General features: G+C 37.1%; 1 protein-coding gene across 1 annotated transcript; it reads right to left on the bottom strand.

The window, feature by feature from the left end:
- Positions 1 to 26,356: 26,356 nt before the first annotated feature.
- On the bottom strand, positions 26,357 to 120,281 carry LOC121401483. The gene is made up of 12 exons (XM_041586275.1): positions 119,767 to 120,281; positions 113,023 to 113,391; positions 107,494 to 107,655; positions 103,041 to 103,223; positions 100,948 to 101,048; positions 95,325 to 95,448; positions 76,329 to 76,589; positions 64,340 to 64,410; positions 61,536 to 61,646; positions 55,134 to 55,231; positions 36,373 to 36,442; positions 26,357 to 26,907 (listed from the first exon to the last, which is right to left on the bottom strand). Exons 1-12 carry the CDS (start codon positions 120,086 to 120,088, stop codon positions 26,680 to 26,682), a joined length of 2,100 nt encoding a protein of 699 aa, XP_041442209.1. The 5' UTR covers positions 120,089 to 120,281; the 3' UTR covers positions 26,357 to 26,679.
- Positions 120,282 to 144,179: the final 23,898 nt, after the last annotated feature.

Genomic DNA, 144,179 nt, shown 5'->3' with positions numbered 1-144,179 from the left:
ATCTTGATGTGCCAACTTCCTAATGTAATTTTAAGCTTCTACTTTAGAACAGTTAGGGTAGTGGCATACGGGAATTTCTTATGGGCAACAAATCTCCTGAAATTTAAATTGCTGTTTGTTATAAAACTCAAAAATTTGAAAAAAAACTCAAATGTTAGCTATTTATTAAGTGCACAAAACATGAAAAACTTGAATGTAAACATTTACTATCTTAAAGCTGATGAGTCCATGTACAAGTCAATGAAAGTTGTCCTAGGCAAGTGATTTTTTTCGTGTTTTTAAATATTTTTTGAGATTTCATATGCTCTTGAAAAATAGAATAGTTTTCAGGTTTTCCATAAATAAGCACACATCTGTGTTTATTCCAATTTTAAAAAAAAAAACTCTAAAATTCTCAAATTTGGATTTTGATAATTTGCCTCGAAGGCAGAAGACACATGTCGACCAAACCAATTCTCAGAAAAAGAAGGTAACCAATAGGAATTGCTATAGTCCCTCAAAAATGTTGGTTGCTGCTTTATCTTATTTCCATCAATGCGAGTTCACTGTTTCCAGTTCTGTTCTTTTGGGGCTGTCGTTTTTCTAGGAAAAATATATAAGCCAGGGAATAACCCTGGTTGGGTTCTAACACTTATTAAAGAACTTATATCACCTTTATATGTTTTTATTTCTTAGGGACCAGGGAACGTTCTGAATAGTACAATCATTTAGCAGAATGAAGGATTACTAATAATCACGTTACTCTCTATTTTCATAGTTGGTTCTTGAATATATATATTTATATATACAGTATATATATATATACAGTATATATATATATATATATATATATATATATATATATATATATATATATATATATATGTGTGTGTGTGTGTGTGTGTGTGTGTGTTTATATACTCCATAGTTACAAAAAACACACACACAAGCAAAGTAGTGTGAAAAGCAGTTTTGAGTGAAAGAGGAAGCAATTTCAATTGGATTATACCGTGACAGTGTAGATTAAACACAGCCATATGGGTTATATAGCATACTTGTCCTTTCAGGTAACAATTCATTGCTAATTGAGTGGTGATGAAAATTCTAAATGAAAAACTAAGGCCACCTGTACCTGAAATAAAGACAGCCAAGAAAGACAAGATGGCCAGGAGCATTAGTAACTCTGAGGCTGTAATCCTTTTGATCCCTGACATTTGCTTTCAGTGGAATAGGCATTTGTGTAAATTGTGTATTTTCTATGAACTAAACAATGAGGTATAAACTTTCAAAAGGCTTTTGCCTCTATTAATAGGAGGTTAGCTGTTGGCATCAAAAGGAAACAGCAGATTGATTTTATTTTTATTGTAAATGTAAAAGTACACTCCTCTTAAAGGCACACTGTCAAAGAAAAGTTAAAATGTTTGCAGTTTCTAAATACATACATATAACGTGTTGCCCTTTTCTGTTTACTTGAACAAGTTTATTTTCCTTTATTTATTTTATATTATGTAACGTCCCCAGATATGCTCTATTACAGAGCACATAATCAGCAGTCTGTAAAAGATCAGTGGTTTTTTTTCTGGAAAATCTATATTATTGTTCAGTATAGTAGTAAATACAGATGTTTCTGTACCACAGAGCTTACTGCTGAAAAAGATTGACCTAGATTACATGCATAGTAGATATTAGCACCACATGTTTTTATAGCGCATTAAGCATTTTGATATAAGGATTGTTTTTTTTTTGCAGAAATGCCTCTCTATGTAGAAAATGTCTAGCCTGTTCTTAAGGTTATACCTTAAATGCTGGAGATGTCACGAAGGTTTGCACAAGTGTATTATTTCCCATTTATTACTGTGACATATGTAAAAAATGTAGGAAAACAGTTAATACACTTAAAAAGTTCTAAATATAATTCAATAAAAACCTGTTGATTTTGTTGAGACCTCTAGAGACAACTGCACTAATTCATCATACCTTAATACAGGATGGGGAAGGGTTCAAATAGTATGATGCCCTTAGTTACACGAGGGCTCAGGGGATCCCCCAGCCTTTTTTAATTCCTCTTCAATCTAATGAACAAGGATTATAATTACATTTGTGATTTAAATCAATACTAATATCCTTGTATTTAGCAGTTGCCGTAAAATGAATCCCAATGGTTTTGGAATCTGCCAGTGTGACATCTTTAGGGGTAGAATTTGCCAGTCTGACTAATGTCACCATAATAAACCTTCCCAATGTTCAAAAGGAAGCTTCCTTTTTATTAATTACAAGGGATGCCCTTTTGTCCTCTGGGAGGTTCCCCATGCTGGTGGTTCAAGCTAACATAGCAGTCATGGTGCACACATGCGATCACTGACTTGCAAGCACAGGGAGGTATTGGGGTGAAGTAAAAAATACTAAAACCTCTAAAAATGCAACATTTTCGGACAAATAGTAGCAAATGGATAAAAAAATGTTGAATATAAAGAGCGCAGCGTCCTGTCACTTCTATGGGACTTTGACTACTTTTACTGAATTTTGTTTTAGAGTTTTTTTGCGGTTTGTACACTAAGGGGCAGAATTATCAAGGGTCGAATTTCGAGGGTTAAAAAACCCTCGAATTCAACCCTCAAATTTGAATTTGAATTTTTTTAGCGCAAAATGGTTCGATCGAACGATCGAATAAAAATCGCTTGATCGAATGATAAAATCATTCGAATCGAACGATTCAAATGATTTTAAGCGATCAATCAAATGATTTTTATTCATTCATAAAAAGTGCCCAAAATCTACAATGTCCTCATAGGCTAACATTCAATTCGGTAGCTTTTATTTGGCGAAGTATTCAGTCAAAGGATTTTTTAAAGAGACAGTACTTCGATTATCGAATGGTCGAGTGGTCGAACGACTTAATGAAAATCAAATATACACATTTTTAGAGAAAAAAGAAATAAGATTTGTGAAAAAAATCAGGTTTGGGTTTTTTTCAGTGCGTTTCTCCCGAAAACTCGATGAATTTGAGCGGTTCAAATTTTTCCACTGAAGAATCGATTAATTGAGTTTTTAGGTTGTTAACCCCACCACTGATTCAAGTTTTTTCTTAAATTAGAAACCAATCAAGTTCATTCGAGGTATAAAAAAACCTCACAAACCTCTAAAATTCAACCTTTGATAAATAACCCCCTTAGTGTTGTGGAAAACAATTTGTGCTTTAAGGCAGTATTTTTTATTATAGGAAGAATACTTTGGTCTCCTTACCCCATAAAAAATGGGAGTATCTAGGGAAGCTGAACCATTAAAATAAAAATGATTTGCTGCACTTTTTCTTTGGTTGCACAGCCAATCTCTATAATCATGCTGTAACGAACGGCACCCTAAATCCAGAACCCAAGCTAAGCTCCCTGGTTTCAGCTCTCACTTCTGCCTATAACCACCGCCTTTCACCTTGGGAAGAGCCCTCTGCTAATTGGAATCCGCCAGGTCTTATTTGAGAGAGGAGCAAAGCTAACGGTTCTGGACGAGCAAAGGGGCAAGATCGTCTCACCAAGGATACTGGATGGAAGACGCCAGTTAAAACAAAATGGAACAGGCAGGATGGGCCAGCACAAGCAGACTAGAATAGTCAGACAGGCCGGAATCGGAATTGGAGAGCGAAGAATAGTCAGTGGACAGGCGAATGGTCAGGATAGGAGAGATTAGAGTAGTCACAGGCAGGCAAGGGTCAGGATAGTAGAGATTAGAGTAGTAATCAGGAGTCATAGGAGAGCCGGCACTGAAGGAGATCGGACGCACGCATCGGGCGTCCATGCCGGAGCCGTGGCAGGCGTCTGGCACTAGCCACTAGACCACCAGGGAAGGCCACTGGACCACCAGGGTAAGAGATATTTGTTACACATGCTTAGTCTAACCAATCTCTGGCCTTTAGAAAGCAATAGATACTGGGGTTTAGTGCTCACCCACCAATGAGGAAGCAACCGAGGAAGTAACACTGTCTGCAACTAATCTTATTAAATAATTTGACTACCTGCAGAAGTTCTGATGGTGGTTCCAGATTTTGGACCTCTGTCAGGCAAATTGAATTGAATTTCTCCCTTTCTTTGTCTAGTGTGACACTCTAGACAAAAAAACTACTCTTTTTCCAGGTGGGGCAGAATGGTTGCAGACTTTTTAGCTTTTACAGAAATGTAAATGAATCCCTATAGAAACAACATACATTTGTAATAACTGATCCTAGTAAGGCTATTTTACAATACCATGACATCATCTGGAATTTCTGTAAAAATGTCTTTGTTGTCATCACACCAACCCAACCATTGAATAAGCAAAGGAGAGCAAGATATTGCATACATCACATACAATTTAAAATTGTAAGGGTTTGATTGCAATGATGATCACAGGTATATTTAATGATGCCATAGATAATTAGGCATGGCAGAAAGAATTTTATTGGCGTTCTATTTTCCAGCTATATAAAGTACTGACCTTTAAGTTTAGCACTTACTCTACACAATCTCATATAGATCATCCTCACACTATTGTCCTGTATTCCCCATTCTAGTCATCATTTTTCCTGCTTGCAGCTCAGTCATTTATTTAATCTCAGGTTTCTTTACTAGCTCAATGTGTGTGTGGGTTTTGGGTGGGCTGTGGAAATTGATTTATGAGTCAACCACTTTTCCTCTTTTCTAGCCATCTCTCGCTTGAGTGCCTTGCAGGCCTGGGCTCTTTCTTTCAGTCAAGGAGAATAAGGTTGTCTATGGAAGAGGTCAGCGTTTCAAATTGGTGGAGTTCAATTGCACAAATGACACAAAACTGACAAGAAAAGACAGGGGATTGGAGGTCATAGACTGCCTAGGTCCTGGTTATTTTTTTCCCTCTTCTTTGTGATGCAACTCAGTACCAAAATGAATTAAATAACAGGCTTAAGGGCCATTGAGGGAGGGCTGAATGCAAATCAAAGATAAGTAGAAGTTTGCTTTCCTAAAAGAGGAATATATTTTTTTTAACCTGCTGCAGTCCCCCTTTTCATATCTGCACAGGCAAGGGCTGCATGTTAAACATGATTTAGCAGGCATTATTCGGAGGCCTTTTCATCAGGATTCTACAGTGATTGCCTATCTTGGCCCTATGATTAATGAGCCGCTGTGCAATTTGGAGGCCATAATGACTCAACGATCCACACACAAACTATATAGTCACATTCCTCATTCAGATTTGCCAGGCTGTTACCAAGGGGCCCACTGCTGCAAGCTTGTTAACCAGATAGCTAAGTATTTCTGTAAATGCCATTCAGTCCTTATCTTGCCTCAAACTGCGCTGGGGCTGCAGTCTTATTTACAGATTTGAAGGCCTTGTTTTAGGGGGTCTCTTTTATTATCTTATTTAAACTGACCATAAAAAAAATCCACAGCCAAAGAAGGTCTCTCTCTCTCTCTCTCTCTCTCTCTCTCTCTCTCTCTCTCTCTCTCTCTCTCTCTCTCTCTCTCTCTCTCTCTCTCTCTCTCTCTGTGACTAGGATCTACTTTTGATTATGCCGAGAAAATGCTTTCTTTGTTTTTCAAATTTGAATCTGATTAATTGAGGGCCTCATGCTATTAATGCAATGTGACAGAGGAAAGTTAATCTTTAGCAAACCCTCGGTTCAAACACAATCTGAAAAGCTAAGGAGATTTGAGAAAGGCAATCCTTATCTTCAGTGTTCAAGTCTGAATGGGTTTCTATAATACGACAGGGCTACGATTATTTCTGTGTGTTCATGCTCGCTTAGCAATGTCAATAAAGTAAAGTAAAAAATGAGGCTTTTAAATCATCACAGAGAAAATATTTTATGTAATGCGCTAAGATCTCTTGCCTTGTGTATTTTGCAGTGGATTTAGCAAATAAATGCTGTAATTTTGTAGGCAGAGAATGCTTTGTGTTATTTTACATGCCTCTGCTGATTTTAGGTTACTTTACTACAATTAAGGCAATGTAGCAGTTTCTTGCCACATCATAATTAATTAAGTTTATATTATGCACTATTGGTTTTTACATATTGGAGCATCAGTGGAATTATAAAGTGAATTTGTTCTGTTTATCTACCATTCTTTCCTAATGGTGAAACCTACAAAACTTGTTACTAGTGGCAGATTGTGTTGTGCTTACTAAACATCACACAGGGCCATGCTGGTTGCCTTAGACTGGCATCACCATGGATTGGATACTGTGAGTGTTTGAAGATTTTTTTTATACAGAGTATCAACCTCCAGCAGTGATGCTTCACTACAACTTTTGTCCAGCAACCATCAAGACGGGTACCTAAAGCATAAAAAAAAGTCTTCCAGGGTCAGTCAGCAAGCTGATGCAAGTGAATGCTCCAATGTGAATGCTGCCTGTTGTCTGGTTCTCTGTTCTTGGTTTCATACAATAGTCACTGGAGGAATTAAGCAAATTATTTTTAGCTCTGAACACCAAAAAGCACTTTATACATCCTTTCAAAGTTTAAATACAGTGTAATACTGGTGAGCGAAAGCTGAACAGTAAAGGCTGGGGGAGATTAGTCTCCCTGCGACAAATTGTCTCTTCTTCGGGCAACTAATCTCCCCTAAATGCCTTCCCGTTGGCTAGAATGTAAATCGATGACGGAATGGCTTTCCGAAGTCGCCTGAAGTTTCCTCGTGAGGCAACTTTGGGAGCAACTGCCCAAAACAATCCCGCCGCCAATTTACATTCTAGCCAGTGGAAAGTCTTTTAGGGGAGATTAGTCGCCCGAAGAAGAGGCGATTTGTCGATGGGCGACTAATCTCCCCCAGTAGCCTTGTGTGTCACCACCCTAATGATGAGATGACTTAATGCTGGTAGGAATGCACTTGTATCTGAAGTCACATTTAAATTAACTGACATATTTCTTTTGAATTATCTTTCTATTTTGCCTTTTTTTAAAGTGAAACTTAAAATGCTACCTGGTTACTAAGGTTACTGACCCAAAAATGGTTTTGTTTTGTTTATTTTTCTATGGATCACTCATTACGACATTAAAGGAAATGCCTGTTAGACAGGAGTTGCAATGGGTACATAGCAGTGTAGATTGAACCAAGAAAGGGGAATAATAAAAAATAATAATAAAACTGAAGATTTACTCGGAATTTAGCATATTACTAAGAGGCTTATTACTAACATTCATTTTCTTCATGAATCATATAATTTCTCAAAAAAATTGTGGTTTTATATTTCTTTAAAACTCTAAAAATTCAAGATTTATTACACGTAAAAACCATGGAATACTCTAATAAAAAAATTACTCCAAGTAAAGCAGTCGAGGTCCCATAGAAGTCAATGGGAGCTGTGCTGATCCAATTGGACCTTTTTTAGCCATTCAGATTGTTAGAGTTTTTTGGATTACCTTTTGCTTCTAATAGTCCAAAAAAACTTGAATTCTTAGAGGTGTTAGAGATATTTGTATTTTGTTTGGATCGTTGAGAACTATTTTTTCCATGCATACTTTTTATATTTGAATCTGTTAATAACTTTTGTTGTATTTGTGATTTTAGAGAAATAAAATGTAATTGTTGTTTCAAAAAGCTCAAATACCACTAAAATTCAACCTTTAACAAATGGGCCTCCCCATGTCCAGTGCTGTAGCACTTAATGCTTTTTTTTAAAGGTTTCTACTTAAAGTTTTCAAAAGAAACAGCTGCAAGGAAGAAAGATGGGGAAGTGTGTGGAAGAAGGAAGGGGAAAAGGGAGAGTTTGGGGGGTAATGAGGCAGTCTAGAGACCATGAAATACTCAATTTAGCCATAGTCCTGTTGGTTTAACCAGGTCTTCAAAATGGCTTCATTTTTCATAAGTAAGGTGTAGTTTATTTTTACTTTATACATTTTATTCAAACATGGTAAAAAAAGAAACGCGACATAGACGCTCCTTGTTGCGGCATTTACATTTCTATGCTAGGAAAACGATTCTTCTGTCATGGAAGCTGCCCAAACCGCCCACCCTGAAAAGATGGAAATCCTTGATAAATGAGGCTTTACCACGCTATAAACTGACCTACTTTAGCCAAGGCTGCCCAGACAAATTTGACAAAGTCTGGGCCCATGGGCAGATACACTGGACTCAGCTACAGCACAAGACAGCAGATAAATGACTCCTAAGACAGGAACGGGTATACTGAATAACCTACACGGCCAACGCCCCCCATGTGGCATAAATAATGGTGTTAGGGATAAGTCAGTTGCGAGTGTTGGCCACTAAGGGAAACCTATAATTAACACTTTTAATGGAATGTTAATCCAACAATGAAATTCTAAGCAGCCTTTCCATATACATTAGTTTGGTGTGTTCAAGTTATCAGTAAATGTAACTTCAATTGAAAGCAGAATCTGTACCTTTCCGTACTCCTGCATTGATACCTTATGCGATGCAGCAGAAGTCGGGTTATCCTCAAGATAAGATCAGATATCAAGTAGGGAGTCAACTTAATTGAACCCCTTCTCACCCGGTCACCCAGTAATGATCTGGGTTGGCATCTCTGTAAGGTCTTTCAATCAGTTCCTGTATTATACAAGAGTACAATAATATAACGTTGGATAGAGAGAGACTGCTTTTCAATAGCAATGACATTTACAAATAGCTCGACAATTTTTTAAATATATAGTATAGATTTAAATTTCCTTTAATTAATTTGATATTTGGGTTTACATTCACTTTAAGGCAGTTGTTAATTCCAGGATTCCCTTGCATTTATTCATTCTGCACTATGCACCTTGCGAGACAGTAGTAAAGAGCACGAATAGACTTTTGCTAATAAGCGAGACAGTAGTAAAGAGCATGAATAGACTTTTGTTAATAGCCTTTAAGCACACATAATTATAAATTATTTTGTCCTTGCACTTATGTTTGAGTCCTAAAATGTATTAACATTCATTTCGTGGGGATGAAGTGCTAGCTGAGAAAAAAATCATTTTGCTAGATTATTACAGGTTTAAATGCTAATAGCAGATGCTTTATGGATGCCAAAGCATTCTTAGACAAACTCTGGGACCATGCATTTTTATATTCAGACCACAATCTAGTTTTACAAATAGAATGAATGCAGAAAGCCACAAATCCCCACAAAAATGGAACTTTATTACAGTCCCCACTTATCCATTGTTCCGTTGTGTAGTGCAGCCTAATGACTGCGTGATGCCCTCTTCTGCTGCCCTTTAAACCACAAACAAGCATCTGCCCCACAAAAGGGGCTTCTCCATTGGTATGCAGACAGAGTTCGACACCATCAATGGTCACCTTTTTTTTTTTTAATTCTCAATTCTCCCAACTAATTTGTTAAAAGTCTCTGAATCTGGGTAGTTTGGCTTTGTGCCTATGAGCATGCTTCATATTTCCTGCCTTTTCAAAAGAGATTCAAAAGTGATTTAAATGTTAAACACAGAAGAGTCATGTTTATTAAGCTTTTCTCAGTCTCATCTTGATTTTAGTTAAATAAATATAAAATATTGGAGAGATTGGGTATATTTTTTCTTTCCAGGGAATCTGTTCTAGTGAAACTGACAAGCACGTGTTTTGGAGACTGCTGAAAAGATGCTTGCATAAATAAAACGTTGCTAGGAAATACCTGGCAACCACCAACAATACTGCTTTAAAACCTGCCCATAGGGTAAACACTGACCATGACAATGGGGAGGGGTTGAGAGAGACTCTCCAGTTCAAAAAAAATATTTAGTCCTATACACTCACATATAGCCCTATGTGTTTCCGGATATTCTGATCACAATGCCAGAATTCAATGGGAGGAGGTACAAACCATGTGCATTTTTTATACCAGAAAGAAGGAGGTATTGCAAGCTTTCCTGCCAAAAAAAAAGATTCTTTTTTCTATAGTCTTAACAGCCAAAGCCACAGAAAGTGCTAAGTTTGTAAAAGAAGCTGAAAGAACTGAAAAAGAGGATAAAGAGTCAGTGAAACGCCCCTTGCATTTTTAATAGGAAGCCAAAAAAGAACCCTAAAAAGCAATTAGTGATGCTGCTTGTGAATTAGGAGAATTTTTTTAAAGGAGTGGCAGTTAATCCTGTAAAAAGAAAAGATGCATGTGAGAGACTAGAAATAGGGAAGTCTGCTAGCAAATCAAGTGTTTAGACTTTAAAAGGACACCAAACTTGGATGGCAATTGCCATTTATTTATTGCATTTAAACCCAGGTGTCAGGACAGCATTTCTTTGAATCTGTGGTAAATTGGGCAAGGGAATGATAACTATACCTAGAATTATCTTGTAAATATGCTGTGTCTAATAGAAATAAGTCTAAAGCAACTGGAATTTCTCAAACTCAGATGGTCCACTTGCTTTAGACTTATTTCTGCTAGAAACTGCAATGTCATTACTTGAATGCATGAAAGTCGACACAGTCATATTTTATATATGAAAGGAATGGAGCAAGGAACATTAATACTGAATACAGAATCTCTTGTTCATTTAAATATATATATATATATATATATATATATGAGCCATGAATATCCTATAAATTATATCCTTATAAATGGTGCTTAGTGATGTCACCAGTTATAACCGGAGCTTATTGATGTCATTTCTGACACTCACTGAGATTTGTGTATTATAAAAAATAAAGTACCCCTTGTTGCAAAATATGAGGATATTAGAAGTCACCTCGGAGTTCCATGACCTTTATAAAAACACTCGGCCTTCGGCCTCATGCTATTATATAGTCTTGGAACTCCTCAGTAATTTATTATTCACTATATAACAACTGCCATTTTTCATGGCTGAGGTGTTTGTACACTAGGGGGCCCATTCACTAACTTCGAGTGAAGGATTTGAAGTAAAAAAACTTCGAATTTCGAAGTTTTTTTTGGGCTACTTCGACCATCGAATGGGCTACTTCGACCTTCGACTACGACTTTGAATCGAAGGATTCGAACTTAAAATCGTTCGACTATTCGACCATTCGATAGTCGAAGTACTGTCTCTTTAAAAAAAACTTCGACCCCCTAGTTCACCATCTAAAAGCTACCGAACTCAATGTTAGCCTATGGGGAAGGTCCCCATAGGATTGCCTAACTTCGAATATTCCTTCGATCGTTGGATTTAAATCCTTCGAATCGTTCGATTCGAAGGATTTAATCGTTTGATCGAAGGAATAATCCTTCGATCGTTCGATCGTACTATCTGCGCTAAATCCTTCAACTTCGATATTCGAAGTCGAAGGATTTCAATTCCCAGTCGAATATCGAGGGTTAATTAACCCTCGATATTCGACCCTTAGTGAATCAGCCCCAATGTGTACACACATATGTACTAACTAAGGTGAATTTAAAAAAAAATTTTTTTTTTTTTTTTTTTAACAATTCTTTATTTATCCATCAATGTATGAAAGCAGTTACATATCTGGTAGCAGAAACATTACCATGTAATTACAATAAAGATGTTACACTTTCAAGCAGTAATGTGAATAAAGCAGTAGAAGACAAAGGTATGAAAGTTTTACGTATCCGACAGTAGAAGCGTCATCATGCAATTACAATAAGGACATTTCACTTTCAAGCATCAATGTGAATAAAGCAATACAAAAGGAAACAGAAAGAAAAAAAAGGAAAACAAGGAAAAAGAAAACCTGTAAACATAATAAAAGGATAGCAGTCTTGGTGTTTGTTGTCCATTTTCTATAAGCCTTTGATTTGTTTATTTTATTGTGTTATGTAGTTTCAATAAATCTTAATCATGAAATGGTAATAAATGCTCGCAATCTTATGTATTTATCGGTCTCCGTATGAGTATCACGGTGGATTCACCACTGGTTCCCACTCAATCCACATATCCCACACTTTATGAAATTTCTCCGGACAGCCTCGTCTCATGTAAGTAAGTTTATATAAAGGAATGGATCTCTCAACCAGACGTTCCCAATCGGTAAGTGTTGGGCCACATGGAGATTTCCACTTCATGGCTATTGCCTTCTTGGCATACACACACAATATGGATAGCAGAGTCCTATGTGCCCTTATAGGAACCTGTTCTTCTAACCTATGCAGTAGCAATACCTGGGGATCCCTCCAGAGCGGAATACCAATCCTATCCTGTATCTGACGTAGAATTGTCTCCCAATATTGTTGTATTCTGGGGCAGTCCCATACCATATGAAAGAAACCCGCTGGTGAATGGGAACACCTGGGACACCCCGGGTATACATTTGGGTGCAACCTATGTAACCTCTGAGGGGTAAGATAAACACGATGTAAGTAATTTAACTGCGTCATTCTATCTTTAGTGCTTATTATACCCTCAAACAGCCCCTCTAAAACCTCTTCCCACGTTTCAGTTGTTAAGTCGGGGATATCCTGCTGCCATTTAACTATCAATTTGGTTAGGGTCGAGCTGCACTTTTGTATCAGTTGTTTATAAAAGCAGGATAAAGGTTTGTTCAACTCCTCGCTATGTACCCCCTGTTCTATAATGTTTGGAGTGGTCTCAATAAATTGGCCCTTAAATTGAGTGGTCACAGCATGTCGGATCTGTAGAAACCTAAAAAACATGTTATTGGGTAAGGAGAATTTGTTAAAAAAAAAAATTTTAATTCTGAGATATTGTCAAATCTCGTACACAAGAGGGTAAATATGTCTATATCTTATCGAAAATAGCTTCCATTTAAACTGCCCAGTCACCAGTCTTAGAACATAAATTCTATGGACATGGAAATTACATTTCATGCCTGAATAATACTGTGTATACTTAGTAGTAATAAAGGCAATAATATGCCTATTTGGAGCATATATTTGGGGTAAATTAAACTTGGCTATGTTTTCAATGTAAATTGAAATTTGCACAATTGGCTTTTGATTGTACTAGCTTGCATTATTGGCTACATGGTTCCCCTGACATGTCATATAGCTGGACAGGGACTGCTTTAAAATCCAATCCTTTTGTTTGTAGGTCTAGGCCTGATAGGTCTGTAGAAACCATGCATATATCAGCAACCAGTGTACAAGTATATTTCTACAGTTTTTCCAACAAGCTGGTACTGAATAAGTATTTTCCACTGCAATTGTGCTCCATAGAGACTAATAAAAGTGGGTCTGGGGAGTAGGGATGTAGCGAACGTCGGAAAAAAAGTTCGCGAACATATTCGCGAACTTGCGCAAAAATGCGAGCGGTTCGCGAACGGTTCGCGAACCCCATAGACTTCAATGGGAAGGCGAACTTTAACATCTAGAAAAGACATTTCTGGCCAGAAAAATGATTTTAAAGTTGTTTAAAGGGTGCAACGACCTGGACAGTGGCATGCCAGAGGGGGATCAAGGGCAAAAATGTATCTGAAAAATCTGCCTGTGTGTGCTTGGAAGAGATAGTGTAGGGGGAGAGCTGTTAGTGATTTCAGGGACAGCTGATAGTAAGTTTGCTGGCTAGTAATCTGCTTGATACTGCTCTGTATTGGAGGGACAGAAGTCTGCAGGGATTTGAGGGACATTTTAGCTTAGGTAGCTTTGCTGGCTAGTAATCTACTGTTCTCTTTAAACAACTGCCATACGTTGACCTTGTAGGCATTGTTTGCCCAGTTTTTTTGGACGCAGCCACTGAAGCACAGTTGCCAGAAAAAATATGCCATATAAATGCTGAAAATAGTCATTTTTCGCCATACGTTGACCTTGTAGACATTGTTTGCCCAGTTTTTTTGGACGCAGCCACTGAAGCACAGTTGCCAGAAAAAATATGCCATATAAATGCTGAAAATAGTCATTTTTCGCCATACGTTGACCTTGTAGACATTGTTTGCCCAGTTTTTTTGGTTGCAGCCACTGAAGCACAGTTGCCAGAAAAAATATGCCACATAAATGCTGAAAATAGTCATTTTTTGCCATATACGTTGAGTCAACGTATGGCAAAAAATGACTATTTTCAGCATTTATATGGCATATTTTTTCTGGCCTCTGTGCTTCAGTGGCTGTGGCCAAAAAACTGGGCAAACAATGCCTACAAGGTCAACGTCATTGACCTTGTAGGCATTGTTTGCCCAGTTTTTTTGGCCACAGCCACTGAAGCACAGAGGCCAGAAAAAATATGCCATATAAATGCTGAAAATAGTCATTTTTTTGGTCGCAGCCACTGAAGCACAGTTGCCAGAAAAATTATGCCATATAAATGCTGAAAATATAAATTTTTTTGGTTGCAGCCACTGAAGCACAGAGGCCAGAAAAATTATGCCATATAAATGCAGAAAATATGCATTTTTTTGGTCGCAGCCACTGAAGCACAGTTGACAGAAAAATTATGCCATATAAATGCTGAAAATATAAATTTTTTTGGTTGCAGCCACTGAAGCACAGAGGCCAGAAAAATTATGCCATATAAATGCAGAAAATATGCATTTTTTTGGTCGCAGCCACTGAAGCACAGTTGCCAGAAAAATTATGCCATATAAATGCTGAAAATAGTAATTTTTTTGGTTGCAGCCACTGAAGCACAGAGGCCAGAAAAATTATGCCATATAAATGCAGAAAATATGCATTTGTTTGGTCGCAGCCACTGAAGCACAGTTGACAGAAAAATTATGCCATATAAATGCTGAAAATATAAATTTTTTTGGTTGCAGCCACTGAAGCACAGAGGCCAGAAAAATTATGTCATATAAATGCAGAAAATAGGCATTTTTTTGGTCGCAGCCACTGAAGCACAGAGGCCAGAAAAAATTAAACCAGTAGGGTTTGCACCCTAGTTTGTAACGGTGGCGGAGGGAGGAGGAGGACGCTAAAGGACAGCTGTGTGTGGAGTCATGAGGCTTGAAGAGAAGGACAGCTGCATAGAAGTCAGAACAAGTCTTCCGGCGTGCAGTAACCTTCCGAGATCCACCCCTCATTCATTTTAATAAAGGTCAGGTAATCGACACTTTTGTGACCTAGGCGAGTTCTCTTCTCAGTTACAATCCCTCCTGCTGCACTGAAGGTCCTTTCTGAGAGCACACTTGAGGCTGGGCAAGACAAGAGGTTCATGGCAAATTGTGACAGCTCTGGCCACAGATCAAGCCTGCGCACCCAGTAGTCCAGGGGTTCATCGCTCCTCAGAGTGTCGATATCTGCAGTTAATGCCAGGTAGTCCGCTACCTGCCGGTCGAGGCGTTCTTTGAGGGTGGATCCAGAAGGGTTGTGGCGCTGCCTTGGACAGAAAAACATTTGCATGTCTGACGTTACAGACTGGCCAAAGGGCTTTGTCCTTGCAGGTGTGCTCGTGGCAGGATTACTGGCACCTCTGCCCCTGGAATGTTGATGAGTTCCTGAAGTGACATCACCCTTAAAAGCATTGTACAACATGTTTTGCAGGCTGGTTTGTAAATGCCGCATCTTTTCGGACTTGTGGTATGTTGGTAACATTTCTGACACTTTATGCTTGTACCGAGGGTCTAGTAGCGTTGCGACCCAGTACAGGTCCTTCTCCTTAAGCCTCTTGATACGGGGGTCCTTCAACAGGCATGACAGCATGAAAGACCCCATTCTCACAAGGTTGGATGCAGAGCTATCCATCTCCGCTTCCTCATTATCAAGGACTGCATCATCCACGGTCTCCTCCCCCCAGCCACGTACAAGACCAGGGGTCCCCAAAAGGTCACCACTAGCCCCCTGGGAAGCCTGCTCCTGTTGGTCCTCCTCCTCCTCCTCCACAAAGCCACCTTCCTCCTCTGACTCCACTTCTGGCACCTCTCCCTGCGTTGCAGCAGGTGCCTGGGTTCGTTCTGGTGATTCCGACCAGAAATCGTGCGCTTCCAGCTCCTCGTCACGCTGGTCTACAGCCTCATCTGTCACTCGTCGCACGGCACGCTCCAGGAAGAAAGCGAAGGGTATTAGGTCGCTGATGGTGCCTTCGGTGCGACTGACCATATTTGTCACCTCTTCAAAAGGTCGCATGAGCCTGCAGGCATCGCGCATAAGCACCCAGTAACGGGGGAAAAAAATCCCCAGCTGTGCAGATCCAGTCCTACCACCCAGTTCAAAAAGGTACTCGTTGACGGCCCTTTGTTGTTGCAGCAGACGTTCCAACATAAGGAGCGTTGAATTCCAGCGAGTCTGGCTGTCAGAAATCAAACGCCTGACTGGCATGTTGTAGCGCTGCTGAATGTCAGCAAGGCGTGCCATGGCTGTGTAGGAACGTCTGAAATGGGCCGACACCTTTCTGGACTGGGTGAGAACGTCCTGGAATCCTGGGTACTTGGAGACAAAACGTTGGACTATTAAATTTAACACATGTGCCATGCAGGGCACATGTGTTAAATTGCCTAGTCTCAACGCTGCCAACAGATTGCTTCCATTGTCACACACCACTTTTCCGATCTGCAGTTGGTGTGGGGTCAGCCACCGATCGGCCTGTGACTGCAGAGATGACAGGAGTACAGATCCGGTATGGTTTTTGCTTTCCAGGCACGTCATCCCCAAGACAGCGTGACAACGGCGTACCTGGCACGTCGAATAGCCTAGGGGGAGCTGGGGGTGCACAGGTGTGGAGGAGGAGAAGGAGGACCCAGCAGCAGAGTAAGAAGAAGAAGAAGACGAGGTAGAGAGCGATGGAGGAGTAGAGGTGGTGGCAGAACCGCGTGCAATCCGTGGCGGTGACACCAACTCCACTGTTGTTGTTGAGCTACCCATTCCCTGCTTCCCAGCCATTACCAAGTTCACCCAGTGGGCAGTGTAGGTGACATACCTGCCCTGACCATGCTTGGAGGACCATGCGTCAGTAGTCATATGGACCTTTGGCCCAACACTAAGTGACAGAGATGCGGTAACTTGGCTCTGCACATGTTGGTACAGGTGTGGTATTCCCTTTTTAGAAAAAAAATTGCGGCTGGGTACCTTCCACTGCGGTGTCCCAATTGCTACAAATTTGCGGAAGGCCTCAGAGTCCACCAGCTGGTATGGTAAAAGCTGGCGGGCTAAGAGTGCAGACAAGCCAGCTGTCAGACGCCGGGCAAGGGGGTGACAGTCAGACATTGGCTTCTTACGCTCAAACATGGCCTTCACAGAAACTTGGCTGGTGGCAGATGACTGGGAATGGGAACAGGTGGTCAAGGTGGAAGGCGGAGTGGAGGGTGGTTCAGACGGGTCAAGGAGAGCAGAGGTAGAGCAGTAAGATGCTGGACCAGAAGGAGTGTGGCTTTTAGTTTGCCTGTTGCCTTTGAGGTGTTGCTCCCAAAGTGCTTTGTGCTTGCCGCTCATGTGCCTTCGCATAGAAGTTGTACCTATGTGGCTGTTGGGCTTACCAAGGCTCAGTTTCTGACTGCACTCATTGCAAATTACAATGCTTTTGTCAGAGGCACACACATTAAAAAAATCCCACACTGCTGACTTTTTGGAAGTGTGCGATCTGGCGGTAACAGTAGAAGTTGGCGGAGTTGGCGGAGTTGGCGGTATTGGCGGCAATGGCGGGTGCGTTGGCCGGCTGAACACAGGTGCCGATACATGTTGTTGCCCTACTGATCCCTGCGGGCTGTCCTCCCTGCTTCTTCTAAGTCTTATTCTCCTACTGCCTCTCTGACTCTCCGTCTCTCCATCTGAACTACCCTCCTCTTGCTCTCTTCTACTAGGCACCCACAAAACATCAATCTCCTCATCATCATTCTCCTCAGATGCATCAATTTCTTCTGACACATCACAGAAGGAAGCAGCAGCGGGGACCTCCTCCTCATCACTCATTATGTCCATCTCTATCGTGTTCTCTGCCAGAATTAAATCTGGTGTAAGGTCCTCATCTCCTTCATCTTCTTCTGGCAATAATGGTTGCGCATTACTCAGTTCAAGAAACTCATTGGAAAATAACTCCTCTGACCCCAGTGAAGAAGGGGCACCGGTGGTGGAGGAAGTGTTACGTGGGGTGGCCATAGCAGTGGAGGATGAGGAGGATGTTGTGGTAAAGTTAGAAACGGTAGAGGATGGGGTGTGCTGTGTAAGCCAGTCAACTACCTCTTCAGCATTTTGGGAGTTCAGGGTCATTGGCTTTTTAAAACTGGGCAATTTGCTAGGGCCACAGGATTGCATAGCAGCACGGCCCCTAGCACGGCCTCTGCGTGGCGGCCTGCCTTTGCCTGGCATTATTTTTAAAAAAACAACAACAACAACAAAAACTCAGTTGGTTTTTCTGGAAACGATAATACACACAGCTAGATGGCGGGTTGAAGAAAACACTGTGCAAATAATGCCTACAAAGTCAACGTATACACTACTACAGCGGTGGATACGGATTACGTAAAATATATGAATGCTGCTTGAAAAAAAGTAACTCAAGTGGTTTTTCTAGAGACGATAATATTATCAATATTTAGACAAAATGTGAACAAGGTCACACAGCTCGATGGCGGGTTGAAGAAAACAGTGTGCAAATAATGCCTACAAGGTCAACGTATACACTACTACAGCGGTGGATACGGATTACGTAAAATATATGAATGCTGCTTGAAAAAAAGTAACTCAAGTGGTTTTTCTAGAGACGATAATATTATCAATATTTAGACAAAATGTGAACAAGGTCACACAGCTCGATGGCGGGTTGAAGAAAACACTGTGCAAATAATGCCTACAAGGTCAACGTATACACTACTACAGCGGTGGATACGGATTACGTAAAATATATGAATGCTGCTTGAAAAAAAGTAACTCAAGTGGTTTTTCTAGAGACGATAATATTATCAATATTTAGACAAAATGTGAACAAGGTCACACAGCTCGATGGCGGGTTGAAGAAAACAGTGTGCAAATAATGCCTACAAGGCCAACGTATACACTACTACAGCGGTGGATACGGATTACGTAAAATATATTATGGCTGCTTGAAAAAAGTGACTCCGGTGTTTTTTCTGGAGACGGTAATATTATGGATATTTAGACAGAATGGGAACAAGGTCACACAGCTCGATGGCGGGTTGAAGAAAACAGTGTGCAAATAATGCCTACAAGGCCAACGTATACACTACTACAGCGGTGGATACGGATTACGTAAAATATATTATGGCTGCTTGAAAAAAGTGACTCCGGTGTTTTTTCTGGAGACGGTAATATTATGGATATTTAGACAGAATGTGAACAAGGTCACACAGCTCGATGGCGGGTTGAAGAAAACAGTGTGCAAATAATGCCTACAAGGCCAACGTATACACTACTACAGCGGTGGATACGGATTACGTAAAATATATGAATGCTGCTTGAAAAAAGTGACTCCGGTGTTTTTTCTGGAGACGGTAATATTATGGATATTTAGACAGAATGTGAACAAGGTCACACAGCTCGATGGCGGGTTGAAGAAAACAGTGTGCAAATAATGCCTACAAGGCCAACGTATACACTACTACAGCGGTGGATACGGATTACGTAAAATAATGAATGCTGCTTGAAAAAAGTCACTCCGGTGTTTTTTCTGGAGACGGTAATATTATGGATATTTAGACAGAATGGGAACAAGGTCACACAGCTCGATGGCGGGTTGAAGAAAACAGTGTGCAAATAATGCCTACAAGGCCAACGTATACACTACTACAGCGGTGGATACGGATTACGTAAAATATATGAATGCTGCTTGAAAAAAGTGACTCCGGTGTTTTTTCTGGAGACGGTAATATTATGGATATTTAGACAGAATGTGAACAAGGTCACACAGCTCGATGGCGGGTTGAAGAAAACAGTGTGCAAATAATGCCTACAAGGCCAACGTATACACTACTACAGCGGTGGATACGGATTACGTAAAATATATGAATGCTGCTTGAAAAAAGTGACTCCGGTGTTTTTTCTGGAGACGGTAATATTATGGATATTTAGACAGAATGGGAACAAGGTCACACAGCTCGATGGCGGGTTGAAGAAAACAGTGTGCAAATAATGCCTACAAGGCCAACGTATACACTACTACAGCGGTGGATACGGATTACGTAAAATATATGAATGCTGCTTGAAAAAAGTGACTCCGGTGTTTTTTCTGGAGACGGTAATATTATGGATATTTAGACAGAATGGGAACAAGGTCACACAGCTCGATGGCGGGTTGAAGAAAACAGTGTGCAAATAATGCCTACAAGGCCAACGTATACACTACTACAGCGGTGGATACGGATTACGTAAAATATATTATGGCTGCTTGAAAAAAGTGACTCCGGGGTTTTTTCTGGAGACGGTAATATTATGGATATTTAGACAGAATGTGAACAAGGTCACACAGCTCGATGGCGGGTTGAAGAAAACAGTGTGCAAATAATGCCTACAGGGCAAATAATGCCTAAAAGGTCAACTTATACACTACTACAGCGGTAGTAAAATAAAAAAAAGTAAAATAAAAAAAAAATGAATATTAAAAAAAAAAAATTAAAGTTGGTGCTGCTGAACTACTAGGAGCAGCAGATTAGCACACCAGTCCCACTCCCCAACACTGCTAGACTAATAGCACTGGGCTCTTATAGTAGTAGTAGTAGTAGTAGTAGTAGTAAAACAACAAAAAAATAAATAAAAGCAGTCCTTACAAGGACTACTGTTATTGCAGCAGTCAGCAGATGAGATCAGAAGCAGGACAGCTGCCCACTGCAGCTACATACAGAGCACTGCAGTAGAAGGTAGATTACTAGCCAGCAAAGCTACCTAAGCTTAAATGTCCCTCAAACCCCTGCAGACTTCTGTCCCTCCAATAACAGAGCAGTATCAAAACGATTACTAGCCAGCAAACTTTCAACTGTCCCTGAAATCACTAACAGGCAGCAGCTCTCTCCCTACACTATCTCTTCAGCACACACAGGCAGAGTGAAAAAACGCTGCAGGGCTTCGGTTTTTATAGGGAAGGGGAGTGGTCCAGGGGAGAGCTTCCTGATTGGCTGCCATGTACCTGCTGGTCTGGGGTGAGAGGGCAAAAAAAAGCGCCAACAATGGCGAACCCAAAATGGCGAACGTCGCGCGACGTTCGCGAACTTCCGGCGAGCGCGAACACCCGATGTTCGCGCGAACAAGTTCGCCGGCGAACAGTTCGCGACATCTCTACTGGGGAGCCATAAGCTTAGAAAATGTACAAATGTTTTTTTGTTAAATTAATTATTTTCAAAGTGAGTCTGTTGATGAGTCATTTATTACATATGTACATTCGGAAATCTGCATCATATAACTACAAAATGGGACTTGTTTTGGATCCATCATGTTGCATACAGAGGTTTTTTGACCACAATGTTGTACAACACTGAAGACATGATTTCAGCACCACAGACAGCACACTATGATTATTTCTGCAAGAAGAAAAACATTAACCTATTCCCTTTGCTAATCATTTTCTGTCTTTTAAATGAATTGTAATTGGTTTATTAATGGTTGAACTGCCTTTTCTCTTAATGTTGTTTTCTCCATGGGAGATACAGAAGATATTAGAGAGGTGAAAAGGGTCTAGTAGATTATTGACTAAAGGTTTCTACTAAATGTTGTTTGGCTACTTTTTCTAATATCTTTTAAAGCACATGGACATGGTAATGTTACAGTAGATAAATCAGTTTTGAATATTCATATATATATATACCAAATAGGACTTTGGTAGAAATTATAGAAACAGGACTTTGGTAGAAACATATACCTCCAGAAAGAATACTTAACCAACTGATAGTTCATATCATATTAAGTAGCCTATTTAAGAATCTTAATCCAAACTGGAATATATATCAGTGAATATTTCTCCTTTATATCTTTTACCTTGAGCCACCATTTTGTACAGAACATTGTGCATTAATTGGCTCATGTGACGTGTACTGTATGCGTGCCCTTAGTTTATGTGCACCGTGAATCGTACAATCCCTGGGGGCAGCCCTTAATTCTAAAAAAAATTATATTTTTCTAAAAATGGTTTATTTAGCTGAAGCTGAGTTTTACATGTGAGCTGATTTATGCAATACATTTTTATAGAGCTTTACATTGTTTGGGGGTTATAGTTTTTCCTTTAAGATAGAAAGTACACATAAGGTAATAATATGCATCCTGTACATTATCCTAATAGGTTCCCAGTTTCCAACCTGGGATCGCTCCACCTATCTACAATTCTACTGTTTAGAAACTTGGACAGCTTGCGGAGGGGTTTAGTATCTGTTAAAAAGACTTCCTGAATTCTTAATTGTATCAGAGAGAATGTCTGAGCAGTTGAAGCCTAAACCTAGAGCAGAACACTTGAAGCAGCCCTTCATTTTTCTATGAATTCCAGCCTTCTTATGGACTCAGTAGACTTGCTTATGTGGCATTATTGTTTTATCATCTAATTGACTATAATCAGCCCAGAACTAAAAATCACTTGGACAACACCGATTTAGAAGATCCAAAATATAAGCAGAGCAGAAGAGACAGCAGCTATTGGCCACATGGGGATTTCTGATTACCCCCAATGCATTGATCAAACCAATAAAACAGGAAGAACAGTGAAGTGTGGGTCTTGTAGTTATGGGTCAGCTGATGAATGTTTATACAGGCTGAATCAGGTCATTGTCAGCTTATTTGTCCATTTTTGTGGCGTGTGATTGTGTCATAGTTTGGTGATCTACTTGATGGGGGCTCATTGTTCATCCAGGATCATACAGTTGAGTTGGAAGGCCGTTGAACTGTATCACACACACACACACCTCCTGTGACTCTTATATATATATTATTTCTTTACACTCCCTTTCCACTGACACTGTCAGCCTTCCAGGAAAACGACTTCCTTACTTATTTGTTTTGAGGTATAGAAATGTGCAGCAGTGTATATAAATCATGCAAACGATCTGTTTATCTGTTATTTGCTGCAAAAGGGTGTCTCTGAATATTCCACTGTTGGATAAATCTAAATCATTACTTACCAACAACACTAATGTGGCAAATAACTTTCTAAAATGTGTGTAGAGTTCATTGTTATTATGTGATGTATTTCTCAGCTCACCCCAAGTTATTTATTGTCTCACATTTTTAGTTTGTGCTGGGTAATGTGCAATATCAGCTCCTGTAGAAAATACACATGATTTATACCAAACTACTCAAATAAATGAATGTCCCTACCCAGGATAACATCAGTATAAGCAATATGAAAAGTCATTTATCAAAGTCATTATTAGCTGGCTTTTATTAAACAGAAGACACCCCTGCAGAGAGATAGCTTTAGAGAACGGAAATAAGAGATACCTATTGCATGAATATAATAGTAACAGTATTATTTAACCCTGCAGCTGGCATACATATTATACAAAGTATGACAGGATTGGTCATCGAATGTCTTTTAGCATATAAAGAACCACTTGCAGATACGTACAGTATATACATTTTCATAAAGGTTAATCTCATCTTGCTTTTTGTGTGCCAGTAATCTGTACCACCCCTTAACAAAAAACGGACAGCGAATTTATCAGAGTTTAATACATTATTTTCTTGAAATTTCCCATACAACATATACTTTGATCCTGTGCAACTTGTAAAGACATATTGATGATAGCAATAAAGTACATGTAATACTCTGACATAATGATGTAGTGTGTGTTCCTGATTTTAGTGTCAGGTTCATTTGCTGACTGAGCTGCCCTTAGGGCACAGAGTTGTTCTGTTTGCCTTCTATATGGGAGCCCAGAATTGCTGATTTAATGATGTTGCCCTTTTTGTACTGGGTTAAGGCGAGAGGATTTGGATCTGAGGACAGCCCAGTGTGTTGACAGCATTATGTATAGAAAACCAACAGTTTGATCTGTATTATAATGCAAAGCAAGGAGGCTGAACAATGGTCATATTGCCTTCAGCAAGATGGGTTGCTATGTGTACAGAGATTTATACATTCATACATTAAACTATGTATTAATTTTTATATATGATGCACGAGGACCAAAGCTAAAAAAAAAGAAACTAACCTTTGCTTCTGTTGCTTCTATATTGAACAAGGACATATATATATATATATATATATATATATATATATATATATATATATATATAGTTATATATATATAGTTATATAAATAGGATTCATTTGCTAAGTGGATGCAATATGATTTTCTCTTTATTATGATGTAGATATTGATATTTTGAAATTATTTGTATTTGGTCTTCATTTTTTATGGTTTTTCAGTTATTTAGCTGTTTGTTTAGATGCTCTCCAGCAGCTGTCTGGTTGCTAGGGTCTAAATTACCCTAGCAGCCAGGCAGTGGTTTGAACGAGAGATGGGAATATGAATAGTAGAGGGCCTGCATAGAAAGATAAGTATTTAAATAGTAACAATAGCAATGGAACTGTGACCTCACAGATCACAGATCAATAGATTTTAGCTGTTAGGGTCAGTGACTCCCATTTGAAAGCTGGGAAGAGACAGAGGAGGAAGGCAAATAATTAAAAAAGAACTATAAAAAATAAATAAGGAAAAACAATTGCAAAGTTGCTGGGAATAGGCCATTCCGTAACATATTAAAAGCTATAGTTGAACTATTCCTTTAACTGCTCTTTCATGTATTGATCTGGCTAATGGGCTCATCAAATGATCCATATAATGAGTGTAATTTTCCATCACAATGTCCAGCTATATTACAATACAATCTATACTGTCAGAAATTGTACAAGTATGGGATCCGTTATCCAGAAATCCGTTATCCATAAAGCTCCAAATTACAGAATGAGAACCCATTCTATCAAATTTTAAGAACCATTTATTTTTTCTCTGTATTAATAAAACAGTATCTTGTACTTGATCCAAACTAAGATATAATTAATAGAGATGCGCCAAATCCACTATTTTAGTTGCACATCATTGTTCAACCAAACTAGGCCTTGTGATTGATTAGAAGCAAACTCCTAGCAACAATGTTCTAACTTCCAGTACAAAAAGTAAACAGACAACTGTCGGTGCTACACACACAGAACTGGCTATCTTGGACTGCATTTATTTAAAAGCCTTTTGTTTTTGAATAGGACGAATAGCAGACAAATTTGTGGCTGGGCAGAATCCATGTCTATTCTTTAGTGATAATTAAGAATGAAATCTATTTGGACATCAGCATCGTATTCTGAAAAAGACAGCTAACATTATAATTAGGAGTTTAAAAACTGACCCGAAAAATAAGGGTCTTTGTTCATTAATGAATCTGCATTTCCATGTGTCTCTTCGCTGAGAACTCTGAATAGGCTATGATATCTGATTAAGACAGCTCTCTCTCCCGGTTAACAGAAAAAGCATGCATGGAAAGACAATATGCCAATTCTCTATAAGTAAGAAGAGGCATTTGAAGCTTGTATCAAGAGTTATTTTCAGTCTTCGGCAATTGCAAGTAGCTAAATGTTATTTATCGCTGGAGTCTATTTTTTTAATCATTTGGATGAACATTTGTCAATGCAATAGTTGGCTAAATAATTACAAAATGTATGGGGATCTTTATTCTTCTCATTGTCAGCACATTCTGCCTGACCCTTTGTTGGGCCTTTTTTACAAACTCCAATTGGCATATTTAACAGTGGTTTAATTTTGAGTTTATGGGAATTTATCAGCGGTTGAATTTCGAGTTTACGGGAACTCCCATCAACTCCCATAAACGCGAGATGCGAAAAATAAAATGACCAATCGAAATTCATTAAAAAATACCATTTTTTTTAATATATATTTTGTATTGGGCTGAAGAAGTTCAATAAACCCACACTGAAAAAACCCTTTCCAACAATGAAGGTCCATCTAACCGGCTGCTTCAGAGATCAAAATAGCAATTGGAATCCTTTTGGCACAAGCAATCTTTAAGGAAACCCCGTGTGAGTTTACTAATCTTAAATTGCCCCCTCCATTTTTCATTATGTTTATAGATAGTTCCCCCTTTTTGTGTTATAATAATAGATATAGATATAAAAATGATCAAATACTAAATAGCCACCTGTTCAAGAGAGACAGAGATAACACAGTCTCCAGATAAACCACATCATAAGTATTGCAGGGAACAGTCCAGTAAATAGTTTGCTTTGCCAAGTTGAAAAAGCACACTTGATATATTTGGAAATCAGTCAGTATTTATCCCCTCAAATAGGTCTTTTCCAGTTAGCTCCTAAAAAACAATCTACAGTAAATGTTATTTTTTTAGTGCACATTTTTATCAAAGGATTGTTTGAATGAACAATCTGTAGCAATATTAGTGTTATCAATTTTATCTCAATAATTTTCAAGTACCAGCCATTGTTTATCTTGCTGGAAAGATTAATAATGGGTTGACTTACCAACAATGGTGTAAATAGAAATTACCACCAATGTGCAGATACGGGGTTCCACTATTTATTTATACAATAATGGTTTATCTTGCTTTGTTCCACTTATTGTGTGCTCACAACAGTCCATCTCTGCATTTTTGTGTTTATTCATAAATGATGGCTGCCATGTTGCTTGCCCTGGTAGAGATATATTTGTAGACAAATGAGCAGTAGCACACTATAATGCAAATCTGGAAATCAGTTTTATATATGAACAGTGATACAATCATAGATTTTCACAATTACACAATTGTGCAAATGCTAAGCAGTCATCATTTGTGCTGTCGTCTTGATTGTTGCTTAGAAATGCTTCAGCCATACCAAGCTATGTGATAAGGCCTTTGAATAACCCTAAATGCAAATGCGTTTTTAAGGGAGACTAATTAAAGATAATAATCAGACATAATAATCATTGGAGGGCATGAGCACTGATGGGAGCAAGGGCGCACTCAGTGGGAAACTTACATGACCTCTATAATCTACAATTCCTGATACGTAGTATACACTACTCAGATAGTTCTGGAATCGTCCAGTGGATTAGATATTACAGACTTGTGTATTAAAACAAACAGGGGCAAGTAGGTTAGAAAATCTAGGATATCAAGCCTTTTTATGTGCTGCAGTTCCATTTGTATGGCTTCTTCATGCTGTTGGCTAATTCCGCCCGCCTTTAATTCCACAAGGAGTTGAGCCACACTGATTTTGTTTTCCAAGTCAATGTTGCACAGAAAAAGTTGCTGAAAAACAGAAGAATGACTTGAACTTTTTAAACAACAATAATACACAAATATATTGCACAAATAATTCACTGTGGTATATTGTGCATCAATAGCCTATTACAGTATGTACGGTTGTGGCTTCTGACACAAATTGCAAAGGGAACCCTGGAGTTACTACAACCTCTTGAATCAATGAGTGTGCTTGGGGACTACTCCTCAGAGCAGGCTGGGCAGGTTTTGTGGTGGTTCCTGTAAGTAGTCACAAGTGCAAGGAGTGTGCATGGGTGCATTCAATGGTGTCAATGCATACTTTTCACTTTTGTGTTGATGAGTTGCTTCAAAATGTGCATGAACTATTAGGTGCATGGCAAGCAAGTTGGTAGGGGTGCAACTTAGCATGCCCCCACAATTATGCTGCAGTTCTGGGAAAATGCTGCCATTCACAAAAAAATTGCCTAAAGGTGGCCATACACGGAGAGATCCGCTAGTTTGGCGATGTCGCCAAACAAGCGGATCTCTGTCTGATATGTCCACCTTGAGGTGGGCAATATCAGGCTGATCCGATCGTGGGCCCAACGATCGGATCCTATCGAATGGGAATGGGCGGTCGGATCGCGGGACCACATCAACGAATATATGCAGCCGCGATCTGACAGGATTTTTAGTCCCATCCGATCGAGATCTGGCCAACTTTCAACCAGATCTTGAGCGGGGAAGCCCGTCGGGGGGCCCCATACACGGACCAATAAGCTGCCGACTTGGTCTGTCGGCAGCTTTTATCGGCCCCTGTATGGCCACCTTAAGTAATGTACACATTGCACTATGCTGTGCTTTTGTTTTTTGTATGTAAAAGGTCTTCTTTGGCTGGGTAGCCCTATTGGCAGGATATATTTACAATCAATCAGTCTGCCTATTCCTAAATGCAGGTGTAAATCTGGTTGGCTTGTGTCCTGTGCAATTCATTTATTAACTACTACATGGAGAAAGCAATGTCAAATAACAATGTGGCTGCTTGAGAGCAACAAAACAGCAGAAAACATCACAAAACAACAATTAAACAACAACTGAAACATGCTGACAGTGTATATCATGGACCTAATCTAATAACTGTTACTGCCACTCTTATCTAGGGGCCGCTCTCATATATGCCCCATCTATGTTGCCTTAGATCCAGCCTTGGACAATAATATTGTGTTGGTATTGATTTTAAAAAAACTGCTCTAAAAGTGCACAGCCTGAAGCTAAAAATTGCATTTGAACTAAAATATGGAAAAGATAAGAAGTATTCAATGAAAATTTCCTGCCTTTTGCCAGCTTTATAGAAGGACTAAAGCAGTAGAAACTGTTATTCTTCTTTTTTTTTCTTGCCCAACAATCAGTGTAAATAGTTAATACACATGATATACACACTCAGCTAAAGCACAATGCCGCCTTAAATGGGCTGATTTGCTGTGTGTGTTTGCAGGCAAGTGCAAGCGCTCATGTGACAATTGTAATAAAGCTGGGGACTAATTGTACATGTTCAGTTGGTAATCCAAGAATGCTACCCATTTAAAGAAGCCTTTAATTTTGCCGTGTGGTTAAAACTAATAGTCCTCAGCTTTCATTCTTCAACTTTGAGTCCTCATTTTCTCTTTGTGTCTGCACCTGTTTGCGTCCCTTTCACATACAATGTAAAAAAATGATGGGTAATCTTCTGGCATTAACCTTGGTGTGTGATAATATGTTGGTAGGACTGAAGAATAATTACCAAGCCCTGGTCAACTAAGAACTGAACATTCTTAGTTCCGCTTTAGACTTTGGCTGTGTCGCATTGTCCTGTGTAAAGCACCCAGCAGCCAATTGTTTGCATTTAAAATGTGCACTGCTATTTGCAGTATGGGTGTCCGAGCTCTGTAGATGTATACGTAAATATATCATTCTTCCCTTCCAATCTTCTATACATTTGTGTTCCTAAAATAAATGAATGCTATCACATTTAACAATTAATCACAATTAAACTCATTGCAGCCTTCCTTCAGCAAAACTGTTATTTTAACACTGTAAAAACCAGTAAGAAACAGGGAGATTGAAAAGGAGATTACTGGTTTAACTCAGCATTTACTGGGTTAAATCAGCCATTCTGTTGAAGGTAGGCTGCTATAATCCTGCCTATCTTTGGGGTGGTCAAATACTTCCAGATGTTGCAGTAATGCTATATCACTGCTTGGTGAGTAGTGTTACTAGTTGCACAATCTTGTTGTTAGGGTTGCATGCCCTAGCAACCAGTCAGTGGTGTGTTTGGCTAGGATAAATAGGAGAGTTCCTGAAATATATGCAATCAAAAAATGAAGACCAGCAATAAGAAAAAAATGCTGCTGCTTTTTGTTGATGTGGTAACTGACCCTGGACACAAGACAACCTTTTAAATTAAAGGATGCCTAAAAAAATAATAAGAAAATAACTCCAAAACAATGAAGAATAAAAATGAAGAAGAGCTGGAAAGCACCATAGAATATTAGGAGAGAAACACTATGAATTGAATTTGCAGCGAAATTCCGAATTGCAACATCGATGAATAATTTTTTTGAAGCCACAGGAAAATGTTGCATGGAAATGCTATTGAACCCAGTGTATGTTGCACAAAAATCTCTGCCTCAAAAATGAATAATTGACTTCAATGTAAAGTGGAAAAAGTCATAGCAAATAATAGCCATCCTACCTCCATATAATAAAAATATGTAGTACACAAATGCCAGAATAATAACCTGTAAAATATATTCTTATAATACACAAGAGTCATGAATATTCTGTAAATTATATCCTTATAAATGGTGACTAGAATCGGTACAGATTCGCTCATCACTACTAATTACATTAAAGTTATCTGTTGTATTAAAACATTTCACTGTTTTATTGATGATCATAGAGACAACAAACCCTACATTAGGGACGCACATAACAGTCCCTGTTATAAATACAGGCATGGGATTGTTGGGAACGGTGATTTCTCAATAAGGAATTTCCTGTAATTTAGATTTCCATACCACAAGCCTACTAAAAACATTTAAAAATTAAATAAACCCAGAAGAAGTCACTTCAGAAGTGCTGAACTTGCAGCCCCGTGCCTTTATGTAGTCATTGAATTTCTTGCTGGCTTACTCCTTTATTTTACAATAGAGTATGTACACTATTCTGTAAGTACATTAAATGGCATTTCTCAGTACTGTAAGATGAGTTATATGAATCTGACCCTGTTCTGCCCTTGCAGGATGATGGAACAGATGTTAATTCCAGCATTGGTAGCCTATACAGATTATTTAGGTTTACTGTCATTTAGTAATTATAGTCTACAATGCTTGTACTGATCACAGTAATAAAAGATAATCAAAATCATCCAATAATTACAATTACAAATAATTACAATTCAGAAACAGTTCATTTTTGATAAGCCTTGTTCTAGTAAGTCCCTTATTTGTATAAATACAGTATTTCCCACGTAATCCCAGTTTAATAAAGATGTGCTAAATGTGCAAACAATAAATTACACACAGGGTATATATACGTCTGTGCACTCAACCCCCTTTAAAGAGGAAAATGACTTCTGACTTGGCTGTCTGGTTGGGGAACACATTTTAGAAGTGGACACTTTTACAGGAACCTTCCTTTCCTTGCCATCTTGAGTGTCCCTGAATTGATGCACTGACATTCTTTCCAGTCACCCCCATAGACCTTAAATTGGGGTCCTTGGTTACATGTGCTACTATATTGATGAAGGGGTTTTTACTGTTTTGAAGTGGATAATATTTTGCATGCATCTCTGGCTTAGGTGACACTCGGGATGTGACTAACTTTCTGGCAAAACCAGCCTCATTTATAAAGCTGGCTCTACATGGCCATTTTAAGATGCTGATTCAGCCCCTTCAGACTAAAGGTGGCCATAGAAACTTAGTTTTGTACAATATTCTCTGTGTGTGCTTGGCAGGAAACAAGCCTGACCAATAACGGCAGAAGACTTGGATATCAGTTGGCTTGTCGATCGAGCAGGCCGGAAAGTTTTGATCGGGCAACTTTGAAGGTGCCAAGATATCGGTCATTGTTACTGCCAAATCGTAAGATACAGGTAGAATTCTATTGTTTCTACCTGTATATCTGACAATTTAGCTGTAACACGTCTGTATTTAAAACAAACAATCAGGCAGGAGTGGGGAAGGCTAGAAGAGGGGTGTTGCGAACCTTTGCGGCTGGCACAGGTGGCCATGGAGTTGACTGATGGGGGATTTGGGGCCCGGGGATGGTGTGTGCAGGCCCCTGATGTGGCAGCCCTGGTGGGCCTGGACCCCCCCAGTCTGCAACTGCTTCCAAAAGTGAAGCAAAACCTCCCTTAGGGGTGGTGGCACACGCTCCGATTCGAGGAGATTAGTTGCCCAGCAACAAATCTCCTCTTCTTCAGGCAACTAATCTCCCGAAATGCCTTCCCGTTGGCTAGTAAATCACCAGCGGGATGGCACTCGGATCGCTTCTGCTTTCCAAAGTCGCCCAAAGTTGCCCAAAGTTTCCTTGTGAGGCAACTTTGGGCAACTTTGGAAAACTAATAGATCCGAGTGCCATCCCGCTGGCGATTTACATTATAGCAAGCAGGAAGGCATTTCTGGGGGATTAGTCGCCCAAAGAAAAGGATATTTGTTACTGGCGACTAATCTCCCCGAATCGGAGCGTGTGCCACTACACTAAATATTTTCAATTATATAAACCAAACCTCTGATGCTATACAACTTCATACAATAATATTAAAGCTTGTGTAAATATAAATGGAAATTACAAAACAGAAGCATGTGATTGCAGTATCACTTTCATTCTTAATGCAGGCATTTTTAAGCTCTGGATAAATCAAGTCCCTTATGATCAACTAAGATTCCAATGAAAAATCTAAAAAATTAAAACAAAGTAACTGCACAGAAAGTAATACAATTCTTGAAAGAGCAATAAAATTAACAGCAAAAAGTTACTTCCTTATTGTGATTCCTTTGCAGTAGCAGGCCACCTAATTAATCCCCAAGTTCAAGGAAATGGGATTCTATGGCCAGTAATTACCAGCATTCAGGGGCATAAAAGTGGAAATAATGGCTGCAAATGTAAGGACATTCATGCAGCATAGCTGGATAAGTTAAAGCCCGTGCTCCCTATTGAGTTATCACTCCACCTATTATAGCCTTATTAAAATGGAAATGATCATATAGCAGCCCCAGTCAGTCAGCCACACCTGTCACTATTTGTTTCTCAGGTTCATTTCAGAGCTTGAAGTTTTCTTCTATTTCTGCTAAATAGCCTTGTAGAAAACTGATAAAGTGAGTGGATTAAAGGCTCACTGTTATTGCTCATCACTTAACAATTTTATGACATGGAAAATAGAAGGGGAAATATAAGAAAAAATATAAGAATATGTTCTCTAAAGCAAACTTCCCCAGCAAAAATGCTTTTAATATCATAAACCATATATATGCTTTGTTTGCAAAGAACAATAGCGTAAAGCCTTAATGGAAGATAAACTTAAATTCACATTACACAATAAGTAGGTCTGTGGATTCTACCATACCCCCTGTTAAAAGCACGGATACCCAACAGCCTGAATTTAGAAAGTGTCCAGCAAACATCCACCCAAGCAAGATGGACATTCATCTTTACCTATTAAGTAAGGCTTAAAATTGGACTAGGGGTCAGAAGAAATACTTGGAGAGTTCCTCTTGCCCCTTGCCCAACTTGCACTGATGCCTACAGCTAAAAGTCCCCTGGCACTAGGGATTAGGGTTGCCACCTTTTCTGGAAAAAATACCTTCCTATATATTTATCTTTTTTCCCTATTACTAACATTGGGATCAACCATCATTTTTACCGGCCAGGCTGGTAAAATACCGCCCAAGTGGCAACCCTACTAGGGATGCACCAAATCCCAGATTCTGTTTGGGATTTGGCCTAATTTCAGCTATTTTTTATCAGGATTCAGCAGAATCTAAAAACCTGACTAAACCGAATTTTAATCCTATATAACTGCCCGTTTAGGTGCTTTGCAAGCGCATTGGGTTTTTCAGCCAGTGCACCAAAGAAGGGTTTGGATTCCGTTCGGTATTCGGCCGAATCCGTATCCCTGGATTTGGCTGAACCCTGTGCAGGGCTCAGTTAGGGTTGCCACCTTTTCTGGAAAAAAATACCGGCCTTCCTATATATTTATCTTTTTTCCCTATTAATAACATTTGGATCAACCATCATTTTTACCAGCCTGGCTGGTAAAACACCAGCCAGGTGGCAACCCTAGGTTTATTGCATCCCTACCTGACATCCCTCTATACTGGCTATGTAACTTCAGAGAACCAGAGTGGGGTGGGTGGCTGCCATCTTTGGCCACAATCTCTGACCAAGAGCTTATGCAGTGGAAGCAGATATGATCCAAGTTTCCTAATGGGTTACTCTGCAGTTCATAGCCAGTTGACTTTAAAGGGATACTGTCATGGGAAAAAACATTTTTTCAAAATGAATCAGTTAATAGTGCTGCTCCAGCAGAATTCTGCACTGAAATCCATTTCTCAAAAGAGCAAACAGATTTTTTTATATTCAATTTTGAAATCTGACATGGGGCTAGACATATTGTCAATTTCCCAGCTGCCCCAAGTCATGTGACTTGTGCTCTGATAAACTTCAATCACTGTTTACTGCTGTACTGCAAGTTGGAATGATATCACCCCCCTCCATTTTCCCCCAGCAGCCAAACAAAAGAACAATGGGAAGGTAACCAGATAACAGCTCCCTAACACAAGATAACAGCTGCCTGGTAGATCTAAGGACAACACTCAATAGTAAAAGCCCATGTCTCACTGAGACACATTCAGTTACATTGAGAAGGAAAAACAGCAGCCTGCCAGAAAGCATTTCTCTCCTAAAGTGCAGGCACAAGTCACATGACCAGGGGCAGCTGGGAAATTGACAAAATGTCTAGCCCCATGTCAGATTTCAAAATTGAATATAAAAAAATCTGTTTGCTCTTTTGAGAAATGGATTTCAGTGCAGAATTCTGCTGGAGTAGCACTATTAACTGATGTGTTTTGAAAAAAACATGTTTTCCAGTGACAGGATACCTCTGCAGAGTAAATATTAGTTAAAAATGCAAAGGAGGGTTAGTTCTCCTTTAAAATACAACAAACTAACAGGATTCTTTACTTTCTTAAATGTTGTATAATGCCCCATGATATTTTTTCTAAATCATCTTTGCTTTAAAGAACTCTTTGTTCCATGCTGTGAACATGTATATTGGAAAGCTCAGTTGAAAACAATTAGTCCGAGACTGAATGGGTGGGTGTTTGTGTATCAGATTAAGTGGCCGCAGACCTAAACAAACACACTGAATAAAAAAGCAAGACTTTTGTGTCTAAATTGTTTTCATGTAATGGTTAGAAGAAATGGATGGTATGTCAAGTCAAATGTCTAAATGGTATCTAAATGCTTCTGATGATACAGGAGAACAGGTTGGGTGCAGTGCTTTCATTGTGCGATGGTTACAAACAAACTTCTACAAAGAAAAGGCTTTAAACTATACCACCATATAACATGACATAACATGGGAGACACAAGAAGACGTGTCTGGAAAGCATCATGTTAGATATAATAGACAAAATAAAGAGTTTTGCCGCAGCCTCCAATTACATTTAAACAATTGCATTTGCCATGATAAAAACTCCCCAAGGAAATCAGTTGAAATGCAGCCTTTGTTTCCTTTCCCCTGACTGGGATCCCTTCCCCCATCAAAGTACACTTCCAAAAACCCACATACATACACACGCACATACACAAAAGCTGTTTAAACTCTGTCAAGCGTCCTTTTCTGTGTGACATAGTCCTGAGACAAAAACCTATGCTGGTGGACAGCATGCATAATATGGTCCAGGCTTTCTGCTTTTCCCTGCATTATAGCACGGTGTAGCCTCCTAGCAAGGCAAAAAGTTTTCAAATACAAAGAAACCAGATAAGAAACCAATTCTTCTATTGCTCAGTTGGGGTGCAGCGTTTCACTATTTCTAAAATAGTGCGCTTTTATTGCTGGTTTTGTTTTAACAAAAACATTTTTTTCATTTTGTTCTAGAGAAATTTGCATTGTACTAAGATATAAAATAAAATTTCCATGGCAGAGTTATTTGATATATTATAAGCCAGTATTCTATGAAATGCTAAATGCAAAATAAATTTATAATCTGAAGTTGTGCATATCTATAAAACCAAATGAGAGTGAGTTCTTCTGGTAAAGGTTTCACAGACAAGAGAAGGAGATTCTACTCTCTTTAGAGCTACTATAGCTTACAATTAGGACAATTGGTTTGGCAGCCTGGGGGTCAGATCTTCAAATGACTGTGGCCATATACGGGCAGATTTAATTTCCCTTCGCTCCCTTAAAGGTGGCCATAGATGCAAAGATCCTATCGTACGAATCCTCGATTCATACGATTTTCGGATTGTGTGTGGAGAGTCCTGACTTTTTTCGTCCGGCGGAGATCGGTCGTTTGTCCATCGGACAGGTTTGATTTTGTCCCGACAGTCCCGCCGGAGCCCATTGCACTCTCATCGGAATCTGATCGTTCGGCCATAGGGCCGAACGTTCAGATCACCCCCGATATAGCCATGCCCGTTAGTGGCATATCAGGGAAAGATCGGCTCATTTGGCGATGTAGCTAAACAAGCAGATCTTTTTGTCTATGGCCACCTTTAGACTGGATTAAAGCCCAGTATCAGCAAATGCCCAATTGTGACCACTACTTGGGAAAAGTGTAACAAATACTCTTTGTAATTGTAACCCCCAGGGGCCTATCTTGGATTTAAACCAATTCATACAATTTAACTATTCTTAATCACATACACTTTTAAATAGCTATGTACATGCATAAGTAAAAAAAATATTTTTAATAGAATCCTTAACTGCATTTATCAAATTGTAATCTAAATTAAATGTTGAAGGAGAAATACAAGTAGGGTAGAAATACTGTACATTATGTTTTGGGCTACTATACCAGCCCAAGGCAGCCACAGTCTTTTAGTAGTGAAGATCTGTGTCCCAAAATATACCCCTGTAGCTACTCCATCTTCTTTTCTGCTGATTCACTGCACATGGTCTGTGCTGCTGTCACTTACTGAGCTTAGGGGCCAACTCAAAATATATAGTACACATAGAATATAAATGTCACAATATAAGGCTGATTAGTAATTTGTTCAGATTCAAATTTCACAGAAGGAACCAATGCATTCTGCATTAGAACTGAATAATAAACAGTACCCTGCACTCGATCCCAGCTAAGATGTAATTAATCCTTATTGGAAGCAATATATTTTCTATTTTCTATATTTTCTAATTCATATTTGAATTTTTTAACCAATTTCAAGTATGGAGCTCCCTTATCTGGGAAATACCAGGTCCCAAGCATTCTGGATGATGTCCCATACATATACAAGGAAATTTATTTTTACCTTGGCTTTGTACATTTTCAGTTCCAATGTCTTAAAGTCCATACGGTCAATTAATGATCTCATAAAGGAGCTGGAAAAAAACAAGAAAACAAAACAAAAGCAAGAAATGGATTAAGAGGTTCTGTGAGGTTTTATGGAAAAAAAAAAGATGGAGTTTAATTATTATTTTCTTCTTATTTAATTCAGTTGTTCTCTAAGACCTATGTGTGTCTATTTGTATGCCATCATTCTCCTTCCTGATGTTGCTATCTGTAGTTTAGATCTACTTACATTGTACAGAGTGAGTGCATTGACTAACTTCTAAACAGGCAACTACAAGAGCCCCACAACCCATAATGTGGCTTAGAGAGATTTTCCAGTAACCCTTCTGACACTGATGACTGTGAACTAGGTGAATGGAAGCTTAGAAGGGCTGCTATATGACATCATTGATTGTGATATGTATGTGCAGTCTGTAGCTTCCATTTAAAGGCTGGACAACCCAAGGTGTACAGATATTGTTGTGGAATATGTGGTTTTATATTAAATCTGTTAGTGTTAGTTGACCAAATGATAAGGTCTGATATTATCATTTCATGAATATCAAATGTTTCTGAGATCAGACAGGTAAGAAAATTGTTTTCCTTTTCCTGGTCTGTATGACAACATCGGTATGGCAATCTTTTCCAGAAGATGATATCTTAACTGAAAATTCGACTGCTGCCATTGAATTCATGAAGCATTTGATAACCAGTCCTTAATCAATGATACATTGAACTATATGCCCAATGACTGATCTCATGACAATTCATTGCATATACAGCAATATTTGTATGTGTGTGGCCAGCTTTAGTCGATAATATAAGGTATTATTAGAAAAAGGCATCTTGGGGCTGTCCAGTTTGGTTATTTGTAACAAAATTCTAACTTTCCAACTAAAACTGTATTTGCTCTATAGTGATAAAAGTTAGTCTGCATTTATAAAGAGGTGACTAGAACTGGCTATACATAGGCATATTTTGAATGTCAACATTTTCTTTCTTTATTGAGTCAGAAGCCTATTGGTGAAGGCATTCCATATTGATATCTTATTTGGACCTTACTCAGGTGTCACTTGAGAAGGCTACAAAATTCTGTTGGATGAGGCATTCAAAATGATTTAGGGCCCCATATGGTCTGGGGGCCAAATAATTGGATAGACTTGATTTGCCTGAAGCTGATCTTTCTGTGTATGTACAATTTAGCAATTGTGTAAGTAAAGTGTTGTACATATAAACAAGACACAAAGGAAATTTAACAGTCCATGGACATTGATTCTATTTATATAAAAAGCAATAAAAGACTCAGGCCATTTATTTATAAAGTGAAATGAGCCAGGTGCATAATAAAGCAAGGAATAGCATCAAACCACTGTCTCTGAGGGATGCTGATGATCTACTTCCTTTAGTTTTTTTTTTGTATTTTTATCACTGATAGTAACCCTGATGTCTGTCTGATTTTAATAATAGGAAACATTGCACTTTTTATTATGAGCATGAAATCATTAGAAATGCCTGGCTATGTAGGGGATGTCTGGTGTCTTTCTAGTAATTAATGTGGACCATCTAAGCCTGATCTGCAGTGTTCCAGTTTTCATCATGAGCAGGCACGGTTTAATCGAAAAAGCTGTTCATTACCAAAAGAACAGTTATTAATTTAGTATACCATGTGAAATCCGACTTGCGTTATTGAATTTAGAAGCATTATTACTGCATGCTTAAAAGCTAACAGAAGAGATGTCTCAAATGGTATTGCTCAAAGGCTTATACTACACATTTCTTTAACAGGCATAAAAATGCTTAAAATGGTTTCAACACTTTTTTTTTAAATAGAAGACATTTTGGAAAATACTAATTTATAATAGTTAATTTTTTCATTGAAGGGACTAAATCCTCCTTCTCTTGAACCATCCAATTTGGCCTTTTAGGTCTTCAGAGCAGCCTTGCCAGCATTAGATAGTACCTTGTCCTTGATAATAATTAAGCCATCATAAATCCTACCACCCTGGGTGTGTTTGTTTTAAATTTTTAAATGTTTTTAAATCATTGCAAACGCCTGTAGTTATCAATATGCAGTATCAGACAAAATCCACTGAACACTACTGAACACAGACTAAATGACATGTTCCCATTTAGACTGTAAGCCCTATGGGGTAGAGTCCTCTAGCCTTTTGTTTCCTTGACACTGAGCACTTAATCTGCATTGTAATTATATTTTATATTTTTGTGAATTGTATTTTAATAATGCACTTATTGTTACTTTTTATTCCAATGACCCCTTGTTTGTTACTACTAATTTATTTTTTTGTTGTACAGTGCTTTGTCCTCAAGGAGCGCTTTACAAATAAAAATATACATACATACATACATGTTTGTTAAGGGCCATGGAGTTTGCCTGCCCAAACTTGTTGGGCCAAACTCTCCCTTCAAAAAGAATGGCTTTCATATCCTTTCAGATTTCATGAAAGGACATTCAGATCCTTTTGAGATCCTCAGTGGGGATAAAGGGTTGGTGGGCTGATCCCCCTCCTCTCTTATTATAGGATTAACATCTTAATGTAAATAAAAGCAAACATAAATAGTATGAATTTTCAGAAAATAATCAACTGCAGATACAAGCACTTTCATGTGATTCTCATAGGGAACAATTGAGGAACAGGCATTTTGGCCTAATGTGTTTGGGCTGCTTAAAAGCACAAACCACTCAAAATTGGGGCATCTGCTTCAAATCAAACATCAATATACAGTATGTGCTCAACTGCTCTAGAGAAACAAGCAATGTGTGTATTCAGATCATTTCCAGTTACTGAAACACAAATTTTCATACCTCAACACGCGCCAGACATCGCAAGCACCAAAATATGCAGTGACCTGTGTCCAAGATCAAAATAGAGCCTGCCATTACTTCATGCCACCTGCACCTGGCATCACTGTGGTGGAAACCTTTCATGGTAAGAAACCGCTTTGGTCAAGGTACATTTATAATGTTTTAATATTCCAATATGAGTTCACCTGAGCAGGGTTGCCTTTTTTATCAGTGGCAATACATAAGTTAAATGTGATTTTGCAGGGGCCCATTATTCATGAAATATGTCTGACCAAAGGTCCTTCTGCTCTTGTTTGAACATGATCTAGCAACTTCTGTACTTTAACAATAACATAATCTAAGGTGTCGTCAAACCTAAAAGAAGAGTGCTGAAGTATTCTTGCTCTTGCCACCATGTTGTCCTACCTCATTCTTCCTCCCTACAACTGCTGCTCTGTTAGGACTGCCCCTCCAAAGACAACACCTCGGGTATTACATTTTTTAATGTATAATGGTCCAACTGGAGACCCATGGGCTAGATGTGGCACTCTGGAGAATTTTTATGGCCTCCTGTCTGCTTAAGGGCTCCTAAGACTTCACTGTATAAAATCATAATTTGAGTTTAATTCTGAAAGCACTGTTCTAGGTTCATTGCCTTCTGCAATGCCCAAGAAAATCCAGTTTTCTAACAAACAGAAAGAAAATATATACGGATTCTGCAATACTCAGAGGCGTAAATAGAGAGGAAGCAGACCCTGTGGTCTCTGGGGGTCCCAGGAGTGTAGAGGTCCCAGTGAGCAATTTTAATATATTATCTTGATAGAATAGGTCAACTTACCAATGTTTTGGTGTCCCAAATTGCACTTGCTGTGGCGGCCAGTAATATCAAGCTACACATAAACTGCACACATCTACATGAACATTTAGATGGTTACATATCAAAGGTCGAGTGTTAGAGTTTTTTTATACCTCGATTGAACTCACAACTCAAATGGTATCTTATTTATGAATGGGAAAAACCTGATTTTGTGAGTTTGAGTCCCAAAACCTTAAAACACGAATTAATCAAGTTTTCAGTGAAAAAAACCTCAAATTGCTTGAATCATTCGAGTTTTTGGGCAAAACCCTCCAAAAATAACCTCGAACATCATGCAGGCTGTTAACATCTTCAAATGGTTCAAGGGACCTCTGCCATTGACTCCTACATGACCTCGTTTTAGATGGTGAATTTTTGTATTCAAGCTATTTCTAAGGTTGGGGTATAATAAATCTCAAAAAATTTGAGTTTTGATCAAAATTTGAAAAGTGAGTTTTGACCAAAAAATACAACTCGAAAACTGGAATTTTTGTGGAAAACATAACTCGAGCCTTAATAAATCTGCCCCTTACTGTACTACAAATCTTTTGGTTACATTTTGGCAGCTACAACCATTCATGTGCAACTTTCATGTGTTTTGAAAGAGCTCAGACACCTATAAATACCTTGTTTACATCATATTCATATAAAAAGCCTGTTTGCATGTTGTACAGCAACCAGATAATCTGGATCATGGTCAGCTAGTGCAATAGTGAATTCTGCATTGGCTTGTTAAGTGTGCCTTGTAGCATAGAACCATAAATGAAAAAGAGGTGAGAGGTTGAGTTTGTTGGTAGCTCTCTGAGGGAGTCTCTGTGGAAGTAGATTAATGTGAAAGGGGAAATTACTCCTACTGTGAAATGCAAATCTTTTGTTCAATATACAGTATGTTGTAATAGTCAAAATGTAATAAAAGTCAAAATAAATAGAAAAAAATGTGCATAAATAAGTATAAACATCCACAATGTAATATTCTTTGTTTGTATTGCATGGTTTTTTTTATTGTGCATTTTTAAGACCTGTCTTTTTGTGGTGCAAAAATATCACTCATTTATCAACAACTGTATAGTAATCCATGGCAACTAATCAATTTTTTGCTCTCATTGTTCTACCTGCAGCTGGCTGAATTACTGCCTAGGATGCAAATTTGTTTAGTGTTAGTAAATGAGCCCCATTAAAGGGGTTGTTCAACTTTAAACTAACTTTTATTATGATGTAGAGAGTCAATTTGCATTTAGTTTTATTTTTTTTATTTGTGGTTTTTGAATTATTTAGGATTTTTGTTCAGCAGTTCTCCAGTTTGCAATTTCAGCAGTCTAGTTGCTATAGTCTGAATTACCATAGCAACCATGCATTGATTTGAATAATGAACTGGAATATGGATAGGAGCTGGCCTGAACAGAAGGATGCTAAATAAAAAGTAGAATAACGATAATTTTGTAGCCTGACAGAATTTGTTTTTTAGATGGGGTCAGTGACCCCCATTTGAAAGCTCAGAAGAAGAGGGCAAATAATTCAAAAACCAAAAAAAAGAAAAAATGAAGACCAATATAAAAGTTGCTTAGAATTAGGCATTCTATAAAATACTAAAACTTAACTTAAAGACGAACCACCCCTTTTTTTTGGAGTAAGATATTTTATTTGATACACTGTACTCAGGGTCTGAATTTTTCTACAGGCCCATGGGGCTGCTAAATGTCGAGGTCATGTAGAAGTCAATGGCAGATATTGCACAATTTTGTCGCAACATTTTCTCGCACTGACTTTTTCGAGCTTATTATAAATGAGTTAAATTTGTGGATGGCAGTTAGGTTGACTTTGTTTTAATAAAAAAATTAGATAAATTCGAGTTTTAGTAAATACTCCCCTAAATATGTGCAAAGGTAACATTTTTTTGCATAAAGCAATACTTTTTTTTTTAATTGAGCATATTTTTCTGTTAACAAATGTTATTTACCATATAGCTCTCAGACTTGGAAGCAGAACAACTTGTTTGCTACAGGTTGTTCACCTTTCAATTAACTTTTAGTATGACGTGGAGAGTGATATTCTGAGACAATTTGCAATTGGTCTTTATTTTTTTATTATGTGTGTTTTTTAATTATTTATATTTGTGTTCAACAGTTTTCTAGATTGTAAATTTAGCAGCTATCTAGTTTCTAGAGTCCAAATTACCCTAGCAACCAAGTAGTGGTGAGAGAATGAAATATGAATAGGAGAGGCCTGCAGAGAAAGATTAATAATAAAACAAAAGAGCAATAGTTATATTGGGCTTCAAGTGTCTAGTATCTGGATGACACAGCTCTACAGTATTTTGCACAATAAAAAGGGCAGAGATCCAGGGTATGAGAATACTACTTTCTTATTAGAAATTACTGGTTTGACCACTTATTATAAACACACAGTACAATTATACAAAAGACATTAATAATCTTGAAAGAGTTCAGAGAAGGGCAATTAAACAATGAAAGAACTGGAGAATCTGAATTAAGAAGAAAGACATGCCAAGTTGGCAGTGTCTATCCCAGAAGTAATAAAAGGTACAAAGTTTGATGCAATTCTAGTGACCTAGTGTATCACAACCAATCGGCCACTAGAATTTACTGGTCCCTTATTTAAAAGCATACATCTTTTTGGTTGCTACGGATTACTAAACCCAGCCTTTCTCTACATGTAATAAAAGGCGCTAAGATTGCACAAGAGGAGTAACCTATAACAACCAATCAGCATTAGCATTTCCTGGTCACCTGTTTAAAAATAAACATTGTATTGGTTGCTATGATTTACTGATCCTGGGGGCGAACTTAGAGCCTGTTCCTTATATTACATTCCCCTCCTGAAAAATTGTAATTGTTCATGATAAGTATAAAGATTTTGAGGAATGCACAGGACCATCCCTAGCAACCAGGGTTAAACATGCCGCAGTATTACTAAAAAGTTAGTTACATTTCTGTAATGCAAACAAGGATTATGTTCATCTGGTAATTTATCACCTTTGTTGGGTTGAGTTATTATTAACTTCCAGTTGTCATATAGTATTCAAAATCATATAGCCTATGGGAGATGGCCTTCCCATAATTCTGAGCTTCTTGGATAATGGGTTTCTGGATATATATATAGATATATATATATATATATATATATATAGATAGTGTGTATGTATATATATATATATATATATATATATATATATATATATATATATATAAATCTCACTGGTCACTAGACCAGTTATTAAGTGTATTTTAACCCAGAAGAAACATATTTCTATACATATCTATTAAAGGAGAAGGAAAGGTCTTTCAACTTGGGGGTGCCAAATGTTAGGCTCCCCCAAGAGATCACATGTACTTACAAGCCAGAAGACGGTCGCTCCATGGTGCTCGCTGGAAGAATCCCTGGACCAGTGCAATTTTCTCCTGATAGGAGCACCGGCCCGGGGTTTCAGATAAGTACAAACGATCACTTTGGGATGCCTAACATTTGGCACTCCCAAGGTAAAATACCTTTCCTTCTCCTTTAAAGGGCTTCTTCACCTTTAAATTAACTTTTAGAATGATGTAAAAATGATATTCTGAGACAATTTGCAACTGGTTTTATTATTTGTGGTTTTTGAGTTATTTTACTTTTTATTCAGCAGCTCTCCAGTTTGCAGTTTCAGAAATCTGGTTGCTAGGGTCCAAATGACCTTAGTAACCATGCACTGATTTGAATAAGAGACTGGAATATGAATAGGAGAGGACCTGAATGGTAACATGAGTAATAAAAATCAGTAATAAAAATACATTTGAAAGAGTCAGAAGAAAAAGACAAATGATTCAGAAACTAGAAAAAAAGAAAGCCCAATTAAAAAGTTGATTAGAATTAGCCATTCTATAACATAATAACAGTTATTTTAAAAGTGAACCAGCCCTTTATACAGCCAGTACGTATTTGCTGACCAAATAACAAGATAGATTATTGTACACTATTAAAAACTATGTCAGGAAGGGGGCCAGTTTTTTTGGCGGGTAAAGTTGCTGGCTAAAATGATGAGTTGATGATGAATCGCTGTGAAGCCTTTGTGATTGTTCAGGATGCATTCTGGGTCAAACAAAGAACAAGGACACAAGTTTGGCTCAGGAGAGCAACGGATAAAACTGTTCATCGAATGGCGGGCCCCTGCCGTCATGACCACTTGTTGACATTGAAAGGATTTCACAACAAGTGAGCAGAAACAGAAACGATTCTGTTCTCTGAGGCTATTAGCTCCAACGTGTGGCAGTGCAGCGGTCAGTGCTGATGCCTTTCCCTGCTAATGAGCTCTGAATGCCCTATTAAACTGGGACACTACAGGACCAGAGCCACTGGGACAATGCCATGCATGAATGACTTCCACAGTTCTCATTGGCTGCCCAAATGAAAGAAGCAACTGGTAACACTCAGATTTAAACAGAGTTGACATTCCAGTTAAATGATCCTTTATTTGGGTCTTGAACCGATAATATTCTACACTGACCCGTAATGTCAAGATAATAACCCAAGTCCCAGTTTGGTTTCATCTTCACATTCACATTTCAAATTTTATTTCTGCAGACTAATGAAGGATGAAAGGAAAATGACAAGATCAATAATGCATAAAATGCAAATGCGATGTGTAGTTACATCATGGAACGTCACAGTATAATGGGCTGCAGCTATGTTTAAAGGAACAGTTCAGTGTAAAAATAAAAACTGGGTAAGTAGATAGTATGTGCAAAATAAAAAATGTTTCTAATATAGTTAGTTAGCCAAAAATGTAATATAGTAGTATAAAGGCTTTAGTGACTCAATGTCTAACATAATAGCCAGAACACTACTTCCTGCTTTTCTGCTCTCTAACTCTGAGTTAGTCAGTGACTTTAAAGGAGAAGGAAAGTCTTTTTCCACTTGGGGGTGCCAAATTTTAGGCACCCCTAACATCAGTTACCTGCAAGTTAGAAAACAAAGCAAAGATCTGATTGGTTGCTGTGGGCAACAACACCTGCAACATTTTATTGCAATTTTTATACAGCGTGATCGATAGACCCCGAAGTGCTTTGTTTGTACAATCATTAAACCTCCCTAATGCCCAATGAACAAAAATATAATTCTTAGTAAGTAAGTATATTCTTTATCAATTTTCAGTGATTTTAAGCTTTAGACTAAATTCTACTAGATAATCTTTATCATGACCTGGTAATGCTATTTACATGCCTTTGCCAAAGCAGATACTAATTTGCATACTGGGGGTGCCTGCAATGACATGGAATTCTATGAAAAAAACCCTGCATTCTGGGTACAATGAATGGTCATTTATGTATGTCTTTGCACTTTGCATGTCGCACTTTTTTTTCGTAAATGAGCCATTACATCTTCCAGCATCTACCAGTTTTCAGAATTCTACCAGGGGTTCATTTAAAGGAGAAGGAAAGGTTAAAACTAAGTAAGCCTTATCAGAAAGGTCCATCTAAATATACCAGTAAACCCCCAAAGTAGTGCTGCTCTGAGTCTCCTGTCAAAAGAAACACAGCATTTCTTTCCTTCTATTGTGTACTCATGGGCTTCTGTATCAGACTTCCTGTTTTCAGCTTAAACCTCATTGCCCTGGGCAAGAGCATGCTCAGTTTGCTCCTCTTCCTCCCCCCCTCCCTTCTCTACTGTAATCTGAGCCCAGAGCAGGGAGAGACTCAGGCAGGAAGTGATGTCACACCATGTTAATACTGCAGCTCCTATACTAAACAAACAGTAAGTTTCTAGAGCTTTTTACTCAGATATGGTAAAACATTCTACAGAATAAATATAGCATTCTAGCTTGCACTATTGCAGCTATCTATTGGCAATAAAATGCCTCTGTAGCTTTCCTTCTCCTTTAAAGTATGTTGGGGATTTTAGATCAGCCATTTTTTGTTTGTAGCAATATTGCTATAGATTACATATTCCCATTAAAAACATTATAAAACATTTCTTACAGGTCCTTAAGATGACGTTGGAAAGCTACAGGGAGCAAATGAAAGAGATTATATTCACTTGATTTTTCTACATTATGACCTATCCTCATTTTAGCAGAGAGTATAAAGTAAATCTTACAAGTAGAAGAAAAGTAAAACCTTTGGCTTTTGCATAAAAAAGTTTTCTTTTTAGATCATAATTTAATGACCCGTTTTGCAGTCGAGGAAGAAAAAATCATCTTTTGCTACTTCCACTTTGTTAAAGACTCAGAGATTGACCCAATCTTTTAATTTGAGGGCCCCTAATAGAAGTCAGTGCAGATGTTATTGTGATCACATGATATACCTGGGCAATAGAACCTAAATGGGGCCTTGGGTGAAATAATAAAATCTTTCACACCAATGGATATACTAAGAGGCATTTTTAAATGCAGGACTTCTGAGTGAGATGTGAGTAAAGTAGAAACTAGTCCCTCTTTTGAGCTCACATGTTTACCCCCCCCCCCCATTCTGATTCCAGAGGAACAACTTTGTCTTCTCAAAGTGATACAACATATTTAATAAATGTTTTGCAATGATTTGCCCTCAGATGATATTCATATCAATTCTTGGTTAATATTCTACGAGGCAGATAAAGGAGGAGGTGCTGTTATACAGCCCTGAATTAATAAGAGTGGGAAAAAGTCCCTTTGCAAATTTTCAGTCCTCTCATAACAAACCTTTGAATCCTCCCAGCCAATTCCTGAACAAGCTTGCAGTTTTCTTCTACCAACAAGCTATATTCATACCGAACAATTCTGCTCTCGAATATTATATTTGCTGTGGAATATTACATTGCAATCATAAAGGCAGCATAGGTGTTTAGAACTAGTGAAACGTTGTTTAATGTCTCTGGTGTAGCGATACATTTTTTCTAAATTCTGGAATTGCCTATACAGGTATGAGACCTGTTATCTAGAATGCCTAGGACTTAGGGTTTTCAGGATAACGGATCGTACTGTAATTTTTATCTTCATTATTATGTCTACTAGAAAATCATATAAACATGATTGGCTGGTTTTTGCTTCCAATAAGGATTATTTATATCTTAGTTGGGATCAAGTACAACATACTGTTTTATTATTATATAGAAAAAGGAAATCATTTTGAAAAATGTGGATTTGGATAAAATGTAATCTTTGGGAGATATTCTTTCTGTAATTTGGAGCTTTCCGGATAATGGATCCTACACCTGTACTGTGTTTTGGTTTTCATGTTCTTTTTTAATGTAGTTGCACATAGATCAGTGTTTGCCTATCTCTTTCTACTCTCTGGATCCGACTCTTGAAACAATGTAGTCAGTTCTCCTCTAGAACTTTTAATCAGGTAGCTTCTGCTATATTGTTTCAAGGGTGAGACGCATAGAGCATGTAACCAGCCAGACAGATACTTCTTTTAATAATGACATGCACAAAACTTTAAAATAATTGTAAATTTAAATGAATATATTTTGGAATGTTCTTCAAATTGTATAATGCAGTTTGTGAGTGGAGGACTCCTGTAAGTATGAAAAGTTCAACAAATCATTATGACTGCAAATCTGAAAATATTATAAATAATCTGTTATGAGGGATTACACGGATGTACAATATCATCATGTCCTACCATCATAACAATAATGATATAATGGTAGTGGGGAAGAAGGGAAGAAGAAAAGCATAAACAAAGCCATAATATTTCTGGTTTGAATAAGCCCTTTCTAGGTTGGTGGTGTCATTTGCATGCAGTGTCAGACTGGGACACCAGGGGCCCACCCAACAACCTTTGACCAGGGACCCACCAATTAATCTTAGACCAGGGGCTCACTCTTAGTACTATTTTTCTTCCTCTCCTTACTCAACCTCTATCTTCCTAGATTCTTTTCTTTACATACTATACAAATGTTTAGCAGCATGAGGGCCCACTGAAACCTGGGCCCACCAGGACTTTTCCTGGTATCCGTGTGGGCCAGTCCGACACTGCTTGCGTGGTGTGTCTCCAGAAAGGTATAATTTCAATTATTGATGATATTTATGGAAATGATATTATGACTGATGCTTATTCAGATTAACAAACATTTGGACTTTGTCTGCAAGATATTCCTTTTCCCCGTAGCAGATGCTTGTAGCTATATGAGAGGAAAGGTGAAAGGAATTGTAGGGAATTTAGCACCGTACATGGAAAGTTATTGTCACGAATGGCTCCCTCAGTTCAGAACAAGTGCTAGGCTCCCAGTCAAGGCTCAATCTTCTGCCTTTAGCAACCGCCTTTGGAGCCCTCAGCTACTAAAATGCCGCCAGGTTTTAATTTGAGAGGAGCAAAGCAAGTGTTCTGGACAAGCAAAGGGGCACGATCATTACCAAGTATTTAGGACGGAAGGCAATACCAACTTCTCAAGGTCGGTTCAGGCAGAGTTCAAGAATAGTCAGGCAGGCAGAGGTCAGTATAGGCAGTGTTCAAGCAAAGTCAGATAGGCAGGGATCAAAACCGGAGGATATCAGACAGATAAGCTCAACCAGGAACTAAAAAAACGGGCCCCTTTAAATATTCAAACTTTTGCACCGAAAACGTCATATGTTCAGCGCATAAAGCCCAGAAGTGTGCGCCACTCGTGCCATAGGAACCTTAGCTCTTGGATGGACTGGTTTGTCTCGGCAGGTGTCCCCGCTGTCCCCACCAGGGTGAGTCTTCACAGTTATTTGCTCAAAACGGCAGCAATTTTTGTTATGCAGAAAAAGAAATGCAGTTAGCATTATTATTCATTATTATGTCATTATTATCTGCCCTTGTCTTCCACATTAATTGATGGATCAATTTGGTGATGTTTGCCTTTTCTAATTTGAATCAAATTCGATTTGAATTATCTGGGTTGATTAAATTCATCCAAGCTGAGAAAATTCGATTTTATTAATAAATTTCGATTGGTCAAACTTCAAGTTGATGGGAGTTTATGGGAGTTCTAAAAACTCACATGAATTTCAAATTTGAACCTTGATAAATGTGCATCCTAAAGGTATGGTTCACCTTTAAGTTAACTTTTAGTATGCTATAGATTCGCTAATTCTAAGAAACTTTTCAATTGGCCTTAATTTTTTTCTTTTTGATAGCTTTTGAATTATTTTCCTTCTTCTTCTGACTCGTCCAGCTTTCATATGTGGGTCACTGAACCCATCTAAAAAACAAATTCTCTGTAAGGCTGCACATTTACTGTTATTGCTCGTTTTTCTTGCTCATCTTTCTTTTCAGACCCTCTCCTATTCATAGTCCAGTCTCTTATTCATATCAATGCATGGTTGCTAGGGTAATTTGGACCTTAGCAACTGGATTCCTGAAACTGCAAACTGGAGAGCTGCTGAATAAAAAGCTAAATAAGTCAAAAAGCACAAATTATGAAAAATGAAATTTAATCTCAAATGGTCTCAGAATATCACTCTCTATTTCACACTAAGGGGTTTATTTATCAAAGGCCAAATTTATCTCAATATTTTCTGCTACAAATTTAGATCAAATCCGCTTGGTTTTTTACGCTTATTTATTGTTACATTTTCTCAAAAATATTTTATGGATTTTTCATCCGTTTTCTTCGGATTTTTCACTCGAAAACTCCAACTTTTGCCTGAAAACTTCGGGGTATTGCACGAAACCCAGCACACATCAAAAAATCATTGGGACTTCTCCCATTGACTTATATACAACCTCGACAGGTCCGAGATGCCGGATTTTGTGATTCAGACTTTTCCATCCTCGGGGTTTAATAAATTAAGAAAAATTCCTGATTTTTGAAAAGTCAAATTTTATACTAAAAAAAAATAACAAATTTTTTGTGTTTTTTTGCACTCAGAGTTTAGTAAATAACCCCCTAAAAGTTAAGGTAAACAACCTTTTTAAAGTCACATTCATTTCAGATAGGCTGTACTTAGAAGAAATTGTGGCTACATTTGACTGTCTCTTTAAAAAAAATCAGCGCTCATACATACATGCATTATAGTTTACTATAAATCCTTAATTATCTGAAGGCCATTGAACATTTTAATCATTAGCTTTTATGGCATAGAGAATGACGGTGCTACACAAAGCAAACTCTTATCATGCGGTATCTTTCATGTTTATTTCTCTGTCCACGAGCCTTGATTTCTGCACAGTCTTCTTACAGAGAGAGTCTAATTAATGTTTAAATCTTGCTAAATCATGCAAATAATAGCTGGCTTTTAAGTTTGCTTTCTTGGCCTGAGATCCAGCACACTCGCTTCTCCCTCGAGTAATGTTTAACACAATAAGGATGCAATAAACAAGGGAAAAATCAGAGCATTAATTATAATCAATGAGATGCTGTTTGTAACAGATTGAAAGAGATGTTATAAAAGTGAACGATGGACGGAGTAAAGATAGGCAATCAGGAATAATTGAAGTTTCATGCTGCTGAGTCTAGAGGAAGGTGTGCCGGCACATAGCAGAAGTGCTCCTAGATGAGAAAGTTCTTATCTTTATTAGAAAATCTCAGTGGCACACCTTCATATATTACAGAGGCTACACGTGGCAGGCACACACTGCTTTGCTATCTTATCACTGGAGAGCTAAACCTGACAATGCTAAAGCTTCAGAACAACCAAGTTTATAGAGTTGGGACATAGATTGTAGGCAGACTCTAACAGCAAGCAATAGGAACCTCTCAATCTACAACTATATTCAGTCAGCTGCAAAAATAAAAAAAATGAAAGCCAAAAAAAAAAAGTTGTTGCCATAAATTCATACTTAGTCTGGTGGAACCACATACCTTGAGCTAGGCACCTTTAGGTGGGTGCTGTAGGCTTCCTCTGATTGGTCAGAGACATTAGGGGGGTGGATTATATTAATTCAAATCAGCTTTTCTTATACAGTATGGGACCTGTTGTACAGAATGCTCGGGACCTGGGGCTTTCCGGATAAAGGATCTTTCCATAATTTGGATCTTTATACCTTAAGTCTGCTAGAAAATCATGTAAACATTAAATAAGCTCAATAGGCTGGTTTTGCTTCCAACAAGGATTAATTATATCTTAGTTTGGATCAAATAACTGCTTTATTATTACAGAGAAAAAGCAGATCATTTAAAAAAAATTAGATTATTTGAATACATTTTTTTTAAGATAATTTGAATAAAAAATAAATCTAAATAAAATAAATAAGGTCTATGGGAGACTGCCTTTCCACAAAATCAGAGCTTTCTGGATAATGGGCGTCCGGATAACAGATGCCATACCTGTATATCAAATCCAAAATTCTATTCAACTTTGAGTTTGTGCCTTATGCCTATGTGTTTTCATTGCCATAGTCCTTAATGGAGGACCACAGTATGCATACCTGATGATAGCCCATTCCCATACACTATTTATAGCAGGCGACAAAGTGCAAATTGGGCATGCTTACTCAGCACCTTTAATAAAAATCATAATTTTTTTTTGTATTAAGTAAATTTGACATTATATATTTATCAAACTGTGTAACAAAGCAGAATCAGAGTACACCAAAAATCACCACTTTACCTCCATGCTACACTGTGTAAAATGATATAGGTTTTTTTACAAGCACTGACATGAATCTAAAATTGTGTAATATTTTGGTGTAAAAGGCTGTAAAAACTGTTGTTAGGCTTTTTACCCTTCCCCATCTACCTTTGAACATAATCTTCTCCCTGCTCTAAGCAGCAAGCTTTGAGCAAATCATTACCAGGGTCTTCTCAGTGGACTGGTAATTAGTTTGATCAGCTTCTCTGATGTTCTGCAGGACAATAAGTTACAGGAAGTGCTAAAATTAAACCATCTTGGAAGTATTAAAATTAAATCGACTTCATATTCTTGTTAAGTGCCACAAATGACAAAAAGTCTTAGATACATCTGTGGGTTCTGGCAAATGCCAGAGGGGATGTTGTAAGATGCCATAGACAGTTACTATTTCTGGTGCTGGTGGGGGATGTTTGGGCCTCTTGAAATGCCAGGACCTATTTTGATTCTCAGTCCAGACCTAGATTACATCAGCTCTGAGGTTGTATAATAAAGGGTTGCACTTTTGTGGAGTAAATCAAACTCTGCAGAATTATTATCATTTAAATTTACCATGGATTCTGCTTGTTGATTTCAGAAATGGTGATATTCCTATTGTGTAAGAAGAATAACAGAAATTGATAAAGAGTACATTTATTTTGCTCCTTTTTATACAATTTTTGTGGTTTAAAGCATTTTACACAGTTTAATAAATAAGCCCATAGATGTTGTTTCAGTTGATGATTTTCCAGTTTATAAATGTCTACTGGGTGCAAGTACTAGTGCACTAAGGGTAGCAATATTATAAAGCCTCCATTGCAAAGTGCAGGGCACTGTGTTCATCAGCACTGTATTCATTGCCCCCTGTCCCTAAAAAAGTTGGTGATAAATAGGGCCTTTACTTAGCCTTTAAATTTATTAAAACAATACATTTTCATTCTTGTGAAAATAAAAGGATTTCAATTATACATAAATACAGAGGGTGCTGTAAATTAGCTAGCTAACTAACATGCTGAACTACAGTTTACTTACTAAAAGGATAATAAACGGCACACATCAATTACCATGTAGAAAAATAGCTCCATAATGCAAATGGTAATCATCGTGCTGGAATGGCATTTCATGTAGCTTACAACATTCATTTGCACTAAGGCAACATTTCTCCACTGTCTGCTGATTATACACCATATGGTGAGAGAAGAACAGATGGACAGAGTCTCACAGCAAACATAATGGGGACTTTTTGCTTTGTGTGCCTGACCCACTGGGCCAACGCTAACAAGTTCTCCTGAGCGGCTTGTAAGACTCTGATCCTTGCATTCAGCATCAGCGTGGGGCTTGTGAATGTTAAAAGTTAGTAAAAACCCTGCAGAATGACAATGTAGCAGACAGATTGCTGAGAAGCTCACTTTGCTAATTGTCTACATAAAGCTATAATTAGAATATTAGAGTCCTCTGGTTTCTGAAGGTTGCTGAAACCTATAAAATTGAATCACTAGTGTATGTGAGTGTATTTCTCTTGCAAGATGAATGTCACCTGTTTCTATGTCACTCCTTTATAATGCAATGAGATAATTTTAATGATGAAAGCTTGTACAGGTATGGGATCCGTTATCCGGAAACCCACTATCCAGAAAGATTCCATACCTGTATTAGGTAATAAAATTCAATCTTCATGAAATGCAAGGGGTAGAAAAATAAATGTATTAAGAAAAATAACTGTGTTACGATATCAACTATCCTCATTCATGAATTATGCTTTTTCCTCCTACTCCCATCTGTTATTTTTGGAAGGTATTCTCATTTAATCCAGGATTTGATTTTCAAACTTTAGGGGCAGATTTAATTAAATGCAAACTGAAGAATGCCAAAAGATTCCCAAAATTTCACATTTTCCCCCGTTATTAACACTTTCCTGGAAGTCAGAAATTAATTTTTACTAACAGAGACATTTATCAGAGCAGATCAGCATGTCAGCAAAATAATTTAGTTCTGTTGTCTGGGTGTGATAGTTAAGTGAGAAATAGGTTAGAAAGTGCCCGTAAAAGTCTGGAATTATGTAATAAAAGACACTAAGTTTGCCCAGGAGCAATAACCCATAGCAACCAATCAGCAGGAAGCATTTACTGGTCACCTGTTTAGAAGCAAACATCTTATTGGTTTCTATGGGTTACTGAGTGCCTTTTATAACATATGATGTATTGTTTTAAATTTTACTTAAGGGCAGTTTGCAAATCTGCAAGAAAAAGTTTTGATTTGTACTAATGCAGACAATAATTTGAGACTTGGAGCCAGGCCTAAACCAGTAATGTAACTAAGGAGGGTCAGCCCGTGTGCAGGCAATGCGGTCGCACCCCCTTCACCCTCCAGTAGTTACACCCTTGACTTAGACTGTCAATCTGTAGAGTCTGGTAGATGCCAGAAGGGCTGCTGTAAGATGCCAAAGGCAGTTGATATTTATTGGGCTGGTTGAGGGCTGTTTGGTCCTCTGTGAACTTGAAATGCCAGGGCCTATTTTGAATTTCAGTTCAGACCTTCTTGGAACTGCTGATTATTATTTTGCAAGTGGTAGCTAATAAAGAGGGTTGTTCAACTACCAAGCTATGTGAGTTTAATGCTCAGGACAACTGAAGGCAATAATTAGTTATCATATGATTTTTCTCATATTTTATTATGCAAATTATGTGTCCAGTTTTATTCCAAATACAACAAATCTTTATTGGAGGATTCCTTACTTATGAAAATGATGGATTTGGTGAAGTCTAATATCATAAAAAACATAGCATTAGCATGTCATGCTCAAGATATGCTACACACACAGTAGAACCCCCATTTTACTTTTTTCAGGAGGCCAGAAAAAAAAATTGTGTAAAATCAGGGCAATGTATTTTTCATAATATATACTATAACTGTACAACTACCAAGTCCCCAAAAATTTAAAACTCTGGGGCAAGTGATGACAAACTATTTAACAAGAATCTTAAATGGGGTGACAGAGAAGAGATTGCAGTTGTACCAGGCTGTAATGAGAGCCCAATACACTGCAGTCACTTTCCTATTTCTACATTACTTTTCACTCTTTTTTATTGTGATTCTGCTCCTTGACAAAGACCTACATGCAAGACTTAATGAAAATGCCCCCAGCATAATAAGATTGTTCTATGTCTCTGTGTATTTAAAGGTCAATACATCAGTGCATAGGAGTGACAGCAGATCACATGGTTGTTATCAATGTATAATTCTGAGAAACAGGATTATTGATTCTTACCTACAATATCCTTATGTGACTTATTTAAATATAGCTACTTCATTTTTCCTGCACCATGTGAAGATAATATTTAATAAGAACTCTTAATTCCTCTGTATTTCTGGGTAAACTCTTTTTGGCTGCCTAACGTAATTAATTCTGTGGATGAGTTTGATTAATCTTGCATTAAGAGAGACAGCTTTTCTTCCCAAAGAAGGGACACTCATCACTGGAGGGCCATCCAAGTCTGTTAATGACTCCTTCTAGTGATGAAGCCGTTTGCACCCTGTTTAATTCTTTTGTCATCAATGAGTTAAAATTCATGAGCGTCCGCGTCTTTGAATACTTACTCTAGTGCTGCTATTTTCTGCGCCAAGCTAGCCATCACAGCAAAGAGTCGTAGGTCTGTTAGGCCATCTGTTACATAATAGTCCACAATCTCTAAAATCTGGGGAGAAAAAAAAGAAGGGATGGACAGAGCAGCAATGAGGAAAGATACAAAAAGAGAGCAGATTGTTGCTGTGCTTGGAGGGAAGCATAATAAGCCCTGATTGCTGCAAACTCAAGCTACATTAGCATAGCATGCAAAACAATGAAATCATCCCAACAGCAAAATAATGAAAATAAACTGTGTATGGGTTGAGGTCATTAATTGATTTTGGTGGCCTATGTGTGAACTTAGTGGGGATTTGGAGGATAAGTAACTGTATCCGGTTTATTTTCATCATACTTTTTATTCAATTAAGGTGCTGGTTTATGGCTATTATATTGTGGATTAGTCCCTTTCCAGGGATTTACAAGAGGTGTTAATGGAGGAAAGGCAAGACTAAATATTGTGATTGCACTTATTTTTGTAAAAAAAAAACCCAAATAAAACAAACCTCCCCCCAAAATAAAAAAATGTTATGGGGGTAGTAAATATACTATTCTTGAAAACTAATTTGACTTCATTGCCTTAACTATTCTATAGTGGAAAAGCATCACTATATTTTTATGGTTTAAAAGATGCAGCGTCCGTTCATTGGTAATTTATTTCCTACTACTGTATATAGTATAGCAAAGATTTTTGACATTTTGGTTTCAAGTACAACCCTTCACTTTGTGGTTATACACAGTAGGTCAGTTCCCTTTCCTAACTACAGTCACTAACTTCCCATGTGACAGCCACTACTATTAGAAATTAGGGGAATGTTTGGAAATACAGAGGGCAAGTAATGCATCAATGCTCGAACACCTTAAAAGAAAAATTGGTATCTTTCAACTGGCAATTCTGCAAAATAAGACGGGCTAGAATGCTGCAACATAGTCAATTAACCGCCGACCCACTGTGAAGAACCTCCTTACCAAAGCATACACAACTTGGCAAATGTAAACAATTTCAAAAATGAATTGCAAAAGTGTTGAGAAGAGCATATTTATTTGAGCATATCTCTTTAAGATATGCTCAAGGTATAGATATGCTCACGGTATAAATCGGGATGTTGTGCTTTAAATTTTGTTTTAAAGTTGTTATAGGCATTGCAACATGTTTTTAAATTTTTTTAAAATATATTTTAACCAATTTTCAACAATAGGATAATAGAAGTAAAAAACACAGCTAGACAGTCAAAACAAATGTTACACCATAAAGACAAAGATAGATAATGATATTACTCTACACAAGAATTTACAGTACTCAGTAAAAGACTACAGTATGTCAGCCCTTTATTAGAAGAAAGAAAATAATAACATACAGTATATATACAGTTATATGTGTAGTAGTGCAGTAAAGGGCATGAAAAAGGCACAATACAGATAATTTTTTGGCATAACATATACCCCTGTATATACAGTATGGGAATAATGGAGATATACTTTTTGCTGTTCCTTTCCTCCGTGTATCTCTGTTTTAGATGCTGTCTTGCCTAACAATAGCCACTTTAATTACTTTCTCCCTTTAATTTTCTTTATTGTTTCCTAAACCCCAGGGACTAGCACCACTCAATGTGGATATTAGAAGTCACCACAGTCTAAAAACACTCAGCCCTTGGCCTTGTGCTTTTATATGGTAATGGAACTCCTCTGTAACTTATAATGTCCTTATATTTTACAAGAGGGGTTATTATATTCACTATATTCTGATTTGTTACTTATGGCTGCCACTTTTCATTACATACAATATATTATAACATGCACTTATTGCACTGATCTTTTATTTGAAAGCAAACATCTCTTATGCCTGTTATGGGTTCATATACCAAGACCCCTATATATGATTCTGCACTAGCTTTGTTATTACATGGTTATATAAGAAAGTTTCAGTAGAAGAAAAGCAACAAAGCAGCACCAACTGGCAAAATATCACAGGGGAGGTGCTTGTCATCAATAACGATCTATTCTCTCCTAACCTAGTATCAGTTGAAGGTAAAATAAATAGAACATAGGGCAAATTTATATTCTGGATATTTTTCATCCTTAAATCAACACATACGATAAGTTATATGCATTAGTAAATTGCATTGGAAGGGCTGACAAATGCCAAAGGGCAAGTTTATGCATGCAGCTAATAACAGTATATCCCAAATGTTTTCAGTCTTTCAGAGAAGGAAGAGTTTGCACCACTTAAACCCTTTATGTTTGATTAAACCACTGTCAAAATTGAGATGTAAGAGCATATTTTAATCTCCCACCTCCACGTTTTTCCTACTATTTCAGCTTTCATTACAAGCAATTGTCTTCTTGCATGAAAGTCTGCTAAGAACTTTCACATCAACTTTGCACGAGGCACTTTAAAATACTATTATAACCAGTATTATGTTAAGGATAATTATAGGTCCTTTCATATTCCTTGCTCTCAATACATTCATTCCTTGGAGGGAAAAAAACTGTGTTTGTGACCTACAATGCTTTATATCGCAAACACAAAAATCTTTTTTTTTTTCATCCAGTTGCCTTTGTGTTTTAAGTACTGAATATAAACCCACAGAAACCAGGTTCTTGTCTTCAGGATCTTTCCAAGTAGAAAGTCTTCCTATAACAGTGTAGATGGCTGTATGTGTATTCTTCTGGGTACCCCTATCCTTTCTCTGTTTTCCCTTTGAAAACTTTGTGTAGGTTTTTTGACATTTTTTTTTAATGTGCAAAACAAAACAGGGAGTTAGCGAATAAAAGGAATGTTTGATGGAGGCACACGTTCAAGCTAAGCAAAAGAAAACCCTTGGCTACCTTTGTGGTTTTACAATTCATTAGAAAAAGAAACCACCGACAGAGTAAACACACAATACCGCAAACAACAAAGGCCTATACTGATTCATGTTTATTATTATTTTACAGGAAGGGCATTCATTAAATAAGGTCAAAGACTACAGGGTAATACGCTCTTTTTAAAGTCTGATTGAGAGATGGCTTACAATAATGCTGACAGATGGACAAAATGGTACTGATAGAGTCAATAAAAAGGGGAACAACAATAGCAAACATTATTGAATTGCTGTGTCTTAATAGAAATATGAATAGTGGACTATGGAATAAAAGTTGGCTCTATGATATAGTGCTACTGCCTCCCAACTGGTTCATCTATTAGATTAGTATACTAGAATGAAGCCAGCTTGTGGTAATATGATATCTGTTTGATGTTGAATTACAATTCAGCCTTTGCCACTGCAGGATAATTAAGAATTAAGATACCACAAGGATTGCTTTACATGCCTATTATTGCGCACATTGGGTGCTTTTGGCTTTTTGCCACCATGTACCAAATGAAGAGTACAAATGGAGAGATGTGTTGACTGTGCTTGTTTGAATGCAGACACTCAACTATAATAACTAAAGGCTGTAATAAATGCTTAAGAGGCCTGCAAGGGGAAATTCACAATTATTATAGGTTCCCTGGACAGGAAACAACTTAAATGTACAAATCGCACCACTAGTCCTCTATTTGTATTCTTAAAGGGATTATTCACCTTTGATTTCACTTTTAGTATGATGTAGAGAACGATATTTTGCAATTGGTTTTCATTTTTTATTATTTGTAGTATTTGAGTTATTTAGCTTTTTATTCAGCAACTTTCCATTTTGCAATTCCAGCAATATGGTTGCTAGGGTCCAATTTACCCTAACAACCATGCACTGATTTAAATAAGAGACTGGAATAAGAATAGGAGAGAGCCTGAATAAAAAGATGAGTAATAGAAAGTAGCAACAACAATAAATATATAGCCTTACAGAGCATTTGTAAGGCATTGTGACCACCATGTGAAAGCTGGAAAGAGTCAGTAGAAAAAAAAACTATAAAAAAACAAATAATGAATAGTTGCTTAAAATTTACCTTTCTATAACATACTAAAAGCTAACTTGAAAGTGTACCACCCTTTAATGTATTGTAAAAAATTAATTGCATAGTGCATATAAGCATGACTATATAGAGGTAATACAAGTCACAAGTTTACTCTAAGTAGGTTAAACAATTAAAGCCATAAATCAAAAATATCTTCTTCTAAATACAGTAGTTTAGTGGGACCTCAAGATAACTGCCTATCATTTTTCTCCAGGGAGGAGGACTTATGTGTGCTGTGAATGGTACTTCTTGTGTGAATGGGAATGGTGATAATGATGCCTCTTAGAGTTCACTGCCAGGTTAAGGTCAGTACAATATCGACTGTGTGCAACCTGACACACAAGCAATCTCTAGTCAATGTGTGCCAATGCAAAGTAGAGCTGATGTGTTCCCCCAGGAATATGATTGATGGGAATGCTTATTGCCTAACTTATATAGAAGGGAACTATCTTAATCAATAAGAAAAGGGCAAGATGCAAATAGAAAATATTTCTCTCTCACAGCAATCCATCTTTCTATGTGCAAAGTCGGTTATTTTATAAGATATTTAGCGCTAATACATTGTCTATTCACACACCAATGTACTTAATCTAAATGTCAATCAAAAGCTAACTGACTCCTGAACATAGATAGACATTGCTAAAAGGTAGCTTGAATATTTGACAAATGTTACAGTTGAGACTTGTGATTGATAAAATTAAGAACGTAATTATTTGCATAAGCTCATATTTATTTTCGTGAGAGTTTTGTGATACATGCAACTTACATCTCAGTCTCCATTGGGAACTTACCTTACTCAAGGTATGTATACATGAATATATATATATATATATATATATATATATATAAAACAGTTCTGTTTGGTGCACTCGCAACACATATTCAGCTGCCTTTGTTATAAATATACCATCGAAAAAAAAGGCACTCTTGTATAGTGGTAGAAAAAAAGTTATTTATTTACTCAACATTTCTGCCCCTCACTCTGGCCTATATATATATATATATATATAAAACATAAAACAAAAAAATATCCCAAAACTCTATAATAAAGTTAAAAAGCTAGTTTTTATTTAAGATTAGGTTAAAAAAATAGGCATGCAGACCAACTGTTATTCTGCCTTACACGTTTCATACCCTCTGGTACTTAATCATAGGCATTAATGATACCCAGTTCGACACCAATATTTAAACCCAAAGAGATCCCTCCCTTTACATTTTGAAACCAATCACAAATTGCCACATAACACTCACATGTCAGAGCAGCGTTATACAAATGCATTGTTAAGGTTTTTCAGTATGCCTAGATTCAGCACAAATAATAAAAAAACAAAAATATATTTCAGAATTCTCAAAAAAGTATATAAATGTGCCCTGATTAAAACATTTAAAATGAAAAGTACCATAAAAGAAGTATACATCAGGGTAAATGTTCCACTAATATTTCTCAAAAAAGTTCAATCTTCTCAAACATTTTTTCTTTATATGTAGACCTAGTACTTGAAGTTTTTATGAGCATATAGTTAAATGTCTGTGCCTTATGTAAGTAAGTTAAGTAAAAGATGTCACGTAAAATTTGTAATTAAGACCAAGTGGTAAGCGAGTATGTAAATAAAAAAAACAAAATACCTCCATTTTTGCTAAATGGCCCACCAAATCACCTTCTCTAACTCCTATCCTCATTCTTCTAAATCCCTTGTACAGAGAAAAAAGATATATCACTTGCATTAGACTGTGCAAAATGTCTAGTTATATTACTCTTCTCAACAGCTTTTGGACTTATCAAATGTGATGCGGATCCAACTGAATCTACTACTGGCATGATATACTATATAAAGGCATACACAATGGAACAAAAAGGCAATGCATTGATGAAAGGAAATATTTCAAAAATGCCTTTTCTATACTCTTTTTTTGTTATAAAAAATATTTTCCAACCGTGCTGATTCACTGAACACATCCACACTTAACTACCTGAATCATGTTATGAAAATAAAAGCCTCTGACAGAAGTATTAAATAACCATGGTTTTATAACGAAATTAGATCCGAGGCCTGATGTCTACATCTTCAAGGCCAAAACAATACTGGGCTCCAAACAGTAAGGCAGACTTCTTTTTTCGCTTAGGGAGAGGGCAGTGGCTATTTTGAAGAACTGTGTGACAGTGAATGCAAAAGTTTCCATTTCTCTTTGTTCATCCAATGAACTCTTTGGAAAAATGGTCACAATCAAAACCCAGTTAGTTGTGTCTATTTCTTGTAATGCACAGAATAAACAGTATAATCACAAAATAAAATGTTATTGGAAATCTGAAGAAAACTGATAAAAGTATAAACTGTGCACAAACTTCCTCTGGGTTGAAGCAATTAATAATCTCAAAAACGTCACAGGGTACCTGGGTATGGCTTTATAAAAGATATTCTAATTTTGTTGTACTTACTCTGTACACGTATAGTTCTTCAGCATCGCTTAAGGCTCCTGGTGGAACAATTTCCTTTAAGGCCATTAGAACTTCCAGGCAGTCGAGATATCCATCTCCATCACTGTCCACCTCAGATTAAATGCATTTAAGAAATACTTTATATAGTTTAATGTTACAATGATCATGTAAATGAAAAAGAACTACTTATTTCATAAACACAGTGAGTATAAAGGGGAAAACTATTTATGCCATCAAAAAAGGCTGCAATATCAGCAACATGAAAGGGTTCGCCTTTAAGTTAACTTTTAGTATGTTATAGAATGACTAATTCTAAACAAAATTTTAATTGGTTGATATTATTTCTTTTCTGTAGTTTTTAAATTATTTGACTTTATTTCTTTCTGTTCAGCTTTCAAATGGTGGTCACTGACCGCATCTAAAATAAATGCTCTGTAAGGCTACAAATGTATTGTTATTGCTACTTTTTTATTACTCATCTTTCTATTCAGGTCCTATTTATATTCCAGTCTCTTATTCAAATCAATTCTTGGTTTCTAAGGTAATTTGGACTGCAATTGCCAACAGGAGAGCTGCTGAATAAAAATCTAAATAATAAAAAATTTAAATCAATTGCAAATTGTCTCAGACTATAAGGGTACACGAGTACACATACACGAGCGTCTTCAATGCGATTCTGGCGTATCCGATGCACTTTGCCAAAACGCTGGCATCAAGTCAAATGCGACGACAAATAAGGTAAGAAATACAAATGTCGAATCTTGTTGCAGTATCGACTGCCAGATGCAGACGCTGCGACACCATCCGACATTGTTATAGCTTACCTTATGTACCCGTGGCATCTAACCGGACGACTGCGTTTTGGCACACCGCGTCGGATCCGCCGGAATTGCGTAGTACCCTCCCTCTCTACACCATACATAAAAGTTAATTAAAAGCGGTTGTTCACCTTCCAACACTTTTTTCTGTTCAGTTGGCTTCAGATTGTTCATTAGAAATAAAACATTTTTTCAATTGCTTTCTATTTTTCTAATATTAAAGTGTAAAGTTTAATTTTCCACCTTCTTATGTCTTTCTGAAGCAGCTCTTGGAAGGGGGTCACCAACTCTGTAAACTGTTTATCTTTGTCCCTGTTGAGCAGAATCCCTGAGTTTCATCAAAAGCAGTTGTTAGAATTGATACAATAGTTAATACTCCATAGATGCTGCTGAGAAATGTATTAACCAATGTAGCAAATCGTAACAGTTCAGACTCTGTCACTTAGATGCCAGACTGAAACACCAGAGACAGGAACATTAAATTTTAAACTTACATTTTGAAAAAATTGTAAAAATAAAAGTATAAATAATCTGTATTCTGGGGAACAATCTAAAAACAACTGGACGGGAAAAAAATTGGAAGGTGAACAACCCCTTTAAATGCTTTGTTTCTAGAGTGGGAGGTTGTTGGTAAGCTGAGTTTCTAGGTGCTGCCTAGAAATCCAACGATCTCTACCTGTTTTATGGAACAGGTAACTTGATGGGACGCTGAAGATTCTAACTCTATGACCATGGGGAATCTAAATGGCAAGCATTTCCCATAAATAATATTTTACTCAAAATAACTTCAAAGTTGAAGAAGTCAAGATGAATAAATATTACCCATAGATGTTGGAAGGATTCATTCCAACCACCGATTTTCAGGGCTGTGGTTGATGTTTAGTAACATTGCTTTTAAGGTTATTATTCTTAGGTAATAAATCCAGGCTGAGATTTAGTAATCTGGGCCAGAGATCTATAGTTATTCGTATATAGGTTGGACAAACTGTTCGTAAATATGAATATGATTGTGACTGTGATATTGATGGCTACTATAATGACATTAGTTCAGGGATTATTTGTATACAGCTTTGAAGTTGGCAGGGCTATAGCCAATCTGCTGGGAAAATATTTACACATATATAGCAAACATATCTCTATATGCAGGCCCGGATTTGCGGCAAGGCCGCATAGGCCCGGGCCTAGGGCGGCAAAAAAATAGGGGCGGCATGCCGCCCAGCCGCACTATGGGGACGCGTGCGTCCCCATTCAATTACAGCAGCTGCGCCAGTGAAAAAACGCCGGCGCGCTGGGAAGGGGAGGTGAGGTGGGCGCTAGGACCGCGCGGCCGCCTGGTCGGACCGCGCGGCCTAGGGGCGCCGCACATTGAAATCCGGCGCTGTCTATATGAAATAAAGTTTACATGCCCACTTTGTCCAAAAGAACAAAATATACTGGATTATGGCATGCTGTATGAGTACACTTCGTATAGAAGCATAAATAAAGCAATCTAACACCTTGAAAATATATTTTATGAAAGCCCTCTCCACTAACAGGTCATTTTACAACCAGAAATAGGAAATTCATCGCCATTATTAAATTATAGAAGTTTATGAAAGAGCAGTTTTTCTCCCCCTCCCTTTTTGGCGGGGCTTTTGTGTATTACATTCAGACTAATCAAATTGCAGATTCCAAGCGTACTGTATTAGTCTTCCCCATTGCTTTTAATTTGTTTAATGGCCTCTTCTTTTGTGTGTGTGCTCTAAATGACTGTGCATCGCTGAGGCTCACGGCATGTAAATAAAGAATGGTTTGGGGAACAGGGCTTCGAAAGAATAAAGCGTGCCTCCTTTCTAAAGTTACATTTGATATTGGAGTAATTCATGGGCCGTGTACCACAAGCAGCGTTGCTTATTATTTCTGCTTAACCGTCTACAGACATAGGAGGAGTGATGGGGGAGGGGGGGGTAGAAAAACAAAAGAAAAGAACTCTGAATTTACACTTACCGCTTCAAAAGCCCTTTTATACTCAGCCAACTTCTCCTGGCTGAAGATGCAGTATTTTGCCAAAAAGTCGACTGAAAAATAGGACACAAAAGTATGCAGTAACCAAGAAAGGAAGCGTTTTTCTTTTTTCCCACTTGCATTTTCTTTTACATAAAGACACCCTTTTGCATTGCAAAGTTCATTATAAGGACAGCAATTCAGACTGTAGCAGGGAATTGGGTGAAATTTTGATTCAGGTTTGCAAAGAAGCCTTTTCACCTGGCTCAGGGCCCCAAGTTAAATTCAGCAGTGTAAAAGAAGATGCATTTTAGGGCAGTACGCAGAATCTGAAGGCACAATCCCTTTTCTAGAGATTTCTTTAGTTTTGCTTTTAACAAACTAGAGAAATGTGTCTAATATTTATTAAAATTTACCAAAACAGGCCGACTTCAGCTTCAACAGAAATGCCATTCCCCACATTTCAATCAGCAAGAAGAGCTCTACAAATATTCCCTATTAGAGAAATAAAGGTGCATAAAGCATTAACTGCATAGATGCATCTGCCTGTGTATGGCCAGCGCCTTAGTAAATAGACATTATATCAGTCAGACCTTCAGATGAGGAAAATAATTCAGAAAGTTTTGAAATGAGAATCTCCCTGGCAAACAATTTCTGAATAAACAACTGAAAAAAAGTTTTTAGCTTTGCAGACTATTCTCTGAAATATGTCAGAAAACGCAGAGATTTTATATCATATGGTCTAGGCAAAATTAACAGCTCTCACCTATTCTCCAGGCAATTGTTGAATGAATTATATTCATTCGCATCAAGTTTTGTTCTTTTTTATTCAATGATTATCATCATTCTTAGTAGTAGTAACAATAATAATGGCAGGTTTTTTAATGGTTTAGTATCAGAAAGTGCCATACATGGCCATATTTGTTTGATCAGTTTGCCAAGGTTCAGGCATACTGACTATCTGGACAAATATGTCAGCTTGGGGATTAGTTTCAACAGACAATACAGCTATTTGACAAGATCACAGTTGATAAACATTTCATCTACTGATGCACCTTATTGGCAGGAGCACAGTACACACCGTGAGATGACAATTTGCTCATCTCTAATATACAGTATGCCCATTTGGACAATTAGGCTGTGAGTTGATTCCTGAAAAGGTATGTGAGTATATTGTCACTCTAACACTTGAATATGTAGCCACATATTTCAGCTGACTACCCTTAACATAGGTATAATAGGAATAAGTTCTTTAGCAGAGATGCCATTAAATAGTATACATCTGTGGCCAACTTATCAAAAAATGGTAGAAGTTTTACATACATATTTTCAACACCCAAGTAAGCTCATTGAACTTAAGAAGAAACATCATATAGATAATTTCTTATTTTCTAAACCCACAATGAATTAGTATAGTGCCCTAAAGGGATGTCATTCAACTGTATAGTTATGTAATCACTTTAAAAACAAGCAGGTTAAACGTATACAATTATAATACATATACAGTTTCCATTTTGCACTGGTGCAAGGAGTATATGAACACATACAATTTTAACCTCAACTTAGTTCCATTTCACTTAATTTGCATAACTGCTTGTAAAATATTACAACAGTCAGGGCAATAGCTTACCGGTATATCTTCTTGTCTGCCTAGTTAGACTAGTATAATAAGGAAAATGCAAGGAACTAAATAAATATATAAATTACATATTTGGGTCTCTCTCAGTCTCTCAAATCTATGTTATTGGAGCCAATAAAGATTGTTGTAGGGCCTCTCTATAGCTTGAGGCATCTTGTAAGGACATAGGAGATGTCAGAATTTATATTTTTATGTTAAATCACTCTGAACCTTCATTTAAACAGTTGTGGTTTAATTATAACTTTAGATTTTTGTTACAAGATATATGAATACTTCATTCTCCATTGATATTAGTCTGTAGTAAATCCTTAACTAGCCACTCCCTAATGGTTATCTGTAGTCTATAGCTTCTGTAAGCTTATGATAATTCTTGGTGTGTCACAGTTTGACATCTTCCAAGTGAGACAGGTGATCCTTGTTTTTGTATCATATTGCATCTAACGTCTTCCTTAAGGGGTGATTCCACATAGGTTTAGAGTAAGATGTTAAGTTACATAAAATTCCATGACTCTGTAGGTTCTAAGAATAGAATTATGTAGGTCTAGGAGCATTAGCAGTCATTGAGGGAACCTTAATATTGGTGTTGGGAACAGTGGAGAGTGAGAAAGTGGATGAATATTTCCAGTTAGCCCCAGGTGGCAAGATACAAATGTACGTTTCTTTGATATTTTCCATATTAAATAGAAAATGCCTAGAACATAGGGGTATACTGTATTTATCAACGAATGAAGTTAGAGATCGCCACAGTCCAGAGTGAAATTTTTGCCACTCTCTATTTATTTTTATGGGATTTTGAAAGGCATATTTATCAAAGGATGAACTTTCGCTTTTACCCGTTGATAAACAATCTTTTAAAAATCCCATAGAAATGAATGGAGACTGGCGGAATTTCACTCTAGAGGACTGTGGCAATGTCTAAATTCACTTTTTGATAAATATACCCCATAGTCTTCTATCATTCTTTCCTGCAAAAGATTGATAGGGTGTGGCCTTCAGCAGCATGGCTATTCTGCTTCATATCATAAAATAGTCCCTACTAAAACTTCTTGTTTCTCAAGGCTGGGCTCCACCATTACCTTGTGATCACTGTTGTTTTTTTTTTTTTATTTGAAGAAGCATAGTTTACATTTATGGGCGTCAGCATACATATAAAAGGAAGGGAAGAAATGCTAAGGGTTTTCAATGTGTCAGATCTTCAAAGCATTGTGTTGCAATACTCAATACTTTCCATTTTTGATCTTTAGATCTATGAAGATGCCGACAGATCAACACAGAGCATGCTGTGTGACCGCAATTCTGGTAAAAGTCTGCTAGGCCATATCTTTGGTGATTAACATAACAAATAGGAGAACCTCCTCACCTTGTAAAAACTGTATGAAGGGTTTTTCCTCAGCCAACTCCTGTATCCATTTTAAAGTGAAAACATACACTACTTCCCAGTCATGCAGCCCCTCCATCTCCTTGTTCCATTGAGAAGTGATGGATTCTGAGATGGATTCTAAGTCTCTCTTGTTTCTAGTGAATCTGTGCACCATCACTATGAATAGCAGACACACTTCAAGTTCCAGAATCCAGCACTTCACATGAAACAAGGTTAGGGAGCATTTGAATCAGTCTGTAAGAGTCTGATGGAAAACTGGCCCCAGTGAGCACACAGTCAGCTTACCATTCTGTGAAATTATGTATATCTATGTAAACAAATATATTAAAATGTTGGCAGCTTTTATAAAATAACTCCATAACTCCAACTGAGCTCATATAAAAAAGGGGGTATTTTTCCTTTTAATAAATAAATCACTCTTGTTTCTGTTGATTGACATAGGAGCTGGATGAATAGAGATGCCCTTTACAGAAGGAGCTGAACCTGGTAGGCACAACATTTTATCCAAATCATTTTCATCCGAAAAAGAATGTGCCATACAAAATTGTTTTTTGTTATCCAGAACAGGTTAGATGTTGACCTGCCATCTCAAGATTGGAATATTAAATGTCCATGCTGATGAGCACTCTCAAGACAGAAAGACAGAGTAAGCAGCCTATTTTCCCTATGGGCTCAAAATAATGCCCTCTTCATTCAGCTTTGCATTCAACTTTGGGCCTTACATAGAATCCTGTTGACCAAAGATCCCACTGGGCTGTAAACGTGGACTGATGGGTCAGACTGGTGGCTATGAAATTTGGTTATTGACTCAAAAGATGAATTTTGGAAAATGCTTGGATTTCCAAAGTCGCAAAAGATTCTTCAAGATCAGGCTGATCTTAACCTGGATATCTGCCGTTAGAATAAATTGGCAGCTGTCTTTCTGCTTAAACAGGGAGGATTACTAAATGGCCACTTGACTTGAGACAGACCGACAGCAGACAGTACATTAAATCAAATTCTCTATGCTATATTACTGTGCTTGCCAGCTTATTGTATTTACAGCTCTTCTACCGCCAATAAAAGAATCTACTGGTTTTCTAGCTAACAAAACACTGCTAAGTGACTATGGGATATATTTACACTTTGTTGAGATTTATTATCCGCTGTAGTATTCCATGCTGATGCATGCTCATAATCCTTTAAAATTATTATACATTTGGCATCAAGCCCACAGAAATGCAGGTTAGAATTCTGCATTTGAGAGTATAATTCAAACCATAATTTAATTTGCAGGTGTCACTTTATATCTTGCCATCTTGCCAGCACTATAACATTGACACTACATGTTTCCTAAACTTAATCACAGCTTCTGATTTGTCACAAACTATTAGTGCCAAAATGTAAATGCTGAAAAGAAAGACTACATTTCAGTCTGCCAAGGAAATGAGGTGCTTTGAAGCAGGTGCCTCAGAAACCTGGTACGATAACTAAAGGTGTCAAGAAGTTTGCTGTGTAACATGAGTATGTGGCTTGCAGGTGCAGGGGATCATAGCAGACATGACAATAAATAAATAAACTACAAAGGATAGAAGTCCACAAAGTTTTTTTTTGTACATGTAGAAAGTAGATAGTGAACCTAATAGGGAGTGAATGTAAAAAATAAATATGTTCAGTGTTTTATAGCCAGATGTGAAAACTTTTTAATAAACTTAAAGGGGAAACCAAAACTTGATAAGGAGGCCCACATAACACAGACACCCCTAGTATACCCATCACAATTACCTGTTTCTTCAAAAAGTATGAATAAATGCCATTTTCTATGCTGAAATCCAGCTAGTTAACAGTTCTTCTCTTTCTGCATCATTTGAAATCCTGGCAGGGAAGGAGGGACTAAACACTGATGTTCCAAATTGTAAAAACTTCTCCACAGTTTACAGACAGCATGCAGGAACTACATAACCCACAATGCATTGCACTATGATGTTCCGTTCCTTATTGAAATCATGTGTGCAGGGAATTGTGGGGTTTGGAGGATGCAGGCTAAGGACATATGGCTGTTGATACAAAGTAACAGTAGTCAGCCAGCTCAGCAAAGAAGAGCAGGGGGCTAGGCTTCGGGAACTGTTCCAATCCATTAAAAATCATGAAAAGTCTGCATATTTTTTAATTGATGTATATTGCAAAGTTGCTTAAAATTATGTTTAATTTTCAAAAAGCTCAAGTTATGTTTGTGTGGAGTTCCCCTTTAAAGAGGACCTGTCATCCAGACATAAAAAACTGTATAATAAAAGTCCTTTTCAAATTAAACATGAAATCCAAATTCTATTTTTTATTAAAGCATTCGCAGCTGTTGTAAACACTTTTAAGAATCTCAACTGTCAATCAAATATTGCCTGCACCTCCTCTATACCTTAGGAATAAAGGCGGGGCAAGCAGTTACTTTCACTTTCCATTCAGCACTCCCTAGATGTCACTGCACTCCCCACATTTCCTCCATTCTCTTAACCATTTAATTGTGTAGCCAGGGCATGGGGATGGACATCAGGTCCCCCATTCTGGTGTACAAACAAGATTCTGAGATGATGCAAGGCTTGTCATAAAAATAGTGTCCACAAAATAGCTCCTACCTATTTGCTATAAGTAGGACATCCCAGACTGAAGGAAACAAAATTCAAATAATTTATATAGTGTAATTAAAATTAATTTTGCTTGATTAATGTGATAAAATATGATTTGGAATCTTTTTTAGGGTTACAGGTCCCCTTTAAAAAAGCAGTTTGTGGCACTGAAAAGTATATGGTCTGTTGCACCAGAAAGAAAAAAACAGATGTAATTATTATTCGCCCCTTGTCTTGCACAACAACCAAAGGGCCAGCCCTTCCCCTGTCTATCTAAGGAGCAATCAAAGCAGTATATTTAGAATGAAATTAACAACATGGAAGCCTTTAAACCTGTATTAAAAATTGGATTGACTTAGGGCAGATTTATCAAAGGTTGAGCTGTGTTTTCCTGAAAATTTGAGTTTTTAGAGGGTAGTTTTCAGTCAAAAACTCGAATTTTTGGGTTAAAAAAAACTTGAATTATTCTTATATATTTTCTTATTTATTATACCCCAAAGCTGGAAATACAGTAGTTCAATCCAAAAATGCTCCAGATAAAACCTGTCGAGCTCATGTAGAAGTCAGTGGCAGAGGTCCCTTGGACTATTTGAAAATGTTATAAAGGGGTTGTTCTCCTTTAAATTAACTTTTAGTATAATATAGAGAGTGATATTCTGACACAATTTGCCATTGGTTTTCATGTTTTATTATTTGTGGTTTTTGAGTTATATAGCTTTTTATTCAGCAGCAATTCAGTTTGCAATGTCAGCAATATGGTTGCTAGGGTTAAAATTACCCTGGCAACCATGCATTTATTTTAATGAGAATAGGGACTATTAAAAGGGGAGGGTCAGTACAGAAAGATGTCTAATAAAAAGTAAAAATAAAAAGACAATAAATTTGTAGCTTCACAGAACATTTGTTTTTTGATGGGGTCAGTGACCCATTTTGAAAGCTAGAAGGAGTCAGGAGAAGAAGGCAAATAATTCCGAAACTATAAAAAATAAATAAAATTAAAAAATTGCTTAGAATAGGCCATTCTATGATGGTCAGGTTTTTTTTTTTTGGTGGGCTCGAAAACTCGATCAATTTGAGTGATTTGAATTTTTTGATAAATTCATGTTTTCGGGTTGTTCACCCCAAATTCACCGATTCGTGTTTTTTCTTAAATTGGAAAATATAATAAAAACTCGCAAAGCTCTAAAATTCGACCTTTCATAAATAACCCCCTTAATGTTTCAAATATATACTGTCAACATTTAAACACACAGTACTTCAAAATCAAACAAAGACATTGATTTATTGAATGACAGGCTAAGAAGTATTTCCCCCCCTTAAAATCACTGGTGAGTTTCCCTCTTGTTCTATCTTGTCCATATATATTCAATATTTTTTTTCAATCTATTATTATTTGATCACTGAAACTGTTAAATTTCCATTTACTACCATACAAAATATTTCATGTTTTTAAAATGGATAGTTAGCCAGTTTAGCAAAATCTTTGTAATGCTACTTTGTAATGTTGAAAGAAAAGTATAGCAATACAGAGATCAACTACAGTGCTGGTGACCCATGATTTAGCACTGAATGCACAGGGGTCTTCTCCAGGTCTCCACTGATCTACATATGAAGCATGGACCTAATAATTCATTCTATTTCAGAAGAGTACTTTCTACATATATAAGCCAAGAATGGCATCAAGTCAACACTAGATCACCAACATGACCTGTACAAGTTGCCAGGGGGATTGGAAAGTTGTGCTGGAATGGTGGATTCCATTTCATCACATCATTTATAATAAGTACAGATGACAAGATGACTATGAAGATTTTCATTCATCCAGGTCATGGTATATCTAGTATAAATTTAAAACAACTGGACTTGTTGAACTGAAGAAGCTGCTCAGATGAGTAGTGAAACGTCTTCATTGATTACTCAGCAAGTCCAGTTGTTTTAAATTTACCTATACTAGATATGCAGATGACAAGGTCTACAATTGCAGACTACTTGACAGAGAAACCACCTGTGTATAAAAAAAATCCTTAGCTGCTCATCGAGTAGCTAAAATGTAAATACCTCATAAATCTGGGGGGGGGGGATTAAAAGTGAAGCCCAAATCAGCAGTCCACTGAAAAGACAGCTGGGTTGAAAGGAGCACTTTATTTATACAGAGGCTTACTAGCAGGACCGCCATCAGAAATCACAGGGCCCCATACGACAAAATTTCCTGGGCCTCCTAGGCTGCGCCCACCGCAAGCCCCACCTACAGGTCCGCCCTCCCCACCCCACAGGTGCCCCCACCACACAGTAAAAAAACTAAAAAAATATTGGTGGCTAGGGTTCCCACATGTTAATAAAAAATAAAAAGATATTGGTGGTCAGGGCCCCCCATAAAAAAAATTTGTGGTCATGGCCTCCCATTAAAAAATATTGGTGGCTAGGACCCCACATGAGAAAAAATAATTGGTGGCCAAAATTGGTGGCCAGGGCCCCCCCACATTATAAGAAAATTGGTGGCTAGGGCCCCTTAAATGTCCATACCTTCCCGAAGTCAGCAGCTCTCAGAAAGATGGGGGGTCTGGCTAATCAAGTAAGTGTGGCGTGGCAGGGCCCCCCTTACCCTCGGGTCAACTACAACTCTCCTCCCTGTCCCCCCCCTGATGGCTGCCCTGCTTACTTGACTGCTAATTTGTTTTGATGTGCAAAAGAACCTGAAGTAGACTGTGACTTTACTTTTAATTTCTGATTCTCTTTGTTTATTGCAAGAAATAGAAAAAAAATTCCTAATGAAAACCAAACTATTTTCAGCACAATTCCTGTTCATTGAACTAATGTTAAAAAAGGGGGTATACTGACACTTTGATATATTTGCACCATTTAATATATGATACACTTAAATGTTGGGGAGTGTCTGTATCATTTCTGCTCAGATAAAAAGTCCCTTCAGTATCAGTTGTATTTTATGTAGGATTTCTGCTTTTCAAGCTATGCATAAAAGTTGTCATAATTATTTCTGCTCTGCACTAGGGAAAGACACGTTCATGGATACAGATTTACATATACATGTCTGAGGGCAGCCAATATTAGTGCTATCACATTCTGGGACTGGTTTAGTTTAGAGGCAGCTGGTAGAAGTGTGATTATATCTAATCCATTGAAAAGCAGTGACTACTAAGCATAACATGGAAGGAATCTTTGTTTCGGAGACTAAATTCTGACGCACAAATCCTGCTGGATTGATTGCAGATGCATCAAGTCTGCTGGAAATAATGACACAAACGGAGAAGCTGGTTGGCTATCGACTCCAAGCTCAGCTTAATACCAATGGGAAATTATCTACACAAAAGGTGCACTGGGGTGTCAAATAAAGACAAAGATTTGTCCTACTGAATATGCTACAACTTAGACAAAGCTAGCACACTAATACCAAACAACTAGCTTTATCTCATTACATCTTAGCACTTGATAGGTTGCCCCCCAAACCACAGTCACCAAGACCTACTTGCATAGAAAGAGCAGTTATTTGGGGGGGGGGGATATTCAATTTCTAAATCATTTTCTCATGGAGTTTGATTAAAGATATTTGTCTCAGGATTTGCTTGTTTTTAGTTATTTAGATAGCTATTTGTCTATTTTTTATAAAACAGCACCAAAGCAAAAATAAAATTAATTATTGGTTTAAGTTTACAATATTAACGAGTGTCTTCTTAAAAAGCAGAGGCCTTAACAAGTGTGGGGATAAACCAGTAATAATGTTCAACATTGTATTATTCCATTTGTTCAAGCTCATCTAAAAGCATGAATGTAAGAGAAGCCATAGAGTTGTGGTTCCTCTTAACTTCACTTTTAGCAAAACCATAATCATCTATCCACCAGGAATGCCGAATTGTCTGCCAAAATGCCCCTTTGACTGGCCACACATGCCCAGATGGTCAGACAGCATGGCTGAAATTGGCCAAACTGCCAAGCAAATCCGTTTCAGTTTTATATATAGATACGTATTAAGTCTATTATCAGATTAATGTAGTCTCGGGCAAGCTGCTGAATCTCCCACCAAAATAACAGAAGAAAATCTCTGCAATCAATACAAGCACTGCCCTGTTAAAATTGTGTCCACATGAGTTAAATTAAGTTCTTGCATCTGTTTTTTCTCTTTATGTTAGAGTATTGATGATATGTATATTAAAAATAAATAAATAAAATGGTAACATAAAATCTATTGTAGTCAATTACAATGGCTTTTCCACCATCACCATTTATTGACATAGGAATTTAACCTAAATAGTAATCACCAATAACCCCCTTGTTACTTTCCAGCTTCTCCAGGTCATGGGGTCTGCCCCACTATAGTTTCATTTACAGTCACTAATGAAACTCACTAATGAAACACTGAAGGGTTATTAACCGAAATTTAAGTGCAGGGGTGCCCAGCAACCCCTATGCTCAAAGTACTTGAGCTCTGCACTCTACAAATATCTACAAAATAATAAAGTGGATTTGTAAAACAATTATATGCAAAGCATCCACTATATTTTGCATACTTTTTAATGACAACATCTCAGATTATTATCAGATACTAGTGTTGCATTTATAACATTACATTCCAGTAGCTGCTGCTTGATCTTAGCAAGTGGAATTGCAAGTCTTGGTCTTCATACTTCCTCCACTTAACCTCCACTTGTGAACAGTAGAAATAACTACCCCATAAAGATATGCATTTCCTTGAGTTGGTCTTTACCATAACCCTAACCCCTACTGCATTTAGCAGTGATCCATTGCTCTTGAGGCCATCACCTTGTCCTCTTTTCTGTCTCTTAACGTGACCATAGACATTACAATCACGGTCTTTCCTGTTCATTTCAGTACACACGTGTAGAGCTAAATTGTCAGATATACAGGTATTAACAATAGAATTATACCTGTATCTGACCATTCAGCACTAACAATGGACGATTATTTGGTGCCTTCATAGGTACCGAATCAAAATTTTCCGGCTGGCCCGATTGACGAGCCAACCGATAACCAAGTCTTCTGCCGATATCGGTTGACTTGTCTTCCACTATACACGCGCCGAAAATGTGATTTGTATGATATTATCTGTGCATCTATGACCACCTTAACTATGCTGCTTCATCTAATCATAATACTGAATTCCTTATCACCTCTTTCCTTCTCTAGTCATATTAATACCAATACCAATGTATCTATATGTTTGTATGGACTCTGTATTTCATCATTTACTCAGTTTATTAATTTTTAGCCACTATTGATTAGGGATGCACTGAATCCACTATTTTGGATTCGGCCGAACCCCCGAATCCTTCACAAAAGCTTCGGCCGAATACCGAACCGAATCCGAACCCTAATTTGCATATGTAAATTAGGAGTGGGAAGGGGAAAACATTTTTTACTTCCTTGTTTTGTCACAAAAAGTCATGCAATTTCCCTCCCTGCCCCTAATTTGCATATGCAAATTAGGATTCGGATTCGGTTCGGCCAGGCAGAAGGATTCGGCCGAATCCGAATCCTGCTGAAAAAGGCACAATCCTGGCCGAATCCCGAACCGAATCCTGGATTCAGTGCATCCCTACTATTGATGAGCTTTTTTTTTTAATTATATGATTTGTTTTACAATATTACAAAATATATTGTATGGCATTATTTTTATTTCTGTTTGTTACATAATTTATTCCCTCTTCAGGTCTGAGTTAGAGCAGTAGTTCTACAACCTCTTGTAGTTATAGCATAATTCATCAACCTATATATAAACTGCATGAGAAAGGGATCTCCATGCTCTTATATCTTTTAAAGTATGGCATTTACTATATGTCATTTTTTATATTTATATTTAATTTTTTCATTAGCACTATAAAAACAAGGGGATAATACATATGGACAATGTACGTATACATGCATAATAAACAGATTATCTTAAAACCCCAGACTTTATTGTTGGATTGTGTGGGGAAGAAATTGTCAAATTTAAAACGGTCAGAATTTGATGAGATTTTTTGCAGACATTTTGAGACTGAGATTATGGGAAACAGTTCAGGAGAACAAGGGACATGATAGATGTAAAGTGCCTAATAGGTATAGAGTTATATAAGTCTTTTAACATATCAACCCACAGCTGTGAATTGAATAAATCCGCGAAACGCCCGCGAAAAATTAGCTGGTGTCAAACAAAAATTTCCGAAAAAAAGGACGCCGGCGCCGTTTCGCAAATTCGCCCATCACTAATTGTGTTCACTTTCTTTCTATGATAAAGCAATTTCTATGGCTAATATGATTTATATTATATATTACCTACACAGAACAAAGAGAAACACAAGTAAGCTTAATTAAATACACAAAAAAATGTTAAGAACAAAGAAGTGGGATGTGACTTACAGTCTTCAAATTTAGAGATACTGATGGGTTGTGTTCCTCGGATTGCTGTTGATCTGGCTTTTTGAAGCTTTGAATATATAGATGCTGCTTGCATTCTCCTTTCTTCTGCTATTCTCTGTTTTTCCATTTCTTCTTTGATGCTATAGTCCATCTTCACTGGCCGCCTTCTCATTATTGGAGGCAGTTGCTCTTCTTCAGTTCTATTACTTTCCAAGTCGTAGCCCTCTTCTTTCTTGGAAGCATCTTTGCCATATAGTTGTCCTAAAAATAATGGTTCAAAATGATGCAATAAATGCATATGCATTGTCATAACATAGTATAAGAGGTTGAAAAAAGATGACTTCCATTTAGTTTAGCCGTTGATTTCTAATTGAGCCCAACTGTTAGCTGATTCATTTCAGAACACACAGACCTGCAGACTATTACTAAAATCAAGTACAGCCTGCCTTAGACCGCACTCAATTCTAAAGGGGCAGGCATGAGGAGGCATATAGGTGCACTCTTGTGCCCCTTAGTGCTCTTGCACTTGCACCCCAATGGGGTTTTAAATGACCCCTAAATGTGCCTTCTCACTCCAAGAGTGCAATTGGAGCAGTCCCTGCATCAACTTTGTACTTTGAATTAATTTAACTTTTTCACTCACTTCCATAAAGTCTAGCCGAACTGCTAGTTGAGGCATTTTGGAGCCCAGGGACCTGCAGACTGCACCTAGAATCCAGTGTGGCCTGCATTAGGCCACACTCAATTCTAAGGGGGCAAGTGGGGGAGGAATGTAGGAGTGTTCTTTTGATCCTAAGTGTCACCTAGGGATAAATGACCCCTAAAAATTTGACTTCTGACTCCAAGAGAGCAATTGGAGAAGTCCATGCATCAAGTTTTCACTATGAGAAGATACACAACTGTGTATCTTCTCATTTTTTTTTTTTTTTTGAAAGTCATCCAACCCTTTCTTTAATGAGTTAAGGGGCCAGCTACTTCACTGTGAGTTGTGCAATGTCACATCAAAAACAGAACACCGGCAATTTAATTTTTGTCTCTAAGCTATGGCTAATGTGACATTCTGAGCTCATGATGTCAGTAGAAATGTGAGATGGAGTACTGTGAGATACAGTACTGTTTGTCAACTTTTAGATTGTAAGATATTCATTCACTAATACAATTATTCATCAGGTTGACATGTTGGCACAATATGTGATCTTTTCATTTGATGAAACATTTTATACATAGTGCTTATCATTTCATTGGAACGGGAAGTGGCTTCTGACAGAAAACTGTGTTTTGATATCGGCAATAACATAGTTAATTTTATATATATTGTATACTGTAACATTTTCCAATAAATGCTTTAGGACAGACCTACATTCAGAAGTACATTTCATGATAATTTCACATCAGTCTAAACCAACCTAATAAAGCTGTATCTTTCTCATAGAGCCATCCTGTATATACATCTAAAAACAAATGCTAGCAGTTCAGTCTCTATCAACCTTAATTTAAAATGCTGATTAGCTTTAGTTTACCATTCTGTGGCTGACTGCATTATTTAGTATCCAGGACCTAATAGTGTGCTCAAGATGTCTTCTGCACACACCTGGCAATTCAATTAAGGGCTAATGATCATGCCAATTAGAACATAAAATAGAAACATTTAAGTACCACGATTACAAAAACAGCATTTACACTTAATAGACACAGTGGAAAGTAATTATTGCACAGAGAATTCAAATATGTTTAAAGGGTGACAATTGTGACAATTGTGATCACCAAACTCTCACACTAAGCAGGTACAATACAAAAATCATCTATTCATAAACACCGTTTAAATCACACTTTGGGAAAGGTTAACAAGATAATATACTATTGATGTTTGATTGCAGGCTTAATATTATTTGGGAAGGCAATGCATTAATGCACAGAAAACAGTTTCTTCTATTTACACCCAAACTTATTAATTTTTGCAGGTGGCCCTGACAAAGGCAGGGTATACCACTGGCAAGAGGATATTTTATTTTTGATTAAAATTTTTAATCCAATTAAATTTTTATTGGACATTTAATATAATCTAGTTGCCAACTTTGCAGAACTGAGGAGTGCAGAGGGAGAAGTATATGGAAGATATTATTATTATGTATTATTATTGATGATCATCATAAATACAATTTTATGCATTCATAATACATTTTGAAATTTTACTAAAAATTTTACTAAGGGGCACATTTACTAAGCTCGAGTGAAGGATTCGAAGTAAAAAAACTTCAAATTTCAAAGGTTTTTTTTGGGTACTTCGACCATCGAATAGGCTACTATGACCTTGGACTACGACTTCAACTTCGATTCAAACGATTCAAACTGAAAATCGTTCGACTATTCGATAGTCGAAGTACTGTCTCTTTAAAAAAAACTTTCACTACATACTTGTACAATTTTAGAATATGGGGACCTTCCCCATTACTTTGCTAAGGTTGTTTTGATCGAAGGAAAATCCTTTGATCGATGGATTAAAATCCTTCGAAACTTCATTGAACGATTTTTCCTTTGATCGTTCGATTGTAGGATTTGCGGTAAATCCTACGAATTCGATATTCGAATTCGTAGGATTTTACCTCGAGGGTCAAATATTGAGGGTTTATTAACCCTCGATATTCGACCCTTAGTAAATGTGCCCCCAAGAGTCTTATAAAAATAAATATTAAAATTAAATGAAACATTGTACTTTTAACTGTTTAAACAGACCAGCAAATTGATGGAATAACTTTTGAAAGACACAAAATATCTACATTTTATAACATAAGAAATATATATATATATATATATATATATATATATATATATACTGTATATTTCTCAGAAGGACTTGCACTCTAAAATCAGTGAATCATTACATTTTATTATTCATACTTGTGCATATATACATATCTCAGATCATTATTAGAATTTTCTAACTAGAAGTATACTAATTCAAAGTAACGATTGGTAACTAACAGCACTTGTGCAGTTTTGCAACTATGTTAGTAAATCACCTCCAGAATGTTAAAAGATGGTATTAATGCTAAAATTAACTTTATAGCTAGAAAAAATTGAATAGCCACAAATAATTGCAAACAAAAACCAATTCAAAACCATCTTAAAACTCAATTGTCTCAGCAATACTAAAAGTTAATCTCTAAATGAAGTGCCTTTGAAATCATTTACATCAGTCCCTGTCCCAGTATAGAATTTAATTTTTCAATCTGACGAAGGTGCAAGTGGAGGGTTAGTTTCAGTAGAGGCCAATAACCCTACAAGTACAAACTTCATATAGGCAGTACTCCTTCTTTTTTGGTTTCAACCACTGGGGGACTGTAGCATTCAGTTGTTTCGTTAGCATCACAATGTGTGTTTGTATATATTATACATGTTGTAAAACACTTTCCCGAGGCCCATCTTTAAATAAAAAAAAGTCTTACATTTGGCATTTATAGTATAAAGGGCTGCAAACACTTTATGGGGTTTTTGTTCCAAAGTCCCTGGCTTGGATTTTAAACAATCCTTTAAGCTGTGTCAGAGTGCCAGCTACCTACAGATACTGTCCACATTTAAATAACCTGATTAGACAAAGCACAAAGATGGGATCTTCCTTTTCCTTCTTAAATTTATCCCAGGCTGCTCTATCTCTTTCTCCAGCATCTTCGTCTTTATCAGGCATGACAAGTGCCAATCAAATGTCCTGCATCCAAGGGCTTTACAAGGGAATAGAAAAGAGACACTAAACATTGTCTAACAATTACAGAAGGAAGCTCCACTGTTAGTGTGTGGTCTGGGGGAACGATGGCTTTCCCTTTCTCCACTTCTAATCTCTACCCTACTGTTTACACCTTTTTCATACGTTTTAATCTCCCTATTGCATCCTCAAATCCTCAGAAAAAAATGTAGGTCATGGTGAACTTTGTTAACAATGATTTGTATGTGGATGTACATGGTAGGATTTGCAAAACTGTTTTCTAAAGAACTGAAATGTAACCATTATATGGATGCTTTCTAAAAGGAAGTGTTCCATCCTCCCTCCAAGTAGGTTAGGATTTGTAATTTAGGTGTGATTAATAAATCATATTGTCAAGATCTGCAAAAAATCTGCTTTAATATATGCACTTGGAAACTGAATAAAACTTATAATTAGTCAGTACAGTGTCACAGTGCACTAAAATTAGTCTTCATCTTTTTTTGTGCTACTATATTTTGACTGTACAGAGTGCTGACTTGGCCAAGTTGGAGTTCTGGCATTTACTAATAAAAACTTGGGTTGGCCTGGGCATTCCAAAAGGGAACACCATGTTTAAAGGCAGATATCCTTGTTTTCAAATTACAATTTCCCTACAGCTTGGTCATGTTAGATTCAGATCAGAGTCAGTCTGCACTACTTGTCAAAGCTAAAAACCCCTATTGATTTCCACATATAACCAAACCCTATGCAATTAATGACATAGTGAATAAATACCCACTAGTTCATGGAAACCAATGAGCTTCTGAAATATTTAAAATATGTATTTTTATGTTTAAAAATAAATAATGTTTGAGACTAGCATGAAAAAAAAACATATCTAAAGGTACTAGTGGCTTTAAACACCCGTCTAGCAATTTAGGGCAGCTTTACATGGCCCATGCTGGAGCACACCAGTTGTCATGGGAGTGTGAGCCCTGCCATAGGAGTATTTTGTGTTTCTTACCACAGTGCCTCTATCTAGTGGGGTCCAGACATAGATCAGTGGTCGGGACTAGTTATGAGCGAAACTGACAAACCTTAGAAAATTTGCAAATTTTAACAAATGCATTGGAAACAATGAGAAGCTGAAATAACATTGCAGTTGTCCTTTTCAGCCCAGCATTAGCATATACACCGTCCTACCTTAAATGCTTACTAGCAGTGCACTAAATATGTTCAAAAATTGTTCTTAGACCACAAGGGTAAATTCATATCTTGCCTGAGAAGATTCTTAGAACTGAAAAGCTAAAGGAAGATGGCCGACGTTTCCTATGATCCTTAATTAGATTAAACCCCTATGCTGCAACACATGAATCAGAAGATCAGTGGCATAACTAGATGTTACTGGGCCCCACAGCAAATTCATTTTAGGGTCCCAACAAATCCAGAGGCTGACCTGTTTTACCAATATATGTTGAATTTGTAAATCAATAAATAGGGCCTCATGGGGCACCCTATACCTCCTGGGCCCCTCTGCAGCCGCAGGGTCTGCTTCCTCTGTAGTTACGCCCCTGCAAAATTTGATAAATCACAAGGTAGCATTATCATTTTGTAATTGGCTGAAATTCCTTTAGACTGTGATTGGCCAGTGTTTTTTTCTCTAATGAATGATAAAAGGGACTTATCTTATTATTAAAATTATTTGTTTACTTGCATACAAATTAGGATTGATGGCTTTGACTGGCTATCCTGTTACCCCACATATTCTATTTAACAGGTTTATTGGCATATTCATTGATTCATTCCCCATTTCTTCCTCATAAGGGGGTTTAGGTTCAACCGCTGACCATTTACCCCACTGGCAATTGTATGACCCCCTGTCTTTTATTTAGATGGCACACATCATATGTAGAGACTGAGGATATTTATTTTCTTAGTTGATCTCACTCCAATTGTTTCAAATTTATGGTGGTAAAACATGATTTTTTATAATTTGTCCCCAATTCATGTAGCCAGGGGTTGAGGGTGGAATATGTCCCCCCCCAACATCTATTGACCCCAGTTAATGCATTGAGTTTATTACAACAGCCCTAACCACCAATACAGGTACTATATTTTTATTATCCATAGCCCTCCTAACCATAGAAGGGGAAAAGAGGGGTCAAGCAAATGAATAAAATCCAGATGCAGCTCTCTATGTGAATCAATTTTAAACAAGAATGTTTCAGGTTTTTTTTAACATTTATGTTAATTAAATCTGAATAGTTTGTAGGGTTTTTTAACTTGCATGTATTTTTAAACTCAGATTAATTCGTTTTACTGTTCTTACTGTATGTCACACTGCTGATGGTAATGGATTCAATTCTTATGACAGCAATGAAGACAATATAACCGTGGACCTTCTAGGTAAATGCCTAACAGCAATAAGAATCAATAGGATTGTAATACAAAATACACCAGAGATCTGTTATTGGATAAGGAGGGGATTCTTTCGTTTTTCAAATAACTTTATTTAACCATATATTGTATTTATTAATACTGTATTTGTAGGAGCTTTTGGAATATTTAGTATACATTTTCTATATATAACTTCCCTAATAATATCTTTCAGATGCTGAACATCAATAAAGCAATTCTGAAACGGTAATTTAAAATATAATTCTTGCCCATATTAGATTGTGCTTAGATGAGCTTTATAACTTCTATTTATTTATAAATCTATATTCATACAAAACATTTGAACTTTACTGATTACAAGGGTTTACAGGAAAAAAACTTTCAGGATATTTATCAAAGGGTTTACAGAGAAAGAAAAGCAGAAAAACACAAACCCAATTCCTATTAGAACTTGAGCATATACTGTTGTGACTTGTCTGCTTAAACTTTAATAAATAGACCCCATTCATGTTATTATATTGGTCCTTTAAAAAAATGAAAACAATTTAAAATTACAGAAAAAATTGTAATGCTTTCATTATTAGCTTAGCCCATATTTTTGTAAGTCTAGTGATTATTCTTCTTGATCATAATAATATATCTTCACTTTTCTGCTCTGCTGGCTGTCAGCTACAAAAAATAGCTCATTGAAAAATATATGTGTCTTTGAATTTATTACAGCAAGGATGAATAGGCTGACATTTTAGCACGCACTCTGGATTAATTCAATAGCAATAGGGTTTTATGAATTGATGTAAACAACTGTCAATCTTCATATACATATATATATATATATATATATATATATATATATATATATATATATATATATATATATATATATATATATATATACTTTTTTCTTAAAAATAAATGGAAAACATTGTATTGGCAAACATGAGATATTTGGGAACATAAAAATAGTAATGGGCAAATCATGAATGATTTAGAAGAGATGATGAAGGATCATTATATAAAAGGCTTATTTATATCTACAGTACTGCTGAATGGAAATGCATGGGTATTTGTATTTATGGTAAGGTAAAAATATTCCAAACCGCATCTTATTGGCCTGTCTGTATCGGGCCCTCAGAAGGACCTGCCCTACCAATTTCTGACCTAAAATCAGCCAGATATCTATCAAGCAGGGTTGAAAAACCCCATTGTGACATTAGGTATCCCAAACCTAGAACAAACCCAGAGGTCCCGTGCACGGCTCACTGTATCACCTATAACAACGGCCTTTCACTTCGGGTGAATAAAATTTAAATTAAATATTTAAATTTCGCGCCTATTTGCGATGACATCATATGTCACCCGTGTCATGACATGGAAGCGCCAATGCCCATGCAACACTTGGGCGCGCACAGGGAGAAGATGCGGCGGGTGTCCCTGCCGCACCACCACTGTCCACCAGAGATTCCACCACGTACCCTCACACCCATCATGCGAGGACCACATCAGTGTGTTGTGATCTGAGTTTACTATACTGCAGAGTAGAAAATAAAGAAATAGGAAAAGTAAAAGGACTACGAGTATAGTGTGTGCCTATGTCAATTCAACATAGTTTAAACTATGCTATAAATAAGATGCACATTCACATACACATACAGACAAATAATTTGCCTCAGAAAGGCACATTTTGAAGAGCCAAAATGTAAAAGAATTGGAAAATGAGTTTTATAAATGTAACCACTACATGTTTGTCCAGTTCTAGCAAATAAAATATGTTTTGGCAATAACAATCCTGCTTTGTATAACAAAGGTTTTAATGGAGGTCTGCAGAGAACTATGAATGACAGTTGACCCCTATTTATCTCCACTAAGTACTAAAACCTTTGTATCATAAATAGCTTATCTGTTATCTTGCATGCAAATCAGGGCCCAGCAGCCCTATTAGAACTTGAATCGCAGTCTCCAAGGCTACACAGAAGCTTATTAGATAAATATATTAGTGTTTCTGTAGCAAACAAAAAAAATCTCTAAGCCAGGGGTCCCCAATCTTTTTTACCCATGAGCCACATTCAAATGTAAATAGACATATGGAGCTAAATAAGGGCTGTGATTGGCTATTTGGTAGCCCTGAGTGGACTGGCGACCGACAGCAGGCTCTATTTGACAGTATACCTGGCTTTAAGCTTGAAATTCAAAAATATGCACCTGCTTTGAGGCCACTGAGAGCAACATTCAAGGGGTTGGTGAGCAATATGTTACTCACAAGCCACTGATTGTGGATCACTATTAAACACAGGGTTACAATGAAGCTGTTCTTGTGTTACTGCCCCTTTTATTGTTGATTTAGCCGTCTATATGGCACTGGAGTGAATGAAAGGAGAGTTTAATATGAACTGTGATGTGATGTACAGATTGCAAATTGTCTTAGAATATGAATGTTTGACTCGCCCCTTTAAAAATGAATATGACTAAAAATGCCATATTTTATATACTGAACTTATTGCATCAGCCTAGAGTTTCAGCTTGTCAATAGTAGCAATGATTCAGGACTTCAAACTTGTCACAGGCACTCACATGCTCAGTGGGCTCTGAGCAGCTGTTGAGAAGCTAAGCTTAGGGCTCATCGCAAATTATCAAGCAGAAAATGAGGTTGGCCTGTAATATAAGCTGATGCTACAGGGCTGATTATTAAATCCTGATACTAATTGCACTGGTTTCTGTGCTAACATGTAGTAATTACCTGTATTAATTACTAATCAACCTCATATTGTGACATTTATATTCTATGTGTACTGTATATTGTGGGTCCCTAAGCTCAGTAAATGACAGCATCACAGACTATGTGCAGTGAACCAGCAGAAAAAAAGATGGGGCATCTTTGGGGACACAGATCTTTACTGCTAAAGGGCTGTGGTTGCCTTGGGCTGGTACAGAAGCCCAAAACATCATGTACAACTTTTCTAGCTACTTAATTAGTTAAACTTTAGTTCTCCTTTAAACAACCCCAATTGGACTGATTTTCTGCCAATTATGATTAATTGTATAGCAGTTTGGATCAAGTACAAGGTACTGTTTTATTATTAAAGAGAAAAAGGAAATCATTTTTTAAAAATGTATTTGGATAAATGGAGTCTATGGGAGACTGCCTTTCCAGATAACAGAACTCATACCTGTATAAGCATGTTTTTTTATCACTTCTTGTTCTTTTCAGTCCCTCTCCTACTCCTCTACCAATCCATTATTTAATCCTTTCCTCATTGTTTAGGTAAGGTGGACCCTATCAAATAAATAAGGGTTGTAATTCCAAATTTTAGAACAGAAAGTTACATATAAAAAAAAGAATAAAAAAGTATAAAAAAAAGACAAGAAATAAAAAATAAACATTATTGCAAATTGTCTTAAAATACTAAAGTTAATTTCAAGGAATAATGCCTTATTAGGTTTTACATGGGTTTATGATTGGACTTGAATTTTGGACGGACAAGCTGCAAAATATTGGCATATATTTATTTTGCTTATTAGACATTAATGTTAGTAAGTAAAGTGACCCTCATGGGATTTACAAGACTTGGTAGGCTTGTCATCAAAACAGAGTGCAGGATGTGAAGTCAGAAAGAGAAAAATGGAACTTGCAGATCTTCAGCATATTGATGATGATTTCTTTGTGTTGTTTTCCCCAAAGAGATAATTATGACTGTCTGAGCTTAGAAGAAACTCAGAGACATGGGCAAACATTATCTGCAAATGACTGGCTAGTGACAATGAAAAATATCCAAAGGGAAACAAATGGTTCATACAATCTCCTATACATTATGTCAACTGATCTATTAAAATGGGTAGGGAATAGCTGCCTACTTCTGAGCATTAGAATGTGTATGTTGGAAGACTAAAGAAATATTCATGATTAGCAATAATAACTGAAATGTATGTGAGGACCATCAATAACATAAAGCTGACAGCAGCTTCAAGGTTCCTGTTTCCTCTTTCTGTTGGGGTTCCTCAAGACTCTTTCCTGGGCCCCTTACTATTCTCCCTCTATACTTCCTCCCACTGCAAACTAATCAACTTGTATGGTTCCCACTATCACCTCTATGCTGATGAAACTCAGATCTATCTCTCAACCCAGAACTCCTAATTCGGGTCTTCTCCTGCCTGTCCACTATCTCTACCTTAAAATGAACCTCTCTAAAACGGAAATGGTTCCTGTCACCCAAAAAAAATATTCAAAATCCTATTTTATCACATAAGTCAAGCAAAATGAACTTTAATTACACTATATAAATTATTTGAATCTTGTTTCCTTCAGTCTGGGAATTCACAATTATAGCAAGCAGGCAGGAGCCATTTTGTAGACACTGTTATTAAGGCAAGTCTTGCATCATCTCAGAATCTTATTTGTGCTCCAGAATAGGGGGCCCGATGTCCATCCCCATGCCCTGGTTACACAATTAAATGGTGAAGAGAACTGGGGAATGTATGGAGAGCAGTGACATCTAGGAAGTGCTGAATGGAAAGTAAAAGCAATTGCCTGCCCCGCCTCTATGCCTAGGCATAGAGAAGGGGCAGACAATTTTTGATTGACAGCTGAGATTTTTAAATGAGCTTACAACAGCTATGAATGCTTTAATAAAAAATAGAAATTAGATTTCATGTTTAATTTGAAAAGGACTTTTATAATACAGATTTTTGTGTCTGGGTGATAGGTCCACTTTAACATCCCAGAAGTATCCATTATAGCTAACAATTCCACTATCACCCCATCTCCCCAGGCCCTGTGCCTTGGGTTTATCCTAGATTCTGTCCTTCACTGCTAATATCCAGTCACTTATTAAATCATGTCACTTCCACCTAAGGAACATATCCAAAATACGATCATTTATCACCCAAGATGCTGCCAAAATTATTATTCACTCTCTCATCATATTGTGTCTAGACTACTGTAACTCTCTTTTAATTGGCCTTCTTCTCCAGAGACTGTCACCTCTCCAGTCCATAATGAACACTGCCATGAGGCTCATAAACCTCAGCAATCGCTCCGCCTCTGCCCTGCCACTACCTTTCAGAATACAATTCAAATTAATGACTCTGACATTCAAAGCATAACTCCACCCCACCCTACTTTTCTGAACTCTCCTCTACTGACCTGCTACTCAACTTTTCTCTCTTTACCTCCTCAAATGCTCGCATTCAAGACTTTGCAAGGGCTGCACCCCTCCTCTGGAATTCTCTCCCATGGTCTGTCTGACTTTTTCCCAACCTTTCTGCTTTCAAAAGATCTCTTAAAATACAGTTGTTTAGAGAAGCCTACCCTCACTCTGCTTAACTACCAAATGCAATACCACATACAGTACTACATCTCTCACTCACTTAATTCTGATCTTGCCCACTCCCACACCTTGTGTCTTATTCCCTTTCCCTTTAGATTGTAAGCTCTTTTGCACAGGGCCTTCCTCACCTTTTGTACCGTTATTGGTTGTGATGTATGTAACTCCATATGTTCTATGTATGTAATTAATGTGACTTAGTTGTATAAACACATTTACTTCACAGCGCTGTGAAATATGCTGGCCGCTATATAAATAAATGCTAATAATAATGCTCAGACAATGGCTGCCATTTTGGTCTCTGTTGATAGTCACCTTCCCGAATAACATGTCATTGAGGCCTGTGCAGTTAATGAAAAGGATAGGTGGAAAATACCATTGGATGAAGATATCTGTATAGTCCCTCTTGTGATCCAGTCATTGGTCTAACAGCATAATGAGAAACATAATCAGAAACATGTTTTAAAAATCGACTAACTTTTAGGTTTGCATACAATGCAATGCGGCCTGTAAGTTGGCAACATTTCATCTACAGGTAGCAAGTTACTATATAAATATTGTTTTTTTAAAACTCAATTTCCAGAAGACTAAGGCTAAGGGCACATAGGTTGGCTAAATAAATATTGGAGAACCACCCAAAACCACTACCTTTTGCCTTTCATTCACTTGAATGGTAAACACTTCACAGTTCCAGTACTACTGCAGTCACAGTAAGCATTTTCACACCAGTACTGGTTAAAAGGTGGTTGAATGGGCATTTTTAGGGAGCTTCTTTAGGGGTTAATGTACATTTGTGGAAAAAACGTGCCCTGTGTCATCAGTCTAAAGTCATTTTCATGTACAAGGAGAGTTCTTTGTCATTTCATTGGAGCCCTATACTGTTTCTTGGTGACTGATCTTCCCCACTGTGCCCAAGTTTAGCAATCAGTAACATGGGATGGGCAGATTTACTGTAATATCAGATCTGTTGGAACAACTGGAAATTATTATTATTAGCACTTTCCAAATTTACTCAATAATGAACATAAGAACATCAGAAAAATAAACAGCAAGGAAAATGTGTCCACCACTGAGTGCCAGGGTATTCCATTTCATTTCATCCTATGCATAGACTAAATAAAAGCACACCCAAGGCCTGTGCAGTGATAGCTCTGGCCAGTGACCTGTGTAATAATGCTTTGTGCTGTTTGAATCACATGGATAGATAAACAGTTATCAACAGAGCATGTATTGTTTGTTTTGCTTAATCCTTCCGCTCTTATCTTAGCATGCAGATGGAATATTTAACAAAGGTTTACTCTAATCTTGGTACAGAGAATTTTGGCTTTACTCTATATAAGGGATTTCTTCTCAAGACAGTATTCTTTTTTTTTCATTGTAAATGAGTGTGGTTAAGTAAATGAACACTAAAGCATTGTTTCTTCATCTTCCTTTTTTCCTCATTCTTCCATTTATATTTTGAAATCAATAAAGCCCCATTACTAGTTGGTTACTATCAGCAGGGCATATACTCTTTATATTCTGCAGACACCCTACAATCAGAATGCTGGTAAAGTCTGGATGTCCATTTTTATTCTAGAATTAACCCAATTTTACAGGTTGAGAAAAATGGCTAAATACAGATATGCAGTGAGAAAATTGCATGTTCAATGCCTAATTATAGATTTTAGGTAAGTAAAGTAAACAAAATAAAGGAAACAGTTAATAAAGCCCACCAGGCTATCAAAATTGTCTTCCTTTAATTGTTACATTGGCTAAAGATCTGGCAATGAAAAATGCTATACAGATATGGAATCTGTTATCCAGAATGCTCGGGACCTGGGGGTTTCTGGATAAGGAGTCTTTCTGAAATTTGGATCTTCATGTGTTAAGTCTACTAAAAAATCATGTGAACATATCGGGGCCCATTTACTTAGCTCAAGTGAAGGAATAGAATAAAAAAAACTTCGAATTTCGAATGTTTTTTTTGGCTACTTCAACCATCGAATTGGCTAGTTCGACCTTCGACTTCGAATTCGAAGTAAAAATCGTTAAACTATTCGACCATTCGATAGTCGAAGTACTGTCTCTTTAAAAAAAACTTCGACCCCCTAGTTCGCCACCTAAAACCTACCGAGGTGCCATGTTAGCCTATGGGGAAGGTCCCCATAGACTTTGTAACATTTTTTAGGTCGAAGAAAAATCGTTCGATGGATTAAAATCCTTCGAATCGAACGATTCGAAGGATTTCATTTGTTCGACCGTTCGATTTTTTGTTCTATTTGCGGTAAATCCTTCGACTTCGATGTTCGAAGTTGAAGGATTTACATTCGACAGTCGAATATCGAGGGTTAATTAATCCTCGATATTCGCCCCTAAATAAACCCAATAGGCTGTTTTTTCTTCAAATAAGGATTAACGTTGTCTTAGTTTGGATCAAGTACAAGGTACTGTTTTATTTTTACAGAGAAAAAGAAAATCATTTTAAACATTTTGAATAATTTGATTATTATGGAGTTTATGGGAGACAGCCTTTCCGTAATTTGGAGATTTTGGGAGTGCTTTTAATGAGGTTTGAGCATTGTAAAAATATTCTTTAATGAAGCCAATGCTTAGAGACCCTTCTGTACTTCGGTGGAGTGATTCAAATGGGTTTCTAAATGAATCCAAAAGTTTATAGGTCCTGCTTTTTATTACTCATGTCTATATATTTTTATATATATATATATATATATATATATATATATATATATATATATATATATATATATATACACATGGAAAATAGCAGCGCACTCCTGGGGTTTCATCAATACAAATTTAGTTTATTGATTCATCATTGTAATAATCGACGTTTCGGCTCGTGTCCAGAGCCTTTATCAAGATTACAAATCCATAATAAAACACCATTTAAATACCCACTGCCCCCAAAAGGGGCGTGCCCAGTGTACCCCCCAACCACCAATCACTACATCCCATATAACATCATCATCACATAGTCATCTTCCTTAAGTTCTCATTTCTTTTAAATATTTTATAAAAACAATTCCAAAATTTTTTTCCAAAAGTTCATTATTCCCAGAATTCCTGGCTATTTATGTGGCATTTAATAAAATCACCTCCATGCAATAAATGTGTCTAGTTGGTTAAAGGCTGGGAAACCTGGGTGTTACAGGTGTATTAGCTGTACGTCTTGCAGATATATGTCACCTGGGGAGGCGTTTTACCATCCACACACGGGACAAAGAATAAAAATTAAACATCGCATCACGTGCACAACCACTCATGTTATCTATATGATAACATGTCCATGCGGACTTTCTTATGTAGGCAAAACTGACATGAATTTGCGATTACGCATGGACGGACACAGATCCGCCATTAGTACTGCCTATAGGGATGGTAAATCGGTGAAACCAGTTGCTAAACATTTCCTTGAAATGGGACATAGATTGCCTACATTTAAATATATTGGCATTGATCACATCCCAGAACCGAGACGGGGCGGTGACAGATCGAGGCTATTGCTACAAAAAGAAACGTATTGGATAAGGAGACTAGGTACTATGTATCCAAAAGGTTTGAATGAACAGTGTTTCTTTAATTGTTTCCTCAGTCAGAGATAAAATAGCTACATTTGAATTAAGCCCTAGGTTAGGGGATCATCATGTGATTTAACCTCAAAACCTGTATCCTAGTATTGAAGATTCAAGTCTTAATATATATTTTGCTGATTATTTATAAAATATTTATGTATTTATTACTGTATTTATTGCATGGAGGTGATTTTATTAAATGCCACATAAATAGCCAGGAATTCTGGGAATAATGAACTTTTGGAAAAAAAATTTGGAATTGTTTTTATAAAATATTTAAAAGAAATGAGAACTTAAGGAAGATGACTATGTGATGATGATGTTATATGGGATGTAGTGATTGGTGGTTGGGGGGTACACTGGGCACGCCCCTTTTGGGGGCAGTGGGTATTTAAATGGTGTTTTATTATGGATTTGTAATCTTGATAAAGGCTCTGGACACGAGCCGAAACGTCGATTATTACAATGATGAATCAATAAACTAAATTTGTATTGATGAAACCCCAGGAGTGCGCTGCTATTTTCCATGTGTATCTATCATAACCCAGGAGCAGCACCCGGGTGCACGAGAAGATTAGCTAGGAGGAGTGCGGATCATTGAGATGATATATATATATATATATATATATATATATATATATATATATATATATATATATATATATATATCCAATCTTAGCATTTTTTCAGCAATTTAAAATATATTCCAGTAAAATGGAGAATTGTGAAATAAAGCATTTTTGAGAATGGCAAATATCATTTAAAGCAAATAACACAAGGAGATCAGGTAACTGTTGACGTGCACCTGCCTGCTTGAAGACTTTTAACATAATTAAAAATGAATGCAACAGAACCTCTTAAGTCTGTTTCCTAAGTATAAATAAATACAAGGAATAACGTTTAAACCATGGTACAGTATGACCTCATATTTCCCAGCACAGTTGCATAAGTATTTGCAATGTTAATATTTACCACAATTACATTAAAACAATTAAATCTTTTGAGCATAATAAAAATAAAATAAGCAGACTATGGAAAAAAGACTGGGTTTACTGTCGCCAATGAATACACAGTTTCTAGAGCTCACACACATTTTATTGTACAGATAGATGGTATTATGAGAATGGGTCTCTAGAAAGTACAATGCTGTACTGTATTGTGATGGAAAGAACTTTAAAGGGATATTGTCACGGGAAAACATGTTTTTTTCAAAACGCATCAGTTAATAGTGCTGCTCCAGCAGAATTCTGCACTGAAATCTAATTCTCAAAGGAGCAAACAGATTTTTTTATATTCAATTTTGAAATCTGACATGGCGCTAGACATATTGTCAGTTTCCCAGCTGCCCCCAGTCATGTGACTTGTGCCTGCACTTTAGGATGGAACTACTTTCTGACAGGCTGTTATTTCTACTACTTAAAGGGATCCTGTCATCAGAAAACAATGTTTTTTTCAAAACGCATCAGTTAATAGTGCTACTCCAGCAGAATTCTGCACTGAAATCCAATTCTCAAAAGAGCAAAGAGATTTTTTTATATTCAATTTTGAAATCTGACATGGGGTTAGACATTTTGTCAATTTCCCAGCTGCCTCCAGTCATGTGACTTGTGCCTGCACTTTAGGAGAGAAATGCTTTCTGGCAGCTGCTGTTTTTCCTTCTCAATGTAACTGAATGTGTTTCAGTGGGACATGGGTTTTTACTATTGAGTGTTGTTCTTAGATCTACCAGGCAGCTGTTATCTTGTGTTAGGGAGCTGTTATCTGGTTACCTTCCCATTGTTCTTTTGTTTGGCTGCTGGGGGGGAAAGGGAGGGGGTGATATCAATCCAACTTGCAGTACAGCAGTAAAGGGTGATTGAAGTTTATCAGAGCACAAGTCACATGACTTGGGGCAGCTGGGAAACTGACAATATGTCTAGCCCCATGTCAGATTTCAAAATTGAATATAAAAAAATCTGTTTGCTCTTTTGAGAAATGGATTTCAGTGCAGAATTCTGCTGGAGTAGCACTATTAACTGATTCATTTAGAATTTTTTTTTTCCCCATGACAGTATCCCTTTAATGTAACTGAATCAGTCTCAGTGGGACTTGGCTTTTACTATTGAGTGCTGTTATTAGATCTACCAGGGAGCTGTTATCTTGTGTTAGGGACCTGCTATTTGGTTACCTTCCCATTGTTCTTTTGTTAGGCTGCTGGGGGGAGAAGGGAGGGGTGATATCACTCCAACTTGCAGTACAGCAGTAAAGAGTGACTGAAGTTTATCAGAGCACAAGTCACATGACTGGGGGCAGCTGGGAAACTGACAATATGTCTAGCCCCATATCAGATTTCAAAACTGAATATGAAAAAATCTGTTTGCTCTTTTGAAAAATGGATTTCAGTGCAGAATTCTGCAGGATGCAGCACTATTAACTGATGTGGTTTGAAAAAACATGGTGCTAGAGGTGCAAATAGCTGTCATGGTAGAGAAACCCACTGAAACCTACCAGTTTTTTGGTCATTCTGGCTGCTTCTAGCTGTCTCAGTTACAGGAGCTCACTTGTTCTTGTCACTTCATTTGTTAATAAATATGAAATCCACCTCTTTTACATGGTACCATGACTGGGGCTAGTGGGTTGATAGGCAGGGAAGAGAGAATGGAAATAGGCAGAGGGAGCTTGAGGCTAATATGGGCCTAAAAAAATAAAAGGGGGGGGGTTCAGGGCCTACCAAGGGGTAAGGGTTTGTGGTTGCATGAGCAAGGGAGGAGGGCAGAAAAGGGACCAACAATACTTGGCCTGGCACTGAATGGTGCTCACATTAGCACGGGATGAAACCAATGCTTTCCCTTTTATTCATGCTCTAAGACAAGGTTTGTTATGTTTTGTTATGTTATGTATCTAGAAGTCATTAGTGTGTATGTGTAGAGTTGTATCAGAATACCATATTTATTTAATGCCCTTGGGCTCATTTATTAACAGAGGGCAACAATCTGTAATGGAGTGTTTCTACCATTGTATGCCTTACAAAATGTACTGCCCACTGCTGGGAGCAAGTAAAGCAACATTATCATGATAACATTAACAACAAAATTTGTGCTTGTTTGTAAATCTTGTGTAAATTGCATTGATGTCTTTATGAACATCAGAGAAGTTTGCTATGGGTGCCCTTATACACACCCTACATTTTGTACACTCTTCAGAAAAGGAATAACATGCAGGCACAACACATGGTCATATGCATCACAATTTCTAAACAAAAGTGTACAGCACACTAGGAGCTACTAAATTACTAAGCATTGCAATGGCAAAGTCACTTTCTGTATTGCGTTTATAAGGACTTGCTTCTGTTATTGAGCCTAGAATAGTGCGAAGCATAATTTCCGTAAATTAGACAATACAATCTTTTTATAGTTCCAGTGCTGCCTGTCCTGGTGGCACTACAAAAATGTAACACATCTCTATAGCAAAAAAAATATTATGCAGACATACTCAGATGAGGATCTTTTTGCTATTTAACACATATGTTATGAACCTAAAGATTTTAGGGGGTTATTTGGATATCAGAGTCAAATGTAATCACAACTCGAATGGTATCGTATTTAATAAAAAAATAGAATGTAAAAAACTTGATTCTGCGAGTTCGAGTTGCAAAACCCAAAAACTTGAATTAATTGAGTTTTCCGGGGGGAAAACTTGAAATGTTTGAAATAATCAAGTTTTTGGGCAAAGCCGAACATCATGCAGGCTATTAACATCTTCAAATGGTTCAAGGGACCTCTGCAATTGACTCCTACAGGACCTTGACAGGTTTTAGATGGTAAATTTTCCGATTCAATTTTTTTCCAGGGTCGGGGTACAATAAATCTTTAAAAATTGTATTTTTTAAAAACAAAAATAAAAAAAAATTTGACTTTTTGTGGAAATCACAACTTGAACCTTAATATATAACCCCCCTAGGTCTTTAGGTTAGCCCCTCTCCAACATTAACAACACTAACATTTAAAACCTGACCCATTCAATAAAATATTTTTCATTGAATTTCTACCTTTCATAGAGCATGATGAATCAAGAAAATGTGATTTAAGGAGAAGCATTTCTCTAATGTCCTCCTCACTTTGATGAATTGATTGCTTGCGCACTCCAAGTTTAATTTCTTCTGCACCTGTAAGCTTTGAGAACAAAAAAAATGAATAATTTTTTTCTGTACGTATAGATATAGGGCTAAATTTAATAAAAACAAGAAAGGAATTTTACAGGGATATACTGTAGCGGCATCAGCAAATTGTTTCAACACACCAAAAATCATTTAACAAGTTTTTTTTATACCTGATACCTCTAAAAAAAATGGACGATGAGGTCCTCTAGGCCAGTATAATCATGTTGAATATCCCATTTAGGGGAAATTTTCCCCCTTTGATAGGTGGTAACATTAAACTATTTCTCTAAAGTTTATTTCCAGTGTGTTAAGTTTCCATGGTTCAACAGTAAGTGAGATCACTCTCTTCATTTACTTTCTATATCTTATTGCTCTCTATACAGTATCTGTGTAAGCAGGATCTTCCCCAGTTAATTCACTTGCGTGGGTTACCTAATTCTAAGGGATACAAATGGGAGAGTTTAGGAAATGGAAATGGATGAATAGGAAGGGTAGCTCACTTTCAGGTTAACTTTTATTTATTGCTTTTATGTTATAGAATTGCCGATTCTTAGTAACTTTTCAGTTGGTCTTCATTTTTTATAGATTTTAAATGATTTACTTACCTCTTCTGACTCTTTACAGCTTTAAAATGGGGGTCACTGACCCCTGCAGCCAACAAACTATTGCTCTGTGAGACTACAGCTTTAGCGTTATTGTTACTCATTATTAATTATCTTTCTATTCAGGCCCTCTCCTATTCTTATTCCTGTCTCTTATTCAAACCATTGCCTGGTTGCTAGGGTCATTTTGACACTAGCAACCAGATAGCTACTGAAATTCAAACTGCATAGCTGCTGAACAAAAAGCTAAATAATTTAAAAAACACAAATCATGAAAAAAATGAAAACCAACTGCAAATTGTCTGACAACAGAACTCACTACACCATATTAAAACTAAATCTAAAGGTGAACAAACCCCTTAAGCACTCGTATCATTAAAAGTGTATCCAGATACTATTTTTGTTTATCTTACTGTGGAAACTGCTTATACATGTGGCGGCACCTCTTAAAAGCTTGCTTGGAGGGCAGGTTTTCTCATGTACAGTATAAGTGTACAGGAGATGTGATATCCCTTGTATTTTCAGTACAGCTGCCTGATCAGCAAGTAACAAACTGTTGTCCAGACAGATTATCATTAGCATTAGTAAAAAAGTGTGCAGTGATGCTTACATGCTTTCATACATGTGTTTAACATGTCAATATGATTTTTGTAGCTTTACCTCAGCTCTCCCAGTCTTTATAAGTCTATAATGGTGATGGCACATAGGTTCCACTCTAACTTTTTTTTCAGTGACTTTTCCCAAGGGGAAAAAAACAGAGACTTAATGCCACCAGTAACTGTCTCTGACAGGCAGTCACCATGGTTATAGTATACACCTCCTTTTTCTTTTCAGAATAGGAAATGCCAGTATCATGATAAGACTTCTCTAGGATACAGTGCTGTAAATATAAACAATGGCATGCCTTAAACTGCCGAATCATAGAAGGATATGGGTAAGCAAATCAGCCATTTCTAACTGGATTGCCCTCTACTGGTCTCTGGAAGATAAGATATTCTTGCCTCAAATCTTTTAAGACTATTCATATGTTATTATCTAATGTGTTGTTATGTAGATTTCTAGAATCTCATCTGTAAAGCAAGACAAAACTGCTGCCTTTTTATATTAGAGCAGAATAAAGTCAACGGAAGGGTGAGAAATGTTGCTCCATTGCTAGCAAAAAAAGGGACTAGTGGATTACCCTCTGACTTTTTTCTAACTTTGGAAACTGCTTTTTTTCTAGCAAAGATACAACCTGTGCATTTCTGTTTTTGTCTAATTATGACAAAACAAAATATATAGGCCTGACTGCAATAAACAGAGACATTGCTAAAATGTTCTTGGATGACATCAATGAGAGAGTCCTTCAAATGCTTTCTAAAGAACCAGTGATCTAGCAATACATCTGTTTACATCTTGTACTTGTTCTTTACATTTACACCCACTATGTAAGTCCCACTCTTCCTTCATAAACAAGAACGCAGGTCTTTGTTAGTGATGATAATTTGGCCTAGTATGTCATGTTGGGAAAAAAGAGCCTGTGAAGAGTAAGGGGAGGGTCTTGTGTGTTGAAGAGTTATTTTTTATATGGTCTCCTGATGCTTGACCTTTGCTTGACACAGGCTCACATTTGTATCCCTGAACCCTCTCAGTTGGGAACATGCTTGCCTCTTGTTGCATCTGTATCAAAAGCAAGGCTTCCTTTTATGGTACATTTGTTGGTAACTGATAAGGGATAAGACAATAAAAAGCTATAAGCTTCCCCTTCATGCATCTTAACCTTGTGCTATTTATTTTCATATATATAAAGCAGATTCTGCTATCCGTGTATGCTATAGAAAAGAAATACTGACATGGCCCTTAAAATATAAAGTACTGAGGGTGGCTATAGCCATATTCACACCTTTTTTGCCGTAATATTCTTTCTTGGTTTTGCTGATAACTGTGCTAGTTTTGTTTAACAGAGAGAGAAAAGCAAATTCCAGGAATGCCGTGTAACAGTAGCAGAGTTGTAAAGAACATCACCAAACACAAATAAATAAATGACTGTTTTCCCAGAAAGGGTTGAATACTCATCAGTAACATAATGAGCGTATCAGAATCTTCCAGATCTAATCATCAAGTCGCAGTACATATAATGGCATCATATAATCCAATGCACTGTTAGTTAATGAAAATTCAATCATGTGTTACTGATGACCTGACGCCATCTGCTAACCTTAGTTATTCATACTTTCAACCCTGTGGAGAGGCCTCTAGAGAGACCAGTTAATATTAAGTCCTTACATTGCCTTACACGTGTTATACACAAGCCTGGATTTCTGTTGGATTCAATGACACTGCACACGCATCAAGAGGGAATAATGCACTGCCTTCTTTGGACTGATGCAATAATTGGTTATTTAATTATGAATAATTACAATTAACAACAACATAACTATGCAACTAGCTTCTTACCAGTGTGTAGGATATACTTCATGTTTTAAAAGATTAGCTTTTATAATGTTTATTAGAATAGAACAATATTATGATGTATCAAAACAGTGATGCACTTTTGATCGATAAGAAGCAAACGCTTGGGAAATAAAATTACCCTAATGTGGGTAACTCATATCAAACACTGGATAGCATTTATGGTCAACATCTAATTGATTAATATGGGTAGTAAACCTGATGTAACCTTAGCAAATTTCAGTAAATTATTTGGTGCTGGTACCATAAGTAAAGGGAAATTAGAAGTACAGGTATGGGTCCTGTTATCCAGAATGCTCGGGACCTGGGGTTAATGGATAATGGATCTTTCTGTAATTTGGATCTTCATACCTTAAGTCTACTAGAAAATCATTTAAATATTAAATAAACCAAACAGGCTGGTTAACAGATTTTCCCATAATTTGGATCTTGACACCATAAGTCAACTACAAAATCATTTAAATCTAACAGGCTGGTTTTGCTTCCAATAAGGATTAATTATATCTTAGTTTGGATCAAGTACAAGGTACTGTTTTATTATTACAGAGAAAAAAGGAAATCATTTTTAAAAATGTGGATTATTTGGATGCCTTTTTCTATGGGACCTGGGGTTAATGGATAATGGATCTTTCTGTAATTTGGATCTTCATACCTTAAGTCTACTAGAAAATCATTTAAATATTAAATAAACCAAACAGGCTGGTTAACAGATTTTCCCATAATTTGGATCTTGACACCATAAGTCAACTACAAAATCATTTAAATCTAACAGGCTGGTTTTGCTTCCAATAAGGATTAATTATATCTTAGTTTGGATCAAGTACAAGGTACTGTTTTATTATTACAGAGAAAAAAGGAAATCATTTTTAAAAATGTGGATTATTTGGATGCCTTTTTCTATGGGAAACAGCCTTCCCTTAATTTGGAGCTTTCTGGATAACGGATCCCATACCTATATTGCAAAAGACCTGATAAAAATATTGAACCTGGACCCTATGAAGGACAGGAGTGTAGAATAAGGACGGACTGTTTTTCCAAAATCACACTTCTTATTGCCGTGCTTAGGGATGCACCGAATTCAGGATTCAGTTTGGTATTTTGCCAGGATTTGGATTTAGCCAAACCCTTGTGCCTGGCAGAACTGAACCCGACTCCTTGAGACTTTTTGTCACAAAACAAGCTTGCGCTGATTTGAATATGTAAATAAGGGTTCAGATTTGATTCTGTCCAATCTTTCATGAAGGATTTGGGGGTTTGACAAAATAGTGGATTAGGTGTATCTCTAGTTGTGCTATTAAGTATGTTATTTACATACTTTACATACCCATAGAACATATGATTGAACAAAAATGAGTAAAATAAAACCCAAAAATCTTTGGTTCTGCTATGCATAGCCCTACACCAATTAGTTACATACTTTACATACCCAATAACAAAAAAATAATAGGACACTTGTTGGCCAAGACACTTTGCCAAGAAATTAATATCCTATAAAATGTCCATCAGACCTGTATTATCCCTTATTTAATGTACATGGGAAAGACAGTCTGGACACAGCATAACAAGTTACATAATTACATGGTTAATTTCGATTAACACTAGATTTTTAGGGCAGGTTCACATCAAAATTAGCATTTTCGTGCATGGCAAAATTTTGGGTGAATCTGTGCTAGAATTTTGCTATGTATTTTGTGTTGTAAAAAAATAAACAAGCTTTTTTTACCTGCAGGAAAAAAAGTAGAAAAAAATACTTTAATGCATTCGATGCTATTTCATTTTGTGAAATTTCCAACAAAATGAGACAATTTTGCTCATCACTAATTACACATACAACTGAACAAAAATTATTTAAAAAAAATAAATAAAAAAGGAGTTATTTTCCAAACAATTATACATTAAGTTCACAGGTTCTCATGCTTTAACGAAATTTCAAAGCTGCCTGACATTGTACATTTAACCTAGATAAAGAAAAAATATAACTTTTTAAACAATATGTACATTTTTTTTACTGGTTTTTTTTTTGTGACCTAAAAAAATGATTTGGATGATCAAAGCATTAATTATTCTGGGTGTATCTTCAGTGACTGAGAAATAAGCAAGGTTTAGAATTTATTACTGCTCTTTTCACTATCTGACTGAAGATGGAAGAGTCTCTCGCCTCTGGGATCTGTCTAAATATCTCTATTTATCTGCATGAAAGATGGTCTCTTATATTGGGTTCTTTATATTATATATAAATTTATCAGAAGGTCAAGAATGGGCACTAAAAATGTTTCATGTGCTCGGACTTTTGAATAAACACTGGAGACAGAAAGTTTAAATATCAATTGTATCTTTTTCAAGTGTCTTTTCTATCTTTATAATTAGATCAACAATACTAATATGTCATTATTATAAATCATAAGGCTGAATGCTCTAAGCAGTACACAAAATATGGCCATTTATCACAAGCTACTTACCATTGTGTAGATATTCTGATGAACGTCTACTCTTTTATTAGGGTAAGTATCTGATGTTTCAGTTACACTTTCTATAGCAGGTGCAAGAAGAAGTAAGGGGCCTAAAGGAAAGGATAATAAATAATGTGATTTATTTATAACAGCTCACTCCACTCACAAATACTCACCTCATATTAATATAAACTTGAAACATCCCAAGTTAAATGCACTTACTATGAATAAGTAAATCATTTGCTGATTAGGACAAATAAATCATTTCATCCAACAATCGTTATAAATTAAAGGAAAATGATACCCCCAGAATGGATATCTAACCGACAGATAATAATATTATATTAAGTGGTCTATTAAAGAATCTTACCAAACTGAAATATAGATATCAGTAAATATTGTCCTTTTTCATCTTTTACCTTAAGCCATGATTTTGTGATGTCTGTGCGCTCCCTCAGAGATCACCTGACCAGAAATAATACAGCTCTAACTGTAACAGGAAGAGGTGTGAGAGTAAAAGACAGAACTTTGTCCATTAATTGGCTTATGCGATCTAACATGTATATGTGTCCTTGGTTTGTTGGTGTGCGTCGGGAATGGTATGGTCCCAGGGGGCAGCCCTTAGTTCTTAAAATGGCAATTTTCGAAATTAGATTACCCAATGGCACACACTACAAAAAAAATATTTTTATGAACTGGTTTTTTTTTTAGATGAAGCAGGGTTTTACATTAGAGCTGTTTTATGTGATATATTTCATAGAAACCTTTTTTTTGGGGGTATAGTTTTATAGAGTTGCAAGCAGTTAATATTTAAAGGTGTAGTGATGTTAGAAGAGCAAACATCTGCTTGGTTGCTGTGGTTTACAGATCCAGGACAAACTTTGTTTTTGTCCATAGTGATGCGCGGGCTGGCCCGAACTCCTCTTCTCAGGTGGCTCCAGGTTTAGCTCTTCTCCTGTTCTCCCCGCCACCTTGCACTGCCAGATTTGACTTCCGGCTTCTGCTTTTATCGACACTGCGCCTGCTCGCCCTGCCCCTTTTTGACATGAACAGCAGGGCAGGGTGGCAAGGGTCTATAAAAGGAAACCGACGGGTGTGGGCGGGCGCGGGTGGAGGGCACATCACTAGTCCATACTCATATGTTCACTAGTCCATCCTCATATCTGTTTAGGTGGTAGCAACTGCTGTGCTGTAATTACTTGGTCATCTGTGCCCCCAAGGTAAATAAAGGGGTGGTTCAGCTTTACGTTAACTTTTAGGGTTATATTTATAATAATATTCAAATCAATGCATGGTTGCTAGGGTAATTTGGACCCTAGCAACTGGACTGTTGAAATTGCAAACCGGAGAGTAAAAAAAGCTAAATAACTCAAAAACCACAAATAATAAACATGAAATTCAATTGCAAATTGTCACGGAATATCACATCATACTAAAAGTTAACTCAAAGGTGAGCAACACCTTTAAATTGCCTTTCTTGCTTGTAATCTTTTATGAGAAATACCTGTATAGCACTATTTCACCTTGCAAAGCAAGACATTTTGCAACTGTTTTAGACAAACAATCATAACGATGATTATTTGCCTTTTACCCCTAACCACTACCTGTTTGCTCATTGGACTACAGTATGTTCTCTGGGATACTGATCACTTCCAGCATTTTGCTAGCAGTAACTTATTCTGACCTTGATCCCTACTAGTGATGAGCAAATTCACGAAACGGCAAAAAATTTGCAAAATGCACGAAAGTCAATGGGCGTAAAAACTTTTTTACGAGCAACATTTTTTTTACGCTCCAAATGCATTACAGTCAAAGGGAGTTTTTTCTTGTGGCAAGTTTTTTTTGTCTCTGCTACTTTTTTGTCCAAATGCATTAAAGTCAATGGGCATTTTTTCTTATGGTAACTTTTATGTCACGTAAATTTTTTGCCATGGTTTTGCCAAAAAAAATTTGCAGATGGCGAAATGCGAATTTTGCCACAGATCCATAGCTGGCAAAAAAATTAGCTCACCACTAATCCATACCAATCTCGACTGCATCTAGGTTTGAAAAATCAGATTTTTGCTTTCAGTATTTGAGCTAAAATAGGTTTCTAACTGTACCTTGAGTATGGATATCTGTAAACGTGTGTGTTTTTCCTTCCCACTCATCATCATTTGCTTCATAGTTATGGTCTTCCTGCCCCCAGTTAGAGTGATTGAGTAGCGAGAGTCGTATATCAGTCAGTGATTCTTCGTTGCTGTCATAACACCCTAGGTCTAAAGATGCAGCAGTTTTACAAATTTCTATGAAAGAAAATCAAATATATAAAGTAACTGTAAGAAACAGGTCAACAGTTTATAGAAGAGCATGAAACAACACTATTAAATAGTTTCAGTATTATTCTTCTTACAGTCGTTTATATACTATAAATTTATGTGAGAGGTTTCCCGTTCTCTAACTGTCAGCAATTAGCAATGCACTGCTGCCAAACAGCATGGCTGACTTACTTGCAATAAGGAAAAAAGTTTAGGTTGAAGAAACAGTGAACACACTAATAAACTATTTGTATAAAAAAGTTAGAATTATATAATAATAATAAAAACACGCATAGAATTATTTAGAATTAGTAAGCATCCACAACAATGCCCCTGCTCCTTTCAATTTGATGCAAACTCCCCACAAAAGAATACCGGGACAAAATTTGATGATGACACACTCCCACCTGCAACTTGTATGTCTCCCACAAGATGGGGGCAGGAAGAGACGATAAACCTTTTCTATGCTGTCGTATCTACGCCAACAGAGAAAACGTCAGGTTCGACACTGCCCTAAGGGCAAAGTGATAAAATTTGCACCACGTGTAGTAACCAAGAGCATTGATCTATTGATCATATTGATCACCTGTTTCAGCGCAAATATCTGATTGGTAGCTTTTGTTGATATAGGTTACTAGACCAGATGACTTGTCTGTGTATATCAGAAATGTAATTTACAAAAGTTCATATACAGTTATGGGTCTTGTTATCCATAATGCTTGAGATCTGGTTTTTTTCCAGATAAGGGGTCTTTCCATAGTTTGGATCACCATACCTCAACTCTACTAAAAAATTCATTCAACAACATTAAATAAACTCCATAGAATTGTTTTGACCCCAATAAGTTGGTATCAAGCACAAGGTACTGCTCTATTATAATGGAGAAAAAGGTAATATTTTTAAAAAAAAATATGCATTATTTTATTAAAATAGAGTCTATGGGAGATTGCCTTCCACTAAGTTGTAGCTTTCCAGATAACAAATCCTATACCTGTATCTTTTTTTTGGCTAAATAGATGTAGATATGCCATCAGCTAGGAAAGCTGTATTTAGGACAGAGATTATTATTATTATTATTAACATATATTTATATAGCGCCAACATATTGCATAGCACTCTAAAGTAAATGTGATTATACAACTACATCACAAGAATTACATACATAGAATATATGGAGTAACAAACATCACAATCAATACAGGTACAAAAAGGTGCGGAAGGCCCTATGCATAGGCATACAGTCTAAAGGGAAGGGAGTAATACACGAGGTGTGGGAGTGGGCAAGATCGAATTAAGTGGGTGAGAAATGTGGTATTGTATGTGGTGTTGCGTTTGGTAGTTAAGCAGAGTGAGGGTAGGCTTCTCGAAAGAAGTGCGTTTTCAGAGATTTCTTGAAAGCAGAAAGGTTGGGAGAAAGTCAGACAGACCGTGGGAGAGCGTTCCAGAGGAGGGGTGCAGCCCTTGCAAAGTCTTGAATGCGAGCATGTGAGGAGGTAATGAGAGAAGAGTTGAGTAGTAGGTCGGTAGAGGAGCGTAGTAAGCGAGTGGGTGAGTATATAGAGATGAGTTCAGACATGTAGGGTGGGGCAGAGTTATGAAGTGCTTTGAAAGTTAGTGTCATTAATTTGAATTTGATTCTGAAAGGTAACGGAAGCCAGTGCAGGGATTGACAGAATGGCAAGGCAGAGGAGGAGCGGTTGCTGAGGTGTATGAGCCTCGCAGCAGTGTTCATTATGGACTGGAGAGGTGACAGTCTCTGGAGGGGGAGGCCAATTAAAAGAGAGTTACAGTAGTCTAGACACGATATGATGAGAGAGTGAATAAGAATTTTGGCAGCGTCTTGGGTGATAAATGATCGTATTTTGGATATGTTCCTTAGGTGGAAGTGACAAGATTTAGTAAGTGACTGGATATGAGGAGTGAATGACAGGGCAGAATCTAGGATAACCCCAAGGCACCGGGCCTGGGGAGAGGGGGTGATAGTGGAATTGTTAACTATGATGGATACTTCGGGGATGCTACTGGTGTTAGTTGGAGGAAAGAGAATAATTTCAGTTTTAGAGAGGTTTAATTTAAGGTTGCGTTGCGACATCCAGGTAGAGATAGCGGACAGGCAGGAGGAGACGCGAGTTAGGAGTTCTGGGTTGAGATCAGGAGATGAGAGATAGATCTGAGTGTCGTCAGCATAGAGGTGGTAGTGGAAACCATAAGAATTTATTAATTTGCCAAGGGAGGAAGTATAGAGGGAGAATAGTAATGGTCCCAGGACAGAGCCTTGGGGAACTCCAACAGAAAGAGGTAGGGGAGAAGATGATACTCCATTGTAGGAGACACTGAAGGAACGATTGGTGATGTAAGAAGAGAACCAGGACAGGGCTGTGTCACGAAGGCCAAGCGACTGGAGGGACTGGATGAGGAGAGGGTGATCTACAGTGTCAAAAGCGGCTGAGAGATCAAGCAGTATTAGTAGTGAGAAGTGATTGTTGGCTTTAGCGGTTAAAAGGTGCAATTTTAATGTGAAAGAGACTATGTATGTAAGTATGGCTAATATAACAAACAGGCAGAAAGCAAAAAAAACCTTTACTTGAGTTTTGCTCAGACAAGTCATTACCAGGCATGACCCTCAGAGATATTATATTGCACTATAAATCTTTCTAAGGGATTTTCCACATATAACCAACTGATGTGTAGAGTTTAATCAGTAATAAAAATATTTAACTTTCCCTCAAATTGCATTTATTGTTTAATAATAAAGCTTACTTGATAATATGTCATAGGGCAACGTTACTATAATAATATAATATAATAATAATAATTTTAGTATATATATATATATATATATATATATATATATATATATATATATATATATATATATATATATATATATATATAATAATGCCAACCAAATTGTAAGGATATTACAGTATATACAGTATATAAAGATCAATGCCCAAATAAAGGCACAAGACTGATGGCCAAGTGCTTTTATACAGGTCATGCATTCTAATATCCTCATATTTTACAATATTGAGGGCATCACTAAGCACCATTTATAAGCATATGATTTACAGGATATTTATGGCCTGTGTATTACATATTTATACCTTATAATCACACACAAGAAGTTGCAGGCACTCATGTATAATTCAGCTTAAAATGCCTGGGTGCAGCCAGCACAATATTAAGCTCTATAATAGAATCTGAATTCTATTAGAACTCACAGGTCTTATAAATGGTGAAAAAAGTTTTATTGACAAATACAAGAGGTCCTCTGTACTCAACCCATTATCAATATATTTAAGACAAGACATTTTGTGCATACTGCTACTGAAAAATGCCTTACCCTTAAAACAAAACAGGGATTGTTTGTCCATATATTGCAATATATTTAAGCTGGCCAACTACGTCAAAGTAGTTGACGTATTTTATGGTCACAGCCTCATTGCACCCCCGCCTAATGGTTTTAAAAATTAGTGGTGAGCACAACCTTGTTTGAAAAAAGTTTTATTGACACAACTATGTTTTATAAAACCAGTATACACATAGTATGTGCATCTCAAACTTACTGTAAGCGTAGACTAGAGACAGAGAAATTCATTACTATTGTAGTGTTGAAACATGCAATTCTTAGGGATTCTCAGGGAGCCAAAGTATTTGAAACAAGATGCAGATATGCACCGATGAGGCTCAGGCAACGGTGACCAGTGCTAATCAATTATACATGTCACACACAGCTGGGACAGAATCAAAAAAGTGTCAGTTCACTGATTTTGTGGGAATTTTTCAAAATGTTCCTAAGACCCGAAAAATAAGTAATGTTTTCAGGTGCAGGTGATGCTTTCAAGATCTGGAAATCAAACTTGTATCATATGTCCTTATAGCATCTGCAGTGATAACCTGAGCCATTACATATTTGACCAAAAAACATCTGTAGCCATTCTACATTAAATATTTCATACGTATACTGTTATTAACACATATTTATATTTCACAGAGCTGTACAATAGATGGGTGCATATAAATAAACAAAGTCTTTGTTAATAAACACATTCCACCAAAAATGATTCCTTACACTATGACAGGTTAGCAACTGGAAATTAAGAAAAAAGAAATAACTCAGTATAGTTGGCCTATTGTGATAAGTAATATAAACTGTGTAGGAGTGATGCAATAACGGGAGTTTTCTGGTGTTGTTCCATATGGTTTTCGTGGATGTTACCTATAACTTCATTTAAGCAGCATGGGAAGCACACACCTGAGGATGATAAGGACCCTACATACGAATTAGAAAGTGAGGATCCAGTCTGCGGAACAATCATTTCAAGTTCGTCAAATGTATCCTGTAATCCACTACTAACTGCTGACATATGGGATCTTCTGCCACTGGGATCATCACCACTGCGGGAACCTGAGAAATCTGAGAAAGGAAATTATATAAAGGTCATACATACATAATGCGGTGTAAAAGATTAATATGGCACCCACCATGGAATGGCCTGATAACAACAGAGAAAGACACATCTTTCATTATTATTAATCAGAAACAGATTTATACCATTTGTTCTTTAGGATCACAGCAACAGTAAATGCGGTAATAAAATAAATGCTTTTCTAATACTTATTTTTATCATAATGGATGAGATTCATTTTTCCTAATGCAGTTCCAATTTTTCCCATAGACTCCAATAGAGTTCTTATGTGATAAACAGCAAGGTAAGTTTTTTTAATTGAATTGCATCTGGCAAAACAACTGCAGTATGCATTTACTGTTTATAACACGAGAATCAATAAAAAACCATTTATCTATTAAATAAATAAAAAGCTGTAGTATTCTGCAAATGTTACTAATTCTAATGAACAGAGGAAAAATATAGATTACACACGCATACAAATGAGCAATGCAAGCATATGATCACACTACACCTGCGAGTGCCAGGGCAAGCATTTCAGATAATTTGTTGTGATTGGCTGACCGCTAAAATAAGCAAGGGACTAATTACTTCATTTAACAATGGGGCTTTTGAACCCTGTCTTCAGGTTTCTGAAATAAATGCTACATTTATTTTATATGGCCATTTTTAGTTGAGATGTATGGAAAAGCGCTTCTTTAGTTATTGCCCTGCTGTTTTTTTATTTTATTACTGAAGATTTCTGAGTTTTACAGACATGCTGAAGAGCTTTGCTGTTGGTATTCACACATAAGACCTCACAGAAACATTCAGAGACAAACATACTAAAGAGATGTACATCAATTTCCCATACTATTAGTTTTTTCTCTATTCTGCTATTTATACTCTTGACTTATTTTGTCACATTCATCTTCCTGCATGTCATTGCTCTTTTACTCAGGCCTAATCTCTCCTCCCAATGGATCTCTACTCTCTTTCCCATGTCACTTCCCTTTATCCTAATCAAATGACTCCCATTCTCTCATTTATGTCTCTCATTATCTCTCCCACACACAGGACACATACTGTATGCACAACAAGTCACCAGCACTGTTGGCATTATTTTGTTTCCAACATTGCAATCCAAGGGTCTATATATCAGAAAATATACCTTGCAAAACTAGGACAAACCCCAATAAATGCTGACACTAAATGCATTTGGGAAAAACAAAACAATAAATGATATATATATATATATCAACATGCTACGTGGTATGTGTAACACATCTAATTATGTAAAAGAGCATATCAATGTAAATTATCATCTTTAACGTTAAAAACTTTAAGAGCAGATACATTGATGACAAAATCATTTATTTCATTACCCAAGTATTCCTTCAGGGATGTTTGAGCTATGTGTGCACAAAACTAAAAATGACAAGAAAGAGAAGAAGTAGGGCTTCACGAAATGAAAAGCAAACAATATGCATATTAGGCAGCATCCCAAAGAGATGTGGGGCTCTGCTGGGAAAGTTCAAGACAAAAGGACTATATGGCAAGACAGTTCAAAGCATATTGCACCTGTCAAAATGACTGTCATCTTCTATAGAATTGTATCGTATGCTGAATGAAAGGGGAAACTCAAGCAAAGTCATGGAAAAACAACAGACCACTTTGTTTCCTTCCTCTGGCCCACTCCCCCATGTGAACGCCATTTAACTTTATGTTAAAGATTGCCGCAAGCGGACAGACAATGAGAAGGTCTCTTTCATTGTCAAGGACAGTTACACTTTAAAGATGATTCTGAAAGAAGGTTAAAATGGGTCAACAAGCAATTATAGACTGTGTGCATATCAGCACAAAAAGTGTTAAAATCAAACAATAAAGTCGGTACAACCCCTTGAAAGTAGAAGTGGTGGGTGAAAAAGTGCTAACATGGTTCATGCATAATTCTACCAGTTCAAGAAAAACTATAGACTACCTTTGTCACCATGTCGCAAATGGATAGTTAGATTGGACTGTGGCTTATGCAAATACTACATCTGGCCACAAAAACAAATCTGCCTTTTAGAGGACCCTCACTGCACAGGACAGATAAAATGTGCTTTTCTGATAATTCATTTGCTCATTTGACCTTGGATATTCTCTACTGAAACTGAAATCTATTTTGTGTGTGTGTGTGTGTGTGTGTATACGTGGGATGGGTGGCAGTGACTAGGCGGTATAGATCCTTCTTGCTCTACTGCCCTCCTCTGCTTGTTTTTTTCCTGGTTCCCAAAGACAATGATTTTGCATCAGTCTCCACAATTAGCTCTCTCTCCATGAAATCTCCATGCATGGCTGAACAACATGAGCTGAGCTAAGATTGTAAAGGAATGCTCCATTCACACTAAAGTCTCATATTATGGTCATGTGTGCCTTTGCTTGTATTTCCCTATGGCTAGAACTGCCCTTTCTGGTTGCAGACTTAAAGGGAAACTGTCTTGCTATAAACAGGCAGTAATTCGTTTTGAACGCTTAATAATTTGTGTATCGAAAATATTTTTTCTGTTTTTTTTAATTACACTGTCTGACTTGTGTTTTTTCTGTGCTTCCTCAACCCAACATTCTTGCTAAAAAAAATTCAACCATGTCTGCATTGCAACATTTCTGACTAGTGCTGGAATTCATACTATGAAATCTGTCAGTGACTCACAGCATGTGTGAGTGTGCTATTTCCTGACGGGCAAATAGGTTAGATTGAGAAGCTCACAATTAATTAATTAATTAATTAATTAATTAATTAAACATCTCAGCAACTGTAATGGTCCCCATAGACGCAAAGATTTTTCTTTGGTGGACGCCGATTTTAGCAAAATCTGACCAATCCATCAAATTATCGTTAAGTCAGTGGGATTCGAACAATCGTACATTTTACAATTTTTCGTCCGACATCTGTCAGAAAATTGATTGGCCAGGTTAAAAAGGTTTTATCGGTCCCAGTGCAATCTATCTATGTTTGCAGGGCCAAGCAGGCAGCTACCCTTCAGTTTTGCTGGCAATATCGCCTGAAATGGTCTTTTTAGTTGATGGACAAATTGTATATTTAAACAATCGTTTCAAGATAATCGTGGTCTCACGATAACAAAAAGATATTTTAAAGATCTTTACATCTATGGCCAGCTTAAGAAATCTTAACAAAGACTTTGAAATATAAGAGGTAATTTACGACTGCAAAGAGCAGTTGTTATTAGCACAAATTTCCCAAAGTCAGTTATGTGTAAAACCCTATTTATTGAAGGTACTTGAGTCAACATATGCTCTTTGTATTTGATTACACTTTGTGTTGCTGCCTTCCTCCTGGCTCCTGTGTTGAATTGGCCATTGCCCCTATTGATTCAGGGGAACCCTAGAGCTACCACCACCTCCAAACCAGGCTGTAGCTTCAGGGTTCCCTCTGTGCATTGCTTAAAACAGGAGCAGCACAAACTCGCCAAAGGAATACACATCTTTCACAGTGAGCTGTAGATAATGCCCTTTCGAAAAATTGCTTCGGATTCTCAATTGTGTCAGGCACTACAATTGGACTGGAATTCTGGGAACAACACTGCATGTTAAGTAAAAAACATGCATTGATTGCATTGTAAAATTGCACTTCGCACATTGTGAGCAAAGAGGTAAATTACCCCTATAACAATTATAGGTCCCCTAAATAATAAAAGCTTATATAATTCTAAGCAATTTTCCTGTATACATGTATTACCAGTTTTTAAAAGTTTTGAAGTTATTTGTACAAGTAATTGCTCTTGAAAGAGGTGACTGCCCTTTGCTATTCTCTGCACTGCGGGTTCTGACTATATGTACCATTAAAACAACTCCCCCATACATTTTCCACTTCACACCCTAATTATAATTAGAAAAAAGTTTCCCCAAAATTATATATTTTATGCATCCATACATAGTTGATTATATGCAAATTTCACAACTATGCACTTGCTCTTTAAATGAGCCCTTTAGTGTTTAAGTGGTGCACTCGGACCTGATTGCAAATTCGGGGGAAGCATACATATGTATCTTGGATATGTGGGCTGCCATTAAAGTAGAAAATAGCTAAAAATATTGTGAAACACCATAAACAGCACAGTATGGCACAAGAAGAGTTTCCTATTGAGATAACCAGTGCTAAGATTATTTCCATTATCACCCAAATAGAAGAGAGACAGAAACAAAAACTTGGTAAATTGCTTTATATTACAAAAGAGGTTTTTTTTAACTTTTCTTCTGTCATGTTTGTGATCAAAGTAGGGCATAAGGGCACCAACTTTAGCTAAAAAAACGAAGTAGGAAGCCTAAGATTAAAAGGGGCGTTCACCTGTAAGTTAACGTATAGTATGTTATAGAATGGCCAATTCTTAGAGACTTTTCATAGTCTTTTGAATTATTTGTCTTCTTCTCCTGACTCTTTCCACCGTTCAAATAGGGGTCACTGACCCCATCTAAAAACAAATGCTCTGTAAGGTTACACATGTATTGTTATTGTTGCTTTTTTATTGCTCATCTTTCTATTCAGGCCCTCTCCTATTGATATCCCAGTCTCTTATTTAAATCAGTGATGGTTGTGAGGGTAATTTGGACCTTAGCCACCAAACTGCTGATATGGCAAACTGGAGAGCTGCTAAATAAAAAGCAAAATAACTAAACATTCACAAATAATAAAAAATGAAAACCAATTACAAATTGTCTCTCTCTACATCATATTAAAAGTCAACACCCTCTTTAAGTAAATAGATTTTACTATTTGCAGTAGTGCTAATATAAAATTAAACAAGCAATTGCTGTAATTAATCCTAATGTAAATTAAAGCTGGCCCAAATGATTGGTTTTCTTTTTTGATTGGTTAGAATAAAACACAGAAACTGGTCTAAGCTAATGTAAACATGAAAAAAGAAGGCAATCCAAATTCCATTTAGGGCAAGAATTGCTAGGAAAGCTTATTTCATAGCAAAGGAAACATAATTGAATTACAGACAAGGCACAGTGTCCTGTGTGGCACGCGATACAGCACATTCCCATTGTTCAACCCAGATTCTTTGTAACACTAGGAGACATGACAGAACAAAAATACTATTAGAAATGTTTGAAAGGGAACATTTTTTGCCATGATAGAGGCTTTTGACATTATTTATTAGGTTAAAAAATGCTTGACAAAAGCTCAACAATAGTTCTGTGGAAACCACTACATCTGAGGCACTTGCTGTTGTTATGTGCAGTCATTGATTTGAGGATGGCCAGAATGAGGCAAACAATTCCCTCACAGCAGTCTAGGCTAGCTAGCATTCAAACACACACAAGCAAAGGGCTGTGAACATGCCATATGGAATCAGAAAGGAGAAGAGAAAAAATAAACAATTATTAACCTCTTTGTGAGGAAATTGGTGGAAGGACGGGCCAGTGGTGAAGATGATGGTCATGCCAACTTTCAACGAAAGAAGATTCAAGCCTTGAAACTTCTGAGCATTTAATCTTAGAATATGATGAAGTCTGATGAAGTTCTGTATTGCCATGGAAACTGCAACTGTTCAGACAAGGATTCTGAATGCTCTTGCAATATCCACTGGCTGCCAAAATAGGCTTTTTATGCCCTGTCACTGGATATGTTCCAGAGGCTTCTTCAGACCCTGAAGCATCTCCCACACTCAGAGATAAGGAAGCTGAACGGAGCTGGGATATGGATGTGCTGCTAGACCTGTAGATGGTGCTACAGGAAGACATTCTCCCAGACAAACCTAAAAAAAATATACAATATATTATGTTAGAAGACACTTTTCAGTTGTGGATTTCCTAAATGCATTCAGAGTCCTTTTATGATGTAGCTTCTCTTTTCTTTATTTAAGTTTGAGAAACTTAAAGGGTTTGAATTTTTGAATATTGTCAATTTAGAATTCTCTTATCGCTTCACAATTCAGTGTCATGTTGTGAGAGAAACACGTGATCAATATCGATATCGATTGCGTTGACATGTTAGATATATAATATATTGGGCTTATTGATTTGATTGATTAACAATTCAATTCAACAATAAATATAAAAGGCAGCATTTCTCACGTCAGTAGTCTTTTTATTTTATTTATTTTGAAAACACAAAGGTCTACAATAGTGAACTTGTAAAAATGCTGCTAGAGGTTAGGGTCTGCATTTGTATGTGGCAGTTGAAATATCCTCCAGTATGACTGGCAGTTAGGTGACATTAGAATTTGGAAGGCGCACACCCATTAGCATGCTGAGGTGCTAATCCAAGGGGGGCTGCCCAATCATAGCCTCCTGATAAGTATCATATAAATAAATATATCTATGGATTGCACACTCAGACTTATGTAAAAAAGTCAAAATTTATTGTATCTTCTCAATATAAAAGAGATCAAAAAGGCAGAGGACTCTGCCTTTTTGATCTCTTTTATATTGAGAAGTTTTTTGCCCCTGATGAAGACCACTGTGGTGGTTGAAACGCGTCGGGTTTTTCTGTGATGTCTGTAAGTTTTTATTAATATGATACAATAAATTTTGACTTTTTTACATAAGTCTGAGTGTGCAATCCATAGATATATTTATTTATATGGCAGTTAGGTGAGACAGACAAGAATGCTTCCTATTAACCAAAGCCCAAGTAACCAAACTGCAGATGACAACAGGTAATCAGGCAGTTAATAGATTTTGCTCTATGGGCCAGTATCTATTAGTTATGGCCCTGGCGTCACCACTTCTGATTAGTGTTGTAAATAAAACACCAGTGTTTTAAATGGGACCTTTTCAAAGAAAAACCCACAAGAGAGAAGCAGTTTCCATCACAGAGGTTCTGTTTACCCTACTAATGAGAAAACTCCATTGCCTTTGTTGTTGTGTCAGTTGCAGTAAAACAAAGGATGTCTGATGTAAGCCTAGAATAAAAAAGCTTGAATAGTTCTTTGAAAGGATTTACTTTCACTCAAAATTCATCTCTTCTCAATCTAACAAGAGTTCAAGAAACCCTGGTGGCCAAAGCTGGGCGATCTCAAGCAGAGCTATGCTGCGACATTGTTTTATTCAGGTGCTATATAAATTTTGCGATTCAGTGTTGCACACAACAAAGATGGTATAAAGGGGGGCACCCTCTACAATTCTGCTTTTGCTATTAAAAGCAAATGTGAGATTTCTGGGAGAGCAGGATTGTGGAGGGCCCCTTCCTTTTAACCATCTTTGTTGTGCACAAAACTGGATTAGAGAGTTTATGATATACCAATGTAGGCAGCCATAACATTTTAATGGATAGCAATGGGCACAGCTGTTGATCATGAAGTTCACAAGAAATTGACAGCGAGCAAAAGATATGCACATCTGAGACAAATAAATTTGTCATTTACATGTAGTATATATTAATTAGCAGCATTGAAGGGGTTGTTTACCTTTGAGTTAACTGTTAGTATGATGTAGAGAGTGATATTCTGGTTTTAATTTTTTATTATTTATAAAGTGCTAAAAGCTACACGTAAACAAAGCTACAGTCAGTGCCCTCTGGTGTCCAGTAAAAAGAGCAGCTAGATGGTTAAAAGGACTATAAACAGACCCTAAAACTAATACTTTGTGCCTCTTAGCTCTCCAAAGTAGGCATCCCTAACATAATTAAAGATGCAAAAGGACTCTCCAATACAAATCTTTCCTAGTAGCTCTACGTTGGTCGTCTAGTAGCTCTGCATCCTATAGTATGTAATCCGTATGTAACCTTTAACCCTAAAACTCCCTTTTTGCTCCCTAGTTCTCCAAGCAGGCATTCCAGACTTAAAAGGGATGTTAACCTCCCTAAACATAACTCATATGCAACCCTAGTTTTCCAAAGACATCCCAAATGTAATTACCTAAAATGAGATTTACAAGTGCCATGTCTTTGTTATGGAATGTGTTGAGATTATCTGCAAATTTTGCTTGCCAATATCACGTAATATTTTATGATAATTGTATGGCACACATCTTACAGGAAAGAGAAAAGTCATTGGAAAATTCTCTTGTATCAACTGGGCCACTTGCCCTGAATGACTTGGGAAAAGTTTTATTGTGCATTGTTGCTTTAAAGAACATGTAAACCCTCACAAAAAAATAATAATCAGTGAACAGCCTCCTTGAACTCAAAAGCTACAAATAACAGAAAATGAAAACCAATCACAAATTCTCTCAGCATATCAAACTCTAAATCTTACTAAAGGTTAATTTAAAGGTGAACAACCCCGTTAATTAGTTACATGCAGATTTTCTTCCTTGGGTTAACCTGTTTAAATAAAACAATATATTTTAAAACTAATGTGGTTTTGTTTCTCTTTCTTTGCCAACCTTCTTTTTTTTAAAAACCCAACAATAATGTCCAGAGCCAAATCAGTGGCTTAGTCTGTGCCTTTTTGTTGCTGCTGTCACGAGGTGGCATTTTGTCTCCCATGGTATAATTTCACCTAAGACAAAGTAATAATTATCTAAAGCTGCACATGCAAGGCTAGATATGCTTGTTTGGTCAGGTTGCCAAATGAGTCTGAGCTGAGTTGAGATCTGGGCACCCTGGCTCTGTACCAAATCATCCCCAGATCATAATAGGGACATATGCAGACCCTGATCCCTGGACAGATATCAAATGGGCAGCACATTGTTTTGGTCTCATACAGGTGGAAACAAAATGCCAACTCAGTCTGGAGTGGCCCAGTTATGCCCAATGTTGGTCTGTGTGTGGCCAGCATTAGCATTTCCCATGAAACATTCACTAATTGGCCATGTAAAGCTCAATAGAGTTGTTTAATGCTAGACAGTACCCAGAACTGTGTGCACATGGTGGTAAGCCAACACTTTGAACATACATCAGTAATGAAATTGTAGGTGTTTAACTCTCCTGCCTGTTCTTATCAGGCAAAAGTGTCAATCCCCTCACCATAGTTATGTCAGCTAAGGCCACTCTTTCCTTTCTCCATAACAAAGGGAGCTATCCCACTGAGATAAATGAAATCTAGTTGCAACTACAGAGCTATTCACTGACAAGCCCTAATAAAAATAAGTGGATTGCACTTTGGATTGAATGTGCTAAATAAGGATTTTATGTTCTGAATCAGGACCTACCTATGCAGCTGAAGGCAAAACATATATAAATATTTGCATTCAATAATGATTGTTTTTTTAATTAATGGCAACATATTCATACAATCTCCTTCCATTCATGGGTTTCGGGTCATAGACTAGGCATAACACAGAGATTGATTAAGTCTTAGTGAGTCCCTAGGTATAGTAAAGATTTTGCCTGTACCACTAGGACTGCAACAGCAAGTCAAAAAGTTGTGCGTTAAACAGACAGAAGAATACAGGTGGATCTGAAAAGATGGGTATTGAAGTAATGTTTGAAAACAGGTGAGGTTATGCATTTGAATGTAGATGCAGCTCAAAGGTGTAACAAATAATTAGAAGAGGAAGTGTTAGAATAATATGGTCCTTTATTTTATTGAAAATAATCAGCAGCACAGTGGTTCTTGTGGATTTAGTGCCATAAAGTGATTTATTGGCTCATGGTGGTATAAAGTCAAACTTTTTTGCGTGGCCTATGTGTCACGAAACATTGTCTTTATGCCACCATAAGACAATAAATCACTTTATGGCACTGAATCCACAAGAAAATTGACCCTAGGCAGTTTGGGTCAGACAGTCCTGGCACCTGCAAAAAGGTTCCCGTTCCAAGTAGAGCACTCTGTATTTTCTGTGCTTTATTTATAGTTTGTGAAACAGGATAGCAACTAAACATACATTTGTAGTAGAAGTCAAGGTATGGAAGAATAAAGACATGTCCACACTAACAAAGAGAGTCACTTGTCAGCAGTCTGCAAACTGGAGCCTAGGTAATACACACACTTTTGGAACATGTTAGAAGCCAGGGGAACTACGGGTCAGTGAGGGAGGAAGGGGAGGTGTGATATTTTAGAATGCTAATATTGTAATGGAGTACATAAGTGGCAAAGAAAGGGTTTAACAGTTTAATTAAAACTAGAATTAGCACAGGAGAAGAAACTTGAGGTTCGTATGGCAGATAATGATAAAAGATATAGCTAGCATGAACATTAACTCCTGTTGCATACTGAAAGTAAAAAGAGATGTGTATGTGAAGTTTGATATGCCACGTGGTGAAATTAATCATGTCAAACTCTAAACACAGTCTGAAACAGGTGGATTTAGATCATTGACTAGAATTAGAACATGTGCAGACTCTTTAAAGACAGAAAATCATAAAAAGACCTTGCAGAAGAAAATAATATACCTAATAATAACCCAAAGTAACATCTCATTCTGAAGGACCTTTGGCAATTTCAGTATAATGCGAGAGGCTGAAAAATAGTCGTATTTTGTTTACCAATGCAGATTTTAATTTACTTCCCCATATGTATAAAGTTGTGGTGCCAGTTTAATTTAATCCATTTGTGCTTAAATAGCATTAGTGTGTAAATCACTAGGCATATGTTGGGCTAGGCACAACTCACTGAGGGACATCTGTATTAGCAGCTCCCCAAGGCAGAAGATCCATTTATAAAAGCAGGCTGAACAAGCACATGGGAGCTATGGCACAAGTTGTACAGAACACGTATAAGCTCAAATAGATTCATAGCGATTAAGTGTACTCCCATTTGAGCAAATGAATGCATTTTGAACTTGCATTTTATTTAGTCCTCTAACATTCTGCAGTTTTCTGAGTTTTGTCCCCTTACATTTGTATAGGTATGGGATCCATTATCCGGAAACCTGATATCCAGAAAGCTCTGAATTATGGAATCGCTGTCTCCCATATACTCCATTTTATCCAAATAATCCAAATATTTTAAAAGTTTTTCTTTTTCTCGGTAATAATAAAACAGTACCTTGTACTTGACCCAAACAATATAATTAATCCTTATTGGAAGCAAACCCTGTCTATTTTTATTTAACGTTTACATGATTTTCTAATAGACAAGGTATGTAGATCCAAATTACAGAAAGATCCATTATCCGGAAAAATCCCAGGTCCCGAACATTCTGGATAGTAGCAAATGGCTACTAATTCTGGATTTAGGGTTACTTTAACTAATATATCCTGCTAAATTGATAAATCAAAATGTAAATATGTTTATATTATTAGGAAATAGGCACAGTATTGCATTCGTTCTACCTTTTTGTGCTAAGCTTGTTTTTTACATTCATTTATTCGGTTTATAAGACCTACTGACATGGTATGGGCCCTGTTATCCAGATTGTTCGAGGGGTTTTCTAGATAAGGAATCTTTCCATAATCTGAATCTCCAAATTAAACATTAAATAAACCCAATAGGATTGTTTTGCTTCCAATAAGGATTTATTGATATATAACTAATTTATATTAGGTGGGATTGAGTAAAAAGAACTATTTTAGTATTATATAGAAAAAGTAGACTCTAACGCCTAATGCTAGCGTGAATGCATTTTCGTTAGTTCGCCAATTCACTAACGGACGCTGGCATAAATTCGCTAGTGTTACTTCGCACCTTTACGCCAGACTTCCTTCGCCACCTCAGACCAGGTGAAGCGCAATAGAGTACATAGGGATTGCTTCAAAAAAAGTTACAAAATTTTCTAAGTCCCAAAAAACGCTGGTGTTTTTCATTTTTTATGGGTGATAGGCTGAAAAAGATCGAACATTTTTTTGGGGCTACCCTCCTTCCCCCCTACATTTCCTAACTCATGGCAGCTTAACTATACAGTGGGCACATGTGTAGGGCAAAATAAAAATTTTATTTGCTGTTTTGAAGGTTTCCCAGGCTTGTGTAGTGCTGCTACATATACCTCCATTGTAACTTGAGTTTGGCACCGTATGCAAATTAACCATCGCTAGCATAACTTTGCTTTGCTTGGCCTGGCAAAGTGCGATGAAGCGGACGCTGGCGCAACAACGAATCATAGTAAATGTCCCACTATGGGAGATGCCCTTCCCATAATTTAAAGCTTTCTGGATAACAGGTTTCCAGATAAAGGATCCTTTACATGTATTAGGAAAACCAATGAGTTACTGTCACAAAAACCTAAGAAATATGATTGATAGGGTATATAAAAAATACTGCATATTAAAAAAATAAATTATGATGTTAAATGAGTGTATACAGTACCTGACTCTTCACTGCCTCCACTTATAGTGCTGGTGCCATCTACAGGAAGTCCAGAAGGCTCATTTAATACACAAGAGCAGTATGAAATTGTTTGCTTGCATCGTTCGTAATCTTTAGAATGGCTAGCAAGGCTGAACATCTGAGTATTTTTTAGTTCTTCCTTGTCTGTTTGTGTATCATTCGCTGTGTCAGCATTTTTCTCATCCTGGGCTATGTCAGCTTGCTTAGTAACAGCATTCTCTTCAAGGTCTATATGACTGGAAACTAAGCTTGGCACAGGCTGCCTGGGAATATTGTGAACTGCATGTCCAGGTAAGGCCATTTCTATTGGTTTGCTTGCTTTTCCTCCCCCATAAGCTGTTAAGGGAAATAAGTGGCATTCATGAAAATGTTATTATTTTGCCTTAGACTTAAATGTTCTAACTATGGTGTGTAATAATACCAGCCATTAGCAACAAGTACACATGGCAAATCTTATTAAAGGAGAACTAAACCCCCAATAAGAAAAGCCCCTACCTACTACCCTAGATAGTCCCCCCACCCTGCTTCCCCCCACATATTTCATTACCCCTGAAAGTGTCCTGAATATACTGCTCATGTATCGGTGTAGAGTAAGCGCAGCAAAGCTCATGGGCACCATTTTCCGGACCTTTGTTCACTGCACTTTTAGTGCATGCGCAGTTGCTACGAACTGGAAGACTGCTCCAACTACACATGTGCCAATATGGCGCTCCCTTACAGATGAAGATCTGGAAGATGGCTCCCATCAGCTCCACTGCGCTTACTCTGCACCAATACATGAGCAATGTATTTGGGACACTTTCAGGGGTAATGACCCATGCTGGGGAAAAGCAGGGAGGGGGGGACTATCTAGGCTAGTAGGTATGGGCTTTTCTTAATGGGGGTTTAGTTCTCCTTAACGTAACGCCATCCAAATCTAAGCTAAGTGAAGGTTAATATGCATTTAATGCCTCTAGCGACAATCACTTAAGCAATAAAGGACAGGGGGGCTCCATCTCCACCAATTAAAGATAATGTGCATTTTATGCCTCTAGCAACAATCAATTAAGCAATAAAAGGGAAGGGAGCTCCATCACTATGGGAGGAATAGAGCCTTCATGATGCTAGGAAGGAACAGCCAGGAAGTTAATTGGATTATGGAAGAAAGTGTCTGGGAGGAAGTATGTCACAGCAGGATGTGAGGTAGAAAAAGGACAGGACTGAAAGAAGGACTCTTTTTCTGGAGCAATGTGCCACCCACTGGAATAAGGTCATGGGTGAGTGTGTTTCAGTGTATATCCTAATTTAGTCATAGCATGCTAGGTTTTTGGCACATGTGCCATTGGTGAGTGTTTACTCTTCAGACAAGAGTCCTGCCTTCTCCCCACTGGGATAGTTGGCAAGCATGGAAGGCAAGTCAGTGACATCCAAAGGCACACAGGTCTACAGGAATTCTTCCAAAATTCTTTATTTACGGATTGCAAATGCAACGTTTCGGGGAACAGAAATCCCCTTTGTCAAGCATGACATGCTTGACAAAGGGGATTTCTGTTCCCCGAAACGTTGCATGTGCAATCCGTAAATAAAGAATTTTGGAAGAATTCCTGTAGACCTGTGTGCCTTTGGATGTCACTGACTTGTATCCTGTCGTGAGGTTGCCGAGCCTCTACCATCGTGCACCAGGCGTCTCTTAATTTCCTATAGGGTGTGCGGGGTCCTACACTGCTGTTTAAGCATGGAAGGCAGCCATACAATGTTATCTATTAGACAAGCATCCCTTGCGAGGGTCAAAATAAAGTTAAGGTTATTGGTTTAGCTGCTGCTTAAATAGATTTAAATTGCTGTCATTTGTGTATAATTTTATCTGTGTCTGTTAATAAAAGCTGTGTCCTTTTACATCCCAACCTGGACATCCCCTTTTGTCTCCAGGTGTAAGTCATAGTACTAAAGGGAAGGGGATAGGCTCCAGTTCATGGGAATTAAGGGTTAAAGACCTGCCATCTACAGTCAATGTATACACAGAGCAGGCAGGTACTCTGTATGGAAGTAAACAGGTAAAGGAAAGTTTTATCCAAACAATTTGTTTTATCTCTTAATTGTTTGTAGTATAGTGTAAGAAGTCTAGCAATACAATAATATATCTCCAAACTTTGCTTCCCTGGCATGACATGGTGGCATAATCAAGGCTTTATGTCAGAGAATGATTGATGTGCTGCATATATCTACATGCATAGGCAGCTTAGTGTAATTGTCTGGATGGTTTGCATATCTGGATCATAACTATTCCCAGTGCTATCCATGGGCACAGGGATCATGAACAGTATGCCAGCTGCGGGCTTAGCACTACTGCTAGGCAAAGGAGCAATCAGCACAGTGCACATTGTACTCTGCAGCCTTTTAATAAAAAGGGGGTCAGTGCAAAGCCTTAGCAAATGGGACAAGCAAACTGATACCAAGCCTAATATATTGGTATCCTCAAAACTTCTCAGTCTAATCAATATTGTATAATACATTAGCATCAGGTAAATAACAATAGAAATGATCCAGACGTGCTTTTCCTTCACTTACCCACTAGAAGGTCCTGCCTCTTGGTGGCCTGCACCTGGGATCTAATGATATTAACTGTCTTCCTGTCATATCCTCCTTGGTGAAACTTTGATGATTTGTACTCATTTCTTGCTGGTAAGAGAGAATGGTTACAGTGCTTAACAGTTATTCGTTGTGTAACCTAATATTAGATACTGTACATCAAGCCAGTCTACATTCTCTTTAAATTGATGTTCCATAAACTCAAACAGATTTGTATGTCGGTCTAATTAGCTTGGGACTGACAATTAATAAAAGCCGCACAGTACACCAAAACAATTATTTTTCTCTGCTGCAATGAAGACACTAAAGGGGTTATATGCACAATAGAATATAGTGTGCAAAGTGCATTATGCATACTGGGTTATGCTCTTGCGGAATGGGCACAGGTGTTTCTTATCACAGAGACCTGCAGCTTTCCCCTATAGATTAGGAGATGCACGACTTTCAAACACACAAGTTAGGGAGGGAAACAGCAGGCGCATGCTGCAATTGGGCGTTGGTAAAATAATTACTTCATGTGTGATGCATGCTGAAGAAACATGTTGAATGGAACTGAACTTATACCTAAGGTAGGGGGTTGTTCCCCCTGAAACGTTGTGCAGAAGCCTGCAAATAAATCTTGCTGTTATAATCTTCATATCAAATAAAGTGTGTGTGGTGAGTTCCATGATTCTGCATATGTAGAATGAGCAAGATGACACCCAGATGTTGTGTAGACTTTTCAAACTCTCCATTATTAGAGTTATTTTGGATGTAACTTGTAGCTGAACAACATCTACTTGCCCACATGTAACCATGTATAAGGCAGAGAATTGTACAAAGTGAGAAGGGTTAGCTTCAATTGCCGTCTATTTTGAAGTGTCCTTATTTGTACCGATTTTGTTTTGTACAGTCTGTAGAATACAAATGGAATCATCTTGCATCAACAGCAAATGGGAAAATGGATGTGATCATTTGTTATAGGAGCTACAATAAGGTCTTCTCTGTCTGTACTCAAAGACTTTCAGCGGTTGCTGGGTCAAGAGAGCTTCAGAAACCCACATGGGTCTCGAAGAGTCTTTAAAGGGAATGTAAACATTGCTTTTTAACTAATCCAAAGGCTTCCATGGTGCAAAGTGCAAAAACAATGGACATTGTGCCTGTTGTTTGCATTTATCATACTTCAGCAATAGGGCTGTTGTCCTTAATAGTGTCATTTGAAAATGCATGCAAAGGATACAGTGCACTCATATTGTGGTGCACTAACAGATTTAAATGGGTTTATAACACAGAACTGCATCTACTTCATTACATATGATTATATATATATTGTCTTTTCACAAATATTGTTCCAACATTTCCTATTAGCTATACACTTTTGTGCACAAACAGTAGTTTTGAGGTCAACATACAAAATAATTTGCGGTGCGCACAGAGAATTGTGTGCTTAAACAGATTATTTTGTAATTATATGGACCCACCTGCCTTTCCTAGCACACTGAGTTTTTAAAGGTGCGCATAAAAGATCATTTTTCGACACATGCCCAAAAAGACATTAGAGGGAATGTTGAATTGCTCCTTGACATATTGCTGTGGTCACAGGTTTAGTTATGTTAAACATTTAACCTAACCATTTTTTTCATACTGCAATGAAAAGCCCTATTGAGTTTTAAATGACTGATTAATGGAACACATTTATCTTGAATTCTTTTCTGCCTGTGATATTAGATCAATACACAAACTACAGCTAGATGTTGTTAAACATGATGTGTTTGAAGCATGCAAGTTACTTCACCGAAAGAGCACATTTCAGAGGTGTTGACAGTTGCAGCTGTTTTATTATAAATACTGTATAAATACATTGGCAAGCGTACTATAATACTGATATAGAAGCACAATAAGTATTAACATAGTTCTCTAGCAACTGTCATAACGCCAACTAACTGCATCCCTCAAAATTACATTTGGCAGAGGTATTGGGAGAATTGGGAGAGTGCTTTTCACTCACTCCAGTGCTTATCAACAGTGATGCATTCTATACACTTCTATGTCTTAAACACTCATAGGATATGTCAGGGCCAGGGTTCAAATTGTACCCTTAGGGACCACTAATCCTCTCCCCTAACAAATCTATACCCCCACTTCCCGCTGCTAACTGGCATGGCTTATTACAGTGCAGTGCCTAGTGTTCGTCTTTATCCTAGGCGCCTGACTTTGTGCCATGATTTGTTAGACTATATTGGACGGCAACAGGAACATTTTGTGTAGGCTATGGGGGCATTTGGTTTAGGATGTATTACTGATTATTATTATTCACTGGGAATCTTCTTCACTCCCACTTCATCCATCCATCTAAATATTTATCTATCTATTGTTTGGCTCCATCTATCCATCTATCTACTATCTAGCTGTCTCTCTCTTATTTCACTCCATCTAGCTATCCATATATCTATTTTCTATCTCTAATCTCGCTCACTTGTTTCACTCCATCTATCCATCTATCTTTTATCTATCTGTCTCTCTCTTGTTTCACTTCATCTATCCATCTATCCTATCTATCTATCTATCTATCTATCTATCTATCTATCTATCTATCTATCTATCTATCATCTATCTATCTATCTATCTATCTATCTATCTATCTATCCTATCTATCTATCTATCTATCTATCTATCTATCTATCTATCTATCTATCATCTATCTATCTCTTGTTTCACTCCATCTATCTATCCATCTCTCTCTCTCTCTCTCTCTCTCTCTCTCTCTTGTTCACCCCATCTAGCTATCCATATATTTATTATCTATCTCTCTCTTGTTTCAATCCATCTATCTATCCATATAACTATTATCTATCTCTCTCTCTTGTTTCACTCCATCTATCTATCCATGTATCTATTATCTATCTCTCTCTTTTTTCACTCCATCGATCTATCGATCTATCTATTATCTATCTCTCTGTTGTCTCACTCCATCTATCTATTATTTATCTCTCTCTCTCGTTTCACTTTCTGTCACCTATCCACATATCTAATAGACAATTAACTCTGCATTAGAGTAGACCTGTCATCACAAAGAAAGACATGCTATGTTGGAGTAATTATTTGAAGGTTGCATTGCCACCTGCCTGTTCTATTGAATAAGCAAGTCTTAACACATGTAGGTTAGAGATCTAAGAGTAAGCTTCATTTTGCATTGCTGATTATTTATAATGTGAAGGGACACAGCAGCAGGAGGTAGGCTTTTAGAACCCCACCATTAAACTGCACCAGTTGACAGAATGACCTCTTTAAGCAACCAGTAAAAGTCTGACTTTATTATGCTGCACCTGTATAGCGTTCAGTAAGCCAAACCTGACAGCTCCATTGTAATGTTTCAAAGGATGCTATATGTAGAGATGTAAAAATAACCATCTATGCTTGATTAATTAGGTTTGTAAGTATTGTTGCACAACTAAACAATATTTCTAAAGATTTCAATAGTTCAAAGATTGCCCTATGGCTGTCTGGCCAATACATCTTCCAACACACACCACTTACAAGCATTTTTCCTCTCAATATGTTGTCTTTGGTTGGTGAGACATTGTTTAAGTACAGGTCTGTTTGGGTCATTGTGGTTTTCTTTACCTCACAGCAGTGATGCTGAGCGCAGCACTTCGACCATACATCTTCCATGTCATTTCTATCAATAGACCATAAATGCTTCCTGGTGACCAATCGGGAAAAGCCCAGCATCCTCACAGAGGGGCATATTGGCCAACCAAGTTTTTCTTTTAAATGACAACCATTGTTCAATACGAACAAAAGGAGGTCCTGAATATGTACATGTGGACTTGTATTCAGGTCATCTGTATGCCACATTTATCATATCTAAAATCAGAGGGAAAATGCTGCACACATTCTGTCAAAATCTGCTATTGTCAGATGCGTGAGGATGTCTCCTGACAGAATGGAAAGTAGCTCTGATTAATCACCCTGACTTTATAAGTGTAGTTTTGTTTATTAAAAAACAATGTCGCCATTTATACAAAGGAGATTTTCTCAAGAGCCATATTCCTCCAGCAGGGAACTCACCCCTGAGTGCTATCTAGGTCACTTTTAGGGCAAATGATACTGATGGAGAGAGGGGAAACCCCCCATACACACTCATTGATCTCCATTTTGGCTGAATAAATGGGTTAAAGACCTTTGGAAATGATGGAACTGAGGCCTCTATTTCTCTGCTTTACAGGAACAATGGAGTATGTATAGAGTTTGTTCAAGATTAAAAAGTCATGTTGTCGCACAAATGTATATATAAAGGATTCTAAACACTGGCTGAATTAATGTGTAATACAGTATGTTAAATATACAGTTTTGAGAAATTGTGAGGGCCTACTTAAACTTTTGCTTATTTTGAACAAGAGTACAAAATAAGAAAAGAATGCATAGATATAAACAAAAAGAAGAAAGGAAAATAAACTGGTGTATGTACTTTTAAAAGGTTCCAGTAGGGACCAAAACCTTGTCCATAGTTTATTAATATTCATATGGAGCAACACTGCTATGGAAGGTCTATGTCCTGTTTCTATGGTTATTGTTATTTGTGGTTTTTATTATCTCTTGCTCTAAACAGGTAAATTTGAAAATGAAACTAAAGCCACATTCTACTTCCTGATCCCAACAACAAAGTCAAAGAAACCAGCAGTTTACTGAGAAGGCTCTGTATAAATAAATCCCTCCAGCCCCTGGCTTCAAACTGTTATTTTTTTAGGAGCAGTTCATTATACAAAGGGCTTCTCGGTGAGCTGCTTGTTTGTTTGGCTTTTCTCTTTAAGTTAAGGTATAATGTGGTGTTCATTTAATCTACCCATTTTGCCCTATTTATAGGAAGAAATAACAAAATCCATAGATATTTTCTAATTAAAAGAATAGGCATAAAGCATGTTAAGCACAATCCCTAGCCACTCCACCAATGTTGAAAACGGGGTTTACTGTCCCTTTAAATGCAGCATACCTACAGCACTAGTCTAGGGGGAGAAAGAGAATTTGTTTCAGGGAAAGTTTCTGTTTAATAACATCAGTTGCACCTGGATGTTAACAGACTGTGCTAAACTTGTCTAAACCAGGATACTTTCAATTATATTCTGATTGCTGGTAGCCCTTTCCATCTTGTTTAATTCTCTGCCTCAGGTAGCTCCCACCATCCCTCTGACAACTGATCATAGCTCAATAACTTCTGAAGAGGTGCAGCTTGTCCTTTACTGCTCTGTCTACTGTTCCTTCCTCTACTTTAGTAAAACTATTCCCTGATGTTGCTAGACTACAGCTCCCAGCATGCATTTACCATTGATATTATGCTGTAGCATTCTGAGAATAGTAATCCAGCAACATTTGGGTGGATCAACACTGTAGTGGCAGGTTTATGTCCCCTTTAATGAGTAGCATCAAGTTTTTAACTCATTGCCACTATGATAACTGAAATTCATTTTGAACCTTATTTGGCTGCTGGTTTTCAGTGATATATTATCTACAGATGTACTTAATTTGTATTTTATCAGGCTGTTTTGAATATGTTCATATATCAATCAGCTATTAATTAATGCATAAACTCCTGAACAAATAGGAGGCTTATCTCTAAGCAATGCAGGCCTCTATCATATATATATTTATGCAAATTATGTCCACAGCTTTGTACGGAAGAGAGTGTGATAAGATATAGACAAAGGGGTTTCAGAAGTAATAAGGCAAAATGCTATACAAATCTTCACTCTGTTCTTCAAGATAAACTTTGTTTGCTAAGGAAGTAACTTTGTTAAATCAAATAGTAACATTTCACTGTGGTCCTTTAAAGAGCAAAGAAATATTGTGATTGTGTGACGTAATGATCAAAAGAAAAACAAAGCAATAAATGTTTTTGATTTATTATCAATAATTGTAGCTAATTGTTTCTTACCTCCATTTTATTAAAAGGGAACATATATTATACTGTATATTATATATTGTAGCAGTATTGCTCTAATCAGGGTCGTAACTACAGAGGAAGCAGACCCTGCGGCTGCAGGGGGGCCCAGGAGGTATAGGAGTTTATTATACATGCACAAAATATAATAACCTTTCTGTGCTGAACCTTCTTACAAGTTGCATAATATTTAACTGGGCAACCAAAATGTTAAAGTCAATGTTTTCAATCATAAATAAGTAAATAAATTCCTCTGTACATTTTGTGTTTAGTTATGACATGTGTTTACTAGAAGCAAGGGTAAACAATATTTACAAAGTCAATTTAAAGAGGTTGTTTGCCTATAAATTAACTTTTATTATGATGTACAGAGTGATATTCTGAGATAATGGTTTTCATATTTTATTATTTGTGAGTTTTGAGTTATTTAGCTTTTTATTGAGCTGCTCTCCAGTTTGCAATTTCACTAACATAGTTTCTTGGGTCCAAATTACCCTAGCAACCATGCATTGATTTGAATAAGAGACTGGAATAAGAATAGAAAATTTTAACCTTAAAAGCAGCAAGTAAGTTGCAGGTAAAACTTAGCCCCTGTGTAAAATGTATAATGAAGCAAACGAATTCTTAATGTATCACATGAAAATTGAGCATAGGACTGGCCAGATATGGGATGACTTTGTAGTTGGCCAGCTTAAATATATTACAATATATGGACAAACAATCCCTGTTTTTTTTAAAGGATAAGGCATTTTTTAGTAGCTGTATGCACAAAATGTCTTAAATATATTGCTAATGGCTTGAGTGCAGCGGACACACACACACACACACACACACACACACACACAGCATGGGGCAGTTTTATCAAGGTTCGAATTTCAAAGTAAAAAATGCTTTGAAATTCAACCATCGAATTAAAATACTTTGACTTCGAATATCGAAATCGAAGGATTTTTTACCAAATTTGGCAATCGAACGATTAAATCAATTCAACACGATTTCAGCAACCGTTCAAAGGATTTTCCTTCGACCTAGAAAAAACTTAGAAAACTGCTCTAGAAGGTCCCCATAGGCTAACATAGCACTTCGGCAGGTTTAATTTGGCGAAGTATTGAAGTCAAAGTTTTTTTGAAGAGACAGTACTTTGATTATCAAATGGTCAAATATTCAAACGATTTTTACTTCGAAACAAACTCAAATTCACTTCGACCCTTGATAAATCTGCCCCTATGTGTGTGTATGAATACAAATATAATGTAGTCTTAAGTGTATGTGTTACTTTCATTTTACTTATATTTTCCTATTGAGCCAAAAAAAAAAACTGTCTTACAGAAATGATGTGAAAGTGGAGAATTTAATTATATATTAGACAAGAGAAGGCTAATCCTTGTTTCAAGCACATATTCTTCCTGCAATGCTTGGTAAAGAAAACTAAAGCCTGCTGGTTTTAAAGCTTTTTTTTATGTTTGAATACATGAATTCCTAGTGATTTTTCTTTCTGCCTTGCATGGGGAAATTTACAAGTGAAAGGGAAAGAAAATGAGTTTAAGTTTTAATTTGAATCCTGCCTATATTGTTAACTGTCATCAAACTGCCAACTAACTTCTCCTTGCTGACAATGAGAAGACGGTCACTGGCAGAAAACTGCCTACGCCACAATCAAGTAATTTCTTTCATCCAAAGCCCTGATCCCTTTAATAAACAATTTTTTAAAAATGGCAGTCAAAATTACGCCTTGCCTGTTTGAAAAGAAGGAAAATCCTGAGAGCACAATTCCCCACTTGTTAGGATCGTGGAGCATGTGACTTAAAGTCATTCTGTGGGATAAAAGAGAAGTCTAATATCAGAGTTCCTCCATGCTTTCCCCAGAGTTCCCAGCCTTAGCCCATCTGTTATTCAGAGACAGCATGAATGGCATGTGTCAAGAGAGGCTTCACTATGCAAACTGCCAGGGAATGGCCTTTTTCTTACAGAGGTTCCAGCAATTGTTAGAAAGGCAGCCACCATATGGTGAATAATTAGTTTTTGACCCTACTCCAGTAAGATGTTCCTGCCAATGGCAGACATTATCAATATGTGTATTAATGAATGAGACTAATGAATACCTACACATTAACCAACAGGCAGATTACTATTGTGCCTCATTTGGTCCATTCAAGGCAAAGGGTTTCCACAAGGAATTTATTTTTCCTGACACCACTCTCCAGTTTTACCAGGGTTTCATTCTGCCTAAACACATGCATATTTCTGTTGAATGCAATTTGGACACAAACAACATGGAAGATCTATTGCATGAGCTGCTAGCAGTATTCACAAGGCAAATGATTTAGCAACTGTTCAGTTATTTCACTCTAATTTTACAGAGAAAAGTATTTCATTATACAAAGAGAATTTGTATGCTCTTGTTTTTATTCTTATTTTAGTCTTTAAAAGTTGCCATTAGGTTTCAGACTTGCTGGCCAGCTTCTAAGCATGCCCTACTGGTGCAGAGCATTTTCATATTCTTAAAGTGGTAGTTCACTTTTAGGTTAAATTTTAACATGCTGTAGAACAGCCAATTCTTAGCAACTTGTCTACTGGACTATTTTTATTTTTATAGTTTTTTAATTATTTGCCTTCTTCTTATGACCAGCTTTCGGATGGGGGTCTTGACACCAGCAGTCTTAAAAGCATTGCTCTGTAACACTATGATTTAAATTCTATTGTTACTTTTATTACTTATCTTTCCATAATGGCATTCTCCTTATTATATTTCTCTCATTAAAACAATTTTCTGGTTGCTATGAAAATGTGTATCCTAGCAACCAGCTAAAATTCTATCTGAGGTGCTGAACAAAAAGCTAAAGAATTAAAGGAGACCTTAGGCCAGATTCAATTCAGTTAGAAAAAATTATCTCATGGTTTATCAGGTGAAAAGTCCTTGATGAAATTCAATTCAGGGAGAAAACACTTCACTTCTAATTCAAATCCAGTTTTTTCCCATAGACTTCAATACAGTTTTCACGTGATAAACCATGAGATAACTTCTTCTGAACTGAATTGCATCTCAAATTAAAAATTTGAGATGCAAAATTGAAAATTGAAAATTGAATCCACGAGTTTTCACTTGATAAACCCTTTTCTCACTGAATTGAATCTGGTCCATTGTGTGAAAAACTATAATGTGCCAGTACATTACACTCTTTTAAATATAGAAGGAATGTACTTTAAAAAGTAGTGTGTGAAGGGGAGGCAGTGGCACTCTGCACACTGAACTGTAGTTTAGCACCAATCAGCAGCTAGGTGGACCTGATAGGAAACAGCACAAGAGGAAGGACCCTTGATCTCTGAATAAAACTACACAGAAACAGTACCTTCATAATCTCCAGTGGATTTTGTTATGTTAGACCTGGTAGGGAAGCCTATCTGTGCTTGTGTGAATGCATTGCTGTGATTGGCTATCCCCCTCCTTTTTTGCTTCTGGCACAGACAGTTAGGACATGCCCACCCCTTATTTGAAACACAGACAGGGACAGTAGCAGATCTATAGGGTGCTCCAATAAACGGTCCATTTTTAAAGAAAATATTAATGTTTAGCCCAAAGTTAAATCAACACCATCTATTATTCATTATTGCCTACAATTTATGAGCTCCATGAATCCATATTGGTGGCAAAACAATTCTATTGGGTTTAGTTAATGTTTAAATGATTTTAAATGATTTTTAGTAGACTTAAGTTATGGTGATCCAAATTCCCTTAATCTAGAAACCCCAGGTCCTGACCCCCAGGTACTATTCTAGTAGTATGTACAGGGTGTAACTAATATCAGCAGCTCACATAGGCTTTGTCACAAAATATAACACTAACCCCAGTAAAACTACATACATTATTCACTGTCACATCACAATTTGTAGGTGAAATCTAAGGAGTATTTGATGAATCCAAATAATAACCCATTCTGCAAAAGGCATCAATTTTTATTCTAGTATTGTATTCCCATTAAATTCACATGCTTTAGAAACATGTCAAATTGTTTGACTTATTCATATTGCTGATCCATCATTTAAGGCAGTACAGATATGGGATCACTTGTCTGTAAATAAGTTATCCAGAAACCTCAAAATTATGGGAAGGACATATCCCATAGAGTCTATTTTAAGTAAATAATTAAAATTTAAAAAAATGTTTTCCTTTTTTTCCTTAATAATAAAATAGTAAGTTGCACTTGGTCCCAACTAAGATATAATTAATCCTTATTACAGGCAAAACCAGCCTATTGGATTTATTTAATGTTTAAATGATTTTATTAGCATTCTAAATACATAGTGATCCAAGCATTCTGGCTAATAGATCCCATACATGTACTAGAATAGTGTGATATTCTTATACGAAGACAAGCTGCCTTAATTGTGACATTTCTAGTCAACAATTATATATTGATCCTATGTACTATTGGCCTTTTTTGTGCACTTTTAAAGACCGTGTTACTTTGGGTCCTACTAACCAATTAAATAAAATAAGTATAATAAGAATATGGTGTCAGTGACTTGGTTTTCTAAAGGCAAAACCCACTGTACTGAAGGGAATATTAAACTAAAGAGTGTATTATTCTGCCTGGGCAGAGGAAATATCACAATTCTAAAAATGTATATAGAAATATAAAGAAACTACATGCACTTATACCTATATTTTGTACAAAGTAAAAGTGACATTTTTGGTGGAAAGGAAGCATGGTTTGGCCTTATTGCTTGAGCATATGGTGCATCAGTTGGCAACCTCAGTCAACACTTTAGAATTGTTCATTCTTAGATTGCATTAGATTTCATTCCATCTCTCTGCATTGAATATCCATTCTGTTGACTAGACCCAAAGAAGCAAATCAATGTTGTTTATGCATCCTTGTTGATGGGCAAATACTAAAACTGTCCATCTATTTAATTTGAAGACTGAATGGATGAATGAACAAATAATAACAGCAAATGACATAGCTCTAGTACACAGGTTTTACACTGGAGTACAGTATTGCATTGGTGATTCATGGATGAGAGAGTTATAAGACTCTGTCATCTGTGCCACTATTGAAGCTGTGTGTCCCCTTTAAGCCTACTTTGGAAACATGGAGAGTCTGCACTCCTTTTTAAGACCCAATGAGAACTATTAGAGCTATTAGAACTATAATATGTTGATGAGTTTGTATATATGACTTGCTTATAACAGAATCTAAAACTTTACATTTACAACTTTCCTACCTGATCCTGACATAACCCATTTACTGGTTGTTTTATGAAATGGCTTTTCATACGCTTTGTTTCCTCTTAGATGAGCGGACATATTGCTGAGTGTTCTGGTGTACTGTAGAGCTTCTGGTGATGTTGCCATGTGAGCAATGAATCTTGGGCAAGGGGCTGTAGGTATCTCATGGTGATTCCGGTGCTGTGTGGAAAAAAGCAATTGTATATAATCACAATGAAAAGCAATAAGAACACTTTTGCATTTAGGTAATTTAAATGGAAACTAAGGAAAACTGTTTGCTCCACTAGTGTTTATACAATTCATTTATATAACTGAATGCACTCATGCAGGAGAATATTATCACTTTTGAATAGGTATGTTGAAGAAAACTGGGAGTTGTAGTCCAGCAAAATTCAGGTGGTGCTGGAGATGTGTTGCATCCATTTTTAAAAGAAGGTGGTAAATTAAATCTATCTCTGATGTTACTAGACTATAGTTCCAGCATGCAAAAATGCAACTCTTTAAAAGGAGGCAAACCCTTCACAAAATGCTTTCACTGTAATCACCAGCTCTCCAAATTAAGCACTCCATACTTAATAACAGATGCTTCAACCTAAAGGCAAGTTATGGCGTGATTTTTGAGAAATGTCTACTTGCTTACCAGGTTACCTCTTGAAGCCTAACTTGAACATATTTTACCAATTTCGGATGAAATCTGAGTAGAATGCATACTTGTTATTTTGGTTATTCTTGAAACTACAGTAAAATGGCTGACACAGCATTATTTCACAAATCTGTGAGTTTATTTGAGATTAAAGGGGCCTTGATTGAATAGTGGAGTGAAACAGGAAACAACCCCCCCCCAAAAGCCAGACACCTACAGCATCTCAGCTATAGAGATGCACCTTCCAATCCCAATTAGTTAAGGGCATCACAACAGGGTTAGATATTCTAGGTTTACTTCTTCTAATCGAAACAAAGGAGAATTTAATTTTCATCTGCATAGAATTTTATAGGCATCCTAATCTTGAATATGCCATCGGTGTACCATAGGTTCCATCGCTTATTCTTCCCTAGGAAGCACTAATTACAAAAGTCAGGCTAAACTGGCCAACTATACCATTCCATGTGTTGCCACTTTATTTTTACCCACAACGCTTCTCTTCCCCCTCAGTTTCCCAGCATAATTGTGGCCTCATTGGGATTTGCACCCACTGCAGTTCCTCTTGATCCATCAAAATCCAGCAAGTGTGCTGTGCCTGTTGAAACAACATGCCGTTGCAACCCTGGATTTACCACCATATTCAGGGTGTTGGTAGCTCTCTGGTTCCCCAGTGCCAGTAGTAAAACTTGCAGAAGAGACATGATGGATGCAACAACAACAGTGCAACCATACAAAGTGCAAGCAGTATCTTTGGGCATAAGTACTTTTAATGCATGTTATTAATTAGCAGCGTCAGACTGGGGCATTGCGGGCTGCCACGCCAAGGGCAGCCAACAGGGCCCCCTCCTGATGTCAAACCCCCCCCCGTGTGTGTTGGGTAGTGTTGGCGTTGCATCCCATGTCACCATACTGCTCCTTAACTCAGGCAGCCGATTGGAGGAGCAGGCCTGAGCTGGTGGTTTTGCCTGTGACTGCCGGGGTCCACCAAGTTTTTTTCTGGTGTCTTGCCAGCCCGGTCCGACCCTGTTAATGAGTGCAATATTTGCATCAATTTAAGTGATATTGCACTTGCATTTGCTTTCGGAAATTACCCTTATTATATCACATTTATCAAGTCGATTTTTTTTTCTTGAAGATTACTTTCACCATCTTTCTTAATGCAACCAAGTCTTTGATTTTGGTGAAGGGTGCAGTAGTTTTGAGTAGTTTTACAAAGTAGTTGAGTAGATACAAACAAATATTACTCCAAAACAAATATCTAATATACCATAAACTCTCTCTGTTTTTTCTTCATTTTTTGTTTGCATATTATAAAAGACAACACAATTGCTTTGAATTGTAACTCAGCAGTTGTACAACTATTTTAATGTTTACATGCTTTCAAATTGTATTTATACACCATCCAATAAACATCAGGAATATGTTGTTTTTTTTCACTAAATTAAAACTTGATTTCCTAAAAAACTTTAAAAATAGTCCATTTCTCATTTGCATATCTCAGCAAATAACTGACAAACTATGGCTGAACTAGGTTCGCATAAAAGGAAGCATGCTCTTTTAGAAGTTAAGTGTCTCGTCTACAAAGAATTAACAACACCCAGTCACGAAGTACTTAAAAAATTATTAAGTATGGCTAACAAGAGACTTGCAGATTACATAATACACAACCCAATATACAAGGGAGGCATATGTATGCCACAAAGATACCGGTACAACAAATATTGATTTTCTTGATTGATGGTATACCTTATGCCACACAGTCCACTCAAGCATCTGCTTGTTACCGCAAGCCAATCCTTTTGTCTGAAAATAATACAAAGTGGAGTTCTGAGCTGTGGGTTGAGGGTTGCAAATATTTAAAAGTAATACATTTCTCAGACAGAAAGGTAACTTCTTTCATTAAGAAGAAGAAGGGGAAAAAACTCAAAAGCCAGCGGTGTTTGCTTTAAGCCCTTGCACACTCCTTGCACCTGTACTTTTCAATTGTATGTTTGCCAAATTTTTTGTGGTTTTAGAAAAAAAGCTCTTTGTGTGTCTATTTATAAATACAGTAGCTACTTTTTTTTAACTGCAAAAAGGCGCACTTACTAAGTACTTAATGTATACGTCAGACTGATACACTTAGAGCAAACGCTACAGCTATCTTGTAAACTCCATTTGCTCAGCTTTCTGTCTTTTGAAGAGACAGTTGTGTGCTCTCATGTATGAAAACACATGGAAACTTTCCAGTCATGAAACTGCTCTGCCATCATTACACCATGCCTGGAGAAAGGTTGTCTTTGCAGCACTCACACACTTGATTGTATTGATATTGCAGGCTTCTGTAAATGCTTTTTGTTCATAATGTTCATTCATAGTTTTATCTGACTCTTCTTTCTCTCCACTTCTCTAAAAAATCTCCTCCCATTCTGCACTTATTTAAAGACATTCCTTTACTTGCACTGTTGGAGTATGTTGCTACTTCAAGGTTTTCAAGTATTTCCTGAGAGTTCTTCAAGTAATCATGTTTCCTTACAGTCAGAAATCTAGCCATAAATATTGGGTAAAGTGCACCTTAGCTTGTTCTTGTTTTATATTTTTTTGTATTTTTATCTTGCTTTTCTAAAGGCAGTAAAGCATGTGGCCCTTTAAAAAGCAACAAGTATTGCAACAAGATCTTTTCAATAAAAACACTATTTGCTTTGTGTAAACATGACATGTAAACTGTGCATAACACGGTGCCATTGGGTGCAAGGGACTCCTTTACTTAGTGCCTGCAATGGCTTTTATTCTGTATAATGGGCAAATCACTTTTCATACTCACACATCTAGGCCTTTTCATATGCTGATCATGGGTGTCCGCAGAACATTTTCCAATAGCTTTTCCAAGTAAGCTAATAATATCACATAGGGTAGCATCCCACTGAAGATGAACGTAGTCATGACAATGCAAAAGAAAACCTAATTAAGGCTTTCCTTGGAGTGGGAAGCATACAAATGTTTTGTGTTGTTGGAAATTAAATTTACAAGCAACTTCTCTGAACTAGCTGGAAAAGTCAGGGTGAGGCAACTGCCCCCTCTTGCACTCTTCTGCGTACACCAATGGTGCTGATCCCATCCTTTGGAATTTTCTTCCCCATACCATGAGACATTCCCAGAGCATACAGGCCTTCAAAGCTCACTTAAAATCCACCTCTTCATTAACAGTTACTACTTTAGCCCGCAAAAGCTTGTTCACCATTTATAGCACCATTATTCTTCTTAAAAACCCCATAACTATTGGTTTACTGATTTTTCAGAAAACACTTACAACCAATATCTAGACCACACAGGTCAAGTCCACTTTATGTCCCATTCCCTTTCCTTTTAGACTGTAAGCTCTTTATGCAGAGCCCATGCCCTCTTGTATTTAACACTTTGCAAACTCTATAGCAGTGATCCTCAACCAGTAGCTTGTGAGCAACATGTTGCTCTCCAACCCGTGAAAGTTGCTCCCAGTGGCCTCAAAGCAGGTGCTTAATCCAGGTTTGGAGAACATTTGGTTGTATAAAAACTAAGTATAGTGCCACGTAGAGCCTCTTGTAGGCTGCCAGTCCATAATGGGGCTACCAAACACCAATCACAGCACTTATTTGGCACCCCAATGGACTTTTTCATGCTTGTGTTGCTCCCCAACTGTTTTTACATTTGAATGTGGCTCACGGGTTAAAAAGGTTGGGGACCCCTGCTCTACAGCATATAGCTGCTTCAAGTAAAATGCCATTGTTGGTGTTATTACGAACATGGCATTTTCTCTGCTGATGGATCAGCCATTTCTCTGTTGGTCCTTTTTACCCCACCTGTGCATAGGCCGAAATTGTTGTGTATTTGTTATCTCCTTACTTTGAGAGACAATCGTGATAAATACAAATAATGAAAACTAAAGTTTGAAATTAACATTTTATATACTGTATGTGAACCTACAGAATTGCTATTTGCCTTCTAATGTACAGCATCCCAGTGCAGTACAATGTTCTGATACATCTTTACAAGACCTGTTATGTATCTTCAGCCTTTCCCCCCAATTTCCGACACAATCTGTGTGTCAAGTTCAGTTTGTGTGAATATGTGTACCATTCTGCATGTTCACAGGTCCCGTAACATGCACTGGGTACATATATTTTAGTTAAGAGGCAGATTTCCAAATGTTAAGTGAAGAATAAGGACTGATGCAGGAGTTTTGGAAACCAATTGTGGCATCATTCTGATTATGTATGAGCTCCCCCATATACAGTAGTATTGTAGTGTTGTGACACAACTAGAGTTCCTTGCTCCCACAAAGCCTGCCTCATTTGTAACAAAGTTAAATCTCTCAAGCCACTGACCAGAGAAACCAGATTTCCAAATAATTCAGATTTGTGTGTCTGTTCTTTCTAATTAAGGGTAATATCGGAAAGCACAGACAGTGAGTAGCATTGTTTAAGGATCATGGTTTTAAACACGAAAATCTGATTATCAGCTCATGTCAGAAGCCAAGCAATAATGCAGCTTAGCATTTGTTTGGACTTTTTCTTTATCCAAAAGATAATTACTGTTTGTTAGGCTTTTATGTAAGTGTATCTGTGGCCCTGCTATATATATGAATAGGAAAAGCCTACAATAGTTCAATGAGCATTGCTTATTTACAATAGGCAGTGCCTGTTCCAATGGGCTAATTTAATTACTGGAGAAAATAAATAAAAAACTACCTAGGTAAAAAGTTCATTTTCAGAACAGTATGTTAAGCATGCCAAATGAATGTTCCATTCTAGCTCAAATTGTTATAATGGGCTTATTAGCATCCATGCTGCAACTATGTGGCAGAAACATCATAACAGGCATTTTCCGAGACCACCAGAGTACACATCCTAAAAGCACAATGCCCCCTTCCTATAATTATGTCATGGCCGGAGCATAATACTTAGTTGGCAGCAGGCTTGTTTTAATTAATTTCATTAAGGAAAGAATTTTAGGTGGTACTGCCGTTACTAATCTCCTTATTAATAAACCCGTGGGCAGAGACGATGCATTGTGCCTCTGTATTTTGTTCTGTGTCTCTTTTAATTAGCTCAGAGTTTATGCCTTCCATGTTGCCTTGTTTTGTGTGTTTAGCCCACTGCTTGCTACTATAAAATTTAAAATACAGGTGTGGGATCCCTTATCCAGAAATCAACAAATTATGGGAAGGCTATCTCACATAGAATCCATTTTAAGCAAAATAATTTTAATTTTAAAAATTATTTAAACTTTTTAAATTCTTTTAATTTTTTTCCTTTTTTTCTGTAATAAAAATAAACCTATATTGGAGGCAAAACAATCCTATTGGGTTTATTTAATGTGTAAATGATTTTTAGCAGCCTCAAGGTATGGTGATTGAAATTACAGAAAACTCCCTTGTCTGGAAAACTACAGGTCCCAAGCATTTCAGCCAACAGATCCTATAACTGTACTGTATATAACTTTTATAAATGTACCATAACAAATTACCCATTAAAAAAACTGCTGTTATCAAACATGTTAAGTTTCACAATAAATCAAATGATATTACAGGTATTAGACCTAGTATCCAGAATGCTCGGAACCTGGGGTTTTCCGGGTAAGGGATCTTTCTGTAATTTGGCTGTTCATACATTTTCTACTTAGAATTAATTTAAAAGAATGAACCCAATAGGATTGTTTTTCCTCTAATAAGGTTATTATATAATTATAATGAGGATATATATATATATATATATATATATATGTTAGTTTGGATCAAGTATTGTAAGGTATTGTTTCTTTATTACAGAAAAAAGAATATAAATTTAAAAAATCTGAATTATTTGATTAAAATTAAATCTATGGGAGATAGCCTTCCCTTAATTTGGAGTTTTCTGTATACCGAGTTTCTGGATAACATATCCCATACCTGTATTTGAGGGATGTCTTGTTCCAGTTACAGGTACGATAAATTGGGTTAGCTGCACCAACTCTAGGATACAGTTCTGGATCTGGATAAATCCTGGCAAATTTTGTAAGATTTGAATACAGTCAAATCCTTTGGCTCAAATGAATTGAGAACCAGTGATGTCGTGACTTCAAAGTAATAGAAAAATGTGTTGTTCGCAGATGAGGCAATTATTTTTTAAATTAAGTGGCTTTAGCAAAGGGGAGCTATCACGAAATTAAGAAAATTTCATATAAGCTTCAGCAGTTCAGGGTTCATAATATAACATTATATAACATATAATATAACATAATATAACATAATATAACATTTGTTACATTATTAGACTGCTGTAAATGGAGTCTATTTGGCCTAGTACATCACATTACATTGGTCACTTACCTATTGGATTTTATTCAGCCCTTAAGCAACAGGTCAGTAAAAAGTACAGGTATTGGATATCTTATCCAGAACCCCAATATGCAGAAAGCTCATACTTATGAGAAGGCCATTTTCAATAAACTTAACTTTTAGCAAATAATTTTTATGTTTTCAAATGATTTCATTCTTCTCTGTATTAATAAAATAATAGATTGTTCTTGATCCCAACTAAGACTTAATTAATCCATATAGATGGCAAATCAAACCTACTGGGTTTACTTAATATTTAAATTATATTTTAATAGACTTAAAGGGGTGTTTCAATGTTAAAGGAGAACTTCAGCTTTACAAAGAAGTAGGCTACTAATTCTGCCCATTATGTTTTGTTGTTCTGTACCACCCAAGGCAACCACAACCCTTTAGCAGTAAAGATCTGTGCCTCTGAAGATGCCCCTGTAGCTCCCTATCTTCTTTTCTGCTGATTCACTGCACATGCTCTGTGCTGCTGTCACTTACCTGAGCCTAGGGACTGAAATTTGCTTCATCTTCTGTCATATGGGAACCTAATTTTCTGTTTGATTATATGTGACAACCCTTAAGCTTATCTTCTCAACAGCTGTCAGGGCACGCAATATATATATATATAGTGAATAAAGTACCCCCTCTTCTAAAATTCAGCCTCGTGTTTTTATATGGTCATGAAACTCCTCGGTAACTTCTAATATCCTCATATTTTGCAATTGGGGGTACTTTATTTATTATAATACACTAGTTTCAGTGAGTCATGTGACTGAAATGACATCAGAACTCACCGTTTATAACTGATGACATCAGAACTCACCGTTTATAAGGATATAATTTACAAGATATTCATGGCTTTTGTGTATTATATATATATATATATATATATATATATATATATATATATATATATATATATATATATATAAAGACGGCTCGAGAATATATTACATATATATATATATATATATATAATTGGTGAAGTCGCAATTAGGAACCACAACAAAATACTGTGTATAATGCACACCTAATCAAAAGTAAAACATTTTGGCCATGAAAATATTTTGTGTTTTCTAAAGATGTTACAAACATCGGGGGGGGGGGGGAATTCTGATAACACACCCTGAAAGTGTATTGAAGTGCAAGCCTTAAATTGAGTATTAACTGTATATATATATTTTTTTTTTTTTGAAATCTCAGTATGCTAAATTGGAGTTTTTGTTACCACCATGTTACTGTGTAATTATTAACAGTGTGTAATATTTTGGAAAATGTTCCATGGCCTAACTTACCTACAGTAACCATATGCTTTTTTAGCAAACAGACAGCATTGTTCCCACTTCTATTGTTTTTATCCCTTGAATTGAAAGTCTTTAAATACACTAAGTAACAAACCTAATCCAGAGTAAGACTTTTCAGAAGTGTATGTTTAAACACCTGCTTCCATTTTGTCATCAATTCTTCATAACCTTGCTGTACAACAATTATATTTACTGTTACATAATAAATGAAATGTTAGTCTGTTTCTCCTGAAAAGTGCTTGCATTAACGTTATGAGTAATCTATTATTGATACAGTAAATTAAGCGTAATCTGTTGAAAGATTGGTATATATACCTCACCAGACAATCGGGTAAACATGAGGATAATATTGACACATTGTTGACTATTCATATCCTGTGCCCTTAATTGGATATTTCTGTGACGGTAGGAAATTTCAGAGGATTTTTATTTGTTGCAAAAAAAGTGCTTGTAGTTAACTATACAATCAGCTAGAAAGAAACATAATGGATCTATTCATGTTGTTGATTGAATCCATATTACAAAATAATGTTGACTACACCCTTATTCCTAGTGTACTAGGATGGGTGTTACATTAATGAAGACAAGGATAAGAACATCTTTCACATGTATTGATGGGCGAATTTATTCACCAGGCGCGAATTTGAGGCGAATTCCCGTGATTCACTGCCGGCGAATAAATTTGCGAAACCGCAGCGAAAATTCACTGGCGAAAATTACCCGGCATCAAAAAAATGGACGTCAGCGCATTTTCACCAGTGCTGTTTCGCTAATTTTTAGTGGGAAATTTTTTGGCGAAGCGAAATTCCCCAAATTCGCCCATCACTATTCACATGACCAAAACCTCTTCTCTGAACCTTTAGCTGTGCATTTACCTCTATAAGTATATGTTCAGGGTTACAGGCATAAGTCACAGATCAAAACTGACCTTTCCAAACCAAAAACTGGACTCTAATATGATGTGTTAAAATAAACAGGTGAAGATTATTACACGGGTGTGCCAGTTTTGAAATTTGAGGATATATATATATATATATTTATATATATATATATATATTTATATATATATATATATTCAGAATGTACACCGGCACTCACCTTTCATCAATTCCTGGGCACTCACGGAAATAATAAATGGTGAATTTGTTTAAAGTTTTACATCAAAGCCTTTTGGTTCTCCTTGAAGGCAATATAAATGGGGCCATGTTATATTTGTACAGCTGGTTATCCAGAGTAATCAAATTCAATTAAAAATAGCCAGGGCATAGCTCTTCAGGCTCTCCACTCTCAGTGCTCTACCTTCATGCTTACTTCTTCTGTGCTCCTTTTGGGTAAAGTGGGTGATATTGCTAGTGCACAGAGCACAGATGTTACATCTATATTACAAGAGACTACAAAAATGAAGTTTGTCTCTTAAAGTTACCCAGGGTACCTTTTTTCTGCCCCCTGGTGGAGTGCTGTCTGACATGTTTTGTTTCATGGCCTTGAAACAACATGCCCAGGGATGGATTTACATAGTGGGTGCCCCTAGGCCCACTGCCATTCATCGCCCATTTCCCCCCACCTTTATTTGTGCGAATTTTCATCATCAATGAGGATTGGCGCATGGGAAATTTAAAAAATAATTGTATCTCCAGCGCATCCCCAGTGTTTTTTAACCAATGTGGGTGTGGTTGGGCAAAAATCCTGCCGCCCTAGGCCCGGGCCTAGGTGGCCTTTCCACAAATCCGGACCTGAACGTGCCATTCTACCCCTGAGGTGCCATAGCTGCTTAACGGTATAACCACCCAGACTCCACTCTTACTTATGTGAAGGATGGTGATTGGTTGGAGGTTGGGGGCCCATTTTTTCGTTGCAATAATATAGGATAGTAGCAAATAGTAGGTATTTTGGTCAACAGTTGAATGAACTGGCTTATTTCCTGTCTTTGGGTGGCATCTTGGGTGAGGTGTTCATATGTCATGTGACTGTGAGGCCTTTGGCAATAGCCTAACAATAGAATTTTACAGGTAGAAGTTGTTATCTTTCTCCGTTTTATATGTTAACCTTAAAGAGGACAGCGTAGGTCTACTGAAATTTTACCAGACTACATTCCTAATGATGAGTCCAACAATTGCAGAGATCGATTCTTTCAGCAACAGTCCTCAAACTTTTTGCAAATTCTACATGCCCATGAGTCAATTGATCTTAGTGAATGATGCAACATTAGTAGGGGTACCTCTTATTGGAGAAAACTTTTACATCTGTAATTAAGTTAAGGATCCACACTTTGCAAGAGTTTGGTGGGAAGGGAACAGAAGAGTCACATTTTTTTGCATCAAGGGTTAATTTACTAAACAAATCTATAAAAAGGATATATACAGTACATATAGAGGATTCTGCATTTGTAACAGAAATAGATGAAACCC

The sequence above is a fragment of the Xenopus laevis genome, chromosome 3L, assembly GCF_017654675.1.
Source record: "Xenopus laevis strain J_2021 chromosome 3L, Xenopus_laevis_v10.1, whole genome shotgun sequence".
Taxonomy (NCBI): Eukaryota; Metazoa; Chordata; class Amphibia; order Anura; family Pipidae; genus Xenopus; species Xenopus laevis.
The sequence above is the reverse complement of the archived record's forward strand: the minus strand, read 5'-3'. Positions and strand labels throughout refer to the sequence as shown.

Excerpts from the sequence above, each read along its gene's own strand:
- LOC121401483 (XM_041586275.1), bottom strand. The coding sequence starts at position 120,088 with ATGGCCTTACCTGGACATGCAGTTCACAATATTCCCAGGCAGCCTGTG. Across the intron at positions 95,449-100,947 it reads ATCAGAATATCTACACAATG|CTTACAGGTGCAGAAGAAAT; the intron begins GTAAGTAGCTTG and ends TTGTTCTCAAAG. Across the intron at positions 61,647-64,339 it reads ATAAAAGGGCTTTTGAAGCG|GTGGACAGTGATGGAGATGG; the intron begins GTAAGTGTAAAT and ends ATTTAATCTGAG.